At 52.7% G+C, this 121,032-nt stretch overlaps 3 protein-coding genes across 6 annotated transcripts; 2 read left to right on the top strand and 1 right to left on the bottom strand.

Moving 5' to 3' along the window:
- Positions 1-21,001: 21,001 nt before the first annotated feature.
- Positions 21,002-60,666, bottom strand: Pdgfrb (platelet derived growth factor receptor beta). 3 transcript variants are annotated; one of them, XM_006985138.4, is made up of 23 exons: positions 60,259-60,666; positions 44,997-45,042; positions 43,709-44,029; positions 41,291-41,557; positions 40,464-40,591; positions 40,209-40,383; positions 39,504-39,696; positions 38,741-38,856; positions 37,134-37,257; positions 36,383-36,597; positions 33,480-33,574; positions 32,403-32,535; positions 31,864-31,968; positions 31,437-31,547; positions 29,865-30,024; positions 28,505-28,665; positions 27,817-27,935; positions 27,459-27,581; positions 26,685-26,796; positions 26,063-26,162; positions 25,048-25,153; positions 24,087-24,319; positions 21,002-22,899 (listed from the first exon to the last, which is right to left on the bottom strand). In XM_006985138.4, exons 2-23 carry the CDS (start codon positions 45,034-45,036, stop codon positions 22,740-22,742), a joined length of 3,297 nt encoding a protein of 1,098 aa, XP_006985200.2. In that variant the 5' UTR covers positions 45,037-45,042; positions 60,259-60,666; the 3' UTR covers positions 21,002-22,739. The 3 variants fall into 3 exon arrangements, with proteins under 3 accessions (XP_006985200.2, XP_015859167.2, XP_076411441.1); XM_016003681.3 differs by having other exon boundaries at positions 36,383-36,600; positions 60,259-60,656; XM_076555326.1 differs by lacking the exon at positions 60,259-60,666 and adding an exon at positions 51,730-51,802 and having other exon boundaries at positions 36,383-36,600.
- A 10,186-nt stretch (positions 60,667-70,852) lies between these two features.
- Cdx1 (caudal type homeobox 1) lies at positions 70,853-88,271 on the top strand. Its single transcript, XM_006985137.3, has 3 exons — positions 70,853-71,385; positions 86,484-86,629; positions 87,132-88,271. The coding sequence occupies exons 1-3, from the start codon at positions 70,935-70,937 to the stop codon at positions 87,357-87,359; spliced, it is 825 nt and encodes a 274-aa protein (XP_006985199.3). The 5' UTR covers positions 70,853-70,934; the 3' UTR covers positions 87,360-88,271.
- An 11,278-nt stretch (positions 88,272-99,549) lies between these two features.
- Positions 99,550-118,215, top strand: Slc6a7 (solute carrier family 6 member 7). Of its 2 annotated transcripts, none has more exons than XM_006985136.4 (14): positions 99,550-99,769; positions 104,407-104,590; positions 106,134-106,265; positions 106,381-106,615; positions 108,284-108,422; positions 109,604-109,738; positions 111,014-111,117; positions 111,244-111,368; positions 111,909-112,021; positions 112,093-112,224; positions 112,668-112,767; positions 112,937-113,037; positions 113,577-113,744; positions 116,748-118,215. In XM_006985136.4, the coding sequence occupies exons 1-14, from the start codon at positions 99,737-99,739 to the stop codon at positions 116,958-116,960; spliced, it is 1,914 nt and encodes a 637-aa protein (XP_006985198.2). In that variant the 5' UTR covers positions 99,550-99,736; the 3' UTR covers positions 116,961-118,215. The 2 variants fall into 2 exon arrangements, with proteins under 2 accessions (XP_006985198.2, XP_076411440.1); XM_076555325.1 differs by having other exon boundaries at positions 99,621-99,769; positions 113,544-113,744; positions 116,748-117,101.
- Positions 118,216-121,032: the final 2,817 nt, after the last annotated feature.

Below are 121,032 nucleotides of genomic sequence, written 5' to 3'. Positions count from 1 at the left end.
AATGTCTTCTCAAGTCGTCAAAGCCGAGAATGACTCATTGGGGGCCAACTGGTAGGACAAAACCAGAGACGTCACCTACCCGACAGCAGTGCCCCACCAGCAGGAACCCTGCCCCCTGTGCCAGGTCTTCTTGTACTTAAGCCCGGACTCTTCCCCAGATGACAGGCCCACAGATGCTCCGATTCCTTTACCACCTTCAGCCGTCGCTTTTCCTACTTCATTTCTAGGGCCAGTGGTCAGACCCTGATTTGTTGACATTCGTCCTGGTTACCTAGGACTCTGGCAATGATATTACGAACATGCATTTGCTGACACTCAATCCCTACCATCTTTGTGCTCATCAAGGCTGGACCTTTTACAAACCATTGAGTTGACCGGCAGCTCTTAGGTGGCTTCAGGATGGAGTCTTGTTACCTGAAGGACTAGAAGTTTCTGGTTAAAGTAGAGGTTCCAAGAGGAGAACATGGCCCCTTACCTCAAATATTCATCGGGGGGGGGGGTCTCTAGTCCTTTGTCATATCCCGTCTAACAAGTCAGTAAGTAAATGTGTTTCCCAGAGTTCTGTGAGCTGCTCTATCGAATGAAAGACATCCATGGAGGAGGTTGTGGTACCTCTAATCAAAAAGTGGAGACTGAGTCCCTAAGCCTAGAACTGAGCTCTCTCCAAGTAGATGGTGTCGGCACCAAGCAGAAATGAAAAGACAAGCTGGTGTCTGCGCGGAACGGAGAGTTTGTTTGACGTGTGCTTCTGTGCTGCTGGAGAAACCAGGAGAGCCAGGGTCTGTGGGTCTCCAAGTCCTCAGTGATAAGCACTATTACCATTCTTACTCTGCAGACGAAGAGCCTGAGTTCAGAGAGGTCAAATGCCTTCAGGCTTGTTCACGGTCACACAGCAACCAAGGCAGCAAGGGTGTAAGAACGTTCTGTGCTTTTTTTTTTATTTTATTTTTTACAAGAAATCTAACTGGTCTTCTAAACTTCCATTTGAGAAGAGCATCCCTTTGCCCCTTCTTTTTGTCTGTGTGATATATGTGTGTCTGTGGTCGTGTTTGTTTGTTTGTTTGTTTGTTTTCATTTTCAGGTAATAAATTAAATCTTAGCTGAATTTTTGACACCAAAGTACATAAAGTTTCATCAACATTTTTTTTAGTATTGATGGATGTTTTGATTTTGTAATTGTCATTGCTGAGAATACTTCACATAAATACATAATAGTACAAAGTGGCCACTTGAGAAATGGTTGGAACATTCTGTACTAACCCCAAATCAAAATTCATTGAATGTTCACTTCTGAAATGTATATGAACAACTTACATAGAAGATGTTCAAAATTAAACATTATAACAATATAATTCTAGAAGTATGAATTTATACCTACATGGTGAGGAATGATAGGAAGACATTTAAAATTGCTTTTGCATGATTAAAGCATTATCATTCTATAAGAATAGAATGTTTTCTGTGTAAGATAAAAATACTGAATCCCATAATCTACAGTCATCCTGAATCTGAGCCATGTTGCTTCAGGTAGTAGCTGTGGGCTTGCGTGATGTGATGTCACACTGTGCAGAGTGTGCATGCTTCAGAGTCAAGGCTGTGGTGACATCATGAGATACAACATGGGAGAGCCCTGCCAGAAATACCCCAGATTCCTTATCCATTTAGTTTAAATTAATTTTGTTTGTTGCACATTTAGAAAACATGACAAATTCTGTTTTACTTCCAGATTCAGTTACAGGACAAGAATGTGTGCTGTGACCCATGTTTCAAGAAGCTGTAAAATGTGTGTTCATGTGTGTAAGCATGAGTGTACGTATGTGTGCCAGTACATGGGTGTGGGTATGGTGTGAGTGGAGGCCAGAGGTCAATTCTGAGTATCTGCCTCAGTGTCTCTTCTTGTGCCTCAGTGTCTCTTCACGTTATTGGTTGAACTAGCTGACCAGAAAGCCCCGGGATCCTTATACCTTTGCCTCTCCAGTGCTGAGATTACAGATATGCGTCACATGGCCTGGCCTTTACGTGGGTGCGGGGGATCCAAACTCAGATCCTCATGCTTTGTGGCAAGCACTTTCCTGACTGAGCCCCCACCTCAGGACACCCCTTGCCTTTTAAAGGTAGTCAATTTTGTGTGTTTTAGTTTTTTTTTCTTTTAGGATTTTTCTGCCTTATCTCTAAGTAATATGGTTATAAACTTGTATCTTGAAAATGAAAATCATCTCAGTGTAACACTGACCCAAGAAAATGATCATTGTTCCTTGATAATTAAATGTGCATTTATGTACGTATACACGTTTCCCAGGAAAATGTTAGTCAAAAAAAATGCAAGAAAATAAAAACTACGTGTTGAGTGTGGAGGCTCATGCCTGTGATGCCGGAACTCAAGAGAGAGAAGAAGCAGGAGGACTGTCCCAATTGCAAGGCCAGCCTGGGCTACATAATAAGACCCTACTTGAAAAAAAATAGGGAGAGGGGAAATGTGTGTTTGGGTGGGGGCACAAATGTGTATATGCAGAATATAGATGCAAAAATCACCAAGAAAATACTAGCAAATCAAATCCAATAACAAATGCTATGCCAGCCAACACACCACACAAAACATGCCATGGCTAAGTAACATTTGCACCAGAATCCAAAGCTCACTCAGAAAGTGAAAACTCAGTGTAGCCACGCCACATTGACAGATTGAACACACAATCCCACATGAGCATCCGCAGGCGTAGAAAAAGAATCCTTGACAAAATCCAAAGTGAATTCGAGATTTTAAAAATTTCAACAAAGATGGAGCAAAAGGGAACACCCTCAGTGTGACTTGGGGCTTGCATGTAAAGGCACAGCTTGTCCCGTGGCTACACAGATAGCTTTTCCTCCTAGATCATGGCTGACTCCTCCTATTACTTCTATTCAACACTGAGTGGGAAATCTTAGCTAGAGTAACCATGAAGGAAAAGAGACAGAAGAACTCTAAATGAAAAAGGAGAAAGTAAAATCGTCTCTATTTGTAGATAACATGAAACACACACACACACACACACACACACACACACACACACACACACACACACACACACACATTCTAAAGAAGCCATGTAAGGGATGATTTTACCAAAGCACTCAAAACTAAGTTGTATGTCTGTATACTAGCAATGATCAAAAAGGAAAATAAGGCAATTTGAATTTGTAATATTTGTTTTATTTTTAGTTACGTGCATGTGTGTAGACCTGTGTATACACGCGCAGGTGCCCACAGAGGCCAGAGGCATTGGATCCTCCTGGAGCTGGAGTTACAGTTGGTTATGAGCCGCCTGGCATGGGTGCTGGGAACTGAGCTCAGGCCTTGTGCAAAGCTCTCTTAACCATGGAACCACCTGTCTCTCCAGCACACAGTTTTACCTCGTTTATAATAGCATCAAAACGTAACTTCACATGGGTCTGGGAAGATGGCTTGTTGGATAAAGACGCTTGCTGCCACGCCTGCTGACCTGCGTTTGATTCCCAAGTCCTACACAATGGACCAAGAGCACTGACTCTTGCAAGTTGTCCTTTAACTTCCACACATGCATGCACCAACAGACACACACACACACACACACACACACAAATAAATAAGTGTAACTAAATTATTTTCAATTGGGAATAAATGTAGCCGAGGAAGTGCAGGACTTACACACTGAATCATGAAGTGCCCCTGAAGTTCAGAAGACCTCAATGAAAAGATTTCATTGGAGACAATCATACTGCCAAGATGGCAAACTGAGTATCGGTGAAATTCCTACCCAAAGTTCAATAGCCATTTTTCTGCTGAAATAGAAAGGCCGACTGAAATTCACATAGAATTTTAAGGGACATAAAATGATTAAACCATTTTGAAAAGAAGAACTAGGTTGGAGGAGTGAATTTCAAAAACTTATTACAAACCTGTTGGAATCAAAGCAGTATGGCACTGGCCTGAGAGTAGACTCAGATCGATAGAACAAAACCAGGCATTGGGACGTAAACCCTCACAAGAGTGCAAGACCATTCAGTGGGGGGGAAAGAGTGTTTCTTTCAACAAATCTACAGAGCACACTGGGTGTCAGTGTCTCAAAGAACAAATGTGGAGCCTCCTTCACACCATAGGTAAAAATTAACCAAAGATGAAGCAAATCAAAGGCAAAAGATTAAAACTCTTAGAATAAAGTTCAGGGGGGTTGGAGAGATGGCTCAGGAGTTAAGAGGACTGGCCGCTCTTCCAGAGGTCCTGAGTTCAATTCCCCAGCAACCACATGGTGGCTCACAACCATCCGTTAGAGAATCTGATACCCTCTTCTGGCCTGCAGGCACACATGCAGAGCACTCATACATAAAATACAAATAAATAAAATAAATGAATAAAGTTCAGGGGTGACATTCATCACCCAACTAAGAAATGTGGTTTCTTAGCCCTGTCGCTCAAAACACAGGCAATCTAGAAAAAACTGGATAAACTGGGCTTTGTCAAAACTGAACATTTTGGGGCAGCAGAGGACAATGTCAAGAGAATGAAAAGATGACGTGGGGAATGGAAGAAAGCACTTGCCAATCACATGCTGAACAAGGCTGTGCACAGAATGGACACACACAGAGACACACCACACACACACACACACACACACACACACACACACACCACACATACACACCACACACACACACATACACACACATACACACACCACACACACACACACAGACACACCACACACACACCACACACACACACACACACACACACACACACACACACACACGTATATGAATGAAAGCTGTAATCTACAACTCATTAACAAAAGGACAAACAATTCAGATTTAAAATGCACAAAAAAATTAAGTAGACATTTCTCCAGAGAATATATACAAATGGCCAGCACTTCTCATGGAAAGATACTCAGTCACATAAGTCACTAAGGAAGTGTAGGCCAAAACCACAATGAGATGATGTGTCACATTTACTACACTGGTCATCATTATAAAAAAAAAAGTTCAGAAAGCAGCAGTGTACAGTGGCGCACATCTTTAATCCCAGCACTGGGGAGGCAGAGGCAGACAGGTCTTTATGAGATCCAGGCCAGCCAGGGCTCTGTGGTAAGACCTTGTTTCAAAAAACAGTCCCGTTCCCCCCCAGAAATGAACAAGTATTGATGCAGATGCAGACAAACCAGAACTCCCACACACTGCTCGTGGAAACGTAATATGGCGTGGCTTCTATGGAAATTAGTTTGCTAGTTCCTCAAAAAGTTAGCATCAGAAGCTGGGCATGGTGGTGCACGCCTTTAATCCCAGCAGTCGGGAAGCAGGAGCAGGTGGATCTCTGTGAGTTTGAGGCCAGCCTGGTCTACAGAGTGAGTTCCAGGACAGCCAGGACTACACAGAGAAACCCTGTCTCAAGCCCTACCCCCCTCAAAAGGTAACAACAGACTTCTCATATGATGGAGTATTATGGTTGATTTTAATGTCAACTTGCCACAAATAAGAATCACCCAAGTAGAGCTCACTAGAAGAACTGTCCCAACTGCCTTAATTGATGTGCCCTGACTATGGGTGGCACCTCCTGGCAGCAGTTCAGACAAAAGAGTATGACAGAAGGAAGGCCACTCGCCTGTTGCTCCCTCGTCCTTCTCCCTCGCTGCCAAGCTGATTGTTCTGCCGTTGCTGCTGCCGAGTCCCTTGGCGTTGTCTGAACCCGTGTGTCCAGGCTTTCATTATTGACTAGGGGCCAGCAGCTCTCCAGGAACCTTCTAGGCACCAGATTGAGGCTGCTAAGGAACCAGCCTTGCGGACTGAGCGACTACCAGGTTGTCCACCTCCGTAGTGAGAGACAGTTACGGTGGGATCATGTTATTGTTCAGGCTCCCAGCCTCAGGGACTGAGCAACCAGGACTCCCAGCTCTCAGGTGTGAGTCAGTTGTTGTTACTATTTGTGTTGTTTCAGCACAAGCTTATTTAATAGACCATATTAGTAAATCATATATATATATGTATATGAATATATATATATGAATATATATTCATCCTGTTGGTTCTGTTCCTCTAGAGAACGCTGACTAACAAACACACTCAGCAGTTGTACCCTTAGGTGTAATCGACAGAACTGAAAATAGAGACCCAACCCAAACCAATGCTTACATACGGATGTTCAACTCAGCACTATATCCAACAGCCAGAAGATGAAATCAGCTAACAAATAGCATCACCGGATGTGGCACCACCGTGCATGGAATATTACTTAGCTACAAAAGGAATGAAGTACCCATAGTTTAAGATGAACAAATCCCAGGCTGGCAAGACGGCTCACCTGGTAAAGGCCCTTACCACAAAGCTCGACAACATGGGTTGGATCCCCAGGACCCACCTGCTGGAAGGATTGAGAACAGACTTCTGGGTGTAGCATGAATCTTAAAAGTTCTTGTTAATAAAATCAAACCTGAGCCAGGTATTGGGGTGAATGCTGGAAGATCAGAGACCAGAACAGGTCACAGCCACCTCACCTCTCCAGTTCCTCAGCTGGTCCTGTTTCCTCAGACTGGATGTCTCTGAGTCCTCATCCAGAATGAATCTCAGCTGAACTGCTGCTTGAAAACCTGAAAGCTTAACTAGCCAAATGCTTCTAGTTCCTGGTCCTCCACGCCTTATATATCTTTCTGCTTTCTGCCATCACTCCCTGGGATTAAAGGCTCGCTTTCTGGGATTAAAGGCGTGAGTCACCATGCTTGGCTGTATCCTTAAACACATGGATTTCTGCCTCTGGAATGCTAGGATTAAAGGTGTGTGCTACCACTGCCTATCCTCTATGTTTAATATTGTGGCTGTCCTGTTCTCTGACCCCAGATAAGTTTATTAGGGTCCACAATATTTTGGGGAACACAATACCCCGACACCTGGGAGTCATCCTTTGGTCCCTTCCCATTCAAACGTTCTCTCCCTCTCATCCTCTCTCAATAAATAACTTAAAAAGCGATGAGTAAATATTGAGAATACAGAGCTCAGTAAAAGAAGCCAGGTACAAACTTCAGCATACTACATAACCCCATTGGTCTGAAACACTCAGAATAAGTGAGTCCACAGAGACAGTGGACTAGCAGTTGCCAGGGGGCTGGAGGGAGACACGGGATGAAACTGCTTTATGGGTGGTGGACCCTGAGTTGATGTGGGGGGCGAAAAGGCCATGGAACCATATGGAAATGCCAGACCTAAATGAGTGACCCCTCAGAAACAAAGCAAACAAAAGCTGACTATGGTTATTGCCAAGCAAATAAGTACATGGTGGTGGTGGTGATGATATGTGTGTTGGGGGGTGGGGGGTTCCTCTAGAGAAAGAATGGGGTATAAATCAGAAACTTGGTTATCTACCTAAAAAGAAAAAGGAAAAAAAAAAAGATTGCTAAGAATGGAATAAAGGTGGCTAAAACACAACTACCATTTAATTACTGAAAAGACAATTGTCTAAGCGGGCTTTAGAGCATTTTAGGTCTTCGGGTCGTACGAACCTTGTAGCAGCTACTTCGCCATGGTGGTCACTGTGGCCCATGCATGGCGCAGATGATGTGTAAACCATTGAGAGTAACTGCCAACCATTTTCAAAACAAAACAAAACAAAAAAAAAAAAAAAGGGAAGCAGTTTCCATTTGGTCCAAAGGCCACTGTGCGCCGATGTCTGGTTAGAGCAGAAACAGCAGTCATGTCTTGTGCACAGGCTGGAGGAAAACGAGCGACAAGAGTGTCACGAAGCGTGCAAGGGGCACACTGCGGAGTGGTGTCGGTGCGCTGTTTAGTTCAACAGAATGTTCTCGAGGTAGACCCTTCTGAACTAAAGTCCTGTGCTTGTTAAACCTAAGATAACTGCTGGAAACGGCCAATGGTGTAAGCCAATAGCGAGTCTAAACCAAAACACAGTTAATACAAAAGGAGACCGGCACAGGCAGAGAAAGAGGACCGGGAGCCGACAGAAAGGTCGGACTCGGTGGTAGGTTTAAATGCATTGTATTAACTATCACTGCAAATGTGAGTAGTCTAAATATATCCATCGAAAGGCAAAGATGCTCTTCGGGTAAGAAAATTAAAATCAAACTATTTTTTTGTGTACAGGAAATTCGTTTTAGAGATACTTTTTCTTCAGGGGTGTTGCCCATGCTCCTGTAAAAGACCCTAATGACACTCATCAGCTCAAACACAAAAAAGACAGTAGCCAGTGTCCACTCCTCATCTTTAAAAACTCTTGGAAGCTGGACATGACTCACACCTGTAATCTCAGCACTTGAGAGGCTGAGGCAGAAGGATTGTAATGAATGCAAGGCCAGCTACAGACTGCTACACACACACACACACACACACACACACACACACACACACACACACACACACAATCAAAAAAAATCAAACGAATAGTGATGGAATGAATACTTTCCTCCTAAAATAAGAAACAGGCAAGGATGTCTATTCTCCTTTTAAACACTGTACTAGACTGTAGTGAGGTAGGGAAGTAAACAAAGGGCACACACATTTAAAAAGAAGAAATGAAATACCTCTATGAGGAGATAAAATGAGTGTCTTCATAAACTTTTTTTAAAAACCTACCAAAAAAAGCTATCAAAAAAAAAAACTAATAAGAAGGCCAATAAAATTAAGGACACATAAACAAAACCAATGTACGAAAATCAGTTCTATTAAAATACGCTGGTACATCAAGAACTAAGCCAACAGGAGGTGTATAAACAGAAAAAAAAATGAAGAGCCTGATACTTAGTTTTGGAAGAACGCTGTTGTTACTTATATATGAATAAAGTCATTTATTTTTAGAAACCAAACAAGTTCCCTAAGTACACAGCAAGGAACAGAAGGCTGAGCAGGGACAAGATCACCTACCTTCAGCCAAAGCCACCGTTTCTAACCACACTGGAAAAGTGTGACGGATACGCAGTCTTAACTGTGTGTAGAATACAAACACTGACGAAGACATAACTAAATGTTGAGATACATGCCATGTCCATGAACTGGCAAATTTAGTTTAGTTTTTTTTTTTTTCTTTTTCTTTTTTCGAGACAGGGTTTCTCTGTGTAGCTTTGTGCCTTTCCTGGAACTCACTCTGTAGTCCAGGCTGGCCTCGAACTCACAGAGATCCGCCTGCTGCTGCCTCCCGAGTGCTGGGATTAAAGGTGTGCGCCACCACTGCCTGGCCTAATTTTGTTAAGAGTGTCAATTCTATCCCACTTGAAGCTAGAGGTTCAAAAAAGAAAATCCAATAAAAATTGCAGCAGAAAAAAATCCAAATTTTTCTACGGAAACATTTCTAGAAATGGACAAGTTGATCCTAAAATTTATATAGGAAAATGAAGGAGGGCTGGGGAGATGGCTCAGAGGGTAAAGGGCCAGTGGTGTAGGTGTGAGGGTCAGAGTTCAGATGTCTAGCATCCACATAGATGCTGAGTGGGCAGGGTGGCTCATCTGTGAATTCAGTACATACAAGGTGGAGATGAGAGATCTCTGCTAGATTTGCCAAATCAGCAATCTCTGAGGTCATGTGAAGAGAACCTTCCTCAGTATATAAGATACAGAGTGATCTGGAAAAGCCCTGATGTTAATACACACACACACACACACACACACACACACACACATATGCACGTGAACACACAAACATGTACACACTCATACTACACACAGAGACACAAAGATAACCACATGGTGGTGCATGCCTTTAATTCCAACACTCAGAAAGCAGAGGCAGGCGCATCTCTGTGAGTTCGAGGCCAGCCTGGTCTACAGAGCAAGATCCAGGACAGCCAGGGCTACACAAAGAAACTCTGTCTTGGAAAAAAAAACAAAACAAAAACAAAAGGAAGAAAGGGAGGGAGGGAGGGAGGGAGGGAGGGAGGGAGGGAGGGAGGGAGGGAGGGAGAAAAAAGAGAAAGAAAAAAAAATGGGAAAGCCAGGAAGAAACCAACGAAGTTGGAAGGACTCGTCCTGTCGGTAGCAGGGGAAATCAACTTGATGTGCCGTGGTGCAGACTGAGGACCTCCCATCAGCTCCCAGGGGTCGCCACACAGATGCAGACAGGATTCTTGATTTACACTGAAGCAGAAAAGAATTTTGGGACAAGGCAAAATGAAGCAAAACCAGTGGGTGTAATGATTAGGAAAAAAAAGGGCAGAGATGTTTGAAGAGAGTCGCGTGTGACCGTCAGAGCACAGCTAAGTGCTTCAACTGCAGCTGGGTGAGTTAGTTATTCGGGTACCGTGTAACCGAGGTCGAGAGAGAAGAGAAAATGTGTCTGCTGCCTCCACTGGTCACCTTGACAACCTTGTTTGTGGTGGTTTTAGGAAGTGTATGCTTCTGGGTTCTGTCTAGGGCAGTTTGCAGTCAGTCAGTATGTAGAAACTCGTGACTTGGGCAGCCAGGTCTATATGGGCGATAGGAGGGCCTCTCTTTATTCCCCATGCCCTCCTCACCTTTCCTGTCTTTCTATCTCGCCTCCCAGAAAGCTGCCCTGTGGCACTGTTGAAGGAACAGACAGACACATGTGGGGACTCAGAGTGATGAAATCCAGAATCAGACACACACACACACACACACACACACACACACACACACACACACACACACACAAACCAACAATCAACAGCACATCTCAGCAATCTTTCCATGTCATTATGTGGAACGCGTGGAGGAAATGTACTGTCTTTTCTATCAAAGGATGAAACCAAGACAAAGCCTTGTTCAAAAACCATTGTAAAAACAGATGTGAGGCAAAAATTCAAATTCCCCCAAGGTCAGTGTCTTAGGTTTCCATGGCTGTGACAAAACACCATGACCAAAGGCAACTTGAGGAGAAAAGGGTTTTTATTTTGCTTACACTGCCGGTCAGGGAAGGAACTCGAGGCAGGAACCTGGAGATGCAAAGGCCATGGAGGGGTGCTGCTTACTGGCTTGCTCCTCATGACTTGCTCAGCCTACTTTCTTATAGCACCCAAGACCACCACCCCAGGGTGGCACCGCCCACAGTGAGCTGGACCCTCCCACACTGATTATTAATCAAGAAAATGCACCAAAGGCCAATCTGGCAGGGATATTTTCTCCATTGAGAGTCCCTCTTTGAAAATGACTCTAGCTTGGTGTCAAGTCTAGCGAGGGTCAACTAGCCAGCGGTCAGCAGTTCTTGGAACCAAAGTATGTGTTTAAGGTTACACTCAGTGCTCAGAATCGTATTCTGCTCATCAATGGCCACATTTTAAACCAGTGAATCGTGTAATAATTTGAAGCCAAGCTCTGATGGCTCACGGTGCACAGGATGCCTTTGTGTTAGGAACGAAAAGTAAAACTTTTTGCATTGCCAAAATACTCTGGATGTTGTGGTCATTTTCTTGAGACCTCAGGACACATTTCTTAAAAGTACAAAGATTTACCTGGTTGTTCTTACTGCTTTGGTTTGGGTTTTATTCCTTGAGACAGGGTCTTGCTACATAGCTAAGCAGGTTAAACCCATGGTCATCCCGCCTCAGCCTCTGGCATGCTGGAATTATGGGAACACACCACCACACAGCCAGGATACTCTAGTTACTTTACGTTGCTGCATGTGAGGTCTCTCCAGTCTTCTAACCAATGGGCACCTCCATTCCTTCTGGGTTTTTTTTTCTGTTGTAAACAATACCTCAGTGAACACATGAACCTTTGGGCACAAATGCAATCATTTGAGCTGGATCCAATTCTAGAAAAGTGACGTCTGGTCAGTGTAGATACTGGAAATGTGGAAATACTGTCCTCTGAAAGAGGCAGTATGCTTGTACACTTCCACAGCTGTGTGGGAAAACCAGCATCACAATGTTCCTGCTGACACTGAATATTACTGGTCTTTACAGTTTTTTTCCCAGGGCTGGGGGTGCTGATCAGTGTTAGAGAATTTGCCTAGTATGTGTGAGGTCCTAGGTTCCACCCCCAGCACTAACACACACACACACACACACACACACACACACACACACGCACGCACGCACGCACGCACGCACGCACGCACGCACACATGCACAAACACATCTCCTAGAAACAAGCTTTGATTTGCTAGTGTTCTAATATTCTCTTCCAGAATTTTCGATAAAATGAACACTTGTTTTCATGTGTTTATCATTCCTCCTTCTATAGATGTCTTTTGTCCACTTTCCTATTTTTTTCTTTTCTTTCTTTTTTTTTTTTTTTTTGGCTTTTCGAGACAGGGTTTCTCTGTGTAGCTTTGCGCCTTTCCTGGAGCTCACTTGGTAGCCCAGGCTGACCTCGAACTCACAGAGATCCACCTGGCTCTGCCTCCCGAGTGCTGGGATTAAAGGCGTGCGCCACCACCGCCCGGCTCCTATTTTTTTTTTTTTTTTTTTTTTTTTTGTCTTTTATTGACTTGTTGGGACAGTTTGCAAGCTGTACCATTAACCCTACTGCCACAAATGCAGAAAACTGCGTCTTTTTTTTGTGTTCTTTCGATAGTATTACGTGCACAGAACTTTCTAGTTTGTCTGTGGTCTTTTCATCTGTGCTGAGGCTGCATCATTTGCAAGATACTTTCGTTTCCATTTTCTTATTCAGGCTGGGGTCACAGGGAATCGATGTCCTGCTATTATCTCCACTGTATAGATAAGAGAAGGAGAGCCTGGAGGGCAAGTGGCGTATCTGGGGTCCCACAGCTGCTTTGGGAAGACTTGGAGGCAAAATTGAGTCTCAGGCCCAGGTAAGGGGTTGTTGTCCTGGCTACCTAGGTGAGCTAGTTGGTACATCTCTCCTACGTGACTTCTGCTACTGGAAAGCTGTTGGCTTGCACTTCCATACTGAGGACACCCACCTGTCCTGTGGACCCCCAGAAATTCTGTTTCCTGCCCTGAAACAGCCCTGCAGGTTGAAGAGACAGACCCTGTGGTTCTCAGGGCGGTGTCCTCACACCCGTGGGCCATCTTCCTGCAACAGGATCTCCAAACGCATCTGGCCTCCCCACCCCTCATCACATCTCCAGGAACATGCTGGCTCATCGATGCCATGCTCACTTCTTATGGTCTGGCATGTTTGGGGGCTAGCAAAGCGTGACTGTGACAGACAGAGATGGGAGGTTCTGTGAAGGTTTCCACAGCAGCGGTGCCGGAGCTAGCCTTAAGGAAGAATGGAGTCTTCTGTTCCGGAGAGCTATCTCAGAGAAGGGATAATGTTGGGGCAGAGGCTAGTCCAAGTAGGAGGAATGGGAGGAGGTGAGAGGAAGAGGAGGAGGAGGCCCATGTGCAAAGACTTCTGACCCAGCGAGGCTTTCAGACTTGATCACATAGGCAATGATTTCTGGATGGCCCAGAGGTCTCTAGAGGCACGTCCTCCAAGAGCAATGTGGGAACATGAATGCAAAAGCCACAGGCACACACAGCAGATTTTAGGAGCAGCCGGCTCTTCTGTCTTAGACGTGGATGAGGAGCCTGCATGGTAGCATGCACAGCCGAATCTCTAGGGTTTCCCTATTGCCCAGGCCACTGCCCACCAGCATCTATGGGCACTCATCACACTCACTAGTGCCACTGTGCCTTCCTCCTGCCTCTGTCCCGACTGCCGATAACCCCCTCTCTCCCTCTGCTAGCTTTGTGGCCATCGTTGACTTCCCTATGGCCCTTCAGCGTCACAGCACTCTCACCCGGCGTGAGCACAGTTGTGGGGGGGGGGGTTACTGATGCACTGTGAAGGCGACACACACCTGCCTAGCAGGAGCTCGCTGGTCAGACCTGCAACCCTTAACAGCTTTTGCATGTGGCCATGCCCGGCAAAGGAGAACTCAGTCACCACCAGACACATGAGTAAATGCATCAAGGGTGAAGAAGCCAAGTGAAACAAGGCTTCCTCATTTTCAGTAACCAATTCACTTCATGGATACTTCGTATGTTAGATCTTGTTTGGCGCTTGGGGAACCCAGGGCTCGGCATGGTCCATGCATACAGAGCCTTCACCAGCCTGGGAGATGGAAGAGCAAGTGGCTGGGGGTGGGGGTGGGGGGCGCAGTTATGACAATAAGCTGGTACCACTAAGCATTTAGAAATAGACAAGGGAGACTATGAGTCCCTGCCACGGAGTCTGGAAGTTCCAAGAAGCAAATGGGGAGAAGAAGGATGAGCTCTCTGCATGTGTAGACACATGGAGGGACGGAGGCATCTTACCTACATGAAGATCTTGGAGACCAAAAGGGTGGCACCAACACTGCACTGATACAGGGAGAGGGAGAGTTCTGAGACCACACACACACGACAGGCACTCCTGGTACCAGTCTCTAGGCTGAGCTCATTGGGTCTCTCTCTGCCTTCTGGAACTCACAGCCTATTGTGGAGCCGGAATGGAGGCATGGATGTGTTGCTGGAGGTCCCGAGAGCACCAGGAAGTGAGTGGAGGGAGGGTGAATCAAAGCGGAGCAGGAGCTGGGAGTGAGGAGCGGCCCGGATGTTCCAGCGAAGAGAAAAAAAAGTGTGACCTGGGCTTGGCAGTAAGTGTGCAGAGGACATCAGAGGTCAAAGGCCTCTGAAAACAAAACAACAACAAGGACCAAACCAAACCACCACCAACAGTGACAAAAACCAGCCCTCAAGACGTCCACAGGGAGCACAAAAATTTTCCTGTCATGGCCACGAGACGGGAAGGTTTGTGGCAGGGGTGGCTTGTACTGCCTTAGGACTGAAGCAAGATGACGCTTCACCCCAGAGGGCTAGGAATGCCTGGTGGTGGGTGATGTGCGGAGGTCAGCCAGGGTGTGTCTCAGCTAGGGAGGGCAGACTTCGAAGGATGGAGGTGGGAGTCGAAACAGCAGGGGTTGGGTTCGTGGCCAGGGTGGGCCTTGGAATACCACCTGCCAACTGTGTTGGGCGGCGAGGAGCCGCTGAGGGTGTCTGAGGCAGAACAGACAGCAGGTGCTATCACTCTGTCACAGGTAGATAAGGAGGAAGCAGAGGAGCGCAGCCCCGGGAAGGTGCCCCCCCCCCTGCCCCCGGCCTCTGTGGAGGGGACGGGACTCTGACAAGCTGAGGATTTTCCACAAGCTTTGTTAGGCCCCTGTATGTGACTTTTCTCATGTCTGGCAGTGACTGTCCACGAAAACCCAACCCCAGGGTCTGTGGAGCTGCCAGGACAGGGCCAGAGACGCTAACGAGGGCCAGCCAGGGAGATGACAGGCCCTCGAGGGGACTGGGGATGCAGACCTGCATGTCATCAGACACAAGACAGGGAATTGATACGGGAAGATTGGATGGCATCCAACTGCCATGCCACTACGTCCCTGCTCCGATCAGGGACTCCTTACCAGGCTCTGAAGCACCCAGGAAATTATACCCTCAGTTGTTAACACACATCCCTGTAGTCCAGAGTGGGCTGAGAACCTCATCTCATGGAGGAGCCCCACCCCCCAGCTTCCTCCCAGCAGACAGCTAGCACCCTAACGCTGGGCTCCACCCACTGTCTTGAGGAGTCCAGGATCTGGCCCGAGCCAGGAAACCATTGACAAGGACACTGGGCAACCCACGCAGGCTCTAAGGTTCACCTGAACCAGTCTTTCCTTGACTTCCCTCCTCAGCTCGTCGTCATGGTGAGGACTGAGTAGTCCCCAGAACTTGAAAGCGTGACGTAGGGTGCTCCTGGAACCTGGCAGGGAGGCCCAACCCGAAGAGCATCAGATGGAGCGTGGGGCCATCTGCCTGGTCAGGGGCCCTGGGGCTTTGGTCAGTGAGATCTTGATCTCTTTTCCCTGCTTGTTTATGGCGCTTACAGTAAACCTGACGGCTCCCAGGCTTTCCCAGTAAGGCTAGGGAAGCCTGCCAGATCCAGTTGTTTTCTTCTCATTTTCACGCTGGAGTTTTGTTTTTGTTTTTTTTGAGACAGGGTTTCTCTGGGTAACGGTCCTGGCTGTCCTGGAACTCACTCTGTAGACCAGACTGCCTCAAACTCACAGAGATCCGTCTGCCTCTGCCTCCCAAGTGCTGGGAATTAAAGGCGTGTGCTACCACACCCAGTGGCTTTTTTTTCCTCTTAAGCTTCCTAGAGGCATTATAACTTTGTGCATTCTAATTCTTTTTTTTTAAGGTTCATTTATTTTTCATTTTACATGTATGGGTGTTTGCGTGCATGTGTGTCTGTGTGCTGTGGGCATTGCAGGGCTCTGTGGAGGCCGAAAGAGGGTCTTGGATCCTCCGGCCCTGGAGTTGGGCATGGTTGTGAACCACCACATGGGTGCTGGGAACCAAACCTGGGTTCCCTGTAAGAGCGACAAGGACTCTTAACTACAGAGCCCTTCCTTCAGCTCTAACCTTGTGTATTTTAAAGGGAACTTCCAGTGGAGTATGGTGCTTCCTGTGGCAGAAAGATCAGAGGTTCAAGGCCATTCTCAGCTACACTGAAAGTTGTAGGCCAGCCTGGGCTACAGGAGACCCTCTATCAAAAGCCTAGGTGCTGGGAGCTCGGACTTTGGGTTCCAGTAACTTTCGATGTTGTTGTTTACTAGAAGACATGGTCTCTCTAGGAAGCTCAGATTAGTCTAGAATTTGCTGTCTTCCTGCTTCTACTTCCTGGGTGTTGGGATTACAGGTATATGCTACCATACCCAATGCCAGTAACCTGAGAGAGAGAGAGAGAGAGAGAGAGAGAGAGAGAGAGACAGAGAGAGAGACAGAGAGAGAGAAAGAGACAGAGAAAGAGACAGAGAGACAGAGAGAGACAGAGACAGAGAGAGGGAGAGAGATGTGCGTGCGCGTGCGCGCGCACACACACACATGCACACACACGCACAGACAGAGACATGGTCTTGCTATGATGGTCCTCCTGCCTCCACTTCCTGAGTTCTGGGGTTATTGGTGTGTGCCTCCTCTCCCATATTTTTTAAATAGTCATCCTCTTTACTCAATAATTCTTGGCTGGAGATATATCCTACAGAAACAAACACACAAATGTGTGAACACAAGCATGTTTCAAGTCATGGTTGTCGCAGCATAACTTATAACTGGGAAATTGGAAACAACTTTAGTGTTTATTGTAGCTACTTGAGGGCCCAGAGATACTTTAAATCGTGCGCAGCTCTCAGGATGGATGGATTTATGTCTGTATGTTCCCCTGTATTAAAATACTGTAAAGAAAAGCCAAAAAGGTGCAAAATGCTAGTGGCAGCTTTAAACATGCTCATAGCTTAATTATATACAAAGCAAAAATGTTAACGTAAATACAAAGAAGAAAAAATCCCAGATAAAAGTAACTAAACTCTGTAGTGAGAAAAAGAATTTCCATAAGGTAATTTCCTGTCCACTGAGTAGCCAAGCAGAAAGAATGTTTAAAATGTTGGCAGAATTTAAACCATGAAAACACATATGAGGGTTCAAGTGTGGTGGTATAAATTCTATAATAATTATAAACTTAAGATGCTGTCACAAAACGAGTTAATAGATGCAGACCTAAACAATACGCTCAGATAAACAAGGCCTTGTGCAGACAGGGCCCTAATCCAGAGAGGGCTGTTGATAGCGGTTGGGAACACTTCGCGGGGCACTCAGGGCCCCACAGCAACAGCGTTCCTCAGGATTGCCCTCTTTTTCCAGGAAAAGGGACCCCTGGCTGAGAGTGCGGTGGTGGAAGAATTGAATGGTCCAAGTGGCTCATTTGTCTGGGAGGAAAATTCCAGCTCACTTATTTTCCCCATGTGGCGAGGCTGAGAAGCAGGAGCCCAAATAGGCCTTGGAGAGTCAAGCCGGTCTCCAAATATTTTTCATTGTTTTTACCCAGCCCCAGTGAGACTGGATAGAAACGTGGAAAAAGGCGAAGCGTACACAAAGAAGAGTCGCCCCCGCCTCCCCCCCTCCACTTGACCTCTTGTGACCTGAGTCAGGAGTTTCTACACACAGACTAGAAACTTCCCTACACAGAAACCATATGCAGAACTGTACTCCCTTCCGAAGAATACCACAAACAAGGTTATAAACGCAGTTGACAAAACACGCTTGGGATAAAAACACGTCTCCCTCTCTTTGGCGGGAATCTGTGTCAAGCAAAACTACTTTAGTTTTTAAAGTTTGATCTACGAGGAGGCTGGAGCGAGTGGTTAAGAGCACTAGCTGCTCTTGCAGAAGACCTGAGTTCAATTCCCAGCACCCACATGGCAACTCACAACCATGGGACCTAACGCCCTCTTCTGGCCTCTGCAGGTACTGCATGCCCATGCAAGTGAAACACCCAGATACATAACCTGAAAAAGTTGTGGGGAGCAGAGGAAGCCCTGGGTCTATCAGGGCCGGAGTGAACGTGTGTTGCTGACATGGGCATAGCCACAAAGACCCAATCGCTTCAGACCTGGCCAAGCCTTCCTCTAGTTCCTGTGTGGATGTTGACCATGTGTGCAGAAAATGTCCACCATTCTTCCACACAGTTTACCGCCTGAAAACAGTTTCCTACAAAGGCTGCTCCTACCGAAATTAGCGTAGACCACCTGATCCCAGCTCTTTCTGTCTGTCTGTCTGTCTTCACTCCCTTGCAAGGACAGGGCAGTAAACATATCTGAGAGAGAGATGGGGGAGGGGGAGAGAGAGAGAGAGAGAGAGAGAGAGAGAGAGAGAGAGAATGTCTGCTTTTTCCCAGCACCCACAGAAAAAAAGCTCAAGATGGTCCTTTACTCCAGTTATGGGGAGGGGGAAATCTTCTGGCCTCTGTGGGTATTGCATGCAAATGATAGACATACACTGTACACATAAATTTTTTTTTTAAGCCAGGCATTTTGGTGCACGCCTTTCATCCCAGCAGAGGCAGAAGCAGGCGGATCTCTATGAGTTCAAGGTCAGCCTGGTCTACATCACGAGTTCCAGGACAGCCAGGGCTGTTACGCAGAGAAACCCTGTCTGGGAGGGGGATAAATTATCTAAGTTTTTGTCTTAGCTGAAGTTCTTCCTTGAGTGTATGCCCAAGGAAGGAACCTCATGAATCACCCTGTGATTCCATTCATTAATATAAAAACATTTCCAGTAAAAATGTGAAGAGTCCAACACGTTTTTCTTTTCCCTCAGCCTCAGCTGTGGATTACCTACCTTAAACAGCGTAGCTCCAAGAGCCCAGATCGCGTACATATAGCTGCTGCCGAAGCCTTTATGTGTGCTCTTCTGGTGCTCACATGACTCTCTTCAAGTGTGTCTGTCCTTTGGCCTAGTCACTGAACTCTCTGATTTTGTCGCACTTCGACTTGTCCTGAAACTCTGTTGTATGGAAGTCAAGAATCCCTTCTGTGTAGAGGCCCCTGGGACTCTGATGGGCGCTCCTCAGGCTGTGCTCAGCTGTATACCCCCCGGATGCTGGTGACACTGTGGGTTACTTAGCTCCTTCCTTCTACCCAGCACTTTTAACTCACTCTTTTCGGGAGGACCCACAGATCCAGAAAGGCCTGGAATCAGGAGATAAGAATTGGGTCTCCAGCTATCAGGTATCTGTTTCTTCACCACCCCAAGCTGATGTCCCACAGTTCCTTGCCAGTCTGGCACAGTGACCACGCTGGGAAAGTCGCTCGGAATTCTCGTGTCACCTGGACTAAGTCTAGCGTCCACGGGACTGAGATGGGGATGAGAAGATAACGTCAGTCAGCCTTGGCAGACTAACGGTGGGGTAAACGTCAGCCAAGGCTCCAGCATGCTATACTCTCGGTGGCCTTGACAGCTCCATTCACCACGGAGGAACTGAGGTCTGAGGGGTGTCATGCACCCGTAGTCCTTATGAAGCAGGCTGAGATGGGGAGCTGGGACTCCTGACCTCCAAGACCAGGGTAAGGGCAATCTCAGACACGGAATGTGAGCCTTGCTCTTTGCAGGGCAGATTGGGATATCGCCTCCTTCCATGCCTGCCACAGCCAGGAGAGAAGGGTGTCACCGGCTTGGGGTGTCCTCTAAAGTCAGGACTCCAGAGAGGTACAGTGTGTAGCTAGGTTCTCTAGTCAGGTGGTTTTCTCTACTCTGTCTCAGCTGCCTCTGAGTCAGCAGCTCGCCTGTGAGTCAGGGCCATCCCATAACTCCACTCTTGCTCCCACTGGGAGCCACAGCCTGAAGCTCCAAAATGAGATGTCCTTCACACACCTCCGGAGATGTCCTCCCCTCAGCTCACAGAGGGCAAGGGAAGGCCCAAAGACATACAGCAAGGGGTGACAGGCCTCAGGCTGAAACCTGCTTCCACCTCAAGGGACCCTGACAAACAGCTGAGGTGGGCGGTTCTGGGACCCCCCAGCCGGAGTTGGAACCCTTTCCCCATGACCTGCCCCAGAAGCTCTAATGCCCCTAGTTCTGAGCTGTTCTCAGCATCCCACAGGCCAGTGTGCTGTAGGCTGGAACCAGCAAAGGAGCCGACAGCCAGGACCCAGCAGGAACCAGGATGCTTATCTCATGCCGGGCCCCACAGTCTCTGGGATGCTGAAGCTACCTGGGTCTGCACCCCTCTGTCCTCAGCCACAGCATGGTTCCTCCCTCCTGGTTCTCCATCACACTGTCCCCTGTCCCTCCTCTCCCCTCCACCCTTTCTCCTTCCTAAATTTCTCTTGTTCTCTGTTCTTCTTGGGTATTTGGTCGGCCCTGCTCCTACCTGGGTCCCAGTGAGGACTCTCAAGGACCTAGGATTCGGACTCTGGTAGGCACCTCTGCACAAGGCTACCCCAGCACAAGTCTGGTTGTGGGCAAGAAGTGGGTCAGGGAGGGTGACTCGGCTTAGCTGCCAAAGCCCGAGCACATGGTGAGTTTGGGTGGGGGAGGGTGGGGGGAGGCTGGACCATCTCTGTAAGCCCATGCTCTCCTGCCAGATACCATAGCCAGAAAAGCCTCACCTCACATCTGGAAACCCAAGCACAAGGCCTAGGTGGTCACCCAACCACTTCCCAGGATGGGAGGAAATGAAACTCGCTTAAAAAAAAAAAAAAAAAAGGTGAGAGTCGGAGCTGTCTGAGATAAACTGTCTCCCCATTCCTGGACATATAGACCCAAACCTAAGAGATCAGTCCTTCAGTGAGAAGCACCAAGTTTAATGTTACAATTTTCCCTTTTAAAAAAAAAGTACAGATAGGAAAACTTAACAGCATATAAAATAGCACTTCCGGTGTCTAATGCGGGTTATCGTGAGTCCTACAAGTACTTGTAAACCTAGGTGATTACATCTTTGGTACCGTTGTGAGCAGTGCTCCCCAGTTTCCAGCAACCTCTGCTGCTCCAGGCAGGGAGCTGCCAGCCAGCCAGCCGGCAGGGAGGGCCCCCAGAAGGGCCGACTTCTCCTCCCCTGATCCAGCCCACTCCTCACTCCCCGGGCTCCTCCCATGTCCACTGGTTCAGGGTTGGTGAGGAGCCACTGCCGGACTCAGGCAATGACAAAAACACTCCCGTGTGGTACTGCCCGCAGACTGGGACAGCTGCCAGTTAAGACGGCACCCCCCCACACACAGCGTCTACGTCTCATGCCCATCTCAAGCCTCTTGTCCTGCATGGGACACGTCCGTCCTCACTCTCCATCACGTCTGTCCACACTCCTGGCGACAGTGGCCTGAGGTGACCTGGCTTGTCTTCTCTGCCACTCTTGCTGGCTCCAGAGTTTATCGTGGGATGAAAAGGGTCTCGTGGTCCTTCTGCGTCCTCAGGACAGCTGTAGGGGGGTTTCCTAGGACACTGGCTGTTACTCCAAGTCAAGGTCTGGGCAGTTGCACTTGGGGACCTGAAAAAGAGGCTCAGTTCCTGAACCCCCAGATGTGGTGTGTGTCTGGAATCTTCCCGGAGTTCAGCTGATTCCCAGAAAGGTGGCTTAGGGGCTTGACCCCACTTTGCCTGGCTAAGTGCAAACCCCTGGAACATTCTAGAATCGTAGTTTTGACAGGGTACGCAGAGTCGATGAGTCCAACTTGCTCGTTTTTCAAAGGGCAAAGAAAACTGGTACCCAGAGAGGACAAGGGTCTCACAGCAGTCCAGCGCAGTCGGGGCGCGTAGTGGCTCACGCTTCAGGGAGGCGCTTGGCCTATCACAGGCGTGGATTATGAGCCTGCAGACTCTGGTGCGCAGGTCAACTGACAGTGAGGAGGAAAACGCTCTAGGGCCGATGAGGATGAAAGGCATGGGTGCTTCTTGTGGCCAGGCGTGCCCTGAGTGCCCTGGGCAGGGTTGCAGGCCAGAGCATCCAGTACTCAGTCCAGCCTTTACCCCTAACAGTGCTCATTAAGCGTGGCTGGCCCCAGACCAGCTCGGGCCCGGGAAGGCTGAGACTGGCACCAGGGGAGGTGAGTGCCGAACGAAACGACCTTGTCCAAGGCTGGCCTCTGTTTGGCCAGGAGCCAGGCACCAGGTCCTTGCCCAGTTCTTGGGAAGGTCAAAAGTGGAGGGAGCCAGCGGAGGGGCAGCTGGCTACACAGGAGGAGGCGAACACACTACCTTACACCCGAGACTCTCTCCAGGAATCCAGGCTCCCTCCATACCTGTCCGGCAGCCAAGCCCAACTCCTCCTCTCACATCTGGGGAAACCGAGTCCCCTGGAGGAGCCCTGGCTCAGAGTCTCACGGCCTTCCAGAGGCAGAGGCTCCGTCCTCACAGTTCTCTTGCCTCCTAAGCTAAATTGGTCCTTGGGTGCCGCACACCAGGGGCCCTTCTTCAAGGGGTCAGCTGGTGGCGGAGCAACAGTTGGGAGGCCAGGCCAGGCCAGGCCGAGGGTTGGGTGCTGGGAGGCAAATGGGAGTTTTGGGCAGGGTGGGGTGGGGCCCGTCCCTACAGGAAGCTGTCCTCTGCCTCAGCCTGAGGTCCCTGGCAGCTTGAGCCCTGCGGCTGCTCCAACTCCGCCTCAGGCTCTGCCTGTGGCTCTTCTTGGAGATCCAGGGGGCTGTCGCAGGAGATGGTCGAGGAAGTGTTGACTTCGTTCAAGGTGGAGCTGGAGGAAGGAAAACAAGTCAGGGAGGAGCTGGGGAGACCCCAGGAAGATAATGACAGGCCTTGTCTAAGGGCTTTCTGTGTACTGACTTTGCATACTGAGAGGCCTGCACCCCAGAGCAGCTCAGCCTGGGGAGTTCATCTCATTGCGCCACAACACCCAGCAAGTGAATCTGGAAGCTAGAACTCAGAGCAGGATCATCAAGCCCTCTACTTTCTTTCTTTCTTTTTTTTTTTTTTAATAATTTATTTATTTTTACTTTATTTGTATTAGTGCATTACCTGCCTGTATGTCTATGTGAGGGTGTCGGATCTTGGAGTTACAGACAGCTGTGAGCTGCCATGTGGTTGCTGGGAATTGAACCCGGGTCCTCTGGAAAAGCAGTCAGTGCTCTTACCCACTGAGCCATCTCTCCAGACGCCACCCTCCAGTTTCTTTCTCATCCCCACTTGCCTTCAGGACCTGTGAAGGCCTGCATGTACTGCTGGTTCCCATGGAGAAACTGAGGCTCACAGAGGCAGGGCCTGTCCGAGTTTCATAATGACAGGCTAGAAATGGAAACCAGCGTGTCCCCTACCACTCTCCATGGGTTGAATCTTGACTTGGGGAGTCCCCACCCCAGCTTGACATCAGTCTAGGAAGCAATAAGTCTCCCCTAGAGCCCACCCCACAATGGACTCGCCACAACCCAAGGCGACACAACCATGTGTCTCTTCCCCTGGCTGAGTTCTAAACTGAATTTGCAATACCTCCAATCTCCTACAACCAGGTTCCTTGGAGCCCCCTGGGAACGGTGCCAAGGGCAGCCAATGACCCACAGTACCAGCTGGGAAATGTTAAATGTTTCCTCTTTATCCTCGGGATGAACACAATACCAGAAAAAGATCCTGTGGGTACATCCTTAAAAGGAAGAGCTACCTTGCAGATGGGTTTCTGAACATCTGGTTTCATGCCAGTCTGCCCTTCCTGCCGGCAGCTTCAAGGGCTGAATAAGCTTCAGCCTCTGCTGGCCACTGGTAAGAGTTAGTCCTTACTCAAGCTAGCTGTCAGTCCTTCTGTGTCAAGTCTGGTACACACGCGCACACACACACACACACACACACACACACACACACACACACGCACGCACGCACGCACGCACGCACTGTACTCATGAGTGCCTGGGACCAAAAGGTTAGGGTGTCTACCTGGCGAGGCTGGGGGAACCCTCTAGGAGGCCCTCGTCAGCAGCGTCAGGCTTGGGGTCAGGCAAAGGGATGATGTAGTCGTTGTCACCCTCATTGGGCTGCACAGCAGTGTAGAGGACAGAGCTGGTGTCCAGGGGAGATCGGAGGCTGTGGAATCCTGGCAAGCGGGCTTGAGACCTCAGGATGGCTGGGTGGTCACTTCTCAGAAACTCCTCATCTACCTGCTGGTACTTCTGCTCCGTAGGACAGGGAGGGGAGAAAAAAAATGGGTGTGAGATGGACAACGTCTTAGAGACCCTACCCCAGCAAGTACACAGAGGAAGGGGTTCTGTTCAAAGCTGCATCAATGAGATGTCCTTTTATCTGGTATCCCAAGACAAGGCACATGCTCAAAGTCCCCTAGGGAAGGGCAGGTAGCCAGGCAGCACCATTGTCCTCTCCTACCCCATGTCAGAGTAGACAGACAAGGGCTCTTATCCTGTTGTAGTCCCCCACGGCCTCCTGTTGGGGCTGGGGGGGGGATCAGTGTCCCTTACTATGAAACGTTTGTGACTCCATTCTGCCTCGATCTCCCCAGAACCACCCCAGATGGGAAGAAGCAAGAAGCCGAGCTCAGGACAGACTCGCTCCATTGGCCCCGTGTGAATCTGGGACGGGGTTTCCGTAGTTGCTCGGAGGGCTCAGGAGAGCCTGGGGTCGCTCACACTTCTGAAGGAGCCCCAGTGTCGCCGTGGTGCACAGGTTTGACAGACAGGGGTATTGGTTGCACCTCCCTGGGTCAAATTCATCAGCTTCCACCCCTTGGTTTGATCAAAATAAATTCATAGCTCTGGCCCAACTTTCTCTAGTACCATCAAGGAAACTGAGGCCCAGCGTGTGTGAAGAGTATTTCCTCCCGAATACCAGCGCACCATATCAAGCCAATGCACAGGGTTCGGATCAGAACTCTGTCTCCACATACCTTCTTATATCCCTCACCCAGCAGCCTCTCCAGGAGCAGCACCAGCTGGGAAAAGGGGGGTCGAGTCTCAAACTTCTCTTCCCAGCACTTCTGCATGATCTCATAGCTGAGGGAGGCAGAGGGAAGGTCAGAGTCCGCGCCTTAGAGGCAGGGCCGAGCAGTAAGCTTCAGAGCAAGATGAAGGGAAAAGATGCCGGGAAGGAGCAGCCTGGGGCCTTGTTAACACCATCACTGCTTCTCATTGATCCCTTGAGAAGTCTTCACACACACCCCTCCCCAGCTTCCCTCACCCATGTGGTTCTGCGTGGTCCAAGATACCATGGTGAGCTTGTAACCTGAGTTTGGCCAATAGGGGTTTTCAACCTCCCCGCTCAGGCCTGGTTCTGATGGCATGTGACCCAACTGAGCCCTTCAAGTTCAGCTCTGGGTAGGGCTGGAGGGAGAAGGCTCCAAGGTTAAGAGCACTTGTTGCTCTTGCAGAGTAGTCGGGTTTGATTCCTAGCACCCACATGCTGGCTCACAACGGCCTGTCATCCCAGTCCCAGAGGGTCTGACACCCTCTTCTGATCTCTGAGAGCATCGGGCATGGATGCGATGCATATACAGGTATGCAGGCAAAACACTCATACACTTAAATTAAAAAAAAAAAATGGGGCTGGAGAGATGGCTCAGTGGTTAAGAACATGTATTGTTCTTGCAGTGGACCGGAGTTCAATCCCCAGCACCCACATCAGGCAGCTTACAACTGCTTGTAGCTCCAGATTCAGGGGATGGTCCTAATCTTAGATACATGCACATATATGAACAAACACACATGTACACATTAATAATAATAATAATAATAATCAGGGAATTTGAAGCCAGCATTGTGGAGACCGGGGCTGGGACAGAACTTCCTGATGCCACTGTTTCGAACACTTTGGTCTAGTTCTAGCGGGACTTGTCTGGCCTCTGAGCTAGAGTTGCCTACCCTCCAGACCCTCAGATCCCTCCAAGCACACGAGGTTCCACTCACATCTCGTCGGAGGCATGGGGAGGCTGGGCCATGCGGTAGCCCCTCTTGATGGCATTGTAGAACTGGTCGTTCATGGGCAGCTCTGGATAAGGGGTGCCACCTGTCATGGAACAGAGATGGGGACATGATTGCCTCAGGGTGTGGGAAGCGGCAGCGTGTCCTCTCAGGCACACTGTCCTGGCCTATGTGAGAACGCAATGCCCTTGGCATTGGAAATAGAGATGGGAAGAGAGAAGCAATAGATAGATACCCAAGCAGGGTTTGTGTCTGGGTTTGTTTTGCTTGTCAGAGATGGAGTCTCTGTGTAGCCCAGGCTGGCCTCAAATTCTCCATCTTCCTGGCTTCCAAGTACTGGGATTACAGATGTGTACCGTTACAGCTGGCCTCCAGCGTGCTTTTAAATGTATCTAACCCCTTTGACACTTGGATGGGAAGGTAGAGACCCAGAGCTGGTAAAGGGCTTGCCAAAGCCATACAGTGGAAAGAGTGATAGAGCCTGGACTTGCTCCTGAGTCCCTGCTCATGTTCCAGCATCTGTCCCACAGTCCCCTGCTTCCAGCCCAAGGAGCAATCAGGAGGTAGGAGCAGGAGGGTAGATGTTCTGGGGGAAGAGGTGGCTCACCCAGTGTGAAGATCTCCCAGAGGAGGATCCCGAAAGACCACACGTCACTCAAGGTGGTGTAGAGGCTGTTGAAAATGCTCTCTGGGGCCATCCACTTCAGAGGCAGGAAGGTCTGCAGAGGCAAGACAGGTACTGAGTCCCGGGAGGGTCCTAGTGGCCAGCCTCTCAGCCCTACCACACCTGGGAAGGAGGAGGCCCAGCAGCTTCCACACCAATTCCATCTCACTCCACCCCAAGGTTCTGAGCACATTCCTGGCCAGAGCACTGGGAAATCTGTTTCCTAACTCATTAGCTAGAAACATGGCAGCCTGTGTTCCTGGGGGAAGCCCCTAGGGTGTGCTGTGCATAGAAATCAGCAGCCATGGACATGCCTAGGAGCTCTCTTTGGTCTCTGGGGTCTGCAGCCCTTCTATCCCTGGGCTTCAAGACTTAACCTATCTTATAACATCTTCTGGGCTCCTTCCTCTGCCCACCTTAGAGCTCCTAAAACAGGGCTGTCGATACCCCTTTCCATTTACCCCAAACCCACTGAGGCTGGTTCCTCAGCCGCTGCTGTGGCAGTGGTCCTGACCCTCTCCCTGCATCTCACCACTGTGCACAAAGCTTGGCTCCTTGTCCTGTCCCTGCTCACAGCTGGGCAGCATTGACTTCTCTGCCAGAAGGATGAGCCACCAGTGGCCCCCCCTACTGAGCTGTGGCCACACGAATCAGGGGAAACCTGTACCCAGCGTCAGAGGCACCCGAGAGAACCCCATGGATGGTGAAGGCACTCACGCTGCCCTTGGAGATGTAGTTGGAGTCCCGCATGATGTCTCGAGCCAGGCCAAAGTCACAGATCTTGACCAGCTTGCCCTCACAGATGAGCACATTCCTGGCCGCCAGGTCTCGGTGAACACACTGGGTCAGGGAAGGGAGAAGCTGAGGCTAAGAGGCAACTTTGGGAGAAGACCCTCTGGGCCAGGGCTTTAGGAAACATGTGTGCCTGTGCGGGTGGGAGGCTTCTCAATGTCCTGCCCACCAGAGGCTTGGGAGCTGCCTCACAGGGCCATACATGTAATGTGGGAGAGTCTGGATGGCTAAGAAGACCCCTCTCCCCACAATTCTGCCTTTCCCCATCAGGGACCACACTCACGTTCTTAGAGGCCAAGAACTCCATGCCATTGGCCACCTGGTAGCTGAAGCCCACGAGGTCTGTGTAGCTAAGCACCGGCGAATCATTGATCAAGGTAGCCCGATAGGTCCTTTCAGGGGCTGGAGAGCACAGAGGGATCTGATTACTTTGTGTATGCCACAGGCCTAGAAGACCCATCTTTAGGCTTACAGGTGGCTGAATATTCAATACAAGTGGCTGCTGATTTTCTAAGTGTTCCCTTACGAGAATGAGTTCTTAAATGTCTAAGCTAAACCTCTTCTGGCTCCACTGTGCTCACTGGCAAGAAAAGCCTTCGCCCCGAAACCACCATCGAAGGCTTGCCTGCCGGTCTCTCTCTCAGGACATTAGATGACCATGGGGACCACCTCAGAGCACATCTATCTTCCTCCAGGCCTTCGGAGGCCACCTTTGCCCGGCTCTCCCCTCCTTGCTGGCAGTGTGCATCCTTCTGGACCCATCGACAGGATTCGGGTCGGGGCTCCACTGCACAGCAGCATTGGACAGGCAGCTAGCCTCAGCGTCCATGTGGATGAAATGAGCTCTCTCCCCCCCCTCTCCCGGCCCCAGGGCTGGGGCAAGACTGGGTCCATTAAGGACTCTGAAAGGAAGGCGTCACTGTGCATACGGGACGAGCCTGCACACGTGTGACGACACCGTCTCTACGCACCGGATGGGACATAGTTGTCGTAAGGGGCCATGTAGTTGGAGGACTCAATGTCTGCATACTTGATGTCTCCTTTCATGTCCAGCATAGGCACGTAGTCCACAGACTCGTCCTTGCTCATGTCCATGTAGCCGCCGTCGCTCTCCCCAGTCAGGGACAAGGGGCTGTAGGTGAGAGGACAGAGTGAGGGAAAGTCATGGATTGCTCTTCCCCTCTGCTCCTCGGCCTCAGCCCACGGGGCCTTGTCATCTTTGGATTCCCTCAGTCACTGTGCTCACCGTGCTAGGGTCTGCCACAATACAAATGACTGAATCAAACCCTGTCCACTGACCTGTGTGGCCCTGAGCTGGACCCTGGGGCTGCCAGGAGGTTATAAGACCCAGCGTGTGTTCTCAGAGTTCACACCCGGGAGTGATTACAGCAGTCAGGACAAGGGTCATATGTGGGTCTGCAAAGTGGCTCCTTTCTGGGCCTTTCCAGCACCTACCCATGCCTACAGGTCTGGGAGGCGCACAGTCTAGAGTGGCAAGGTCTCACCTGGACCTCTCGGGTACAGCCTCAGCTGCCCAGGGAGTAGTGGAACCAAACACACGTGTGTAAGGAAATGGGGTCACAGTGTTAGAGGGCACAGGGGTGCACTTTCAGATCCTTGTGTATCCTTTTCCCAAAAAAAGTTACTCTTCTCTTTGCTTTTTTAATCAACAAGCAACAACAACAAAACAAAATAAGCCGGGCTGGAGAGATGGCTCAGCGGTTAAGAGCACTGGCTGCTCTTCCAGAGGACCCAGGTTCAATTCCCAGCACCCACATGGCAGCTCACAGCTGTCTGCAACTCCAGAATCCAACACCCTCACACAGACATACATACAGGCCAAACACCAATAAAATAAAAGATAAATGAAAACAAACAGACTAACTAAGAGATGTTCTTTTTGAAATAATCAGAAACAGGAGTTGAGTTGCCTAGAGGGGCCTGGGGAGGCTGGCTTGTGGAGGGGGCGAAGGCCAGGAGCCTAGTCTGAAGCATCTTAGAGCCTGGCTCTCGGCTCATCACTGCCTCTGCCCCTTATGTCCGTGAAGCGAGAGAACAAGGCACTCATGACCCAAGGATGGTATGTGAGGTCAAGGAGTCGCATGGCAGAAGGCTTAGGATGGCGCCTGCCTCGCTGAGATGACGCGGAAGTGACCGCTGACCCTCTCTCTCCCTATCATCGTCATCCTCCTGGTCGTCTGTCTGGTTCCGGCCTTGGCTCCGGGAAGTGACTCTGCCCCAGTGTCCACACCCTCCTCTTAGGGCTTCTGGAAGAGGAGCGCCCATAGGCCTGGCGGGTACTGTACTCACGGGGTGCTGCCTCCCGCATACCTGGGTAGGGGGAGCCCCACGGGCAGGGCGTTGCTGTAGAGCTCAGCACTGGGTGGGCGGGGCTTGTTGGAGTGGCGCTGCAAAAAAGTGTGCTTGTTCCGGTGCAGGTAGTCCACCAGGTCTCCGTAGCGGCAGTATTCGGTGATGAGGTAGATGGGCCCTGTGGAAGGACAGGCTCAGGGACAGACTCTGGGGGAGGCCGCATTCTTCCCAGCGTGGCCCCAAAGCCCATAAAGCGTCTTGGGTGTGGCCACACAGATAGCAAGATGGCCAAGAGAGCCGGCACCTTGCAAACCCGGGTCCTCTCCCTGCCCTCTGTGATCGCAAGCTGTTAGTCTCCCGGGGCCTTCCTCTGCCCATCTAGCCAGGGGCTAGCAACACCCACCCTTGGGGTTGACATGAAGACCCCTGAGGTGATGCCCGTGAGGGCTCAGCACTCGGCAAGCCTGTGACCAGCAGTTTGCGGCTGCTGTTTTCAGACTCCTGGACTCTGGTCCGCGTAAAGCAGGTAAACGTGACTGTCAGCACAATTTACCAGTTACACTTCAGTTCAACGCACTTAAAGCCACCCGACCGACGAAAACAACACTTTTGAAATATGTTCATTGCAGGCACGGGCAGCAGCCTGTGTGCAATGTACTTCTGTATTTAGACTGATTACACAATACCGAGGAAAATCCCAGATCTCACAACGGGCAGCTGCAAATGGCAATAACTTCACTATTATTACTATGTCAGAGGTCCAGTGGGTAACCAAACCCTCCAATAAACACAGTTGGGCAGAGTGACTTTCGACACCGATGTGAACAACAACAACAACAAAAAACCCAGCTCCTGGTTAGCTCACGGATGGGCTCTGCTGTCTCCAAGTTGTAGAAGCTCTTCCTTTCTCACGGTTCTCAAAATGTATTGTGAAAATACAAAAATGGAAGTTGGAGAGACGGTCAGCAGTTAAGAGCACTTGTTGCTCTCCCAGAGGACCCTGGTTCAATACTCAGCACCCACATGATGGCTCACAACCATCTGTAACTCCAGTTCCAGAGATCCAATGCCCTCTTTTGGCTCCTCAGGCACCAGGCACACACACGGTGCACAGACATAAGGCAAATACTCATTGCAAATGTAAGAAACTGAAGAAAATAATGTCTAAAGAGACTTGGGTTTAGAAGTTGCTGGAACTAGTGGCCCAAAGAATCTCTCTGCCATGAAGGTATTGCGAGTCTAAGTTTCTAAAACTGAGCGCAGGGGCTGGAGAGATGGCTCAGCGCTTAAGAGCACTGGCTGCTCTTCCAGAGGTCCTGAGTTCAATTCCCAGCAACCACATGGTGGCTCACAGCCATTTATAATGAGATCTGGTGCCCTCTTCTGGCAAGTAAGCATAAATGCCAGCAGACTACTGTATGCTTGATAAATAAATAAATTAAAAAACACAACAACACTGAGCCCATCTGGGATGGTGAAGATAGAGTGCTGGGCAGCGTGGACACTCTAGCGAGGGTGTCCTGTTGTTGGGACACTGAGCGAGAACAGGGAAGAGGCGCCCCAGAGTCCTCTGGGGCGTGGGTTGAGTACCTCCTTTGGTACAGGCTCCCAGCAGGTTGACCACGTTCAGGTGGGGTCCAAGGTGACTCATGATCTTCAGCTCTGACATGAGGGCTTGTTTCTCGCTGCTTCGGGCTGTAGCTGAGGAGGAAGAGGGGCTCAGCCTGGGTGGGCCACTGAGGCAGTCCGGAGGCCCTACCAGGGCCCACTCCGGCTCCTCTGTCCCACCCTGTTGTAGGACGAGTGTCCTAGGGTGGTGAGGACCTCATTGGAGCGGGAAGAAGGTGGGGGGAGAGGAGAGAAGAAGGAGGAATTCAAAGAGGTCACAGTGAGGAGCTTCTCTGTCCCACCAATTCAGGGCCCTTCAGAAGAAACCAAATGTACAGGGAAGGGTAAGGCAGAGTGAGCCCCCCGGGTGTGAGGAGGGGGGTGGGCTAGCTCACATTTCAAGACTCACATTTCAACATCTTGACTGCCACTTTCATGGTGGCCTGTGAATGGCCCAGACCATGGGCCGTGGCCTCCACCACCTGTCCGAAGGCTCCAGAGCCTAGAGTGCGTCCTAGGATGGAGAGAAACCTTCAGCTCCTGGAAACTAGAACCCTCACCTCATCTTCCCGCTCAGAATGAAGCTCTTGGGTCATCCCTCCCTCCCAACACCTCACTGTGCTCCCGGGACCTCAGGAAGCTTCCCATCCTTTGGACCTGGCTCATCTAGATTCTGCCTGCTGTCTGCCTCCCGTGGAGTCCCTGGAAGACCTCCTGCCTCCTCAGGGAATCACAGCTCCTCTGAACCTGCCTCAGACACCCCAGACTATCTCTAGTACTTCTTCTTTGACCTGGAGGGGTCCCCTATCACTCTTAGGTTCCTAGGGCTTCCGTGTCTGCTCCATATAGAAAGGATACTGAGAGCCAGAGAAGGCCCCAGCTGGTAGCAGCCATGCTGGGAGCAGATGTCAGGGTCCCCATGGCCACCAAAGACCTCTTAGGACTGACCGAGCACAAGCTGGTCCCGAGGCAGCTCCCAGGTGGAGTCATAAGGCAACTGCACAGGGTCCACGTAGATGTACTCATGGCCATCGGAGCTCACCGACTCGATCACCTTCCATCGGATCTCATAGCGTGGCTTCTGCAGGACAAGACCGACAGATGAGCTGGTTGGCCAGAGGGCGTCTTGGCCCTGAGCCTATCAGGCCTAGCCCTTAGATGGCAGATGGGACAGGAGACTCTGAGACCAAGAGAGGGCAGGAAGATATTTAAAGTAATACAACAAGTGACCAGCAAAACCAAGGTCTCCAAGAGCTCAGAGGCAACTGGCACTAAGGGGCCCCAGCAGGTGGAAGGTGTGGGTGAGAAATCCTGAGGATGCAGCCCCTGGAGAGCAGCTGACAGGGTGCTCCTCACTCACGAGAACTGCTTCATCAGCTTCTCTGAGCTCCAGTTACTCCCCAGATGGGAAAGGAAGTGACACAAGGTAGGACAGATGTCAGCTGTGGGTGGCCCCTTCCCCAAGTCACGTCTGTCTCCCTAGGATCTCAAAAGGACACAACCTTTGGATGTGGAAATCTTAGGATGCCGGAGTCACAGGATCGGAATCTTATAATGACAGGATGAAGGGGTACTAAGGTCAGGATGAAGGGGTCCTAAGGTCCCAGTTCAGGAATCTTAAGCGTTTGGAGCTACAGAATAGGGAAAATGTCAGAATAAGGCATTGAAACTTCAGATTTGTGGGGTCAGATTGCAGTCTAGTGACTCATGGCAGGCTCTGTGGGTAAGAGCTGGAAGAATCATGGGGCCGGGAAAATCCACCCACAAAGTGCCATTTGTCCCAGAACTGGGTTGAACAGGAAGGACCGAGGCAGAGGAAAGAGCAGGGGCCAGCAGTCCTGGTCCACTTGCACCAGGCCCAGGTCAGGCCAGCCTGCTGGGGACGGAGGGAGATGGAGACCCTGCGTTGTTCTGAGACAGCTCCTAGCTGTTGGGCCCTTCATATGTGCCAGACAGTGTGACAGTCGGTGGAGACCATGAGGAAATATGGGTGCTACTTTGCACTGACAGGCTAGAGGGTCTTACCTTCTGCCACAGCATGATGAGGATGATGAGAGAGATGACGGTAAGAACCACCAAGGCCAGGATGGCTGAGATCACCACCACTTTGAAGGGCAGGGCTGAAGACAGAGACCAGAGCAGCCCTAAGCAAACAGTGGCTGGCAGCTGCCCCCCCCCCCCGCCATCTTGCTGTGGGCATCACAGATCCATTGGACCTGCTCTGCCTAGTACGTGAGCCCTGACTGCCTAGATAGCCGGCCTCAGGGCCCACCCTCCAGCCTCACCTGCAAACTCCAGTGCCCCTCAATGATTCCCTGCTCGGATCACAGCCAGGCTCAGGCTGGCCTTCAGCACTTGCCAGGCTCAGGCTGGCCTCTGCTAGGCTGTGGAAACCCTCTTCTGGTTACTGAGCATTACCTGCTGAGCATTAGGCACCCTGAGGACCAGGCCATGCCCTCCTCCCTTCTGAGCCCATGTCCTGTTAGGCTGCCATGCCTGGGTCATAGATTTCCAGGCGCCATTTCTAGCCAAATGGCCGAAGCACTCACAGACTGCCCTGATGGAGCTGACTCTGAACTTCAGCACCCTCGTGAATCCACACCCAGAGAGGCGTCTATTCCTCCCAGACCTACCCTGGGAACCAGCTGGTGTGTGTGGTGGGGCAGTCATAGAGAGCACTGCCCAGGGCACTAAGGTAAATGTGCAGGTCTACCTGGGTCCCCTGATTCCTGGGTCTTCTCTAGCCCAAGGCTTCCGCCTCGCTGCTACCCAGTCAGCCTGGCTGAACCGCCAGCCCCTGTCCTTCCCCGATTAGCAATATCTGTTGTCTTCTGGGAACTCATTTCTTCCTCCTATGTCCCCTTCCTGCCCCCCTCCGTTCCCCAGGGAGCCTTCCTCCGTCTTGCTCCACATCCTTTCCTTCTTAGGGTCACTGACGGACATCTTTGTTCTCTCTTCCCAACAGCCCCACATCCTGGTCTCGCAAAGGGAGTCTGAACCCTCCAGGGATTCCTTAGGGTCATCGCAGGTCTCTGTGTAATAGTACGTGGCGTCCTGTCCAGGCGTCACACAATGGCTTTCCTTCTGCCTTTACTCAGGCCCAGAGTGGGTCTCTATGGCAGGCTGTGCACTCTGCTGTGCCCACTTGCTCAGGGATATATGTGTTGTGTTTTGTGTGTGTGTGTGTGTGTGTGTGTGTGTGTGTGTGTGTGTGTGTGTGTGTGAAATAAGGGCATTTCATTTTTTACGTCTGTGCATATGTGTGCATTTGTATGACTGAATGCCATGTGTGTGGATACTGATGGAAGCCAGAAGAAAGCATTAAACCCAGGGACGCTGGAGCTACACGTGGTCATGAACACCCTGACCTGGGTGCTGGGACTGGAACTCAGCTCCTGTGGAAGAGCAGCAAGTGCACTTAAGTGTACTCTGAGGCATCTCTCCAGCCCCGATAAAGATATTTAAAAAGCTCACTGGTAGTCTAAGGGCAGGCGGCAGGTATGTATATAGACAAACATGTATAAGCCTGTGGACCAGCCTGTGTGTGTGTGTGTATGTGTGTGTGTGTGTGTGTGTGTGTGTGTGTGTGTACAAAATGCCTTTTGAAGCCCTGATTTCTCTGACTTCTGTGTCCTGTCACGCCACTCCTTTTCACTTCCTTTCCCATTTCCTCCCCTGCCCCAAATCCACATACAGTTTGCCTTCCAGACAGTCTGGTTTCCTTGGACTTCTCAGAATCAACTCTACCTCTCGGCTTTTCCACGGGCCTCCTTGGCTGCCACACCACCCTTCCCAGGCCTCCATGGCTGCACCACCACCCTCCCAGGCCTCCATGGCTGCACCACCACCCTCCCAGGCCTCCATGGCTGCACCACCACCCTCCCAGGCTAACACCTACTCATCTTTCAGCATTTGATGTTAAGCTTTTTTTTTTTCCCTGGGATACTTCCTCAACCCCACGGTTGCCACAGGGCTTCTTCCTTCTCAGGGCTGCTCCTTGGAAGTAGTGATCCAGCGTGGGCTGGTTTACTCCCTCGTCTGCCTCCTCCCTCAGGACTGGCCCATTGGCCTTTGTACCCCAGTGAATTTGGGTCCCCATAACTTACTGAATAGGAAAATAGGCGAATGACGAATCATGCACACACAGGCACAGACAGGGATGAGTGGGAGACATGTGCACACATCTGGACTCTGGCAAGCACGGTTCACACGTGCAACAATCGTACATACATGTGTACCTGCTAAGGTCCACACATTGTCTGGAGGTGTATATGTACAGAGTAGTGCTCAGTGCTTTTTGGTGTTTTATATGTTGCAATTATGTAAATACAGATACCTGTGCCAATTTTCACACATGCACAGGAAATGTACATGCATGGTTTATACACATGTATGGGGATTGTGATCCCACGTGTATATGCATATAGACATTCATTTTGTGGATTTACATACAAGTCTTGGATTCGGGCAGGCTTATACACACAACTTACACAAATATATTCTGCAGTTTTATATTCATGGACAGCATGGTGCATGCTTGAGTACATGCTAACACACACATACTCTGGGGATTAGGCATCCTCAGCACAGATTGCACATGTGCACGTGAAGAGTGTACACTGGAACCCGAATCCCAAGGTCAGCCTACTCGTGTTCAGAGTTTACTGCATGCATCATACATATCAGTTCATTTTCTACACATCAATCAATGCTTTTCATGTTTGTGCTGTATTGACTTGTGTTTATGCACCTGTGTCCAACGTCATACATTGTGTATACGCATAGGAACACACTCTGGTGGGTTTTGCAATGTTCCTATGGGCCTGTGAGCATGCTGACTTGATCCACTCTGGGCATGCAGGCTCAGCACAACTGGATCAGGGAAGGGGTGAGAGGTCATCAGAACCACCCAAGGCTGGGGCACTCACCGTGTGGTACCACGGTGACCTCCTGCGCGTCTCTGCCCATCGAGTTCTGCAGCATACAGCGTACTGACAGCGGCTGATCCACATGACGCAGGCGCAATGTGCTCACCACCTCATATTCCTGTTCTTCCTCCCAGAAAGTCACATTAGTCTCTAGCTGGTTCTCCTCCTTGGAACTGTTGTTTCCCAAGGGTATGGGTGACAGCTTTCGTGGACACCTACTAGGAGACACAAGGGGATTGGCTTGCAGCCTCTCTTAGTTCCCCCTCTGCAGATGGGAAACTGAGGCTCAAAGCAGGCTGTATCATTGAGTAATGGTATAAAGAAGTGAAGTGTGCTTCATTTCTATGACTGCTTGGTCCTTAAGCAGGTTCCTACTGTACTGTCAAGATGGACCAGCAGGGAGCGCTCTTACTCCAGAAACGGCGGAATTCACGCAAATGACCCTCAAGGTTATCCAGTGTGTCAGGGATAGAGGCAAACCCTGAGCTCCACCTGTCTCTGTCTACTAGACTCAGCTCTGGTCAGGGGGTTAGAACATCTTCTGGATGAATTAAACACCTCCGGGGGCCAGACCCTGCACCCTCCTGGGTTGAGCACGGCTCAGGGTCAGGGTAAGAAAAGAGGCAATTTAGGTTATGCACGGTATCACCAGGAAGACCGAGGACGCATCTAAGACGTGGCCTGGACCTCTCAGGGGAAGAGGCTGGTCTAGGTTACCCTCCACTGGGTCACTCTAGGCAGCTGTGCTCACCTTTTGAGGTCTCTGCAGGTAGACCAGGTGACGTTCGGCTGAGGCATGCCCCGGCCACGACAGCGGATGGTCTGCTCCCCATTGGCAGGGTGGCTCTCACTCAGCTCCAGGACACGGACAGGGACTGAATGGTCAGAGTAACAGGGTCAGGAAGTGGGGTGATCAGAACAGACCTCAGGGGGACATGCTCCAGAGCTTCCCCTGGACTGCAGGGGAGCATTAGACCAGGAGTCACAGTGTGAAAAGTGACAGGTTCCTCTCCCTACTTCAAAGGACTTTCAAGGGTCAGAGTCTGTCTTTAACATCCCTCTGAGACTTGCTGCTCCCTAAAGAGAGAGAGAACAGGCCCAGGGCCCTGGGCAGCCAGGCTCGCGAAAGCTAGACTTGGACAGCGCTGTTCTGTTTCCCCCGGATTTATTTTAGTGGTTGTTTTCTATTTATGGCATATGACACTGAGTTTCCATCACAACTAAAATGCTAAATTCTGTCTCTCAAAATAGATTTATTTTTAGAAAGCTAATTGATAAAACATTAAGTTCTTATCGTGTCGTTCCTATGCTCAAGTCCCTGTCACCTGGCTCTTCATTCCAGTCACAGTAGAAGCCAAAGCTGTACCAAGCCCACAAGCACTAATCCCAACTCCCCCTCCATCTCCCCTCCATTTCCGCCCTGACCTCAGGCTTCTCCAAAGACGCCAGCCCAGCGCTCCGGTTCTGGCCACACCCACCTTCCCGCTATTTCTCTGGCCATGTGACAAGGGGTGACGCGTGATCTGGAGTGCCCTTCTCCAAATATCCACTTGTCTAATGCCCTCCCCTTCTTCAAATCTTCACACATGTCACCTCCAGAACGAGGCCAGCCCTGATCACCGTGCTGAAGACTACACCCCTCACCACCTGCTCTGCCAGGGCCTCTCCTCTGTGTGTGTGTGTGTGTGTGTGTGTGTGTGTGTGTGTATGCATGTGTGTGTGCATGCATGCGTGTGTGCGCGCGCTTGTGCGTGTGTGTGTACGAGTATGCATGTGTGTGCGTGTGTGTTGCGTGTGCATGTGTGTGGGCATGCATGCGTGTGTGTGTGTGTGTGTGTGTGTGTGTGTGTGTGTGTGTGTGTGTGTGGTGTGTACAGGTACGCGCATGCCTATGTCTGCGTCTGTGTCTGTGTGTGTTCTGTCTCTCTCCCTCCTTCCCCGTCCCTACAGTTACTTGTTCTCATCTAACCTTTTTTTGTTTTTGCAGGGAATCCTCCTCTACCATTTGTCTTCCCCCACTAGGATGCAAGTTATAAAAGGTAGAACTCTGAACAGACCGTCATATTGAAAAACCTCAGGGAAGTAGGAATTGTATAAGAGAGACCAAATTGTGGTGCTAGTACATAATTGGCTCAGATTTTGGGGGACACCAATATAATCTGATGGTCATCTTTTGCAGCTGGGGAAACTGAGGCCCAGAGAACGGACACAGCAGATCAGCTGTCTAGAACGTAGCCTCCTGGGTTCCAGGCCCTTTCTCCAGCCTCTCCCACGGGCAAAGAAGGAAGGGAGAGGGATTGGATGGGGAGGGAGGGGAAGAGGGAGGAGGGGAGAGGGGGAGAGGGAGGTAATGCTCACCGTTGACCTGCAGCTTGAAGGAGAGCTGGGCCTCTGCGTCCTCGTGGAAGGCCCGCATGGTGTAGCTGCCAGCCTCTGCCACTTTCACGCGTACCAGGGTCAGTTCTGACACGTACCTGGGGGGCAGGTCAGGCCAGGGGGCTTCGATCAGAACTACAGGAACCCCTAAAGCATCTTCACCTTCCTACAGTACGCAAAGGGAGGCGATAGGCTTGCCAAGGTCATGGAGGAGACGGCAGCCGAGTCAGGATTCCCACCCAGTCCTGAATCATCACCCACAGGCAGCACCACTGAGCTACGAGAAAGGCTTGGGAAGGACCCGTGTATCCCTCTCTCCACAGCTCATCCCCTTCAGAGCGGCAAAGCCTTGTCAGTCTGCTGATCTCTAGCCTCGGGGACATCCGTTTCCATCCAATTGTTGTTGTTATTGTTGTTGTTGTTTTCTTTTCTTTCTTTTTTTATTTTTTTATTTTATTTTTTAATTTTTTATTATTATTTTATTTTTGCTTTTGCTGTTACCTGCTGGCTCTACTCCCCACAAAGGCAACTAAACCTCAAAGTGGCCAACCCACCAGTGTCTGGTTCCCCCCTCAGGAGGCGCAGAGTGGCTTGCCCTGGTCCTGCAGCATCCCTGGCAGCTGGCTGTGCCTCACGTACAGCAGACTCTTGGACAAAAGGGACCTGGGTTTGTTGTTTTCTGAAGGCCCCGAGCTGCCCGGCAGCTTTAACGCTTCCAAAACAAGTGGACCGGCCCGGTGCTCACCGGGTCTCCGATATGTTGCGGGTGGACAGAACCATCTCGCCGGCGCTGGAGTCACCCAAGGTACGGTTGTCCTTGAGCCACAGGACAGTGGGTGGCGGATAAGCCTCGAACACCACCTGCAATGTCCGGCTCCGGTGCAGCTCAGCGATTTGTACGTCACCCAGTGTTCCCAGCAGCCTCACGTAGCCACTCTCTGTGAAGGAACACAAGAGTCAAGGGTGGGCCCTGTGGGCGGGGCCATACCAAGACACGAATGAGGGTGTATATCCTGCGAGGGGAGCGTTCCTGGAGGCCCGTACCAACTAAATGCCAGAGAAGCACCTTCTAGGGATAGCGCTTCGTCGGGCAGCAGACCAGGAGTTCAAGCTTGGGCTGGAATTGGAGCAGGGATGGAATTTGGTGCTGATGATATTGGGGTCAATGTTGTGGTGGGGCCTGGAGTTGAAGTTTTCTGTTCTGGTTCTGTATTATATACAGGCCACACCGGAACTTCAAACTGGTACAGCGGTTGGCTTTGGCAATGGGGCTGCCAAGGCCTGCCCTGAGGGGTTGAGAATGAACTAGGAGTCTGGCTAGGTGGGTAGTCTAGGTTGAGCTTAGAATTAAATCTGGGGCCGATGCTACACTTTGAGCCTAATACTGAAACCGGCCCCAGAGTCTGGTCCAGCTCAGGGTCGGGTCGAGGGCTGAGTCCAAGGCACCCACCGATCACAGTGATGTTGATGGCCTTTTCGTCTCCATGGTCATTCACACTCACTGACACATTGCAAGTGTAGGTCCCCGAGTCACTCAGCTCAGCAGCGGGGATGTGCAGGATGGAGCCAATGCGGGAGGGCACCCCAAAGAGGTAGTCTGTCACCGGCTCCACCAGCCGCCCACTCTGCAAGGGCAAGTCCCCAAATCAGAAGCCAGTGGGAGCCGAGATGTCTGACCTGCCTTTCAAGCCTCGCCCAGCATTACCTTCATGCGGGGGTATGTCCACTGGAAGTTGACCACATCGTTTCCCATCACAATACACTTGATGGTAATGCTCTCACCCTGGCGGACCACGGTCTGTACTGCGTTCACAGAGACATTGATGGATGACACTGGAGTCGGGGGAGGAGACTGAGTTAGGGCCAAGGAGGTCATCACCAGCCACCAGCACTAGGCTTGGGGAATGGGAGGGGTTGGCTGTGGTGACAGATTCATTCATTGGTTCTATCAATAATAATTAAACACTACCATATACAAGCGCTATTCTACACACTGGGGCTAGAGGACTGAACACCACAGACAGAACCTCTTTCTTCATGACATTGGGAGAGCCACCCAGAAGCCACAGTCCTCTGGGAATCTAAGTGCAGAGACATTTACCAAGCATTTATTACATGCTAGGCACCTTAACCTCTTTTATTATACCTTCCCCATCATCTGTGAGGAAGGCGGTCATCGCCACCCTCGTCTTATGAGAGGAGAGGGAATCAGGCTCACGGGGGACCATGTGTCTTGCGCAAAGTGGTCCAAATGGGAAGTGGCCAAGCTGGGATCCAAACCCAGCTGGCTCCAAGCCTGTGCCTGTGACCCCACCGCATGAAGCCCCGACCGACCAAGCGACCCTTCGTGAACTATGACCGTGGACCAACTCCCTCCCTTCTCTGAGCCTCAGTTCCCTTAAGTATAATAATAATAATAATAAGTATAGCTCCCTCCCCAAACTACAGGAGAATCCAAAGAGCTACCGGAGCTGTGCACTTAGTAAACGGAGAGGCCGGCTCTTCCAGAAGGGGCCGGAAAGGGGAGCTCACCCTGGAGGCTGTAGACATAGAAGGTATCCGAGTCCATTTCCCTGTCCCCAATGGTGGTCTTGCAGATGTAAGTCTTGTCCTCGAAAGTGCCGATGAAACCACGCTGGTGGTCATAGGGTATGTGTAGGGGGATATCCACTTTCTTCTCATGCAATGTCACCTCCAGTTGGGGGTCTGTCACTCGGCATGGAATTGTCGTCTCTGTTACGTCCGTAACGAAAATGAATAGGTCCTCAGAGTCCATCGGGAGGAAGCCCATGGTGGGATCTGTCAGGAGGAGAGCCAAGGAATCAATGTCCTGGTTAGTTGTTTGTTTTGTTTGTTTTTGTTTTTGTTTTTGCTTGTTTGTTTTTTTGCTTTTGCTAACTTGACATAAGCTAGAGTCATCTGGGAAGAAGGAACCTCAACTGAGAGAATTCCTCCATCCGATTGTCTGCGGGGCATTTTCTTGATTAATGACTGATGTGGGAAGGCCCAGCCCACTGGGGGTGGTGCCCCTCCTGGGCAGGAGGTGTCTTTGTGTAGTATAAGAAAGTGGGCTGAGCAAGCCATGAGGAGCAAGCCAGTAAGCAGCGTTCCTCCGTGGGCTCTGCTTCAGTCCCTGCCTCCAGGTTCCTGGCTTGACTTCTCTTCCTGATGGACTACGTGCTCTATCTAAGTTGAAACAAACCTTTCCCTTTCCGAATTGCTTTTGATCATGGTGTTTAATCGCAGCCAGGACCGTGAGTTTCTAGCTGTCTGGAGAATTGCTGTCTGGTGTTGAGCAATCTCTTTCCCTCTCTGGCCCTCCGTCCTCTCAATACAGAATAAGGATGCTGCTATAGTTCTGGTGTTCCCTCCAAACTGCATTGAGATAGTTAAATGATAATTGTCAGCCGGGCTGGGTGGTGAAGGCCTGTAATCTCTGCCTCTTGTGATGCAAGATGTTAGAGAACTAAGATTTGAGACCTGCTGAAGCTACAGAGTGAGACTCTGTCTCAAAACAAATAAGTTAAAAAAATAATAATAGTAGGAACCGGAGAAATGGCTCAGGGGTTAAGATCACCTGCTGCTCCTCCGGAGAATTCGATCTTATTTCCTAGTACCTACATCAGGTAGTTCACAACTGCCTGTAACTCCAGCTCCAGGGGATCCAAAACCCTCTTCTGGCCTTCGTGTGGCTGGCACACACACACACACACACACACACACACACACACACACACACACAAACACACACACACACACACACAGAGCATTCACATACACATAAATAAAAAATAAGTAATTAATTAAAAAACAATCATGATAGAGAGGTCTGGGGATGTAGTTCAGTGGTAAAGTCCTTGCCTAGTATGCACAAGACCCTGGGTTCAATCCCCAGGGCCAAAAATAAAAGGGGGGTAATGGATGGATGCCACTACAAAAGCGTCAGTTCAGCCCCCTCTGGCTTTCCTGTGCTCTCTTGCCCATCGTCTGCCTTTTCCATGGTATAAAGTTGCAAGAAGGGCTTTTGCTGGGGCCAGAGATGTAGCTCAGCTGGCAGATTGCTCGCCTAGCGTGCATGAAGGGGGTGTGACGGTGCACGCCTGTAACTCCAGCACTCAGGTGGTGGAGGAAGGAGAATCAGAGGTTCAAGGTCACCGTTGACCATACAACAAGTAGACGTTGCCTCAAAAGTAAAGGAGAAGATGCCGGGTGTGGTGGTGCACACCTTCAATCCCAGCACTCAGGAGGCAGAGGCAGGTGGATTTCTGTGAGTTTGAGGCCAGCCTGGATTACACAGGGAGTTCCATGTCAGCCGGGGCGACATGGGAGACCCTCCCCCAGGGTGGGGGGTGGGGCGGGGGAGGAAGAGAGAAGAGGGGGTAAAAAAGTTCTTGCCAGATGCTGGCCCTAGAGCCTGAGGGGCCCATGCTAGATGCCGACCCCTGCCTCCAGAACTGAGTACTGATCAATTCTGTTCATTATCAATAGTCTCGGGTCTTCTGTTATGGAAGCAGAGCAGGACTATGGAAGACGCTCGCAGAGGCCATTTCCGGCTCTTCGTTTGATATTGACAGTACTGGATTGGGAGTCGGGGTGTGTGTGTGTGTGTGTGTGTGTGTGTGTGTGTGTGTGTGTGTGTGTGTAAAGTCTTAAACTAAACAGTAGCTGCCCCTGGAGCTCAGAGAACAGGGCAATGGGATATGGGGGCTGAAAGGAACAGGTTAGGACCAGCTGAGAATGCAGAGTTCTGAGGAGGCAAGAGCCAGGAAAGAACAGACAATGGGTGGAACGATCGTGCTCCTGGACTGAGCCAGGCTGGATGCTGCTCTTTGCCTGTGTCACATGGCTGCATCTCTGCGTGTCCACGAGGCACCCTTCAGGCTTCTTTTTGTACCACATGCTGTGGAGATGAGGGTGAGGGAGTGGGGTACCACAGGCTAGTGCCCTTACCTGGCACAAAGATGTAGACGCGCTTCCGCTCACCGAGCTCTGGCCCTAGGGAGTTGTTGTAGGCACAGAAGTATTCTCCAGTATCTCCCCCAGTGACATTGGTCAATGTCAGCACACTGGAGAAGGTGCCGTCCTGATTCATGGCCGTTTCTTGCCAGGACGCCTGGGACATCTGCTCCCATACCACTGGAGCTGAACCCGAGCAGGTCAGAACAAAGGTGCTGGACATGTTGAGGACGAACTCTGGCCCAGGGGGCGTGATGACCAGACCTTGGCAGATCTGTGGTCCCAGCAGCAACAGCAGGGACAGCAACAACTGGCCTTTGGGGCAGGAAGGGTCACATGTCAGGGCTAAGAGAAAGGAGCCCTTCCCCAGAGCTGTCCTGGAGGCCTGTCTGCTCCCAAGTCCTTAAAGAGCGCATCTCCCTGTTCAACACAGGCTAATTGACCACCGCCAGGCCCTCAAGGGCTCCTGTCCTCACTCTCTGCCTCTTTTGACTCTGGCATCTAAGCCCTTGAGCTATGCTATGTGTAGGCAGCAAGCAGGAGAAGGGGCAGGAAATCCTGTGGAAGCAATCCCTGGGCCTCTAGTTCCTGCATTGCCGTCCAGGTCACTCCCTAGGCCTCTTCTCTGTAGCTGCTCAGTGAGATGCTGAGGCCCCTGGGGCTTGAAGGACTAAAGGATGGAGTGTGGGGGGGGTGGGGAGGTGAGGGGTTAAGATATGCATGTCGGATGATTGGTGCCCTCCCCCATGACATCCCCTGGGGGAGGCTGGGAGAAACAGCTATGGTCACTGCTACATATCAGTGTTTACAGAGAGGGTTTTAAAGGCCACATCCTTGTGTTCCCGGGTGATGAAAATCAGGACAGGTGCAGCCAGTCAGCAGGGTCATCAAACCACAGTCAGTAGGGCAGGCCACTGGCTCCTCACCGGTTGCCTGGGCTTTGCCCAGACCTTGGAGAGCTTAGAGGCAGGTATCCAATTGGACTGAAGAGGGATGGGAGACTGGGGTGTCTCGGGGGGTGCTGTGGGTGCAGGGGGATAAGTAAGGAACTCGAGCTGGTGGTTCTGGACAAGGAGGGATCTGCTGAGTGGATCTAAAACCAAAGCTAATAACTGGGCAGTTGAAGGAGTCCTCCACAGACCACCTTCAAATACAGGGAAACTGAGGCTCAAGCGTGCTATGGAGCTTCTGGATTCTCAGGCCTTAGTTCTTACCAAGCATCACTACCGCCAGCTCCCTAGGGCATCGCTAGGACGCTCATCTTTGCCCCCGGCCTACTTACCTTTGAGGACTGGAGCTGGCATCACACCTGGGAGCCCCATGGTGACCTGCAAAACCAAACAGAGATCAGGGCCCAGTGTGGGCAAAGGCAGCGCCAGGCCCACCCCAGACCTGGTTCCCGCAGAGTCAGCTCTGCTCGGGTATCCGACATCACGTCTCAAGGCTGGGAAGACATCCGGGTCCCCGAGCCCTCTCCCTTCCGTTTCCAACTCTCACGTGGCTGAGCCCTTTGACTAGGGGCCTCAGTTTCCCTCTGTGTCAACCCAACCCTGGAGGTGGGGAAATTGGGCTGGATAGGGGACTGCCAGCTCTGACAGCCTGTCCTCTGGGTGACAGTTCCAATGCCAGGCACTTATCTGCCAGGACAAACATTTGGGAGAGTGTGATGAAAGGCCGGGGAGGGGGGAGGAGAAGGAGGGGGTGAGCCAGAGCCCGGAGAGCTCCCACAAGTCCCTCCACAAGCACAACAGGAAATGGGACGTCTGTGGGAAGGGAAGTGGGGAGGGGGAGGGGGGCCAGGACGAAGGAATGTGGGAGTGGGCTGGCCCCCCTACTCAGCCCAGAGCCGCCCAGGGGGGCCCAGGAGAGAGGAACCAGGTTCTCAGCCCCACCTAATTAATCAGGCTTTGAAGGTCCTTGGAGACCACGGAAGCCAAACTTTCAACATCGTCTGTATGGGGAAACTGAGGCCCTGAGGAGCAAAGACATTTACCCAAGGTTCCTAACGGAGCCTGTTTGAGTGGGAAACGGAGAGCTCAAAGGTGGGAGCAGAGGAAGGCAGAGAGGGGATTTGAGAAACAGGCTCCTGGGACAGGGACACAGACAGACACGATGTAAGGGTGAATCTTTGGTTTGCCCTTCCCTTCCCCAGCCATTCCTCGGGTTCCAAACAGTCACCAGTTAGCCAGGTATGGTCAGGGTCACAGACGGAGAAACCTAGGAGGCTATCATGGGACAGGCTGCCAAGGCGCATCCTGAGATTGTGGGGGCTGCCCATCCTGGTCCAGTTTGCCTCCACTCCGCCATGTTGACCTCTGTAGTTTCTACCCAGGCCTGAGGAGTCAGGTCTCATGAACTCCATTGCCATCTCTTGTGCCGGGGCCACGTCTGTGAACAGAACCCTTAGCCAGCAAGCAGCTGATGAATGTACCACCAGTGAGGGCTATCCTCACACATGAGACACAGGCAAGGCCCACCCCAGCTCTGTTCAATGCTTTAAGACTCAATCTATACAAAGTCACTCTGCAGACCGCTTTTCTTCCTTTACCCTGTCTTCAGACAGCCTGCCTGCCTGAGGGCCCCCTGGCCCCGAGTCTCCCCTCTCAGAATTACTACTGGTCAAAACCTTCCTGATGCCCCTTTCTCAGCCCTTCCCTTCACAGCCCTCCAGTGCCGGCCCCTCCAGCTGGACACCAGGCCTCCTTGGGCAGCACAGACAGCATTGGGTACCCAGGCGGAGCCAACGGGCCCTACAGAAACCCATCTGCCCCTTGGTGGGTGCCCCTCTGGCTCCCCACTTCCTGCCAGAGATGTGGGCCAAAGAAAATCATTAGCAGCCCGGGCTGGGGGAGGGTTCATCCTAGCCCTCCCCTCCTCTCCCAGCCTCCCTGGCTGGCCACACTGTTTATTATTCTAAAGGAGGAATTTGGCCTGCTGGCCAGGAGATGGGAGGTCACTGCAAGGAGGCTGGCCTGGCTCTGGTAGGCTGTGCTGACCATGTGGGCTGGAAACTCATGGCATGCAGTCCCCGACCCTGAGACTTTCTATCTCTCCATCTTCTCTTCTCCGGCCCCCTCCTGCAGGAAATAAGGCTGGGGGAGCTAAAAGGAAGACTCTAAGCTGGGCAGGAGCCTCCTCAAATGGGAAGGAGAGACCCAGAGAAGTCCAGAATCAGGACCAGGTCACATAGACACAAAGTGTGTTCCAGCTGTGGGGAGGACAGATGAGGTGAATGAGCTTCCAGGGGGAGAATGTAAGTCAATGCCAGCTTGGGTCTTGAAAAAAGTACCCCTCACCAGATCCTCAAACCCACTGTGACAATGACTGGATCTCCTGCCTGCTCTGGGACTCATTTGCATATGCATTCACAGAGAGGTTATGATGGTCATCTTTTTTTTTTTTTGTTTTTTTGTTTTTTTGTTTTTTTGAGGTTTCACTGTGTAGCCCTGGTTGACCTGGAACTCACTCTGTAGCCCAGGCTGGCCTTGAACTCAGAGATCCACCTGCCTCTGCTCCTCAAGTGCTGGGATTAAAGGTGTGTACCACCACTGCCTGGCTCTATGATGGTCATCTTAAAGATCGGTCACTGTTCAAAAGTTCTACCTTTCTGACTACTCAAAGAGAAGGTTCTGGCCACCATTACCCTCCATGGAGTGGCCTGAGGGGGTAATGGTTGGTCAGGAATGCAGATGACCTGCTTGAGGCCATAGTACCTGGGAATCCATGACCCGTCTCATCCCACTGACCTAGCGTGTACTTCCAGACACGTTGTCTAAATGGCCTCAGCTTCCGCCTCTACACAGCTAGGAGTTAGATGGTTTTTCAGGTGACTTCCAGCCAAATGAAATGCCCCGGGGTATTTCTGGGGTGACATAGACAGCAAGCTGCAGGTCGAGGACTCATCGGATTGGGGCTCAGGCACCCAGCATTAGCACCTGGCCACCAGCATGACGTCCAACGACTCCGGACAATCCCAGTTTCCCATTCAGTGCCTTTACGGAACATCCCGTGCTTCTGGAAGCTGCTGTGTTCCGAGCAACCTCAGGCTAACTGACTTGCCCTGATGGCATGCCTCTGACAACTTCCTTTCTTTGAGAGAGGGAGCTGTGATCCAGAAAAGAGTCCCCTAGGTCACCCTGGGCACCACATCAAGAGGCAGGCACCCCCTACTGCCATGCCCAGTGAGTCCCCTCCAGTGGAGAAAATTCCCAAATCCCACTCCTTGCCCTCAGCACTGCTCCTGTTCAGGCTAGGTCCGGGCGGCGGGGGGGTGAGGGGGGGGTGGCTCAGCTTCTCACAGCAGATCTGAGGCACCCCTTAGGGAATCAGAGTGAGGCCCCAAGCCCAAGGGAGCAGGCATGCTTGGGAGTCATCCTCAGAACCCCAGCCTTCCCGCTCACAAGCACATACAATCCCCCACTCCTTTCCCACCAACTTAATCTAAATAAATCCAGCCCATCTTGGCCACATCCGCCAGCATCAGCTTTCCTCCCTCGGGGTCCTGAGGCTCCCACGACACAAGCAGTCTGGGGGGGGGGGGGCGGGGGTTGCTGCATGGCTGCCAGAGGGAGGCCTGCCACGCGGTGAACACATGCACACAGTCCAGATGCTGCCTACGCGCTCTCTCACACGCTCTTCTGCAGCACACACATGTGTAGCTCTTCGGGTGTGTGCCCAGCCCTCAGGCAGGCACGAACCATGTGCATGCCCACACAAGACATGTGCACACAGCTCCCTCGGTGCCCAGTACACGTGCACACAGGACAGGCCGATGCCTGGGGGCTTTACCACGTGTCCATCAGAGATGCACTCATGTATAACAGTACTCATGTGCCCCCCCCCCCACATACACGGAACATGTATACACAGGACTACAGTCATCCCTCTACACATGTATCTCTGCACAAGCATAACACAAGGAGCTAAAAGTCTCATCTGTGGGGCCGTGCTTGGCATGCATGGTCTCATTTCATCCTCTCCCAGCTCTGGGGCCGAGAATGATTATCCCCATTTTACAGCTAAGAAAACTGAGGTGGAGAGACTGCTTTGGTAAATCGCCAAGACGTGCAGATCAGACAAGAGGAAAGTAGAGACCCAAAGGAGGCGGCATGCCTCTCCACGGCCTGCCACCCCCGGCAGGCTGGGCAGAGGGCAGTGGGTGGGGACTGAGGAAACAGATGGCTTTGAGATTAATGTAGCTGGACGTCAAGGGGACCTGGTGACTGTGTGCTGGAGGGATCCAAGGGGCAAGTTTCGGAGATGAACTATGGAGGGCAGGAGGGCAGACGGCGGGAAGATAGAGCCGCGTCCTAAGAATGAGACCACGCACAGGCTGAAGGGCCTGCCACTGAGCTGCTTTCAAATGTGGGAGGTTTGGTGGGCGCGGCGTGGAAATGGGACGGTACCAGAGGCTTGAGAAAGCCAGCTGCGGTTCAAAGGGGGCACTTGGTGTCCTCACCGGCTTCAGTGCCACCAAGTTCTGAATAAACAAGATACCCAAGCAGGAGGCCCAGGCCTGGGGCCACAGGGTCGGCATCTGGGAATGTAAATGCCCTGCAGCCAGGAAGCATCCATCTGATTCCTTTCCTGAGTCTCACTGTACAGGTGGCCAAACTCAGGCGTGGGCCAGGGAACTGAGAAGTCCCACTGGGTCTTTCGGCAGGATGGACTCTAGTGGGTTATGAGCTCACCTGCCTGGGGTACCACGCCCAGCACCTGCTCACCGTCTGGAGCCTCGCTATGCATAGCTCTGCCTCGCCACACATCAGTCGCTTTCCTGAACCTGTCCCAGACACGAGGAGACCTGTGACAGAGCCACAGGTGTGTGACCCGCTCAGTTGCCGGCGAAAGTGAGACATAGGCTTGTTTCCTGGCCTTGTCCTGTCTTACAAATCAGGGGCCCTTCACGCCCCCCCCCCGCCCCGGATAAACAGCAGGATGGGAGGAAACGAACTAGTTATTATTTTCTCTCCGAGCCTCAGTACAAGAGAGTGGAAGAACTTTCCAGGCTGGAGCTGTGGCTCACAGGACCCCTTGCCCTGTGGACTTGGAATGCTGGGTTCAGGGTGGGGGTGGAGGGAACCTCCCCAACCCGACTGGGATGCCAGTGACTCAGCTCAGCAGAAGAGGCAGCCAGCTCGAGGCTGGGAGTGTGCGGGGGCAAGAGGAATCCGCAGCCAGGGACAGAATCCTCGGCCAGCAGCTGGACAGTGAGCAAGTGACAACAGCCTGGTCTGGACCGAGTTTGGCACTTCTGGCCTTCCTAGAGCCAGCTGATGTGGGTGTGGTCTTATCGTACCGGTCAGGAAGCCCCAACCCGGGAGCTAGAGAACAGTCTGGAGGGTGAGGATACCATGACAAGTGGGAAGAGAAACCTGGGAAGGGATAGAGCCCATCGCCTCCATCCTATGGCTCGTTTTATTGGAGAAGTCTTAGCAGGCTGTCACTACAGTGACTCTCCCCAGGGGCCTCAGAGGACCAACCACTAAGGATGGCGAGCGAGCCATTGGGACAGTCTGTGGCTGTCTCTGTGTCCTCGTCCCCTCGTGACTCCCCGGGTTCCTTTTCTCTCTCACCTGTTCTCTCTCTCTCTGCAGTACCCATCATCCCCCTGACCTGCCTAAGGCTCTCCGTAAGCCTCAGGTAAAGGCGGCCTCTGAGCCATGACTGTAGGGAACCATCCCCACCAAATTGCTCCTCATGGCTGAGGGAGGAAGGTCACTGTCCACTCAGCTCCCCGGGGTCCCACACTCACTCTGTGTTCCTCTCCCCAGGAGGCCTCCCCGGGACAGAAATGGGAAAGAAATGGCCTATTTTCTGGAAGTCCAAAATAAAACGAAACATCTGTCTGGAAGGGAGCCAGGCAGATAAAGAACGCACTGGTCCCCCCACCCACCCACCCCCGCAACAGCACCCCCCCCACCTCCAGAGTGTGTGTGTGCTGGGGGTTGGGGGGGTGGAACAGGCTGTGGGAAAGTGCTCAGCATGTGCCTGACGGCTCTTGGGCCCCCCCCCCCCCCCCCGGGAGGGAACCAGCCTGGGAAGGAGGTCAGAGAGGAGGATGGGAGGCCCAATCAGTGCCTCTGCCCACAGCCCAGCCGCCTGCAGAGCAAGCACTTCCTGCCCCCTGCCTCAGGCGCCTTGCTGGCCTCAGGCTCGGCCCCCACGGCTTCATTCCGGGCCATGTAGCCTGGCTCTGCTGATGCTCTGGGACCCCCCTGGCTCCCAGTCTCCACGGTCTCACTCCAGCCCTCCCTTATCAATTCTTCCAGAAGAAATGGGACTTAGATGGCCTTGGAGAGTTCCATTTCAGCAGCAGCTCTACCTTAGGCCATCCCCTCTGCCCCCCCCCCCCCCGCCCTGTCCCCTGCCCCCTGCCCACAGTCACAAGGGACCTGTTTAAGGCCTCAGCAGCCACCAGGGCCAGGCTGCTCCTGAGAACGATCTTGCCAGGTTCTCAGCCCGGACCAACACGCCCTACTGCGTTCCTGTGTCACAGATGAGCAAACTGAGGTAGAGAAAGGACACACATTGTTTGCCCAGCTGTGGCTACAGTGCAAAATCCTTCGCAGACTGTCCCTGCCCCTACCAGCACATAGGCCCAACTCCTACCCACTCGCTCACTCACTCACTCACTCACTCACTCACTCACTCACTCACTCACCCGCTCTGCTTTCCTGCAGGACTAACAGCTAGAGGCCTACAGAAAGGACAGTGGGAGCCTGGGCAGTCCCAGCCACACACGCGTCTGCTGCCGCCTGCTCATTCCTATTTCCGGACCTCTCCACACGGTCTTTTGAGCTAGGCCAAAGCGAAGTTGACAGTCCTAGGTGCGACATTCACGGGGCCAGCCGGAACCACACACGCCCCACTCCTCACCTTCTAGCACACAGCCGGTGATAGGAATCTCACTTCCTCTGGGGCCCTTGATACCGAGAAGCTCAGGATCCCCAGAGGCCAGACTACCACAGCGGTCTTGTTACGCTGAGCACAGCCTGTCTCCCTGTGTCCCCTACCTCTTGGTTGGTCCTGCTTCTGTCCACCAGCTTTCTCACACCCGCTGGACGACACCTTTCTTCTCACTCACTGTTCCGATCCAAAAACAAATAAAAACCCCCGACTCATTTGGAACCAGGCCTCCTGCTCAATGAAGTGATCCAGGAATTTTGTTTCATCCCACACAACAGTTGTGGGAGGGGAGGAATGTGCTCATTATACCCATTTCACAGAAGAGAACCCCGAGTCTCATGGAGGTTTGGTGACTTGTCCCCAAGGTCGCATGGCCAATAATCAGAGGAGCTAGGACAGTATTAACCACTGAGCAAGACAGCTGATCTCCCAACTAAGGGCAACTCTGTCCACAGGAAACTGGTCCTGCCTGAAGTTCTCAGCGACAGGAGGATCCTCCAAGGTCAGGGCCCTGCCCCGTCCTCACTGAGGGCAACGGGCAGGAAAGCTCCACCCTCAAGTTCACCCAGCAATTTGAAAGACCAAGTGGAGACAGAAGTCAGAGCCCTTTTGAGACCTCACAGCAGAATCCAGGAGAAGGGATCCCTAGCCCCCAGCATGGTGGCTGGCACACGCCTTTAGTCCCAGCACTCGGGAGGCAAAGGCGGGAGCATCTCCTTGACGTTGCAAGTTCTAGGCTGGCCAAGACTATATAGCAAGACTCCATCAAAAAAAATCAGGGAGAGAGATTCTTGCAGAGAAAAAAAACCCACTTTTGGTCTTGCCTCGGAGACAGAACATCTAGGTAGTCGGGCTCAGTGTGTTGCCAGCTCTGCCTAGGGCCTGCGGGCCTGCCTCTCCGGGCCCAGCACCCCCAGCATGGTCCCAGAGCACCAACCAGAGCCTGGGAAGCTGCGGAGTTCCAGCCTTCACCTCCCCAGGCTGCCCACCCTGCCCCCCACTCTCTAGAGCCTCATCTCGGGCTGGTGCCATGACAACCGAGAGCACCAGGCCCTGGCAGCTAAAGGAGCCCCTGAGAGGGGTCCCCGGCCGGGGTTGGGAGGGGTGCGGCAGGCGCAAACAAGCAAACCTTCTGTTTCCCTGGCCGCGACCATCGGGGACCAGCCGTGGGCTGGGGGGCCTCGGGGAGAAAGTGTTCTCAGAGCCAAGCGGGCAGGGGGCAGGCTGGCCTCGAATCCCGTTCCTACTGACTCACCCACACGAGGCCTTCCCCCACCAGCCCGGAGTCCACGGACCAGGCAAGAGCCGCTGGTTAGGGAGAAACCCCCGCCACTGATCCGTGCCAATTACAGAACATTGAGATTCCCCTCAGAGCCCTCCTGGGCCGTGAATTGAGAGGAGAAGTGTCCACGTTTTCTACACACACACACACACACACACACACACACACCGTACTTTCTCAGCATCTCTTCCCTATCCCTTCCTGCAGGCTTCACCCTCCGGCTCTCCCTCTGTGACTGTCTCGTGTCTCGTTCTCCAGGGTATAAATCGGGCCTGTGCGCTGAGTCACTGGGGCTGTGGATGAAGTTCACACGAGGAGATGCTTGGAGGAGGGCCCGGTACCCCCATAGGAAGTCAGAGACTACCTTCCTCATGCCTCTCCACCCACAGGAGAAGGCACTCACTCAACCAGCCTAGAGTGTGGTAGCTGACACCTGGTACCCTGGCTTGGTGAGGGAGAGGATGCGATGATACGGAAGATGGCACAGGATAGGGCTACCTGGGAAGTAAGTGGGAGCTCACAATGGTATGAAATTGGCAGCAGCTCCTCTCCCCTGGGCTACACGGAGGCCCAGTGAGGCATTCCTTCATCTACCGAGCGGCCAGCCTAGGAATGAGCTAAACTCGATGGATGTCTCCCAGTCCACGGCTATCAGCTAAGTCTTCTCTGTCCCTCAAATTTGACTTCCTACAATTCAGGGAACATGCCTCACGACTATGTGGTATCTCTCCAAATTCCCGACCACAGATCTGAGTCTTCAGTAGGTGCCCCACTGACGGATAAAACGGCTATGTGGAGTGAGTTCTTCCACCTCTCAGGCCTCATCCTCAGCTGTCCCCTAGTGACAGTGCTCTCTAGGCTGAGGACTGGGTGGGGCAGACAAGGGTGACTCTTCCCCTCTTGGCGGAGGCGACAGGACAGGTGGCCGCGGGAGCAGCACAGACAGACTTACGGTGTCCTAAAGCCAGGGAGCCATCCCTGATGCCACCCAGGACAGGGCAAGGGCCTGGGAGCTCAGGCAGGCTGGGGGAGAGCTTTGCCATCTCCGAGCCATTTAATCCACACCCAGATCCCAGTCCTCCCATCCGGCAGCTGTGTGGCCACTTGGGGTTGAGCTTGTCTGAGTGTGTTTCCTGAAGAGAGGCGCGAGCTTCTGCTGCTGCTACGATAGTTCAAGATGACGACGACAAAGAGCCTGTGGCATCATCCCCTGGTCAGTAAACGGTAGCTGCTAAGATTCTGTGAGGCTCTCTGGAGATGCAGTCCGGGCAGGGCAGGCTACTCCGCAGCGCTCTGGTATTAGCTACATTTGGGACATGGAAAGGCCCGGGGAGGGGGGGGGTGCGGGAGGGGGGAGGGCCTCCATGGCTCTGTTAGACTACAGCTACCACTCCAGACTTTTTTTTGTCAGCAAAGTGATAGGTGACAAGCAGGGAAAGAGAGCAAGCCTTTGGGAAAGGTTGGGGGCACTGGGTGAGGGTTTAGGCTTTGCCCTGGGCACACCAATGCATCGACTTCCAGGGGTTTAACCGTGATGGTGAATGGTGAGCTACTGAGAATGGTAAGCACGGGGGGGCGGGGGGGAGGCATGTAGGAAAGTGAGGTGAGCAGGTATTTCGTGGGAGATTGTCAGTTGTCCTAAGGACAGCGGAGTCAGAGATTCCAGTTTCCAGACTGAGGCCATGCCAAACCCAGCCAGAAGTCTCCAGCAGGAGCAGGTATATAATTTGTGGGCCAGGTGTAAAGTGAGAAGGAGGGGTAATTTAAAAAAATTATTTAGAGTTTCAAAATGCTGCTTTGAGGGGGCCTCACACTAAGTGTGGGCCCTTCTCAGCACAGGGGTCCTCATGAGGGCGAGTGCTCATGAAGTCACCTCTATGTCCTAGAATAAAGGGGAGGCCATCTGTCCATCATCCATCATCCATCCATCCATCCGTCCATCCATCATCTTGACATTCATTAATTTACCTATTCACCACAGCACTAATAATTCAGTAGACAGACCCAGACTCGGTATTGACAAAGGCACAAATACAGGTAAGATTAGAATAGCCGATACAGGTCGCTGGGTCAAGCCCGGATGTTTACCTTCACGCCCAATGTTATGGGCTGAGAGGAGTCAGGGTGTCTGTGACAAGTTTATAAGGCCGGTTCTTGTCCCTCTGGAGTGGTCTGGACTGCCCTGCTGTCTCTGTGACATTTATGTGCAGGAGAAGAAGAGCCCGGTGGTACTACAGCTCTTGGGGACCCACTTTGCAGGAAAGGAAAGTAACTAAGTCACCAACAAAATGTGACCCACAGCTGTAATAAGCCTGGCTCCTAGGAAGGCCGGGGATGTAGGTCAGTTGGCCGAGTGCCTGCCTAGCATGTAAGAAACTCTGGGTTCGATGCCCAGCACCACACAAACTGGGCATGGTGGCACACGTCTGAACTCCGCCATCCCGGAGGTGGAGGCAGGAAGGTCAGACGTCCACCGTTAACTTCAGCTACATATCAAGCTCAAGGCAAGCCTGGGCTACATAAGACATGGTCTAGAAGAGGAGGAGGAGATTGCAGCCATGCTACATGGAAGGGGCGTGCAGTGCTAAAAGCAGGGCTGGGGTGGGCCTCTGGAGCCACTGACCTTGCCCTTCCTCTTCCCCTCTTCATAGAAGAGAAAACTACAGTCAGAATGGAGAAGTGATAGGACTGGAAGCTTTATGACCCAGAAAACCAGGGGGTTCCCGTCCTCCGTCAAGCAGGCTCTGTGGGCTGTGTCTGAGTTAGCAGAGGACTTGCTCTGCAAGAAATCTTGGTCCCCAGCACTGCATACAACTAGGCATGGTGGGACATGTTTAAAATCCCAGCACTCAGAGTGCGGAGGCAGGAGGATCAGAAGTTCAAGGTCACCCTTGGCTACAAAGCCAGTTCAAGGCCAACCTGGGATAGTTGAGACCCTGGAGAGAAGGGAGGTTTGGGGTTGGGGTGGGTTTTGTTCCTCTTTTGCAAAGATCTGCCTTACCCCCGAGAGACAAGGAGGCTGGTCCATAGACAGCAGGTGGAGCTGGGACCCCTCTGTCTTTTGGATGGTGATATGGATACGTGCATGCCCCATCACCTGTGATCTGCATAGCCTGAGATACATCCTTTCCTTTTTTTTTTTCTTTCTGACCTTGGGTCCACCCCCACACCATAAGGAAATCAAACCAAATGAGCCCCGAAATCCTTTTCATCTCTGACATTCAGGCAATGCTCGAGCCGCTGACCCTCTCCGGGGACAGTGCTGTCCATCACAGGATGGAGAAGCTGGAACCTCCCGCAGATGAAAGCATCAAGCATGGAGACATCAAACGGGCGTACTCTGAGGCGGGTGGGAGGGTATTAATGTGATTAAAGCTGTACACAGACGTACTTTGATTTTCGCCCACCTGCATCAGGCTGAGCATTATCTGAGCCCCCAAGAAAGTACTTACAAGTAGAGGAGCTTGGGGGCCAGGTCTGGGGGTCCAGGAAGCTATTTTCTGAGTCTCTGGACCCTAAGACTTGGTGTAGGGGAGGGTACCAGGTGTGCTGTGCATAGGGTAGCAAGAGCGTGAATTCTACCTCTGCTCCCATGGAGGTGGGTCCATTCCCTCCACTTCCGCTAACGTCCCTCTGTGTTTGGGGTCCAAGCCTACTTTCTCTACAAACCAAAGCTCAGCCCCAGAAAGGACATACAGGGTCTCTCTTGTACAACTCTCACACCCGACTTTCCTGGCTCTCAGGAAAACAGGCCTGTAGACTCTGCAGGAACACGCCCTGGGACGGGAAACTGAGCACATTAAAGGGCCCTCTCCTGGCTAGAAAGTTCTCCTCCTTATTACAGGTTGAGGCTTTCCATTAGCAGCCATTGATCCAGACCTCTTTCTGCAATGTGGAGAGAAAGGGTAAGAAAAAACCCTTTCATTGTAAAGTTAAATATGCATGATCCCTGAGCACACAGCAGGGCCTGTGTGCCTGCCAATCTGCTCTGGCAGGGCTTGGAATCCTGGGATTGTTCTGTGGTGGCCGGGAGCTTAGTGATCGTCGGGGTCAACCTCTTTGTTCAGCTGAGGGAGGACTGAGGCCCGTAGTCACATGGCGTTCTGGGACTTGAGGCCCCCCTCTGGAATGTTGAGGACAGATGAGGCAAGTCCCTGGCATTTATACTGGATCCCAGGCCCCACCCAGCCTCACCTCACAAGGTTCAGAAAGCAGAAAAACCCAAATGCCAATCCCAGATCCTCCACTTCCTCTCTGTGGGACTCTGGGCCCCTGATTTAGCCTCTTCCGGCACTTCCCCATCTGTAAAATGGGAAGAAGTTGCATCTACTCCTCAGGACTGCAGGATTTAGTTAACCTAGCGAATATGTACGAGTTTTCTGAATGCCAAGCACTGAGGACCAAAGAGAGAACTTCGGGGTTCCTCCAAGGCAGAAATGTAGTTAAAACACATACACAACTGTTCAGGAGTTGCTTCCGCCCACACTAGCTCAGGTGCCACGGAGGGACCACTCCATTCTCCTATCTCCTTGCTTCCAGAGTGAGACGACTATGGAAAAAGTCTCATTCCAAGGATCTACTGCTCAGGATCTAGAACCATCTGGAAGAAATAGAAGGGCCTTTCTGGAGTGTTTGGTCTCCCCTCTCCTCCCCTCCCCTCCTCTCCTCCACACCTTGAAGCCTGTCCAGAACAAAAGCCAGACTCTCTCTTAGACCCTGAGGGGATCTAGTCCCCGAGCCAGCCTCTGTACTGGGCCTGGAAAAAGAGGTACAAAATGTCTAGGTTCCTTCCATGGCCAAAGGTCTTTAGGGCTGCAGATCATTTTCCTATCCGGATGCTCATGCCCCGGAAGTGGAGGGAGCATGGGCTGCTTGTTCTCAGCCATGCTCACACAGGTCCACCCCACAGGTTATAGTAACCAGGCTCACACCTTGTGTCTTGGTAAGCACACAAAGTACTGTCACACTGTTCACAGAGAAGACTAGGCCCGGAGAGATGAAGTGCTCGCTGGGGCCACACATTCAGCCAATAGCAGAATCAAAAGTCAACACCTGACTGGGCATGGTAACACACACCTTTGATCCCAGCGCTTGGGGAGGCAGAGGCTCTCTGAGTTCAAGGCCAGCCTGGTCTACAGAGTGAGTTCCAGGACAGTCAGGGTCAGGACTACACAGAGAGAGACCCTGCCTCAAAACAAAGTTAATATGGCCGGGCAGTGGTGGCGCACGCCTTTAATCCCAGCACTCGGGAGGCAGAGGCAGGTGGATCTCTGTGAGTTCGAGGCCAGCCTGGTCTACAGAGCGAGATCTAGGACAGGCACCAAAGCTCCACAGAGAAACCCTGTCTCAAAAAACCATAAAACCAAAAACAACAGCAACAACAAAGTTAACACCCGGTGTTGATCTGAGGGCTCACAACCTCTAGGTACGGAGCAGCCCAGGGATGCCAGGCTAACCACAGGGTGCTTATGCAAGAATAGGCTTCTGACTTTGGATCCCCTGGGCTTTTCACTGCCTCCCTCCATCTGCTAGCAATTACAAGTCCAGCTCCCCCCGCACACACACACACACAGAGGAAAGAGGACGGCTGATAACATTGCCCTGCCATGCAGTTATCTGAAGTGTTTGCCCCACAGCCTCCCTCCTCACGCAGGACCAGAGATGGGGGATCTTGAAGCATCGAGGCCTGAGGCTACACGTTCTGCTGGGGAATGATGGAAGCCGGGAGGAAGCGCTGTGCGAGGAGTGGGTGAGGAGACCCTGACGATGCACGGCCAGGACGTATGGGGTGCAGCCTCTGGGTTTGCTTCCGTTTCAGCCTAAACGCTAGCTCTGGTGGGTGAGCCTGGAGTCGCTTAGCCTTGCTCTGCAAGCAGGGATCACAAAACTGACTCTGAGGCCTTGCTGTAAGGAACACAAAGTGGGCATGTACCAGGCTCACGTGTGACAGTGCCACTTTGACTCTGTGCCCCCTGTGCTGGGGCTCCGGGGCCTCCTACCTGGAGACAGGGGAGGACCGATCACTTCAGAAATACCCGTTGGTGAATCCGAGCCACCACATTCTCACTGCCAAACCCAGGGCCCGGCACTGAGGCCACAGGACCACAGGCTGTGGTGTGCAAATGATAGCAGCGGAGAGCCCGTGTGTCAGGGTGTTAGTAGAAAAGGCATGGCAAGCACCCGAAGACTGGAGGAACCCGGAGGGCTGCCTGGAAGAGGTGTGGTTGGAGGGACCAGGAGAGAGAAATGATGAGGAAGAGCATTCCAAGCAAGCGGGATGGGGGGGGGCCAAATGCCCACAGGCAGGGTGGTGCGAATTCCTCACAAATCCTGGAATCTAACCATCTGGAATCAAGAAACCAGGCTGGAACCAAGGGCCCAAGTCTGTCTGGGACAGTGGGGTGGAGGGGGTTTGGAGTCTCGCTTCAGCCTTGCTGCTGGGCTGTGGCTACAGATAGGTGGCCGGCCCATCAAGGTAGAGGAGGAAACCATTCCTGCATCCCAGGGGTCATTCAGAGTGCAGGGACATTCCTTCTGCTGTGAGGAGGCTGGGGCTTGCTACAGAGACTAGGAAGCTACCGAGAGATCTGGGCAGGAGGGAAGTGTGATGAACATCAGTTCAGATTTTAGGCTAGAGGGGAGCAGAGTCCTGAGGGCGAGAACAAACAGGAAAACAGGCTGTGGCAGAAGGGAACGGCCCAGCCACGACCGCCCTTCACAGAGGGGCCCCCCAACCTGAGAGCCCGGAACTAGACCCCAGCCCAGCCACAGGACCACTGGTCCGGTTTATAAACTTGCCTCCATCCGAAACTTTGAGACCCAGAATTTCCCCAGTGGCTAGGGGTTTGGAAGGACATCTTAGGAATCTGGAAAATTTGCAAATCTATTTAAAATCTCCGAAGTCTGCCTGGCAGTTGGCTGGCCTGGAGCCAGACTTAGTCTTAGGCACAAGACTTGGTCCAAGGGACAGGGGCTAGGATCCCCGAGGTCCCCACTTCTGCGAAAGCTATTAGCCACCTCTGGATTCCCCTCCCCTGACCCTGCTACCTCTCCCCATCCCCCACAGTCTCTTGCTGTGCCTTGGAGGTCCTGCTCCATTGGCATCCAGAAAGCTCTGGGGGTGTCTGAAGAGGTCAGGTAGGCAGCAGGATTGGGGGGGGGCAGCAGCTCACCATGCGGGGGGGTGGGGGTGGAGGGACAGCCCTGATATCAAGGGGAGTCCTTGCCCTCCTCCTAGCTGATTTTGTTACAATTTTTTCTTCTATTTTTTTTTCTGCACAAAGAAGCACAGGCTGGCGGGGTGGAAGGGGGCAACGACAAGACATGGGATGGGTTTCCTCCTCCCTGAACTTACCAGGCTACAGATGGCTTCTGGTGTGGGCTATCACCCCCTCCAGGAAGTCCTCCTCACTGTCCTCTGTTACTGTGCTGGACCCCAAATGGACAGCAGTAGAAGGGCTAGCCTGATTGCGGCAAGCCTTGGGAGAGACAGGGGAATGGAGAGAGTGCTCAGGGGCGAGGAGCAGGCCAGCCCCTCCTCACTCCCAAAGCATCCTTTGGGAGGAGCGGAGCAGCCTGGAGGGGCCGCCCTGGGTCTCGCTGGCAGGCAGGACGCTGACGACTGGTCTGGGCCGCTCTGGCTCTGGCCTCCTCTCTGTTCTCCTCTCCCTCAAAGTTACTCCCAGAGCAAGCCTAAGTCCCAGATAGGGCGCAGCGGGGACTGTGACCACAGTCAGCCCCAGCGCTCACACCACTGTGGGCTTTCCGTGCCCCCACTACCACCGCCACACACTTTGGGGGAAAGGCTGCAGGGCCGATTCTGATTGGCCAAGCTAGGGGAAGGAGGTGGGGGGAGAGGTGGAGCAGGGAGGGTGGACGCGTGTGTCTGTTTTCAATTTCAGGGTTTTTTTTTTTTTCCCTCTCTCTTTCTTTTCCCCCAAGTTTCTTGTTTTTCTTCCTCCTTTCCCTCTGCACCCTCCCTTCACCGGCTCGCTCAGGATGTGAGGGGATGTTTAGAAATTCCGCTGCCCACGCCAGCCACTGAGTCACTTTATTAGAGTGGCCTGCTCCGCTTGCTGATGCCTGTCAAATGGAGCCTCCCTTCACCATGGCACCTGGAGTGTGTGTGTGTGTGTGTGTGTGTGTGGTTTCTCTGTGCCTCAGTTTCCCCATCTGTAAAGGATCTGTGTGGTGAACTCAGCGTTCACTCAGTTAACAAGCCCACTGAACCTCTGCCCCATGTGAGGAACCATACTGGGTGCCGGGACTCTGTAGCAAGAGACCATCTGAGTTGGAGAAACATTCCCAGACAAGCGGGTACCCACTGGCGGAGTGGCTGGCAACACACTAGAGGAAGAAGACCCAACGGGGAGGCTCGGGGAGATCAGGGTCTTAAAGACTGCCACGGCTGAGTCCTGACTCTTCACCTGGGCCTGGAGCTGCGTCCTTTGCTACCTTAAACTTCGGGTCTGATTCCCGTTCATCTCTGCATACAGATGAGTCCGTCATCAAAGGCATGTCTGACTCAACGCAAGATAAGAGCCTCTAGGCAGTTGAGAGTGGTGGAGCAAGCCTGTGATCCCAGACAGGCACACCAGAGGACCGGTCTTAGCCACATGGGGAGACGCTGTTTAAAAAAAAAAAAAAAAAAAGTATATTCTTAGATTCCAGAAGCAGAAACTCTTATAGGCAGACCACCCCAGGAATCCAAGCACGACGGGAGCTGAGTTCCCCTCTCAAGCTGCAGCAACAGCAACTTCCTAGGAGCCCCGGGGACCTCACCGGACCAACCCCGCGACATGATGAGCCAGACCACAGGATGGTGGGAGACAGCCTGGCTTAGGCACCCCCTCCCCTTGGTCCCTGTCCTAGACTATTCCCCTCTAGCTCTTGTTAGGACCACAGACAGGGCTTAGGAGGACAGTGGCCATCTCTTCCCAGTCTGACCACCCTGGAGATATAAACACGTCTCTTGCTTCACCGTCACATTGCTGACTGGAGTCCCCAGGCAGCAGCAGCGGCAGAGCCGGGTGGGTTAGGCTCTGGTGTCAGGTCTCAGGGCCTGAGGCTCCTGAAACTCTCCCAAGAAGGATAGCATCAGTCTTGTTTTCTCCAGAAGGAACAAAGGCCCAGAGGTAAACTGGCACCCAGAGAGGGAACAGGACTTGTCCAAGGTCACCCAGCACATTGCCTCACATGTTCATGCCTACCCCCTCTTTAGCATCTTAAAGCCCCTGGGGAAACAGGAAAGGGATTTGCCCTGTTTTATAACAGGGAAACTGAGGTACAAGTTTAATGAGCTGCTTGAGCTCATCTGGCAACAGCTAGGATGGATGTGGGTGGTCTGGAACCACACTCAGAGCCAGGTACCCTGCCCCGCCTGCCTCCCAGCTTAGCTGCTGAGCAAGGTACCACCTGTGGTGTTCCGGGCCATCTCCCTGCTCCTCTTCCCCAGACCCCCTGGTGGCTGGCTTCTCTTCCACATTCCCGCGTCTCTAAATCCCTGGCCTCAGACTCCTAGCCCTCCAAGATCCACTGGGTATTGTTTCAAAAGGACTTGGGGACTTGAGTGGAGCGACCTGCCCCCCACTCCTGGGGATGCTGGTCTCCAGGGTTTGCAGAGGGGGTGTCTGAGATCATGCACCTCTTTTGACCTCATCTTCTGTGTCTCTGTACCCCACCTCCCCGCCCTCTCCTCCAGTCCTACCAAGGTCTCAGATCAGGGAAATTCCATTATTTATCTTGCTATCACTTCTTGGTCTCGTCTCAATAGCAATTGCTCGGCCGAGTGCTGGGCGGGACTGTGTGGAAGAGGGCACTCTGACTGGCCCAGACCATGTAGGGTAATGAGTCTCCAGGAGGAGTGCCTGACCCAGGGCTCGGTGTCTACGCAGGGTCATGGGGGAGCACAGATGATGCCAAAGGTCACAGGGTCAAGCCTACACAGGATTTCCTGTGCCAAAGACTCCATCAGAAACTGTCAGCTCCCTGGGTTTGAGCCCCAAATCACAAAACAGAGGGAAAGAGAGAGATGAGGGGAAGAGGGGGGACTCTACCCCCAGAATTTCTCTTGGTTGTGGTCCTCTGGACCCTCAGAACAATTGCAGTGCTCAGAATAGCTTCAAGGAAGCAAGGAGGAGCGTCCACACCAGAGTCCCAAAGGAAGTCGGGACACCTGGCCCTGGACTTTCACAGTCAGTGGAGGGGCCCCTCTCCTATCCGAGCCTCAGTTTCTCAGCTGGGGTCACTGTTGCACACGGACTTTGGGATGGTCAGCTGCAGGGCTCCCTCATGGCTGGACACTGACTAGGGAAAGGAGGCTGGCAGGCCCTGGGGCAGGGGACAGTTGGGGGCCAAAGCCGCGGCACAGAGGGGAGGGGTGTTGGTGGCGGCTCCCCAGGGGAAGCTGGGGGCTGTCGTTTCCGGCCAGCCCCGCTGTCCGCTGGCCCATCTGGAATCATTTAGCTCTACCACCATTAACCCTTGGTGGGCACAGGAGCTGTTTCTCTTCCCGCTGATGGTGGCGGGGGGTGGGATGGGGGGGGGGCGGCGGCGGCGGCGTGCAGGGGGTGGGGTGGGGGGAGTGGGAGGCCGTGCACAGGAGATACGGAACTACACAGAGTGCCACAGGGCCCTTACGAAGGCCTCGATCATGAGGCTAAACTGTCACAACCAAAGGTAGATTTGGCACCCAGAGACTAAAGTCGGGTTCAGATTCCGGCCTCTCTGTTCCAGGCTGGAGAACGCTGACTGAGTCCCTGAGTTGCCCAAGCCTCAGTTTCCAGCTCTAGAACACAGGTTAGGCCAGGGCGGACACCTTGGACTGTTGAGATTGTCGCTGTCCTCCAGGGCGCAGCACGGTGCCTGTGGGAGCCACCGAGGGAAGGGTGGCTTCTCCCTCTGAGAGCACCCCATCACTGTGTGCCTCTGCACTCGCTGCTGCTTGGGCATCCTGCAGGGATCAGGTAGCACCGTCATGCTGGGGTGGCGAAGCGAGGCCCTAGCCCCACTGTGGACAGAACAAAACATGTACCTTCACTCCCCGCCCGTATCCTAGGAGCTCCTTTGGCTATGGTCAAATTGTGAGGGGAAAGCTGTTAACAGTGGGTGACGCACAGAGCTCAGAGGGGGCTGGAGGCCTTGAGGCACCTCGCTTCTCACTCCTACAGTCCGGAGGTAAACTAAGGGGTGAGGGCCTGAGCTCTACGCCCGAAGTTCCAAACCAACCCAGGGGCTTCTTAGCTGTAGGACTCGAAGAACGCCCCAGTCTTGGAACTTTAAAATAGAGATACAAGTGTCTGCCTCACATGCTGTGAGAGGCCCGAGTACAAGTCCCCACACAGGTTTGGTGTGAGCTGTAGTGGGTAGTCATTCCAGCTTGGATCTGGAAGTTCCAACCCCCAACAGTTAGAGTGCTACAAAGGATAATGGACCCTCAGGTATTCCTAGGGACTGCTGTCACCGAGGGGTCCATGATCAGAGCTGGAGGGAGGCCTCTCCGCCCACTCATTTATAGTCAAGGTAGAGGGTCATGACTGAAGCGTCTCATGGCAGGCCATATGATCCTGGAGTGTGGGCAGAGATGCAACAGCAACAAAGGCCTGATCTCAACTTCTACACTCACGTTCTGCCTTGGAGAGAGGGTCCGGACTCTGTGTAACCCCCAACATCTCCCTCACCATCAGAGCAGGAAGCAGCGCTCTGTGGTGTGAGCTGAGGGCCCGGAAGGGGAGCCCCCATGGGAGAAGTCCCCGTGGACCAGCTCAGCCCTCCCAAGGCAGGGCCAGCAGCCACCACAGCTGGCTCTCCCACGCTCCTGGAGCTGCCCTGAAGGCTCCCGGGGCAGGCCTCGGGTGTGAGGAAGCAGCACACGTCCCAGACCTTAGCGCGGTCATCTCCAGTGTCAGAAGGGCATCCTCAGTACAAGGCCAGGCCCAGAGGATGGAGGGCTCCCTGGGGGAGGTGCCCGAGCGGCAGGACCCTCGGCTTCACCCTAGCATCTTTCCCGGCTACACACCGTGAGCAGATAGGTAGATCCTCTACCTGCAGCTGGAAAGCCAGAGGCTTAGAGTCGAGCTCACAGCATGGCGACACTTGGAGCAGGCGAGGGGAGCAGGGGGCCATGAGTCACCTTCCAGAGATTCTTGGGACTTCTCTCCATGGGCCAGGCTGTAGCTAGGGAAGCAGGCCAGGATGGCAGGAGATTTGGAGTTCAAGACATGTCCATTCACACTTACCCCAGCACTCCACCCCCCCCCTCCCAACCCCACCCTGGCCATCGCAATGCCCCAGGACCACAGCGCACTGTGGCGCATCCTCCTACCACACACAGAACAGCAGCAGGACAGGACCCCTGAGGACCCTATTGTTTCTCCCTCATGGGAGCACTGGCTCTTAAGGTCCAGAAAGGGGGGGGGGGGCAGCACCTGCTTGAAGGCACGCAACAGGTCTTCCAGGGGTGGCGGGGGGTGGGGCTCTCACTCTTCTTCTCAGGCTGCCCTGTTTCTCCCATCATGCATCTACGTGAAGGAAGTTCACTGAGCACCTACTATGTGACCTGCAGGCACGCGCCCCTCCCCCCATCCCTCAGCACTCACTGGCAAACATCAAAGGAACAACGTTAATACTACTCATTTGTGGTTGGTACAATAAAAGCGATACAGAGCATCCTGGGTTGGGCAGATGGGCGTTCTTGTTCGGGGCTCAGAAGCTTCCTTCGGGAAGACGTATTTCAATTCTGACCTGAGGTTGAAAGGCCACACAGGAAGCAAAAAAAATGGGAACCACAGGAAGCAAAGGGAACAGCCTTTGCAGGATCTCTGAGGCCAGAAAGATGTTGAAGTGGTCGACCAGAGGAGAGAAATGGTAATGTTGCGATATGTAAGGATGGGGAGGAGATATATAAAGGATGGGGAGGATGAAGGACTTGAAGGCTTCCGGGAGCCTGGCTTTTATCCTGAGGCCAGAAAGCCACCGCAGCTGAAGCAAGGACGAGACCAGGTAGCTGAGGTACAGAGTGGAGTTTGAGGCTAGGCTGGGCTGCCGGGGAGCTTTTCGGGCAACTGTGAATCAGAGTTGAAACCTCTGGGTTCTGTCTGAGCTCTGACCACTGAGCCTCCTTGCCTCCTTTCATTCCTGGCACATTGCTGGACACAGGACTCCTTCTGATGAGGACATTCTGTGCTTGCCCTGGGCCCTGGTTCTGGTGTCTCCTTTGGTCCCTGGTGTCTGGGGAAGGAGGCTGGCTGCCTCTGTTTCCCAGAAGAATAGTGGTGGCCTCTGTCGCCAGAGCCTAGGCAGTAAGGGATAATTCCTCTTGCAATGCTCCAGAGTGACAGCAGGTGGCGACCTCACCTCTAGAGGGGCAGAAGGAGCGGTGGCAGACAGGGCCCTCTGAAAGGCAAAAAAATGATCCAGGGAACCCTAACAGCCCACGTCAAGGTCCACCTCTGCCCCCGAGACGTGGACAGCCACCCCTACTCCTGAGGTGAAGGAGGGATCACTGACCTGCCCAATGACGCAGAGCAAGCCTGAAGCCTGGCTGGCCTTCGGTCTGCTGTCTAGAGAAGGGTTCAAGGGGCTGGGGCTGGGAACATGGCGGGTCTGACGCTGGCCCTGGTGCCCACCGGTTTCTCTTACGCAAACCATTTCCAGGAGAAACTGAGCCCCAAACCTTTCTGTTCCAGGGCCATAAACCAAGTTATCAGTGAGATTTTTATGAGGCTTTCCTCCTGGGCACCCCACCCCATGAGGCCCTGGTGTGAGAGCAGCCTGGAGTGAGAGCTTCCACGGGGAAGAGGGAGGAAGGAGGGGATCAATAAACAGCCACACCCAGAGAGAGGGGGGGGGCTGTCCAAAGGAAGAGGCTGGTTTAGGATAGGCAGGGGCCACGCACAGTGGTGTTGCCATCTGCTGCTACCAGTCCTGGTGGGCACATGGGAGACTGGGTCCCAGGGGCGCAAGGTCAGATGGCAGGTCAGCTGGGGGTACGGGGGCTACCGTCTCAGATTGGAGCTCCTAAGTAGGGTTACAATAGCTTTAGTTATGGAACTGAGGGAGTCACATCCATGATGTGACGAAGGGGTCCACCTAGGGGTGAGGGTGAGGGGCGCCTAGAGCCTCTTTTGCATGAAGAAGCCTGAGGAGGAAGAGGAAGCAGCAATTTGTTTAAGCAAAATCCAGTGTCAGGGCCCAGTGTTGGGGTTCAGCCCCGGCCTATAGAGGGGTCCCTTGAAGGAGGGAGTGAGGAGTTGAGAAATGCTAGATAGGAAATATAGACGGAGACGGAGAGAGAAGAGACACATGATAACTTCAGGAGGGCCCTGGGTCAATACCCAGCAGCTTCGAATTTATTTCTAATGGGCTTTTTTAATACACTAGCAAAGGGAGAGGCGAAAGACCTACCCTTTTCAAGATCAAAGGACACCACACCATACAACCAAGTGTAGAACCTTCAAAACACCTGGTAGGGGCTGGAGAGGTGGCTCAGCAGTTAAGAGCACTCACTGCTCTTCCAGAAGGACCTGGGTTCAATTCCCAGCACCCCACATAGCAGCTCACAACTCTCTGTAACTCCAGTTCCAGGAGACCTGACACCCTCACACATACATACATGCAGGGAAAGCACCAATGTACATAAAATAAAAATAAATAAATTATTTTAAAAAAAACACCTGGGAACCATGCCCCATGGCAAAGCATCTTGTGATGAGGGCCTTGACATATAAGACACCTGGTAATCATGCCTTTGCGCCCTATTATGCAGCCTTGGAGAGCAACGTAAACTCTGACCTTTCTGACCTTGAGTCAAAGCACAAGTTGGGATCTTTGTGGGCTCCCACAACCCAGCTAACAAGCTTTGGGGTGGGGAGGCAGACACTCATCCGGGGTCACTCTCTGTGCTTACCAGTCAACCATCTCTAGAGGGAAGAAAAAAAACTGCCAGATAGGTCATTGACATTCTGTGTGACCCCAGGAAGGTGACTTTACCTCTCTGAATCCGTATGTTAATCTGAAAAAGAAAGCGGGGGTAACTATGGCCGCTCTTTCTCTGGGCTGTGGTGAGGATGGGGGGAAGTGATGTATGCTTGGCGTAAGGCCTCCCCCTGAGCACCTGCTCCGTGAGTGGAGTAGGAGGGCCACTGTCGCAAACCAGGCTGCCATCTCAGGGAGAGACAGCGAGAACTCAGGAAGGGCGGTGCATCTCGGGAATGCCCGAGGGAGGGATGTCCACCTGGGGTCCCCTGACTCTTCTCTTCCCTGCTCCAGTCCCCTGCTGCTCTGGCCTCCCTCAAAGCTTCTACCAAACGCTGGCTATGCCTCAGCCACTCAGGACCGCTGTCCAGCTTCTCTCTCCAGGTGTGAGGGCTAGGGGGAGCCTCTCAAATGCCTCCTGCTCCTCACTCAAGACCGGGTTATCAGTTCTAGGGGATATATGCTTTCCCTGAGTCCACGGGGCCTCTCTTCATACTGACGCTTGGGACTACAGTACCCCACTCACCAGGACCCCCGACCGACCCTGTGCTACCCCCCTTCTGCAGGGATCCTCTAGCCTCCTGTTCCTGACCAGAACCAAGACGTAACATCCGCTTCATTGCGAACATGACTTCACTTCCGGCCCCCAGCCCTGGAAGGCACCCTCAGGCAGGGGGGGCCTCGTTCCATGCTGAGCATAGTGCCAGCACAGGTGTGTAGGTCCGTCTGTACCTGGCAAATGGGTGAACGCAGGAACAAATGAATCTCTAATCTCAAATGAAAAGCCTCTTGACTGGGTGTGAACTAGAATGCTCTTGGTTAGAGGCCACCAATCCTCGGCCCTCCCCGGAATGAGATCCCTCGCTGGAGATGTCCAGCGATCCCTCGCACACCTCCCTTGGCGGGACACTCACTCCCTGTAACCCCTCCTTCATGCTCACCTACAATGAGCCAGGTTGCTCTTTCTGGCCAGGTGGGTCAGACTCCATACCTGCAGCTTCCCCACCCCCAGGTCCCCACCCTCCCTCCCGGGCCTTCCTTCACTTCCCACAGTAGGAGCAGCCCTAGTCAGCCCAGCTGAGAGAAAAAATTCCACCCTCCTGGGCTTCATCTTTTGCCCCTGTGTCTCTCTATCTCCTGGTTGGGCTCTCAGTGGAGCCCAGACTTGGGTTCTCAGTGGAGCCCAGACGCCAGGTGTCTTCTAACCTGGGGCTACGGTGGCCTCCCCTGCGGAGACAGCTGTGTGTGCCACTGTGTCTACACTCAGGCTCGTTATGGAGCATGAACTGGAGTTTTGCCCATTTCCCCTCTGGGCCTCCCTGCTTCCATCCATTCAATGGGCAGGTTCCCTTGAGCAGGAAGGGGACCACCGTTTAGGCGTACTGCTGTGTGTAAGTGTGATTCTGATCAGGGACACCTTCTCGGGCAGGTCATCTGTGCAGTCACCCAGGGTTCAGCTTCCAAGGACCCTCGTGCCTGGATGAATCCCGCCACCATGAAATTCCAGGTCGTTTCTGAACAACAGACCCAGTATTTTCATTTTGCACTGTGTCCCCCAGCAAGTTACAGTGTGACCGCGGCTCACCTGCCGGCCTGGAGGTGATGCTGACTGGCCCTGTAAAGAGAAAGAAAGCTGAACAGTTATGACGTGGTTCTGCCTTGCTTTGAGGGTCCACACACATCCTGTACCATCTCCTGGTGCTGGGACGGGAGAGAAGGTCAAACCTCAGAGGATTCTTCTGCACCGTTCCCTCCCTGGCCCTGAGCGCCATGTGGAGGGGTCCTCATCTACTGACCCAGAGACATCTCCTTCCCCAATTCCTCAGCCATGACCCCCCACCCCCACCCCCATAGTCTCAACTATCCCCTCTCCTGTTCCAGCAGCTGCGGAGTGTCTGCCTGTCTTCGACGGAGTAGGAAAGAACACACAGACATTTAAAATGCCAGCGTCCGTTAACCAATGAGGATTCATCGAGCCAACTGCAAAGACACATTCCGCCCCCAATCAGTTGGAGTACGCTGAATGTAAACTGCATTAGATAATAAATACTCAGGAATTTGTCCATGTATTTTAGAAATGCCGTCTGACATGTGTAGGGGTAAAAATGACATGAAGCCGGAAATTTGTTTTAAAATGCTTTAGAAAAAGGCAGTAGGTGGGGGAGGGGGGGAAGGTGATAGAAACCTGATAATTACAGAGGCTGCATGGTGGTGGGTTCGTGATGCGCCTCTGTTTTTGTGTTTATTTGAAGCATCTCGGCAACAAGAACAATAAGGGAAGGGAAGGAGAGTTTGTGAAGTTTCCCAAGGTGTCCTCAGAAGACCCCCACCCCCACCCCGCGCGCCCACACCTTTGAGAAATTTCTCCGTGGTGGAGCCAACAAGGGGAAACACTCAGGAGCATGCAGACTGGCTATCTGCATATGCACATTTCCCACAGCTTTCATCTGGGACCCGAGGGGTCGTGACCCTTGCCCCCCCCCTCCCCAGAAGACGCCCTCTACCTTACAGACGGAACCCCCGTTTGAAGTCAGCCTTGCTCTCACCCTCACCTCAAGCTGGTGGTCGCCGCTGACAGCCCCACAGGCTCACACGGCACCACCGTGCGCTCTGTGAGGCTGGCCTAGGGTCCCCCCTACCCCTCCAAGCCAGTTTCTCCACCTGTAACCCCGGGGGCCGGTGGTGGGGCGGTCCCCGCGACCACCGAAGGAGGAGTCGGAACATGAAGCCGTGCCTGGACCCTCAACCCAGGCCGCGCCCTCTGGGTCCCCAGCCCCCCAGGCCCATCCACCTCCTGCTTAGGGCGGCAATTTGTCTCCTTTTGAACCCCCTCGCCCGACGGGCTTCCCCCTTTGATTCGCGGCCCCGAGGCTTCCCCCCGCTTTGAAATGCAAAGCCGCCCGGCTGGGGCCGCGGACGGCCCGCGGCTATAAAAGGCCGGGGTGGGGCGGGCGCGGCGGCGGCCGCGGGTCCAGGTGAGCAGTCGCCGGTCGTCGGGGCGGCCGGCCGGCGCGGCGGCTCCAGGGCCCAGCATGCGCGGGGGACCCCGCGGTCACCATGTACGTGGGCTATGTGCTGGACAAGGACTCCCCCGTGTACCCAGGCCCCGCCAGACCCTCCAGCCTGGGCCTGGGCCCTCCGACCTACGCGGCCCCCGGCCCGGCGCCCGCACCCCCGCAGTACCCCGACTTCGCGGGTTACACGCACGTGGAGCCCGCCCCGGCGCCCGCGCCCCCTCCGACCTGGCCCGCGCCCTTCCCTGCGCCCAAGGACGACTGGGCAGCCGCCTATGGCCCGGGTCCCGCGGCTCCCGCCGCCAGCCCGGCCCCGCTGGCCTTCGGGCCCCCTCCGGACTTTAGCCCGGTGCCCGCGCCTCCCGGGCCGGGGCCCGGCCTCCTGGCGCAGTCCCTCGGCCCGCCGGGCGCACCGTCCTCGCCAGGAGCGCAGAGGCGGACACCCTACGAATGGATGCGGCGCAGCGTGGCGACCGCAGGCGGCGGTGGCAGCGGTAAGGACCCTTCTCCCGCCTGGGCCTCCAGACGGGTTCCTGGCCCTGGCAGGTGCCCGGCGAGCGAGGCCCGGGCCGCCCTCTCTTTGACCTCTTGCCCTGGCCTTGACTGACTGACTTCCCAAGAGTGTGGCCCACTGCCACTCCTGCCCTGGGGAGTCAGTTGTGTCGCCCTTCTTTAATCTGGGGGGCTTGGAGAGCTTTGAGTCGCCCAACTGAATCCTTCCGTACAGCTGGGGAAAACTGCAGGTCACTTCCTCTCCAGGACCAACTGGCTCCCTCTCCCACAGGGAAGAGACGGGATCCTGTCCTTTGGTGGACCAAGCTCTCTTTGGTTGCCTGGGTCCAGGGGTCTCTACCTAGCCTCCCCAGGACTCTCCCTGAACTCTTGACCCCGGGGGAGGGGCAGCAGGAGCATTTGGGAAGGTGGCTGCTCTTTGGCTCCTTAGCCTGTGAAGCTCCTGCCCCTGGGCAGGCCTCTCTGATCCACCCCTCTTCAAAGGCAGGGGAGGGGGCTGGACAAAGGCTCGGCTTAATGAGGGACAGCCTGACCTTTATGGGTCCCCCCCACCCCAGCCCACCCCGCTTTGTCATGTCACCGGCTTTGCGTTAGCTCAGTAGTGACTCCTGTTGGCGGGGAAGTGAGCAGGATCCCTCATTGTCCAGATTGTGTTTGGCCTGTCCTGACAAAGGCCACCTGGCCTTGAGGGCGGGAAGCTGGCCTGCCTCCTCTTTGATGTGCGGCCTCTCCTTCCCTTCCCCCAGCTGGGAGCAGGCCTGGAACTTCCTCTACCAGCTCTTCCTTCCCTCCGCTTATCCCACACACCCATCTCTGCCCCTGGGCAGCTGCTGGGAGGGTCTGATCGGTAGCTGCAGGCCGGGGTTGTATGTAGCCACACTCCTTAGAAGTCCCAGGGAACACAGACCCGCCGGGTCTGACTCCAGGGATGTTTGGAGGGCAAAGCGGGGCCCCTTACTTCTGTGCCTTGAGTAATAGCAGCTAATACTGGGGGACTCTCATAAGACGTTGCTGTGGGTGCCGTCTTCCACGTGTTTGGAGGAGGAAGAAACTGTGGTACAAAGATGGTCAATACCCGCCCAAGGCCACAGCCAGGAACTGGTGGGCATGCTGAACACCATACCTGTCTCCTAATCCTCTGTACAACCGATTCCCTGGATGAGTCACCTTTTCTGGGTCTCATTTTATGGTCAATGAAACAAGGAACCAGGGAAGGTAACGTGGTGAGATATATGTGTGTGTGTATCCTGCTTCAGGCTACAAAAAAAAAAAAAGTTGAAAAAGCTGATGGGGAAGAACACGTTCCATCCTTTGGTAGACGGATGTGGGTGTGTTTGTGTGTGGAGGCCCTCTGAAGCCTTCCTTGGTCATGAGTGTAGGGAAGAGCTTCACACTGAGTGATAGGAGAGTGCCCTCTCAGCATCCTGGGGTCTGCTATGGATGTCTAAGAAGGAAGGCGCATTTCTAATCTTCCACTAGCCGCTTCTTGTTGGTCAGGTGGCTCTGGAGAGGGATGAGGAGGTTCCCCTCAGGTAGGAGCCTTGGAGCAAGGCCATCCATTGTGAAGCAGTGTGAGCAGGAAAGAGCGGGCAGAATGAGGTAGTGAATGAATGGAGTCTACTATTGAGGTCACACAAGCCTCGTGTCTCTACTCTCCGACAGCTGTCACTCATGGATCATTTCCTGCATGCAGATAGAGCCATGGATATCCAAAGGCAGCAGGGTTTTTCCTCTTAGCTCTAAGAGTAGAGGGCAGGACTTCAGGCTTGGGTTCTGGGGTCTCCAGGAAGGGACTTCTCAGGACCTCAGCAACTCAGGATGCTGGAGTCTGGGTCTTCCAGTCTGCTCAAAGCCACAGGACTCTCACTAATGCTCCAGAAACAGGGCCCAGTCGGAGCTGGGGGAGGAGTCTAGACTCTCCTCGTGGGAAGAGTCCTTCCCCTCCCGCTCTGTGGCTCAGTTTCTCCCTCTGGGCACACTGAAGGCACGGGTTTCCCGAGGGGGCTCTTGTGCGGTGATGAGGTTGTTGTCTGGGACAGCTGAGGGACGTTCACTGTGTGCCCCACCCTCCAGAGCCCAGCGACACTGGCCACAGGGTCTTCTGCCTGCCACCTTTCTTCCTTCTTTCTGAGCTGCTGACATTCTAGAATGTCTGCATTGGGCAGTTAAAGAGCAGATATACTGAAGAGGAAAGTGAGGTCCAGAGGCTCTAAGGGATGTTCCAGATACAGATGAGTCCGTTTAAATTTTTTTTATGTGGATTCCCATCCTCTTTAGGATGAACAGCACACTCCTTCCTCGGGTCTGTGAGACTCTTATAGCACCCATGCTTGCCCCCCTCCCCCCCCTCTGGACCTCACCCCAGGCCACTCCCCTTGGCCACTGGACTCCAGCACCCAGCCCTCTTTCAATCCTCAGGCCCGCCAAGTCTTGCTTCAGGTCTTGTGTACAGACCTTCTTTTCCCTTCCTTCCGACTCTTTGCATGCCTGGCTCCTGCTCACCTTCAGTCCATAGCTGAATGAGAGGTCCTTTGTGATTCCCAAATTAGACTTCCCACCTCAGCTCCTTTTGATGACTTCAGTGGGTGTCCTTTAAAACCGTGACAAATTCCATTGTTCTCCTACTTCCATGTATGTTTGCATGTTCTGTCCCCAAAAGGTCTGGAGCCATGGCTGTCTGACCCAAAATTGTTGGGGGGGGGCACCAGCTCCATGCCTGCCACCAATATGTGCTCAATGCATCCAGCTGGACGGATGAACCGGGAAGATGAAGGGGCAGGAGGCGTATCAGGAGGCCAGGGGAGGGGAAAGAGTCAGCTTCCACAGGTTCCTAGGGTCCCTCCCTGCGGGTTGGACCCGTGGCTGTCCAGGCAGCATTTCAGGCTAGTGGTTGAAAGTTGGCTGCCCTCCCCACACTTGGTCCAGTGCTCCTGACTACGCAGCGGGAGTGGCCGAGGCCAGACTGTGATTTGATTTGGTTTGATTCGAAGAAAGGGTGCTGGACATGGGAGTGGGGGCGGGGCGGGCTTCAGTTAGGCTGTGATACCTAGAGTGTTAGCTGGTTCTGAGGGAGCCGTGCCCCTCCTGAAGCCGGGGTGCAAATGATTGCAAGGGCCTCCGTTGTCTGCCTTGACATTTGTTTAAATATGAGTCTTTCTGTCAGGAGGTCATGATTGCCCTTCACCAGAGGCCCAGTCTGGCTGCTGTGACTGAACACTGATTTACAGGGCTGGAATATGTCTGCCCGATGATGGGGTTGTTGGGATGGGCTTTAGATCCTGTCTAACTCCCTCAGCTTCAGACGGGGGGAAAATGAGACACACAAAAGGATGAACACTCCCCATGCTGTCCCTTACTCCATAGCCACGGCCACCAACCTGGCCTCTCACCTCTGACCTTTCTTTCATGCATGCTCCACCCACCTGCCAGACCTCCCTTATTAGGGCCCATCGCTGCTCAAGAGCAACCCCATTTCTGGATGCCCCGACTCTGAGGCATCTAGAGTCCTGTTGAGAACGGATCCTAACTCACTGTTGAAGACACTCTCCTGGTGGTTTGCTTAGAAACCCAGGAACCTTTTGGAGACTGTTAGAAGTCGAAGCTTGGGAGACTTACCTCTGGGATTGCATTTCTCTTCGATGCCACCTAGCCAGAGGCACAAACTTGGATCATTTCTTTTCTCTCTCTCTTTCTTTCTCTCAAGAATTTCATTTATTAGCATGGGGAGGCGGTGTATGCCACAACACATGCGGAGTCCAGAGGACAACCGTGTACAGTCGGTTCTCTTCCACCTTTACGTAGGCTCTAGGAATCCAACTCGGGTTGTCAGGCTTGAGTAGCACGTGCTTTTTTACCCTCTGAGCCTTTTCACCAGCCCCTAACTTGGAGAATTTCCTGAACCCACGGTGTTTGTAAAGGACAGCCCAGCATTGGGAGGATGGCTGATGCTCAGTGCCACTTCTTGGCAGATGCAAGCAGGCCTAAGCTTCACACTTTCTGCATCTCCATCCTGGGCCCTTTATCTGCCCTGCCCTCTCGTGCCTCTCCTGCATCCTTACCAGTTCAAATGCTGTGCCTTCTCCAAGGCCACCTCCTCCAGGAAACCCTTCTTGATTCTCCCCACTCCAAGTGCAGCACTCGGAGTGAAGGGCAGTGATAAGCCTACTGACAGCCTCCTGTTTTAGCGATCTCTATCATGTCTACTTCTGTCAAATTGCTTGTTTCTGCCATTTCCTATCTGTAATCCCATCAAGGACCAATCCTAATCAACCCCCTCGTGCCCTGGCTTGCACGTAGTAGGGGTTCATCATGAAGTCGCTATGCAAAGGGTCTATTATTGGACACATTTTACAGATCACATTGAAGAGGCTTAGAGAGGACCTGTGGCCTGGCCAAACTCACACAACTAGGGTATGACAGCATACGGTACTAGCCAGGATGCACAGCCTGCCAAGGGCCGTCAAACAAAGCAACATTCTCTGGCCCACGATCTCTCCTCTGCTGCATGCCTTCCAGCCAGTGCCCATCCAGGTGAGGAGAAAGAGGCCAGCAGGCAGGAGCTGGGTGAGGTGGGAGGGAAGGAGAGGGGGAGAGGAAGAGGGAGCAAGAAGACTGTGTCTTTAAAGCTGGCTTTCCCTGCAGCAGAAACCACACCTGACACCTCAGCTCTCAGATGTAGCTGGGAATGACCTAGTTAGAAAGTGGCTGGAGATTTTTTGTGTTGTGGAACGTGTCCCCTTCCCCCAGCAGATCTGGTGCTTAGAGCATCCAGACAGCTTTGGTAGCATCAGGGACCAGCTTTTGTGAAGGACATCCTCTCCCTGGACAGGCCTCTCAGGACAAGCTACCATCACATCTGGAGTCAGGGTCATCGCCATGTTTTGCTACCCTTCCTCTGCATCTCCCTCACCGTTCATCTTTGAGTGGAGAGGAGAAGCAGTGCTTGCCACTTGGTGCTTGACATCCTCAGACCTGCCTGGGCTCTGAAAATCAAACCCAGACCCCTCGGCCAGAGGTTCTGTTAGTCCTCCAGTCACAGCTAATGCCTTCCCTCCCTTCATCCATCCTGCCCCTTCACCCATCCTTCCAGGAAGGCAGGCAACAGCATTCTCTTCTGTGCTGAAGACTCTGTTGGCTGATGGGGGGCTATGGCGGAACAAAGGTGGGATCATCTGGTATTCAGCTTCCCACTCTGATCTTCGTCTGAGGTCTTTGCATAGGCGGTTTTCTCTCTGCGTCATACTGTTCCCCATTTGTGGCATGGAAGCTTCTTTCCCAGCCTTCAGGTCTTGGCCTATGTGCCATCCCTCTAAGAGATCTCCCCAAGGCTAAGTAAAGAAGGTCCACCTGCCAACCAACTTAGCTCAGCCCTGAGTTCCTTATTCATGGCCCTCTGCATTCCTGTTTGTGGTTGGTCATCACTTAATTGACACGCTTGCTTTTTACATGCCTGCCATGAGAACTGGGACCAGAATAGTGCTAAGCACCTAGCACAGTCAGAACGAAATGAGCTGGTGTCTCCCAGGCACTCGGCGCGTGTGCTCAATCAACCCTCTTCAAATGCAGTATTACTGACCCTAGAGTGGTAGACTTCTTGATTGGCCTTGAGGCTGAGCAAAGAGAAGGACACAGTAGCCACAGGCAGGAAGGGCTGCTGTGGAGGCTGAGCCATCAGCTGAAGGGATGGAGTGACGCTCTGGACTGAGGGTCCTTGTAGAATAACTTTGGGAGGATGAGAATGGGTGCAGCTAGTGTAAACAGTGTAGTTAGTGAGCTAGGCAGCTTGGCTCCTGGTCCCTGGTGGGCAGAGAACTATAGAATTTCCTGTCTCTGTGGAAATGCACCAGGTCTGGACTCCCCAGCGGCCAGCCAACAGTACATACAGCAGTTGAGCACTTGAACTCTGGTTAATGTGACAAAGAAAACTAAAAACAAAAGGGCTCCAGTGGATTACCTGGGGACATATCACTAGCCCATGGCCAACAGGTGAAGACTTTCAGGGCCACCTTACTCTAAACGTTTTACAAATTATTCTCGTATTTTATGTGTATGAATGTTTTGCCTGTGTTTATGTCTATACCCACGTGCGTGGAGACCAGAAGAGGGAACCAGATTCCCTGGCACTAGAATTACACATGGTTGTGAGCCACCATGTGGGTGGGTGCTGGGAATCGAACCCAGCCCTGGAGAGGAGTAGTCAATGCTCTCAACTTCTGAGCCATCTCTTGAGCCCAAGACTCCACAGTTCCTTTTTGCCGCCTCACAAAACCCAGGGCTGGCTGTGGGCCTTGAGGAAGATATGGTAGTCAACGATGCACAGGTGCCTTCAGAGCCGCAGGGCGTAGCTGTGATAGACGACTCTGACTAGGAAGAAGGGCTGGTTCAGGAGAACCTTCCCCTAGGCTACTGATTTCCTCATGAAGCTTCCTCAGAGTTGGCTTTGCTTAACCCAACCTCATCCTCCCTCCAGGGCCTGAGTGAGGAGCCATAACGTAATAGTCTGTAGTTACCCCTCAGCCTCAAGGGTGAATTGTGGGCTCAGCAGGAAGCCCCATGACTCCAGAATGGCCTCCATTATCCTGAGGATGGCCAAGGTTTCTGCTCCTGCAGCAGAGACCCTGCTGCGGGTGAGACAGTTAGGGAAACAGGCCAAATTGAGACTTCATGGCAGCTGATGGCCTAATCCGATCTCCGCACTCCAGGGTGTTCTTTGACATGTGACTTCCCATCAGGCAGCATTCCTCCCGTCCCCAAGGGAGCCCGCCAGCATCCGCTTCTGCAAATAGTTCAGTTCTGCTTTTTTGGATCCATAGCCCTTTGACCTTTACAAACAGCTTTCACGTTTATTCTGTGTGCTGGGCAGGGAGGGGACCCAGGAAATCCGTGGTCCTTCCAACTAAGGATGTAGACCGAGCCACCTCCCAGCTCTCTGCCCTGGTGCTAGGTTTAGGTCCTTAGAGTGCCTCCACCACAGGGATGCTCATACCTGTCACTTTCCCCCAATCCTCTTATGTTAATCTTGTCTTAGAGTTATGTGTATGCTCAGCGTACTTGGAATTCTTTCTCCTCACACATCTTTTCTATACAAAAGATGCTCATCCTGGTCTTGTCTCTTTTTAAAGGACGCAACACTGCCCAGCTCTTCCTTAGTAGATGGGGATGTGGAGGCACACAATGGAGAAGGGGATCCTTCCAAGCAAGAGTCAGGGGCATAGTTAGCACAAGTCACCCCAGCCGAAACCTGTTCTTCGGTGTTCCACGGGGCCTGGGAAAAGCCTTGGCTGATGGTGCCCAGGTGCCTGGGCTGCCAGGGAAGCTGCTCCTCCCAATACCTTTGAACCCCCTCTGTCTTTCTTTCCTTCTTTTCCGTTCCTTGGCTCTGCGGCTGTCCTCGTCACATGACCCAGTGACCTTTCTGGGCTTGTTCTCTCATCTCCATCTTGAAGAGGGAACCAATGTCTTCCTTTCCCTAAGCATCCTCCAGCAGGCGCCACAGACTTAGGCAGGCAGGCGATTGCCCCCTGCTCTACCGGGCTGGAGGGTGTGTGGGTGTGCCCTCTCTGTACATGTAATGGGTGGTGGGTGAGTACTACCCCCTCACTGCTCACCCACTACCCGGTGAATTGTCCAGAACTTGAGAACCTGTAGTCTGGGAGTCATAGTTCAGTGGAAAAGCACATCCCTAGCGTACATGAAGTTCTGGGTTCCATACCTTGGTGCTGATACCCACCCCTCATTAGGAGAGACTGAAACCCACAGATGAGGGACTTGTTTAAAAACACTCCAGCCAGAGCTTGTTAAAGGTGAGAGGGCTGAGGTGTAGCTGAGAGGCAGAGCTGGCTTGGTCCTCAGTACCACACTCTCCCCCACCCCCAGCAAAATGATAGAGAAGTGGAGACCCAGACCTGAGTAGAACCTAACAATAGGTATTTTTAACAAAATCCCATACACACATGTGTTTGCCTGTGTGTGTGTGTGTGTGTGTGTGTGTGTGTGTGTGTGTGTGTGTGTACATGCTGGGTGCAGATGGCATCTTAATGTATAGCCATTTGAGGTACCCCACACAGTGAGAGATCAGAGAGGTCTGGGGCTGGACTTGAGGCTTGATAGTCATTTAGTCATCCCTAGGAGCCACAAACCTAGAAGCAAGTCTGACCCAGAGATCACTTGACTTTCTGGGAGTCACTCTGTCTTGGAGCAGAAGCCAAGTCCTCCTTGTCTGTCCTGGGCTGGATGAGGGCCCCAATACAGGCCACCACAACTCTGTCCTTGTCTTCCAGCTGGCCAGGCCTGGTGTCTAGACTCCGAAACTGGGAAATCAGCCTTAGAGTTCTTTCAGCAATAATAACAAACACAGTCTAAGAATCAACAAACATTGGGAGCCTCCTGCTTTCAAGTTGGAAGGGACCTTACAAACGCAGGACACAGCCCCATTTCCTGGCATCCCTACAGGGGGTACCCCAACACTACTGGCAAAGAGTGGACTCTATCCCTCTCTGTGTGTACCTGCTATATCCCAGGTATTGCACAAGGAGCCCTCCTCATCCCACGTGAAACCCCGTGCGTCTCAAACCTAGAGAGGACTGTGAAAAACCATCCACTGTGTGATAGGTTCTAGAGTGTTTCTCTCTCTCTCTCTCTCTCTCTCTCTCTCTCTCTCTCTCTCTCTCTCTCTCTCTCTCTCTCTCTCTCTCTCTTTCTCTCCCTTTCTCCCCTTCCTTCCTTCCTTCCTTCCTTCCTTCCTTCCTTCCTTCCTTCCTTCCTTCCTTCCTTCCTTCCTTCCTTCCTTCCTTTCCTTTTCTGTTTTGTTTTTGTTTGTTTGTTTTGAGACAGGATTTCTCTGTGGAGCCCTGGCTGGCCTGGAACTCACTCTGTAGAACAGGCTGGCCTTGAACCCAGAGATTCGCCTGCCCCTGCCTCCCAGTTCAAGGGAAAAAAGGTTTGTGCCTCCAAGCCCGGCTCTAGTATGTTTCTGAGGACAAATAGACCTGGCTTTTTAAACGTGTTTAATTACATTTGTTTATCTGGGCCTTGTGGGCTCTAGGTATGGAATTCAGGCCATCAGTAAGCACCTTCCCTGAACCATCCATCTCCCCAGTCCTGGACTGTCTCAAATCCCACCATTTGGTATATAAGCCTCACTGAGCCTGTTTCTTGAATGTAAAAATGGGATACATAGCCAGGTGTGGAGGCACACGCCTTTAATCCCAGCACTCCGGAAGCACAGGCAGGCAGATCTCCTGAGAGTTCAAGGCCAGCCTGGTCTACAAATCGAGTTCCAGGACAGGCAGGCCTGTTACACAGAGAAACCCTGTCTGGGGCAGAGGACAACAAAAGGAGAGACGTTACACTGTCCCACAGGCTGTTCAGACACATACATATACAAACTGCTTGGCCCATGGCAATGGTGGCTGTCCTTAATGGTTATCTCCATATTACAAATACGGGACCCAGAGAGGTAGGGAGATGATCCCTAGTCACCCTGGCATGTAGGCGGCCTGCACATCCCTACAGGTCTGCTTGTTCAAACAACCACATACCAGGAACACCTGGAGAGCTAGCCAAGCACCAAACCCCAGGAGCCCGTGTCAGCCCCACCCACTCCAAATTTGGGGACCAGGATTTTCTGGTCAGCTCACTGGGAGTACTGAAGTTAAGGGCCAGGCACTGGGAGCCATCTGCCTGTGGCTTCCCTGGACCTTAAACTGCTCATGCTTCGGAGATGTGGCGTCCCATTCATGCCTCCCGAGGCAGCCTGTGCTACAGGAATGAGACATTCTGCATAGGACAGAACCAGAGCAGAGGGCGAGCCTGGCATGTAGGTGAGTGAGCCGAGGCTCTTCCCACCATGCTGGGCCCTGAAAATCCTCTCCCCTTCCCCATTCTCACTGGCATCTTGCCCAGAAATTACTCATTCTGTGTCTGGGAGTGGCCGGCCCCTCATCAGACACCTGTTCCCGGAGGCTGGACTTCCCCCTTAACCCCGTGTCCCAGAGATCTGTAAATCATTCACCTTGGCCTCCTCCCTGCCCTGTTCCTCTTATGCACCACGTTGCCCTTCCTCTCGGGGTTCCGGGGGTGGGGTGGGGGGGTCACAGGTGCGCACAAAAGGTTAACAGGGAGGATACAGGCTTGAGTTCTGTCCAGACCTGCCACTGGAACCCAGGGCTCCTGGCTGTCACTGAAAATACAGTTGCCAAGGATGGGGAGGGGCTCACCAGGCCCCACCCCTGGCCGAGGAGCCATTCATTGGCACTTGATGCCTGCTGGGGAAAGGAGGGTCATTTTTCTTCGGTGTGGCCTCTGGTAGGTTGCCCGTGCTCCGGCAGATGACCCCCCCCCCATGCACATGCAAACAGCACCAAGTGGATTCTGGGTTAGAGGGGAAGGAAGATGAAGAGCAGGGAGGGGGGCAGATGAAGTTGGGAAGAAGAGAGCCCCCAAGGGAGCTGGAGGAGGGCAATAGGGGTGGATACGGTCAAAATCCATTATTTGTGTATGAAATTCTCACAGAATAAATAAAGCTGCCGGCGGTGGTGGCGCACGCCTTTAATCCCAGCACTCGGGAGGCAGAGGCAGGCGGATCTCTGTGAGTTCGAGGCCAGCCTGGGCTACCAAGTGAGTCCCAGGAAAGGCGCAAAGCTACATAGAGAAACCCTGTCTTGAAAAACCAAAAAAAAAAAAAAAAAAAAAGAATAAATAAAGCTAATTTTTAAAAAAAAATAGAGTCCAGGGGCTGGGCTGGCGCGTAGCTCAATAGAGTGCTGTTTTAGCATGCACAAAACCCTGGGTTCAGTTCTCAGCGCTGCATAATCCAGATGTTGTGGTGCACCTGTAATCCCAGTACTTGGAGGTGGAGACGGGAGGATAAGGAGTTGAAAGTCATCCTCAGCTGCATCATGGGTTCAAGGCTAGCTTGGGCCAGAGACCCTATCTTTAAAATAAATAAACAGCCAGGCGGTGGTGGCACACGCCTTTAATCCCAGCACTCGGGAGGCAGAGGCAGGTGGATCTTTGTGAGTTCAAGGCCAGCCTGTTCTACAGAGCGAGATCCAGGAAAGGAGCAAAGCTACACAGAGAAATCCTGTCTCGAAAAAAAAAAAACAAAATAAATAAATAAATAAATAGATTAATTAATTAATTAAAATAAAATATAAATTAAAAACCCAGGCGTAGTGAGGCAGGCCTATAACCCTACCTACAAGGGGCTGAGGCAGGAATTTACAACTTCAAAAATTGCCTGGGCTACAAAGTGAATCCAGGGTTCACCTAAGAAACTCTATCTCAAAGTTTAAAAAGTACAAAAAGGGCTGAGGGAACATGTCCTCAGGGTCGAATGCTTGTCTATGATGGCTGAAGCCCTGGAGTCAACCTCCACACACACACACACACACACACACACACACACACACACGGATAATGCAATGGCCATCCGGACACGGTAAGACTTGAAGCCCTCTAAAATCACTCTCCTTTCTACGGCTTCTCACCTCCAGCTGCCTTCCTGGAGGAGGGAGCTTCTGTGGTTGGGCTCCATCTTATTTTTTGAAGCAGGGTTTCTCACTGAATCCGGAGCTCACCATTTCAGCTAGACTGACTGGCCAGTGAGCCCCCCTGCCCGGGGATTCTCTAGTCTCCACCCTCCACCCCTAAAAGTGGGATTACAGGGGAGGGAGCCGCCATAACTGGCTTTTACGTGGGTTCTGGGGATCTGAACTCAGGTCCTCATCACCAGCCATCTCCCCAGCCTGGTAGCAGGCTTTTCCTATAGCATCCCATGTCTTGCTCTCTTACACATGTCTTAACAGTTGCTGAGTGCTCCTCTCCATGGCATCCCGTATCTTAGTTCACCAGATCCCTGCTCACAGACATGGACATCGTTTTAGTCTTGTGCTATTAGTGACACTCACTGCTGTGGGCAGTTCTCTGTGAGGTTATTTCCTAGGAGTGGAACTTATGACCCAAAGCTCTGTAAAACCAGGCTACGTGATGCTTAGTTGGTGCCTAGGAGTGCTCACTCTGGACAATGTGTAGGAGTCCCGAGTTTCTGGGCTATACAGGGCCTCGAACATGTTGTTTCATCATGGTTGGATGTTTTCTTAGCAATCAATCTGTACTCTTTAAGCAGCTGGGCTAGATAGAAGCTGGCTGGTATGTTCCTAATCCTATCAACCCCTCTCCAGGGCTATGGACTAGGGTTCCACTGACCCTGGCAGGGACAGGGGTGCTGTGGTGCACCCAACACCCTGTCCCTGTCTGGTCCCCAATCTGGAGATGGTGGTTCACATCATCACCAGGGGGATGGCCTCGGTGAGAGCAGCTATCTGTGCTCCGGCTCCCAGCTGTAAATGACTGCTGTGGGTCCCTACTGCTCACCACAAGGGGACAGGGGCAGGGAGTGGGGAGAGACAGAGAAGGGTGAGCGAGCGAGGTACTTAGAGAACAGCTGCCTTCATGACTGGGCCTGGGCTCCTGCAAGCAGAGTCCCATCTGCTGCTCAGCCTCGCCTCTTGGAGATCGCTAGGAGTAGTCTTAGCATCTAAAAGTCCCAGTCCGAGGCTTTCCCGTCTGCCCGTGCCGTGGTCCGACCCTCCTCCATTCCAGGGAATGGACACAGAGGCGTGGTCTGCTCTGTGAGTTTCTGTTGCCAACACTTAGGATATTGGGCAGCTCAGTGGTACCTAGAGATGGTGAGAGGGGGAGTTGTGAGTTGGAGGCAGCAGAGAAGACTCTAGACTAGAGGACATGGCATTAGCACATGTGTACCCACTTGTCTCTTGTGACCCTGGCTCTGCAGGGAGATTGGACTAGATCTAGCAGGAGTACCCAGCCTTTGACATTATTTCATTAAGTGGTGATCCAAGTGGTCATGTGTAGGCCTGCGTTCATAGCTATGGTGGGACACCTGTGACCCACAGCTGCAATCGGGCATGCCTGGAAGAACTCACGGGCCTCTTCTTTAGACCTCCAGCTGCCACATGACTACCTCAAACCATGGTCTCTTCACCTGAAGCTGGCAGGGGACGGGCATCCCCAGGACTCCTTCTGGCTCCAGCTAGTGATCCCAGTGGGCTATGGGTTCAGAGCCCAGCTAGGCCGTGGGGGTGATAGCCTCAGGCAGAGCTGTTTCTGAGCCAAGATTGACTTTTCTAGGTCAAGGAGGGAGCCCCATCCAGAGCCAAAGCCTCAGCAGCCTCTCCCTTGGCCCCTCTTCTAACCATGCCTGGCACAGGACTACAGGCCGTCCTGTGCTGTGTCTCGGCTGTCAGGCGTTACTGTGAGTTTAGCGCATACGGAAGTGGCCAGTGTGGTTCCGCTGCTCCGGCAGAAAAGCCAGGGAGAAGCCGCCTAGGAACAGCTGTTGTCTCCCATTCCCCCACAGAACCACTTGGCTGGAGAAGAGCCCAGGGCTGTCCTGCCAAGTCGTGTGGGATGGATGGGCGGAGGCGGGCCAGATGCAGGTCTTTAGTGCAAGGGCATGGGGGGACAGGCTGAGCCAAGGCCCAGAGCAGGGTGGCAAAGGCCAGGCTGTTTGTGGGCACGTGGGCGGCAGGGGAGATCCAGGGTTATCCTAGGATTGGTCATGCCCTGGTGTGTGCATGCCTGCCGTCAGCATGCACCTTCTAGTTTACCCATGTGTTCAGCTTCTTACAGAGAAAGCTGGTGCTCATCCAGGCCCCACAGAGTAACCTTCTCCCCAGACAGCCCTGATGTTAATAACCTCAGACGGTCTTTCAGCCCAGTTCCTGGCCCAGGCGTCACCACGTAGAAGCCAAGTCACCGCCCTCTTGTCCTGGGACATGGCAGTCCCTTCCTGCCCCCTCTTATTCCTGCCCTTAGTCTGCTCTCCACACCGCCGTCAGAAAAACATGGAAGCCTGCAACAGACCACATGTCCCCTCCGCTTAGAGCCTTGCTGTGGCTCCCATTCCAGACAGTGAAACCTCAGCCCTTTCCCTGACATCTGCCCGGTCCCCTCTCTGTTCCTTGTCCCATCAGCTCCCTCACTCAGCCTCAGACATGTCTCCACCTCGAGGCCTTTGCACTCCGTGTTCACTCCGTGTTCACTCCGCCAGATTCTGTTTCTCTAGAAAGCTCTTTCTCTCTCAGTTAAGGTTCCAGAGCCATTGTGTTGAATGTTTGACTTTTTCTCTTCTTTTCTTTTTTTTTAACAGGGTCCCACTATGTCACGCAGGCTGGTCTAGAATTGCTAGATTCAAGTGACCCAACCCGTGGACTGTCAATACCATGGCCCCCTTACTCAGCCAGCACCACTCTGTTTGAAATTCCCACGCCTTCCTGCCACTGCCGCCACATTCATTCTTAGGCTCCCTGTCTTCTTTCTTTTCCTCGAAATAATTGCCAGTGAACAAAGCCAGTGCTTTCCATTTTTATTTTCTTTTTGTCTGCCTCCTTCCCTGAGCATCCAAGCACGGACTTCTCATTTTTTTTCTCTCTGCCCACCCCAGTGTGTAGCTTGAGGCAGGGACTTGGTTTGTTTAGTGGAATGAGCTGAGTCACTGCATCTCTGGGCCTGCACATAGGAAGGACTGTGGACAGCTCAGGTAGATCAGCCCCTGGCTCCTGGTGCAACCCTAGAGCAGAGCCTGGTGTCCTGAATGTCCTTCTGGGTACCCAGCAGACCCTAGGGTCCACCAGCAGCCCTGGGCCTTTCAGTCTTTGGGCTAACAGTCGGTAGAACTGGGGAGCCCCCCAAGCTCAGGGTACTTCCAAATCCTGTTTTTCTTCCACTATTGTCTTCCCTGTGCATCAGGAAGGAGTGTCTGGCAACCCCTTTAGCCCCAGGCCACCCTCACCAGCCAGGGGTCCCCTTCATAACAGCGATGTTCAGACTCACGCTCTGGGGACCCTTGAGTCAAAACCACCTGGGGAGTTTGTTACCACACAGCACTGAGGCCTTCTGAGGGAACGGCTGGGGATCTCCAGAAGCCTCACTTTTCACAGCTGATGTAGCTAGCCTCGAGTCGCATCCCAGCGATCAGCTCCCTGCCAGGGGACTCCTGGGCCTCTCTGGGCATTCCGGGCCACTCACCACCCCTCTTGCCCCTCCTGCTCCTCAGGTAAGACTCGGACCAAGGACAAGTACCGTGTGGTCTACACAGACCACCAGCGCCTGGAGCTGGAAAAGGAGTTTCACTACAGCCGCTACATCACCATCCGGCGCAAGTCAGAGTTGGCTGTTAACCTGGGGCTCACAGAGCGGCAGGTACGTGGGTCCTCCGCCTTGGCCCAAGTAGCAGGGCTCAGAGTTGGGCTTTCAGGATGCCATGCAAAGACAGGGCCCACTAAAAGTGGACAGAGAGGCTGTGTCCTGAAGACTGGCACAGCACCACACACTGGACCACTGCCATTCTGGCAACCAAGCCCAACATGGCTACATGCGTGCGCGCATGCGCGTGTGTGTACACATACACACACACACACACACACACACACACACACACACACACACACACACACACACAGGCTACAGGGGGCAGGAGGTGCTATTCAGACCCAAGTGCTAAGGGGTAGTCACGGGCCACAGGGGCTCTGGAGTAATGGCGCCTCGGAAAGGGGAAGAAGGAGGTTACAGAGGAAGGTGTCTAGGGCACCGGGAGAACGTGTTTTAGTCCCTGAGGTCTGGAGGCTGGAGCAGGAAGTGGACCGTGAAGACCACCTCCCCGGACCCAGCTTGCTGCATAAAGTCTGTGCAATCAATCCCACAGGTAAAAATCTGGTTCCAGAACCGTCGAGCCAAGGAGCGCAAAGTCAACAAGAAGAAGCAGCAGCAGCAGCAGCAGCCGCCGCCGCCGATGCCCCCCTCACAGCTGCCCCTGCCCTTGGATGACAACCCCACACCATCAGGGCCACCCCTGGGTAGTCTATGCTCCACCAGTGCAGGCCTTCTGGGTACCCCCTCCCCAGTGCCTGTCAAAGAGGAGTTTCTGCCCTAGACCCTTCCAGCCTGGGGCCCAGGGATCTAGGGACTGGAAGGCTGGGCACCTGGCTTTGCGGGAGCCCAAGAAGCCGGTTCTGAGTTCCAGCCCTGCTGCTGACCTTTGGGGTCACTGTGGACAAATTGCCTACCTAGGACAAGTCGCTTGCCAACTCCCTGCCTCCCTTGGCTGGGTCATGTGATGAGCCTGCTGGACAAAGACTTCTTCCAGCTCCTGTGTCCTAGGCCATGGGGTGATGGGGAGCCACAGCGAAGAGGTCTCAGTTACTTGAAGAGATCTCAGGATCCAGAGGGCTCGCTCCACAAGCCGTCAAGACAAGGCTGAGGCTCCACCTCCTCCTCCAGGGGCTCCAGAGTGAGGTGGGAGGCTGCTGCATGGACCAGACTGGCCCTGGAGAGGAGTCAGTGTTGAGAGACGACGGTACCCATGGGTCTAGACTCAGATGTGAAGCGTCAGGATGATGTCAGTCCCACTTGTCTCCTCCTGCGGTCTCATCTCCACCTGCCCTAGCACCCCATGCTCCCAAGCTCTGTCCCCATCCCCCCAAGCCGGGAGGTGGTCACAAAGCCATCAGGACCAGGCCTGAGGTAAAGGTTGGGCAGTTGGTCACTGCTCTTGAGATAGAACTTGTCCCCTCCCTAGTACTACAGGAAGGCCTGTGGGTGGAAGAGAAGCTTCTCAGGATAGACTCCGAGTCCACTACCTACCTGCCCATGCCCACCTCCCCAAGGCAGTCCATCACACCTAGGGAGCCCCCAGGCCCTGGGGAACTCACAGCTGGACAGGGGTTAAGTAGAGTGGAATCTCTTGGATGCAGGTTCAGAAATAAGTTTTTTTTCCTTTTTAAACAGTTTATAAAAAAAAATCCTACATAGCATTAAAGGAATTTTTTAAAAAGTTTAATCACCATCATCCTTTCCTCATGATTGTATGTCTCCCTTCCATTCTGTAATTCCTCCAACAAAGTCACCTTTCAAACATGGCCGATCAAACAGGACCCTGCCAAGGCAGGCCTGAGGCTGAAGGAATGCCAGTCTGTGTGAGCAGTGGCTCCAGACTCTACCCATCAGTCTTCCTGTCCTCCTGGCGCTTTCAGTTCGGCCTTCTCTTTCAGCATTATCATTCAGATTGCACTCTATGTACCAAGCATGGGAAGCATGCAGCCTCCCCCACCCCGCCCCCAGAAGTGCCTGGCCCAGGGGGAAGAGTCCCACACGCATAGTACGGTTAACATAAGAAGGTAAGGGCCAGTCAGAACTTCCGCTCTGGACATGGCAGGCACCAGTGTGTGTGGAGATGGAATGCAGAGCCGGCTCCGGGCTCATCAGGAGGCCTAGAAGGCTTCCTGGAGAAGGCGATGCTTGAACTAAGAATTATATGGGATGGTCAGGTCCAGAAGGGAAGGAACAGGAACAGTGGGAACTTAGAGTGCGTTTCAAGCTTCTGGGAGGAAAGGCTGTTCTCACCTTCTTCCCAGAGGTGGGCAGAAGTCAGCTACCCAGGACCTTGTCTGCCCAGAGGGCTCTGGTGCCAGCTGCTTGCCCCTCTGTTTACTGTTCTGGGAGGTGGCTAGGTCATTGTGGGGCGTTTACCCACCACCCCCACAGCTTCCCAGAGTTTTCTTGAGTGCGAGCAGCAGGAAATATTAGATAGAAGTATTTATAGCGGAGAATCTTGCGGAGATAAACAGATAGAAAATAAAGGATAGCCTCGAGAGGGCCTGGAACCTATTCCAACGGGCCCGGACTGTCTCTGGTCCAGGGTTTTTATAGAGACGCCAAGGGGTGGAGCAAAAGACCTCCTCCCCCAGCACAGCCAAGTGCAGACCATCTCAGACACCTGCACTCAGGCCTGTGGTCCTGATCATCCTCTATTTGGACCTGCTGGGTAAAGCCACGAGGAACCCCAGAACGGGCTCCCACAGGTCCCCCCTTCTTAATATATAAAAAAATAACTATTAATGGCTTACAGCAATCTCCATAGCTGTTACACCTCCCAGTATGGGAGGAGAGGATGATATAGATGGCATTTCTCTTTTGAATTACGTCCAAGGTGACTACAGCAGTCTTAGCTGCCTCAAGCCCTTTCTAAACCAAAACTCGGTGACTACAAACTTAAAGAATCCCTTAGCTTCATCATTACCATTAACAGGTTAACATAAATATTGCTATACGTAGTCACAATTCTCTCAATCTTACAACTCAAAGCAAACTCTTAACAGAACCATTTGAATTAGCATATATGGTGCTATATATAGTTAACAATTTTCTCCGTCTTACAACTTTAACTCAACCATTTGAATTTTCTTGTTAACAGAACATAGGAAAAACTTCGATGTATTCACATCAAACTTAAACATTTCCTCAACTCCACAAAACCAGGGTGCATTAATATCAATAGGTTTCTGCGAACATAATTCAATCTCATTGCTCCTCCTTTTCTTTATAATTTTTAAGCAAAATCTCAAGCCTAGTTAGAAAACCCAAACTTTTCTGTTTAAACAGTTCCATTTGTAACACAAAACCTGTTCAATAAGTAATTTCATTTTTACATAAACAGTTCCACAAAACAATTCATAAATCTCCAGTTAATAAAGCATATATGCATACACAAAATTGCATCTTGATTCTAAGTAGAAATACATTTCTTCATTTAAACAGTTCCATTTTTAACCCAATTCCAGAAAACTCTTCCTAGGTCATTACTATAAGTAAGCTCAAAATTGTCCCATTGCAATGAAATCGCTATTGTTCATTCCATTTAAGTACCAAAATTCAAATTATAAATATTGGTACTAGCCTTCCAAATTTGAAGAAATCCATAACCAAAATCTTTGTAATTTTAACTCATTTTTAAGTTCAAAAAGTTCAAACAAGAAATAAATTCTGGTATCAGGCTTTCACTTCCAAATATGAAGAGACGTTTCTCAACCAAAACTTTTTGCAGTTAATTTTTGTTCAAACAAGCGTCTCTGCAACTTTTGTTCTCACAGACAGACCTTTTTAGTTATAGTAATATTTTAAACCGCACCGTTTTTGCTGTTAGCTCAAGTTTTTCTGTGCTGCGTTGATATTCCACGGATCTCAGCTGCGGATGCCTTGTGCTGGTTCTGGCGTCCGCCATTCTTAGCGGCTTCTGGAGTTTTTGAAACCATTCAGACTGCCTACTTTGCAGTCTACTAGGACACTAACCTTCTGTGTCTCGGGGTTCTTTCACCATATACATTAAGAATAAATTCACACTTAACATTTACATACACTTTTTCACAAACTCACATATACCATTTTTTTTTGCCTTGCAAAGCATTTAGACTCATATTCAACATTTACACGTTTTTACAAACTCACATACAACATATGAACATCTGCTTATTTATACTTTAAGGAAACTATAGAACTACTTTAGCAAATATATTTTTTAATTCTTATATACTTAAATTCATTCCATCTTATTTCTTATTTAAACTTACATTTACAACTAGCATCTTACAAGCTTATTACTACATGTCTTAAGACTACCTTAGATACTTCTTGCAAGCTTATATTCTTAAAGGAACTCTATAGATCTATTTTACAAACTTATATAGGCTACCATTAGCATATATCTAACTTAGCAAACACCTAAAGATTTCTTAACACAGATCTAACAAGACAGAATTTCTACAAACTCACATATCTTATTTTCATTTTTCTACTTCTTACTCTTAATTATTATCACTATCTCTATTATAAAGATTCTCTTAACTAGACAGGAAGTACGTACATCATTTCTAAAGTTTACAGTTTATAGTTAGCTTTGTTATAAAGCACTGGGATTTAGTGAGTGTTGTCATTATAGAGTTGTGATACTTGTTGCTAGGGGATTGTAACATTCTCCGGACGACGCCACACTCCAAAGTTGCCATTTCTGTCAGCCGTTTGAACCGGCAGAGATGCACTGTCAGCGGTAAACGGTTTTTAACTAGAGGCTGTCCCTTCACCCAAATTCATAATAGCTCCCCTAAGAACTTTAATTCAAACAAACGTTTCTATCACAGCAGTACTTTTGGTTTGCTCTACTGAAAAACTTCACACTGAGGGTGAAATTATCTTATTTAGCTGCTGTAAAGCTCTTCGCCAATACTGCACAGCTATTAGGTGATATAAGGTATTTTTCTAAAGGCTCTAGTAAAGCCAAAAGCGGCACAGCTCCGAACTCTGTTTCCTCACTGTTTGCATTAACCAGTGACAAAACCTCAGAAATACTAATTGAGCCACTTTCATTTTGGTTCCTTTATAGGAACGTCATTGGATCTGACCTTTCTTAGTTCCATGCTCCTTTCCAGATGCTCCGGTAACCACTGAGCTTCATTCTCCTCTTGTGAAAAAACACAGACATGTCCTCAACCCCCTATTAAAACAGGATCCGGACCCTTCCAAATCCCAAGCAGGGATCTTTCCATTTCACTTGAGTTTCAGGATTTAGTCTTTTCACTTCGTTAGCTTTAACTCCTGATGTTATTAGCAGCGGTGATATTTAGCATTGATTTCTTATAAGGAACTTTCAGGTAAAACAACTCTTTTGTAAGACAGCTAGATTTTCTGAAGTTTGTTTCCCATCTATAAAGCAGGCATTTCTTTTTTGAATGCCTGTTTCCTTGTCTCCTTATTAGATTTGCAAAGGAATTACTCATTGCAGGCAGTTTGTTCAAAAGGCAAAGAACTTTAATTTCAACATAAGTTTCTTCATATCTAAGACAACGTTCAGTGTATAAACTGCTTTCCCTTGTTAAGGATTTTAAAGTGGCTTGTTTGCTCTTATAGGTAGCTTTTTGTCATCCAACTACCATAAAAACTTTGCACAGCTATTAGGGTAAATAAGGCATTTTACCAACGGAGCCCCAAACCGCGAAGCACCTAGTTCCATATCTTTTCAATTTGTTATTGGAACTGACACTTAAACCCTTAGATGGTTTTCCTCATTCTTTGAAAGGCTGTATTTTAATTTTAGAGCTGACAAAAGTGTTTCAGGGCAATGTCACCATCTTTAGCGGAAAAACTACCTTTCCCAGAATGCATTTCCCTTATATCAGTCCATAATAATATCAGTCCCTTATATCAGTCCCTTATATCATTTCCCATATTTCTTATCGGGTTTGAGAGTCAACTGGTTCTCTTTTACCAGACTTGTTTACAAATTCTTGCCCGGGAGGTTTGAACAAAGTTTTTTGGCTTTTGCAACGGGAGATTTGAACAAGCATTTTACATTTTCAGCTATGGGACATTGGGAGGTTTCTGGTCTCTCAGCTGGCTTCAACAGGTGTCTCTCCTTCATCAGACACTGGCCCCCGAATCAGAACCACACCTGCCTCGTTAGCGCGCATTGAGGCTGGCATTTCTGATAGCAGCTTTCCTCGGGGCTTGTGTTTGTTTTAGCCAGTCAGTGAAAAACAAGATCATTTGCAACAGAGCTTTTCCATAGCTCCTTCAGAGATTTTTTCTCCCACTGATCTTATTCTCCTTTTGCTTGTTCCTTCCTTCCCCAGATGCAGAGCTTCAGCTATCTGTCTGCGGCTCTGTACCTCTGCTAGCTGCCTTTGGAGGTAGGGGCTTCTTTTTCTCCCCCCGAAACTGCCTCAAACTCTAGCAGCTTTGTCAGGTCATGCATTTTCTGGGGAGGAATCTGTTCCCTCTGTTTCTTCAGAGTATTTCTCCCTGACAGTATCCAGTTTGGTCTCAGTTTATCCCCTCTACCCCAGAAACAGTTTCCGACACTAGAGCGGCGGCTTTCCCTGCTACTGAAGGTAGGGGCTTTTTGTCCGTTTGTTTTCAGGGTCTGTGTGGTTTGCGTACAGACTGAAAATCTAACAAGGGAGGTTTTAGCCATTTCTAAACTCCCATTAGGACAGGTGTTTTGCCTCATCAGGCCTTCACCTGGCCCAGTCCCCCAGTGGGTTGCATTTGCTTGTCTGGGTGCTCAAGGACAGAGCTTATGGCAGAGGCAATCACCCCTCAGGGCTACACTACCTCATTTCATCGGGAGTCAGTTGAAACAAAGCTTTTCTCAAAGAGATGCTTTCTCTGACAGAAAAGAAAGCTTTACTCCTGGATAGTCCGGTCTTGCCCTGGCTGGGCTCTTTCCCCAGACAACATTCTGACTCAGCAGCACGACTGCTTCAGACACAGTTCAGATTTACTGTTTTCCCAGAAAGGTCCTTTCTCTGATAGGAAAGCTTTTTCTCAGATTTCTTTTTGCAGCTGTGGACCTATCAACCCGGGACTTGTAGGAAAGTGGACAACTGTGCCGTTACACCGGCTTTAGCTTTGTTTGTTCATTAGCAATCTTCCCCTGGGTCCTGCACCTTCCTGCCTCAGCTCTGTGCTCCAGGAAGTTTACAACTGCAGGAACCCTAGTATCCCCGAAATGCACTCCAACTCAGAGACGCTGGCCAGTCGCCTCTGGGTTTTTGCTCAGAAGCGAGGATACAATGCTAACAGTTTCAGGGAATCTTTGCATAAGACGATGAGGAGCACCTTTTCATTCTGAAACGCTCACTCAGAACCTTTGCTGCCTCAGCTCGGCTGTAACTGAAAAGCTTGGCTTTTTTGCTTTTCTCTGGTAAAGTTTCCAGCCCTTTTGGGCTCTCTGTAGCTCTTCACCCACACTCTCCCCAAGCGTTTCCCTTAGGGTACTCTGACCCACTGTCTTTTACTAGCTTGAAGAGACAGAGCTTAGAAGAGGTTTTTAGAAACTTGTCCCTGCCTCCTGCATTGCAGGGAGGATTGTTAAAGCTTGAAAGAGCTTAGAGGTTTTGCTGTCTTAAGTTTGTTGTTTTCCCTTAGAGCTAATCACAGGTGGTCCCCATACTAATATCTTCAGGTGATTCTAATTTTTGTCCTTTCTCAGAAGGACAAATTTAGTTTAAGTTTAAGAGAGCTTTTGAGAAAGATTAAGGCTTTTTAGAGAGTTTTTTTTCCTCCCAAATTTTCCAAGAAAAGCTTTATAGTTTAAGAGAAAGATTTTTTCCCCCCAGGAGAAAGACCAACTTTTCCCAAAACTTCCCAACTTTAAACTTTGACTTCTTACACCCCCATTTTTGCCTCAGGGAGAAATTACTTTCTCCTGCCGCTTGGATTTGGCATTTCAGCTGTCCCCAGGTCAAAAGCTTCCATAGGAAACTTTTTCTTCCCCATAAGCTCAAAGAAGAGCTTTTTTACTACCCGTAAAGCCCAAATAAAGATTTTTTTCCCCAGTTTGCTTTCAAAGCCCCCAAAGTTAGAAAATTGAGTTTTTCTGTCTAGTTGCCTTACTTATTTTTTCCTACACAATCTTATACTTCTAAGTTTTTCCTAAACTATATTACTACCCTATATCTTATACTTATCACAGATAGAAATTGAGAAAGGGATAGAAGATAGAAAATTTTGACAGAAGAGAATTTCGCTGCAGCATCGGACATCCTTCCAGTCCGCTTTCCTTTTCTCTCGAGGATAAAACGCCTGCCTTCCCAAAAAATATATATATAAAAATATATATATATATTCCATAACACCGGCATGCCTTTCCACTGGCAGGGCTGACTCAGCACTTTCACCAAAAACTCTGTAATAAAACTATTATTTTCCTTTATCTTTAGTCCCTATTACTTTGTCTTTAGTCCCTGTTCATTTGTCTTTAGTCCCCCCTTTTTTTGTCCCTTTTTTTCTTTAGTCCCTGTTCGGGCGCCATTCTGTGGGGCGTTTACCCACCACCCCCACAGCTTCCCAGAGTTTTCTTGAGTGCGAGCAGCAGGAAATATTAGATAGAAGTATTTATAGCGGAGAATCTTGCGGAGATAAACAGATAGAAAATAAAGGATAGCCTCGAGAGGGCCTGGAACCTATTCCAACGGGCCCGGACTGTCTCTGGTCCAGGGTTTTTATAGAGACGCCAAGGGGTGGAGCAAAAGACCTCCTCCCCCAGCACAGCCAAGTGCAGACCATCTCAGACACCTGCACTCAGGCCTGTGGTCCTGATCATCCTCTATTTGGACCTGCTGGGTAAAGCCACGAGGAACCCCAGAACGGGCTCCCACAGGTCATAAAAGGGTGTTCAGCCTGCCGCCCTTTGCTCCTGGGCCTGGGATAAGAGTGCACAGGTGTTCCCAGCCCAGCACACCAGCCTCTTCTTGCCTGCTAGCCACTGGGCAGATAGATCGCAGGGCCTCTCTGTAGCAGTTGACATCTGAGCCACAGGAACCAGGTGGCACCAGAAGAACGGAGTAGGGAGAGGCTTCTGATGCGCATGACCCTAGGGTAACTACTTCCCCTCTCTGGGCCTCCATTTCCTGCTCCGGTCCAATTGTTTTGGGTGTAAATGGAATTTATGCAGCAAATGCTTTTACCTGCTGAGCCCTTCCACTGGCCAGGCTGGCCTGAAACTCACCATATAATCTAGCCTGGCCTTTGAAAGCATGGTGATCTTAACCTCAGCCTCCGGAATGCTGGGATTACAGGCACCAGCTAATGCTCTGCCGGTGTTCCTCAGGCTTCAAACCCAGGACAATGACACCAGCACTTGTGACCATCACACACACACACACACACACACTGGAAACTTGGCTTTTCCTGACTGAGGGGAGCATCAGGTTTTGAAGTTAAGTGTGACAGTCAGGTGTAATACACTGAGCTCCAATGTGACCGCCTCCAGGTTATGAGAGTTGGGAGCTGAGGTGTTTAGCCTCTCTGGGTCCCCTGGTCTGTCAAAAGGAGCTAGAGTAGCTATTCTTGGGACCGAGGAGGATAGGTCCAGCCCATGCTTTGCACCCCACTTGAGATACTTGCATGCCTGGCTGCAGTCCCAATTACCGTAGCCCTGAGGTCAGTTGGCATGAAGAGATGAGGTCCTACTCTAGAAGACCTCTACCCAGCAGGCAGTGGGGCTGCAAGTAATCACTCACATGGGAGCCCAAGAGGTTGGGCACTGAGCACCTGTCCATGGGCATTTGAACTCCATGAGGAAGAGGCGCCTGTATATGTTTACAAGCATCTTCCTGTCATCTAAAAGCATCCCATTGGAGGGCTGGGAATATGGCTTTGATGGTAGACATGTTCAAAGCCCTGGGTTCAGCCTCCAGGACTGTGAAAAACTGGGTCTGGTGGCACATGCCTGTAATCCCAGCACTTGAATGGTGGAGGCAGGAAGATCAAAAATTCAAGGTCATACTTGGCTACCTGACACCCTATTCAGGAAAAAAAAAAAAAAGAGTTCCGGGCGAGGTTGAGGCATGTAGCAGTGACTGAGGAAAGAGACCCTGCAACCATGCCAGAGACGGAGGTGTCCCAGCTATCCTCTAGGGACAGCAGGTGCTGTTTTGTAGAGGGGAGCTGTACATACATGTCCTTCTGCTGGGTGACAGGTCCGAGCTGCTGCTGGGGATCTAGGGTCCAATCGTAGGCCTGGCTTGGGCTGGCCCCCTAAGGCACAAAACTTGGTCAGGAGCACTAGCAAATGAGAACAGAACACAGCAGCACTGCTTTGTATATGGTTTCCTTGGGTCCACAGGACCCTAGCTCCTCGCTGAGAACCCTCGTCCTGTGGAAGAACTAAGCCACTATCAATTGCCAAAAGTGTGGTGTGAGCTATCAGGCCCCCCCACCAGAACATTCTAGAGAGAGACTCCAGGTTGGAAGCTCAGTGCCTCGGGAGAGGTGGGCTCCAGCAGAAACTCGGAGGAGGTCTGGCTCCGGGATGGGGAGACACATAGACTGGCAGCCCACCAGAGTGGCCCTGGAGGGCAGTCCCGGCCTGCTGGGCTGTTCTAGAAGGGCATCCTCCTCACTGAACCAGATGGACTGGCCGTCTGGAGCCTCACTTTTCACAGACACCACACTCCTCCTGTAACAAAACACATGCTCGACGGTGACAGAATCCGAACGATGAAGCAAATTAAAAATGTTTATTTATATGCATTTAAAAATACCTCCCTATATCATAAAGGAAGTACATTTCCATCTAACGCTCTCCTTAAATCAGCACACATCTCCATTACACTTCTGGCTTGTGGTGAGACCTGGAGACACGGAAAGGGGCGGGGAAGGAAAGGGGAGAGGGAGGGGATTTAAGGAGTGCCAGCATCCAACAGGGAATAGTCATGCATATCTGGTCACCGAACCCTCGGATCTTGTGCGATTGTAAAGTTGGGCCTTCAGAGCTTAGAATGACTTAGAATGGCAACATTTGCCAGGAATCTTAGTGTTTTGCTTTTTCCCCCACCCAAGGCTGGCAACAGGGAGTTGGTGGCCGAGAGAGAGGTGATCAGGATAGTGTAGCCTGGGTGGGCTCACATCCGATATTCCAGGTGTAGCTCTGCCCTACTCTGACTGAGCAGTTTTTGCAAGTCCTTCCCTCCCTGGGCCTCAGTTTCCCCATCTGGAAAGTATGGACTCAGCCCACCTGCAGACCATACCCTCAGTGACTGTCACCAAAGCTCAGTGGTCATCGTGCTTGCTTAAGGACGGCTAAGTTTCAGTCTTGCCCCCAACCCTCAACCAGGTGCTGCTCTGCAGGGGCCAATCTGGGGTCCAGAGTCAGCTGCCTCACCCTAGGCCCTGTTCCCGAGGTCCTCTGGACCTTCCAAAGGCCTGACAGTTTCCAGTGTCAAAGGCAGAGTAGGAGGAGGGAGGGGGACCTGCATGAGCCTCCTTCCTGAGACCCAGGCCTCTGCTCCTCCCCAGGCAGGGCCATGGGCCCTCCAGGCTTATTCCCAAAGCCAGGAGAGTCTCTGAGCTCTTGGGCAAATGGCATCCTTCTTCTGAGAAGGTTTCCTTGTGCATAAAATTTGATCTACACTTACTTGCCTTCTGGGACTGTTGGGAAGAATTAATAGTCGAATGCTGGACCACGAGCATCCATCATAATACATCAGGGCTCAGGAAATGCCCTTTGCCCATCTTGGCCTCCTGGGGCTCCTAGGGGCAGAAGCAGCTGGGGGAAGATCCTTCCTCCTAAGTCAGGGAAGCCTTGACTGGCTAGACTCCCGGTAGGAGTAGCTGAGAGGATGGGGAGGACCTCCACCCAGCTCAGGAACTCTGGAGCTCTCCCCTGCTCAAACCCCAGAGGTCAGAGCAGACCTTACCCTGCCATCTCCTGAAGACAGCAAGCATGTGGATGGTGAGTGTCTGAAGCGGGCACCTTTAGAGGGCACGGATTTGCCCTGTCTGGTTTCCACAGTGGCTCATCCCAGCAAACCAGTGCACTGATTGCTCAGCTACTCCAGCTGCCGATTTCCCATCCTAGTAGAAAGCTCACAAGATGCCCAGGTACCCGGAGAGCTCAGCCAGATACCTGCTGGTTGGTGGCCCTTGTCACAGATAAAATGTGTGGCCCTGAAACCTCGGTGCTGGTAGACAGGAACTTGGTTTATCATTCCATCACAAGCCACCACAACAGGGTGACACTTGCCTGTCCCTTCTCCTCCCCCAAGACCTCCCCATTGCACTTTCATCCCAAGAAAAGGAGTCGTGCTGAGGGCCACTCTGTCTATGAGACGTCTGTGAAGCCCGACTCTGTTGTTGATGTCATACATTGTATGGCCTTGAGTGTGTAACTAACTTCCCTGTCCTTTAGTTTCCTCATCTGTGAAATGGGAAGACCAACACCGGCCTCTCTAGGCTGAGAAAAGGAGATGTGGCCCAGGATCATTTTAAGGTACTGGAGAAGTACTGATAGACTAGTGGACGATTGGCTGATGGCTGAGTGAGCAAGCAACAGTCAGTAGTAACACGCGTTATGAGTTCCTACTGTGTGGCAGCTCCATGCTGGCTGTTTTCTGTTTGGCCTCCGTGAATTCCTTACACCCCAGTAAAGTAACGTAAGGTAAAGAGGTTACCCAGGGAAAAACCAAAAAACCAAACTTAAGGTCATCAGCAAAGAAGATGTAGTCGGGTGCTGGAGCCCCATACATGAAAATTAGTCTTCAGGAGCATTCTGCCTGCGTCTGTCCTCACCCAACTAATGAAAGGGAGGCCCAGAGAAGGCAGTCACTTGCCCAAGGTCACGCAGGAGACCGTAGCTGCGGCCGATGGTTTCTGTCACGTACCCCCCTCCCCACCCGCTCGGGCCGCTCCAATCCGCATCTCTGCGTGCGGGGGCGCGCGCATCCCCCCGCCGCCGTCTGTCCGTCATCCGATGTGTCTGGGTGTCTCCCCCGGCGTAGGGCGCTGAGCAGGGAGAGGCAGGGCGTTCGCAGCGCCCCACGCCCGCCCGCAGCGGCCTCACCGCAGCGCCTGCGCCCTCCCTAGCCGGTGCGCGGGAGCCGCGGGGGCAAAGGCGCCGCGGTAGGACCAGCGCTCGGCGCCCGCCTCGCCGGCTCTCCTCCAACGCGCTCCGGCCAGCGCCAGCGCCAGCTCGCCAAGATGAAGAAGCTCCAGGGAGCTCACCTCCGCAAGGTAGGGCACGGGGGCGGAGCGCACCTGAGCGAGGCTGGGAGGATCGAGGGGGCCCAAGGGATGCCCTCCCTGCTCAGGGCTAGAGAACCTCCTCCCCAACTGGATTACGGGGAGGGGCGGGGTCACGATCTCCCCTAGTGGGTCGGAGTGTAGTGCTAGGGTCCAGATTGCCGGTGCCCCGACCTGCAAACAGGTGTCTGCAGCCCCAGGAGGGCGCGGATGGGTAGTTGGGGGTCACATACCGCCCCCACCCCTTTCCGGTACTCCATCTGTTCTCTCAGGGCCTGACAAGGTGGGGGTGTTAGAAGCTACATGTCAATATTGAGCTGGACTCTGCTGGGGCTGGGATCTCGCCCTGGCCTCTCCTGGGCACTCTATACCCAAGGGCCTCTGTCAGCCTCCAGCGGACCCACTTCAGTCCTAAGGACTTGGACCCTGGGGGCCGGGCCCCTCTGTTGCCTCCCTTGTCCCTTTTCACTCTAGCCTTCCCTTTCCTGCTGAGACACCCTTTCTCCCCCCCCCCCCGTCCCCCTCCCCGGCCCCCCGCGGAGACCCCAGGCTGCGCCTGGTTAGGGTTGAATCCCTTCCCCTGCAAGGGTGGGGTCTGGGAACCTAAGAATGGGAGGTGGGGTAGCAGTAGAGATGTCAGGGAGACCTCGATCTCCCTACCTTGCCATGCTGGACCCTCCTAGTTGTTTGTGGGGGAGGGGGGGACACACTGAGGTAAGTTTTCTGGTGGCAAGCTCTGAAGTGTCAGCCCCACTAGTCAGAGAACTCCTGAGGATTGTTTCTGAAGCTGCCACTCGGTGGGGACTGGTCAAGTCCAATTTCTCCAGCCGGCCATCTCCGGTGTGGAGAAAACAACCAACCCCTCACCCACTGGGCTGTGTGAGGTGTGGAGATGCTGGGAACTGAAAGGGAGACAGCTACACCGGCGGAGACTTCACAGGGGCTGGCTGCTGTTATCACAACACACACACACACACACACACACACACACACACACACACACACACACACACACACACACACACACCTTCTTCATTCAAGCTTTCTGTCCTTATGCTCCCAGACCTGGAAGCACTGGGGTAGCTGGGTCTTTTCTATTGGCTGACGGGAGTCACTTCTTGAAGCCATCCGTGGACTCTTGGATCCTATTGGGTCTTGTCCCCATTCCCCACAGGGTTCTCCCTCTCTCTTTCCTTTGCTCTCTCCTTCCCACAAGAGCCCCTGCCCCTCTCTGTCACAGCCACACATGACAGAAACAGCCACGTGGTAGGAAGCTCTTGCCCAGTGCCCCCACTGGAACTTCTTCTCCCGTCTCTTCTCCCTGAGCCATCCACTAGACCCCACTAGCCCATTTTAGAGACAGGGCGACTGAGGCATAGAGGGAAGTGCTTCGTGACTTACCTGGAGGGAGAAGCTACCTAGAACACCCTCCCCGCCCCATGTCTCAGGGAGAAGAGGGCATCTTCTTCTGAGCAAAGCCAAGGGTGGGCAGAGCCAAGTCTGACCGGGCTGGGGTGGGTATCTGGTCTTAGGAGTGCTCTGCCCTTGACTTGCCATTTAACCTTGGGCCCCTCCCTTTCCCCTTGGGGAGCTCAGCTTCCAGCCGTGAAGTGGGATTAGCGATGCCTTTGTCTTTCCAAGAAGGTAAAAGATCCCCCTAGGCTTGGCAGTAAGGCCTCTCCTAGTGCTTTCTCCTGATGCCTGGGGGTGGGGACCCATGTCTCTGGGTCCCTAAAAGAGAGGGTGCAGGTGCATGCTCCCAAGTGTGTTCCCGCGTGATCCAGAGTGGGGCGTGGGAGCTCCCAACCAGGTGGGGATGGAAAGCCAGCCAGGTAGGTTCTGGCCCTGCCCCATTTACTTGTCTGCTGCGATCTGCTGCTTCTGGACCAGCCCCAAAGCCTCCTGGGATTCACCTGATGGCGAGGCTAGGGCTCCATGTAGGTTCCTGATTGGCTCAGCTTTGGGGGACCCCCCATCTCCTGGCCCTGGAACAGGAGCAAGCTTCCTTCTGATTGGGGGAGGTGGGGGACCAGTTGGCAGCCTCCTGCTCTTAGAACTCTTGTCGCCATGGAAACAGATCGGACTGCTCTGTGAGTGTAGAAAGGGCAGCGTCTCTGAGGGGATCAGAGGAGCCTCATTATTGGGACCTCCTGTCAGCTGGACTGAAAGGGGCAGTGTGTCTCTGGGTGACAGGCCTACCTTGCAGCCTGGTGTCAGGTGGCTGCCACCAACTCCCTCTTAGAGTTCCTGCAAAAGCCGGAGGGTCCCCAAAGGCTGGTTCTCACAACTAGAGAGGCCCACAAGAGGCCAGGGGAGGGAGGAGCTCCGATAAGCCTGGAAGTTGCTGCCACACTCACCACAGAGCATGCCCTAGGCCACAGCAAACAAACAAACAAACAAACAAACAAAAAAACAAAAAAACCTGCCACTCGAGTGTTTATTTATTTCAGTCTTAAAACACCTTTTCTCATTTTTGTCTGTCACCATCACCCACAGTCATGCCAGGCTGTCCCCGACACCATTGCTTAACCACAGACAGGATTGCTGTCATGGTCACACTGCTGTCACGGAGTCAAGCCAGCACTGTCATTTCAGGGCGGCCCCAGGATCCACTGCCCGGCCTGACACTCCAGCAGACATCTCCAGCTGGGTGATTCTTCGCTCATCTCTGTTCTGCCAGGGATGAAAGCCAGGGCTGGTGTATGAGAACAGATGCTCCGCCACTGAGCCACACCCCAGCCTCCCTTTCATCATCTTGATCCTAATGATGCTCCTATGGCCAGTGCCCAATGAAGCCTCCTCTGTTCCTACCTATTTTGGGTGGAAAGTCTTTTTTTTTTTTTTTAAAGATTTATTTATTACAATGTTCTGCCAGATCTCACTACAGATGGTTGTGAGCCACCATGTCGTTGCTGGGAATTGAACTCAGGACCTCTGAAAGAACAGCCAGTGCTCCTAACCCCTGAGCCATCTCTCCAGCCTGGGATGAAAAGTCTTTAGGGTGGAAACTCAGCTGGTTAGTGGCTTGGTTCTGAGTCCCTGGGGAGGCTCTTACCTGGCCGTCAGTCTAGGCCCTCAGGCTCCCTGACCCTGTCTAGACTCACACCTCTGAAGGTACCCCGAACTTGAGACTCTTAGGAACATTGCACTCTAGTCCCTATTTGGAATGGCCTGACCCGTTAAATGAGCTGACTGGCCCTGCAAGCAAAGGCGTACATTTTAGATGGTGTGAACCCAGCTTTTGAGTGGAGAATTCTTCCACGGAATGCCTATGAGCATCGCAAAGGGTATGTTTCTGGAAACAATGATCTCCCTACTCCCCACACTGTCTAGATGGGGAAACTGAGGCTCAGAAGACTATGGTCACACAGTGTAATAGCATAGGCCATGGGCCAGAATCATGCCCTGGTTCCCAGGATTTCTCAGGATAGAAAGCTGAGGGAAAGAGCTTTTCTCCTGTGGCGCACACCATGGCTGGGTATTTACTGACAGGCCTACTGTGTTTTTCCATTCTCCTGGGCACTAGGGGATTTCAGAAGCAAACAGGCAAGGTGGGCTGCCATCTTCTGACCCATTCCCACGTTCCTTCTTAGGAATTGCTCTCTGGATTTTAGGTGGTTCTCCCGATACCTCCGAGCTTCCTTCAGGTACTAACAAACAGAGTAACCCACAAACAGGCCACCTTGCATTCTTTAGGGACAAGATCCCAAGTGTCTGGAGCTGACCTCCTCCTCCTAGCCCCAGCCACAGGGAGAGTGCCCAGTGGGGACCTCTCCAACCACAGTGAATCATGGAAGGAGACAGTCAAGACAGCTGGCCTCATTCTCTCCTGCACTTTCCTCTCCATTAATGATATTTGGACTCTGACTTTCTGAGACAGAGCATAAAAAGGTTTCTTTCTGAGTGCCGGGCAAAACCCACAGTCCCCGCTAGGCTTTCTAGGCCACAAGACAGTATTCAGATCCCTTCCTTCCACTTTCTGTCAAAGTCCTCAGCTTCCTGTATCAAGGGTACCCTGGTTTCTTCCTTCTGTCCCCCTGGAGCCTCTTTTCCTGAGCATCTTCCAGTGTGCCCACCTGCCCTTGGGTGTGCTCCACACTGGTCCAGTACCCAGGTGGAGATAACCTCCAAGTGGGTGGAGACGGGGCCGTTAGCATCACGTGTGCCGGGTGCCAGACATGGTTCTCCTACCAGCCAAGTAGGCTAAAGCCTCAGGTAGGTCATGACCCCTCCTGGAGCCTCGGCTTTCCTCCTCCTTGTGCTTGGAATGGTGTGTGGATGAGTAGCTGGCTCAGGTGATGTGAATAGAACATTTACCGCTGTGATCACCAACACACAGTGACCGTCACAATGATCATCGCTGGCAATGACGTTAAAATGGTATCATCCTTGGCCTGTTTCTGCCAGCCAGGATGAGGCCGGGCAGCTTCCGAAGGCCTGAGCCACCCTGCTGTTCCCCGAAGCCCTGCAAGCTAGAGCCTCTCGAGTCCAGGTGAAACCGCTTGACTATCTGAACTGACCGATCGTTTCCCACTCAGCCTCGTCCAATCCACGGTCTTGGCTTGGGTTCCCGGTTCCACTCTGGCAGCGCCCTCCTCCATCTCTGCTTTGTTCTCTCTTCCTGGCAGCCCGTCACCCCAGACCTGCTGATGACTCCCAGTGACCAGGGCGATGTGGACTTGGATGTGGATTTTGCAGCAGATAGAGGCAACTGGACGGGCAAACTGGACTTCTTGCTGTCCTGTATCGGCTACTGTGTGGGCTTGGGAAATGTCTGGCGGTTTCCCTACCGAGCCTACACCAATGGAGGCGGTATGGGCCTGGGGACCTCTTGGGAGTAGCTGGGATGACAGGCCAAGGCTTGGAGGGCTATAGGGTGACCTTTGAAGTGAACTTAGGTTAGAAGGGTGTTTCTTCCTTCATCACCAAGCCCCTCCTCCGGCCTTGCCATGCCCAGGATGATACCCAGGTTTCCTCCCTGAGGCCTTATGCTTCCCAGGTCCTTTGGTGGGCAGAAGGAATTACCCACTTGCCCATGGTGGGTGTGAAGTGTGGTACCCACTCATACCCATAGGCTTTGCATTGTCTCCTGCCCCCTCCCGCACCCCCTCCAAGGCCCCGCCCCATCCACCATTCCCTCTCTGCAGTATTCAGTGTTCCATCCTCTCCTGGTTCTTTCCACTCAGATTTGCAAACACGTGATCTATGTTGTTTTACAAGTCATTCTCTTTGTCCTTGATTCTCCGAGTTAACATTCTAAGCCTCATCAGCAATGACTAGGGTTAAGTACACCACTCACTAGGTCCTGGGCTTGGTGCTTGCCTCATGCCCTGATAACAACCCTCCTAGGTAGGCACCTTGGAAATGCTGAGGTAGCTAGCTAGGGTCTGGAGAGGCCAAGTTCTCTGTCCAAGGTCACATGGTGCAGACCCAACCTTCCAACTGCCTTCTCCAGGGCTACATGCTCTTGCAGTATCTCCAACTCCCTCTCCCAAACTTGTTAAGATGTCAGTGTTAGCAAAGAGAAATCCAGGTAAGACTAGACCAAGCAAAATTGTGAGCCCACTGCTAGGCTCCGGGACCCCGGGATTCTCCCCGCTTCCACTCCCTCTCTGTGTACTGACCTCACGTTTTCCTCAGACACCCAGCCCTCGTCCATGAAGCTGGGGTGGGGAGCCCAGACATAGACACTTCTGGAATACAGACTCTGTTCTGTAGGGCTTAGCCATCTAGAGCCTCTCAGAAGATCACCCTAGAATGAGTCCATATAGAATGGCAAGGAAAGCGATCAGTGTGACTTGGGGTGTTTGCCCACATAGCTTCAGGAGGGAGGGCAGAGGGCTGCTAGCTGTGCGACGGCAGCCCCGCCACAGCCAGCTGGTGGCAGGCAGCTGTCTGAAGGAGGTGGCTGTCTATGTGTGAAGAGAAGGGGAGGGATGGCAGGCCCAGGAAACCGCAGGGCCCATGAAATTGCAGGTGTCAGCCAGAGCATCTGAGGCAGCATTCATGAGGAAGGGACCACTGGAGCCAGATTCTGGAGGTGTAGAGCTGGGGCTCCTTGGAGGAGAACTCATTCATCCACTCTTCGTTTATTCACTCACTGGGCAGGTGTTTCTGGAGCGTCTGCTGCTCTGTGCCCAGCCATGTTTCTGGGCTCTCTAGCGACAGAAGTGTGTGAATACCCACTAGCTCCCCCAGCCTCAGTGACCCTTGGGAGAAGTGCTCCATCCACCCAAGGTGGATGGTAGGTGGCTGACGTCACAGGAGAGTAGTGTGGGTGGGTCAGCCAGTATGGAGCCTTGGGGGGGGGGCTGGTCCACCTGAATCCCACCCCCATCTGCTACCTTCTCCGCAGGAGCCTTCCTTGTCCCCTACTTCCTCATGCTGGCCATCTGCGGCATCCCCCTCTTCTTTCTCGAGCTCTCCCTGGGCCAGTTCTCCAGCCTGGGACCCCTGGCTGTCTGGAAAATCAGCCCCCTCTTCAAAGGTAAGGCCTCAGCGATTCCTGGCTGTGTGTTGAGCCACCAGGAACCCTGGGGAGTCGCTGCCCTGCTCCCAGGCTCCGGCAGGGAGGTGACGCTGCCCCCTGCCCTGCTCTCCAGGTGCGGGTGCTGCCATGCTGCTCATCGTGGGCCTGGTGGCCATCTACTACAACATGATCATCGCCTATGTCCTCTTCTACCTCTTCGCGTCCCTCACCAGCGACCTGCCCTGGGAGCACTGTGGCAACTGGTGGAACACGGAGCGCTGCCTGGAGCACAGGGGCCCCAGGGATGGCAATGGGGTGCTGCCCCTTAACCTCAGCAGTACCGTCAGCCCCAGTGAGGAGTACTGGAGGTCCGTCTGACTGGGGCAGCCACTGGGGGTGGGCAGGAGGTGGGGGTGCTGTGCTGGCCTGTGGGGGATGAAAGATTCGGATCCTGGCTCCTTACCTGGCCAGCTCCTTTTAGAACAGGACACCTGTAGTAACAAAGTCAGAAGGCGGCCGTGCCGATCAGAGGAAAGAGTGGTGTGGAAACTCTGGTCTAGCTCCGGGGTGAGAGGGTTGGTGAGTGTCCACTTATTGACAAGAGTGACAGCTCTTATCCAAGGTGACATTTCAGAGTTTCAGTTTCTTCCACTGCCACAGTGAGGGTGATAGCCGTACCTGTTTCATAGGACATTATCCGTTGAGTCCTTCACTCACAGAGTCAGTCTTTGAATAAGCATTTACTGAGGTTCTGTGTCAGTTGCTGAAGCGCTTTGGAGAGCCGGGGCCTTGCAAAGTTATAACCATCTCTGATGAGCGTAAGAACAGGGGTGAGATGAGGGTTACCTGGGAGATTTGAACGAGGCAACATGGATAACACCGTCAGTGCAGTGCCAGCCACCCACGAGCCCCAGAATGGTGGCTCCAGGAAGACATCGTGGCTCACTGGCCTATCCCAGCTGAGAAACAAGGGCCAGAAGCTTGCTCAGGAGCATCAACGGTGACACTAAGGATTCCTGACTCTCAGTCTTGTGCTAGAATATTCTAGAGTAGCCCAGACCCTGGATGAATAGTCCCTTCCTTCCCCTGCAAAGGATTGCTCGCAAGGGTTCCCCCAATAGGTTCATGTTTGTTTGTTTGGGTTTTTGTTTTTGTTTGTTTGTTTGTTTGTTTTGAGACAGGGTTTCTCTGTGTAGCTTGGCGCCTGTCCTGGAACTCACTCTGTAGACCAGGCTGGCCTCGAACTCACAGGGATCCTCCTGGCTCTGCCTCCCGAGTGCTGGGATTAAAGGCGTGCGCCACCCCCGCCCGGCAGGTTCACGTTTAGAAAGGATCCCTCTCCCAGCTTTACCTGTACAGTCCACTCATTTCTTCAATTCCAGGCCAGCCCGAGGGCCTGTATCTGCTAAGGTGCAACCTATGAGTTTCCGTATGCCATACAGAACTTAAGAACTTGACGCGGTCGCTGTGGCTGCCGAGGGTCTCTGTGGCAATACCGAGGCTGATCGCATTGGTGAGGTATAGGCAGGGGGCAGACGGCATTGCCAAAGGGGTTAATTGAAGGGAGTTTGATGAAAAGGCTTTGTAGAGGGTCAAGGAATCCACATGGAGAGAGAGAACACCAGAACTATCCCTAGAGAGAGCTGCTTCCATGGAGCTCCAAGAGGCAAAGAGAGGGACTGTGGGCCTTGGAGCATAGAGAGTGGGACTACCCAGTGTGAACCACGGCTCAGAGGAGCACAGCCATGGCCAGACTCTTGAACGGAGTGCAGGTGTGTATGTAAATGTATACACATGTATGAGTTTAGATACCAGATCCATCAAGCCTACGCCTGCTATCTGCTCCCCAAAGGAGGTGGGGAGAGGTAGAGACAAGCTGGACTCAGCCAGCCCAAGAAGAATGGGAGGGATGTGGAAAGCATCACGTGGGGAAAAAGCTCTTGGGCCCAGAAGACATGGCTCCCCGCGCCTCCCCCCCCATACCTATGGAGTGTATCAGGGTGACCAGAGGATTCTCGGATTGTTGTCTCCCACAGCCGCTACGTCCTGCACATTCAGGGCAGCCAGGGCATCGGCCAGCCTGGGGAGATTCGCTGGAACCTTTGCCTCTGCCTGCTGCTGGCTTGGGTCATCGTGTTCCTCTGTATCCTCAAGGGGGTGAAGTCCTCGGGCAAGGTGAGGCTTGGGAGGCTGGGTGCCGAAATTCAGGGGGGGGGTGCTGGAGAAGAAGGAGGGTGCTGGCCAAGGCTGGGAAGATGATAGGGTTCACCCCGGGGAGGGGAAGAGAGGACCTGGGGGGTGGAGGGAGCAGGGCTCTGCTTGAAGGAGGGCATGGAGGTTAATAGGGGCACTGGGCTTCCCCGCTTTCCTAGGCTAAGTGCCTGCTTCGGGCAATACCCATGGGTTATTCAAGTTGGCATCCTTGCCCAGAGCTTGGCACTCTGCAGAGAGACAGAGAGATTCAGTGAGGGTTTGTGGAACGCTTACGGAATGGATGTATAAATCAGACATCTTGGAGTTTCGGGGGCTCTGTACCCAGGTGTTACGCTAACTGAAAAGCTGCCCCTCACCCCCGGGTAGAGGACAACTTTGGCATAGGTGGGTCTGGAGTTCCATGGCTGTTACCACAGTCTGCTCCTGGGACCTCTCTCTCATTGAAGCCTTCCTCCACACGGGCTTCCTCCCCTTGCGTCCCCAGTCTGTAGATCTCATAGAACTTACCTTCTTGGGTCAGGCAAGCTGTGTACCCACCCCGTACCCAGTCTCTGTGGCAGGAAAGGGGTTATCTGCTTGGCTTGAGCTATCTGCTGTTCATGAGCCCATCACTGCCGTTGGGCGTGAAGTGAATCCCAGATAGGGAAAATTGGACTGCTGTTAGCAGGTGAAGACCAACTAGATATAAGGAGGCCAGTGTGTGCCACAGGTGATGACCTTTGCTAAGCAAGAGGACATCACTATGCCATATAGGGTGGAAAGCGTTAGAGGGGAGGGACCACCATGGCCGCCATCAGGGCAGAAGATGAGATGGAGAGAGAGGTGGCTGACTGGATGTTCAGGAAGTTGGGGGGTGTCAGGTGGTTTACAGGGGCACAGGCTAGGCACAGGACGGGGAGACTCGCCACCAGTGGTGCTAGCCTGTGCCAGGGGAAGTAGTAGAAATGAGACTGGGGTGGCCTTGGAAGCGGGGGTACGAACACTGGGCCGGTGATGGAGAGAGCAGGAGACATATCGAGAATGGTGGCTGGTCCTGACTCAGGACCCCTGGCAGTCGAGAAGGCGGGTGTCTGGGATGAAGGTTTGGGCAGGCAGAGCTGTGTGGAGGGTCCTCTGCCATCCCAACGTGCCCTCTTCTCCAGGTGGTGTATTTCACAGCCACCTTCCCCTACCTCATCCTGCTCATGCTGTTGGTTCGAGGGGTGACCCTTCCCGGGGCCTGGAAGGGCATCCAGTTCTATCTCACACCCCAGTTCCACCACCTGTTGTCTTCCAAGGTGAGCAGGGAGCATGAAAGGAGAGGGTGCAGGGCGGGGACCCTCAAGGGGGGAGCCTCCAGCAGCAGCATGTGCCAGCCCTTCCTGGGTATCCTCACTTAATCTTTAAAATCCCATGAAGCGGGGACTGGAGATATGGCTCAGTGGTTAAGAGCACCTGCTGTCCTTCCAGAGGACCTGGGTTCGAGTCCCAGCACTCATGTCAGGCATCTCACTTCCATCTATAAAGGGTGGGGATCCCACTCCCTCTTCTGGTATCCACATACACATTGCAAACACTCATAAGACGCATGTACAGATGTCTGGATAAATAATGAAAGCTAAAAATTATTTTTGGCCAGGCGGTGGTGGCACACGCCTTTAATCGCAGCACTCGGGAGGCAGAGGCAGGTGGATCTCTGTGAGTTCCAGGCCAGCCTGGTCTACAGAGTGAGATCCAAGACAGGCTCCAAAGCTAAACAGAGAAACCCTTGTCTTGCGAAGACAAAAAAAAAAAAAAAAAAAAAAAAAAATCCCATGAAGCAGTTATTATTTTCTCCATTTGACAAAACATAGACATACACGTGCACACATACACGCACACACATACACGCGTGTGCGCACGCACACACACACTCCTAGAAGCTTACAACAGTTAGTGATAAGCATAAAGTGTCATGGCTGGGGTTCCATTCAGATCTGTCTGGCTCCAAAGCCCAGGGACGACTTTGTACCAGTGATGATCACAACGCGGTCCTGACAGCTGACACTATTGACCGTTGACACCATGGACACTGACACTTCTCTACTTTCATAGTGACTTAACCCTCACTGTGCCTCCCCATGAGGCAGGCACTGTTCTCGGTCCTTCGCCACAGACGAGGGACCCAGAGCGCGGAGAGGGGACGGGGCTTGTCCAGGATGTACGGTTAGAAACTGGTAAAGATGGGTCCCGGTTCAGACCCCTCTGGCTCCAGGCAGGGAGCAAAGTGCTTACATAGGCCTGAGCTCAACTCCAATCTGCCTTCGCCTCGGCATTAGTCACACCTTCCTTCAGGACTGGACCAGGCTTACAGACCATCTACTAGACCCTGGGTGGGTAAACTGAGTCCCAGAAAGGGGAAGGACTTGCCCACATCCTGCATTGGAAGTGCCGGGGCTGGGGCTGCTCCTGGCCCTCATTTGTGACCCTCCCTGCCTGTTTCTCCTTCCTTGCTGAACCTGTTTCTCACCCTCACCCCTCCTTCTCCTCTCCTGGGCCCTCCCTGCCTTCTCTGTCTCTCTTTCCTGACACAGGTGTGGATTGAAGCTGCTCTTCAGATCTTTTATTCGCTGGGAGTGGGTTTTGGGGGTCTCCTCACCTTCGCCTCCTACAACACATTCCACCAGAACATCTACAGGTCAGTGCCTGCCGCTCCCCAGTGCCAGGGGCCAAACTCAGATGGACGGTTACCCGGGAGGCTCTCTTGGGTTGAGGTTGCGGCCGGCCAGCTCACCATGGCTTGGGTTGGGATTCTCCCCTGCAGAGACACCTTCATTGTCACTCTGGGCAACGCCATCACCAGTATCCTGGCTGGCTTCGCTATCTTCTCAGTGCTGGGCTACATGTCTCAGGAGCTGGGTGTGCCTGTGGACCAGGTGGCCAAAGCGGGTAGGTGGGAGCAGCATTTGGGGGTTTGGCTGGGTGAGAGGTAGCTGGGCCACAGGGCATGCTATCAACACAGACTGGCAAGATAGGGGGTAGCTGTGTGTGTGTGTGTGTGTGTGTGTGTGTGTGTGTGTGTGTGTGTGTGTGTGTGAAAGTGAATCTAAGGTGCCAGTGAGCTGTGAATCCGCGTGTCTTGTGTCAGCGGATGGGTGGGAGTATGTGTATGGGTGGGATTCTCGTTACGAATGAGTGTGTGCAAGACCTGTGTTCTGATTAGGAGCCACTGTTGGTCCCTGTGTGCATTTGGGCGTGGTTGCTAATTCATATTCAGGAGCCTCATGCCTGAGCACTTGCGGGGCGCCAGCCTGAGCCCTGGAAGCTAAGAAAGTGATGAGTGTTAGTATTCAGTTGGTGTTTGTCTCTGGACTTGGGTATGGTGAGTGAGAGAGCTCCCACATGGATGCCAGGCACCCTATGCATTTGAATGCATACCGGAGCATACGGTGTCCTCCAGGCTGCTAACCCCGCATGCCCCCGGCCCAGGCCCTGGCCTGGCCTTTGTTGTCTACCCACAGGCTATGACAATGCTGCCCCTGTCACCCTTCTGGTCCTTCCTCTTCTTCTTCATGCTTCTGACTCTTGGCTTGGATAGCCAGGTGAGCCTTGCCCATGGGCGTGGGCACTGGTTTGTGCGTGGGCAGAACTCTGATCCCAATACCCCTTGCAGTTTGCCTTTCTAGAGACCATCGTGACTGCAGTGACAGACGAATTCCCCTACTACCTGCGGCCCAAGAAGGCGGTGTTCTCAGGTCTCATCTGTGTAGCCATGTACCTCATGGGGCTGATCCTCACCACCGATGTGAGTGACTTGCAGGGGGCGCACAAGCTCAGGGGACTGGGTGGGGCAGTGCTTGCCGAGGTAGTTTTGGCCAGGTGAGCAGCCGCTGAACTGCTTCCGGTCCTACCAGGTCCTGTTTCCTGTGGCAGGCACCTTGGTCTGTGGTTGAGTTCTGGCTCTGGAGTAAATGTGAAAGACCTGTTTTAAACCTCACCTCTCCACTTGCTGAGTGACTCCAGACAAGTGAATTTCCCTCTCTGAACCCAGTTTTCCCTCATCCATAAAAGGGTTCTGTTAGGAGATCTGGCTGTTGGGAGGCAGGAAGAGACAATGTCTCTACAGGGCTGAGGGGGTGGATCATTTCCTGGTTAGTTTTGCCCTGGAGGCACCCTGGCTGCTTCCCACTCACCTCCTGCGGGAGGAGAGTGAGGCTGGAGGCCCCAGTGCCATGCTTTGTGTTCTAGGGCGGTATGTACTGGCTGGTCCTTCTGGATGACTACAGCGCCAGCTTCGGACTCATGGTGGTGGTGATCACCACGTGCCTCGCGGTCACCCGGGTATATGGTGAGAAGAGCTGGGGGAGGCAGGCTGACACTCCTCAGAGTGAGAGAACACTCGGGGTGTGGGCCCTGTGGCGGATGGAGGTCAGGCAGGGAAACAGGCGTGGAGGAGGGGGTCATAGGCACCGGTGGGACCCATCACGGGGGCACACCCCTTCTCCTCCCCTGTGCAGGCATCCAGAGGTTCTGCCGAGACATCCACATGATGCTGGGCTTCAAACCAGGCCTCTACTTCAGGACCTGCTGGCTGTTTCTGTCCCCAGCCACACTGCTGGTAACCAGGGGTGGGAGGGAAGGTGGTTGGCTGGGGCCCCAAGGCCAAATGCAGGTCCCTCTGTGCATTTAGTCCAGCTGGGCCCCCCCCCCCCCCCCTCTGAGTGAGCCTCTGCCGGGCCTGGGGAGTAGGCATGAGGACCTGGCCTACACATCCTCCTCCACGCCCCAGTTTTCTGAGCTGTGCTATTCTGGCAAGTGGATGGGGTTTTCCTAATCCTTAGGGCCTTGGGAGGGGGGCCTCAGTACTGTTTTGCTGGTCATAAGGCGGGAGCAACTGGGAGAGAGGCTGTCCCAGGATTTAGGATATGTCAGACCCAGGCTGTCACAAACCCCTATAACAAGTCAGCTTGGAGCTGCCCAAAGGGCCAGGTCTGGCAAAGGCCCCAGAAATGGACCATCTTCAGTTCTGGTACAGCTCAGGACCATGGGTAGGTCCCAGCTAGGCTTTCTTAAGGCCTTGAGGTGGTCCAGACCCAGGCCATGCCATACTCTGTGTCCCTCAAGAGGACCAGTGATGCTGCAGTCTCCGCTCTGCAGGCCCTGCTGGTGTACAGCATCGTCAAGTACCAGCCCTCGGAGTACGGCAGCTATCGCTTCCCTGCCTGGGCTGAGCTGCTGGGCATCCTGATGGGCCTGCTCTCCTGCCTCATGATCCCCGCTGGCATGCTGGTGGCTGTGCTTCGGGAGGAAGGCTCCCTCTGGGAGGTGAGTCTGTTTTTCCTGCCTGCCTACAGTCTTCCAGCCCTGTGGCTAAGCCCTTTAAAAAAAAAAAAATATCTTATCCAGAGCCTGGCAGGATTCTTGAAGTCTGCAGAGGCCCATGTGGTCTATATGCACTTAGGGCTGAGATCACGATCTGAACCTCATATTCGCATGGGGCCTTGGTATTGGGATTGGAGAGAAGAATGAATCCAAAGACCGCCCCGGTAAACCACATTGAGAGAACCCCCCCCCCCAAAAGGTAGGCTGTCCCCTCGGTCCTGTGTTAAGGGTCCCTGCTGGATCTAGAGGTCCCAGTTTAGAATGACTATGTTAAAGAGAGCCATTGGCAGAGGAGCCAACAGACCTTGAAAGAGACAGATAGCAACCCACCGTGGGCCAGCAGATGTGCTGTGTGACCACAAGGAGATCCTGCCCCTCTCTGAGCCTGGGGCACCCTGGCCATTACGAGTCTGGAGTTCTCCAATGGTCAGAGGCCATCGTGGTGAGTGAATGGAGTTCCGGTGAGTCTGGTAGGGGGTGTAGATAGAGCCCGGGGACCCTCCCTACAACACGCACCTCTCAGAAGGTGCTGGAGCCAGCCAGCCTTGGCTCCTGAGAGCTGGCTGTTGAGACTTTAGGGACGGTGTGTCCCCGTTGTTAAGCTAGCCCTCACCGGAATTCGGCAGTGGCAGGAAGTGAGCTACGGAGCAGTGCCCCGAGCCTTCTGCAGGCCTGTACCCTAGCACACTGCTGCGGCATGCCTGCTCCACACTGCCACGCGCACGTGCACGCTCTCGGGAAAGCCCACCTGGTGCTCTCTGAAGTCCAGCCGATGCTATGCTTCCAATCACTGTACGGTTTAGGGCTAAGGCTCTTCCCTGAACCTCAGAACCATCCTGTGCCTCCCAGAGAATTGCCAGCCTCCCCTTGCTGGAGCGCCCGATGTATGCAGAGAACAGCAGAATGGGGCAGCTTGGAGTCAAGGATGTCGGGGCTTGAATTTATGGTATCTGTGGCTAGGCGCAGGAGGAACCTCGCGAGATCAGGGCTTCCTTCCATCCACCGGGTCAGAGTCCCAGCAGCGCTAATGGCCCTACTCCCCAGTTATCCTTCTAGCCTTGGTTTCTCCATGAGGACAGCAATACCTTCCTATGAGGTTGCTGTGAGGAGAAAAGGAGCCAGTCAGACTTAGGGACAGAAAAGCAGAGCATTAGAAAAGTTCGAGATGGAGCCTCTCCAGGTTCAAACCCCAGTGCCACCACTTCCCATCTGTGTGACTTTGGCCAACTTAAGTGACCTCTCCGAGCTTTAACTTTCAGATGATATCTGTGGGAGTAAAGAGGGTGGAGTATAAATAACTCTTTTATTGGGTACCACAAAGATTAAGAAGGCCAACACCGAGCACAGAGCTTGGGTATGCTATGTGCTCAATTCCAGACCAGGAGTTCCCGTAGAGGGTGGTTCCTCCCTGAGCAGTGGTATTATTGATTGTTGTGGAGGGTAACTGAAAGGACTGTAGGCTGGGATCGTGGTTAGCACCCTCCCATGTACAGGACAGCCCCACAGCTTGTCCCTGACAGATGGCCAGTAGCACTGAAGCTACGGAACCATAGTCTGGACTCCTTTTTTGTGTGTTTGCAGACACATCTAAATCCTTGTTCTCGGGGACCTTGTATTTTAGTGTAGGAGATTTGCAATAAGGTCTCAATAGCGCTGGGTAAGTGCTACACCTCACAATAACAAACAACCTGAAAAGCAGAATACAGAAATGGAGTGGTAGAAAATGCTTTTTTAGCCAGTGCAGTCAGAGTCAGGGAGAGATGTCAAGGTGATAGATAAGAGAGCATCCCCAGCAGCTAACAGGGATAAAAGCCATGATGGAAGACCAGCTGGCGTGTTTGAGGACAGCAAAGAGACTCGTGTGACCGGGGCAGAGATAATGGAAGGAAAGCGGCAGGTCCAAGGTTGTGCAATGTCTTACTTTGCTTTCTATTGCTGTGTTTAAAACATGACTCACTGCTGGAGAGATGGCTCAGCGGTTAAGAGCCCTCACTTGCTCTTGCAGAGGACCCTAGTTCGATTCCCACATCAGGTAACTCACAACTGTCTGTAGCTCCAGCTCCAAGAGCTCTGACACTTTCTTCTGGTCTCCACAGACACCTGCACTGATGTGTACATACCTATACACAGACACACGCACAGACATGCATTTAAAATTAAAAATAAACTAAAAACAAAAAAAAACCCCTCACACACTATGACCAAAAGCAAGTTGGAAAGGGTTTTTATTTGGTTTGTGCCAAGTTGACAAAAACCAATCAGCCCAGGAAGGTGGGCAGGGCAGGTCACAGAGAGCATGGCAAACATTCAGATTGCATTCCAAGAAAGAGAAGAAACCATTGGCAAGTTTGTGAGGAGCCGGCTCTAACAGTTCAATAAACTGCCACCACACTCGGAGTGCCAATGACTTTGGCCCTAGACCAAGAGCCTTTCACACTCCGTGCCCTTGGAACCTGTACCCAATGGGCTTCATCAGTTGCTGGTGGCCTCCTTTTTCTCAGGGTACAGGGCTCTTCCTCCGGCAGGATGGGCAGAGAGCCCTGGGAATGTGGCTAAGGATGAAGGGTCTCTGGAATCGTAGGCTTAGTCAACTCCCTCCTTCCTGGACACAGGACTCTGTTCTGGCTGCCAGTTCTTTCATAAAATCCCCCCAGCAAGTCTGAATTTGGCTTTCAGCACTAGGGAGCTGGAGTGGGCTCCTGAATCTACCTTTGGATGCTTGTCAGGGTGTGTAAGTATCTTGTCTCATAGCCTTGGAAGCCATGTTATTCCCAGCACCAACTAGTTATATCCTCTTTACAATGCCCCAGTGTGGAGTTCACAGATGATATCTGAGGCCACCAGTCCAGATGTGGCAGAACAGATTCCCACTGGGCACAGGCAGGCCTTTGTTGGGTGCCTGGCCGTGGAAAACACTCAACGTCCATTATCATTGCTCTGCCACAGCGGCTTCAGCAGGCCAGCAGACCCGCTATAGACTGGGGCCCATCACTGGAAGAGAACCGGACGGGCATGTATGTGGCCACACTGGCCGGGAGCCAGTCACCAAAGCCGCTGATGGTACACATGCGCAAATACGGAGGCATCACCAGCTTCGAGAATACGGCCATTGAGGTGGACCGCGAGATCGCCGAGGAGGAGGAAGAGTCCATGATGTGAGATTGGAAACTACCAGACTGGAGGGCTGGCCAGGGCCTCACAGTCTCTTCCTTGGGGGCTGCAGGGGACAGCGATGTCTGCTGGGATCCTGAAAGGCAGTTGGAGGTTGCCACAGCAATGCCAGTCCCCAGTGTAAGTCCCTCTCGGTGGCCTCCGCCTCTCCTGGGACCTCCATCTAGAGGGACATACACACATACTACGTAGTCCATTCAAAGCTGAAACGATCCAGCTCAGCCCTCACTTTGCAGAGGGACGTGTTGAAGCCGGAGAGGGACGAGCTGGTCCAAGGTCACATGGCCAAGAGGACTTGTTCCCAAGCCTCCAGCCAGCCACCCCCCTTTCTCTTGGGGCAGCGGGCTCCGTATTTGACATCTTTGTTCAGACATTCTGACAAGACACATTTCCATACAAGCCCACTTTCAACCTGGGGTTCCAGGGAGTGAGAAACCTGGAGGGTTTTCCTGGATCTGGAGAATTAGTAAAATGAACTGGGCAGAAAAAAAAAAAAATCTCTGTGGGTTCCTGTGTTAAGGCCACGTTTTCCCAAGAGATGGGAACTCGGGGGCTGGGGGATGTGGAGGATCACAGATCAGGAGGGGGGAGGGTGTATGGGCCAGAGCTGTCCCTGAGCCAGGAGGCGGCCAACCTGCCAGAGCAGAGACCGAGAATGTCTGGAGAGGGTGGTGCTCACCGTTATGAGAGGGAGCCAGAGAGGTGGGGCGGGGAGGGGACTTGCATGGTACTGCATATTGCTCTAGGTCTGTCTAGGGGCAGGTATAGAGATGGGAGGCTTCTGAAGGACAGGTGAGAGACAGGTCCTAGTGGCTGGAGTCAGGCGCTAGGGTGGGAGTAGATAGAGTTCACCCTTCACCACATGGACGTTGTGCCTTGGGCTGGCAGAAGGCCTGAGGAGCACCCACCATGGAGGTCGGGATGGTGGCTGCAGTCAGGACCCTTCTCCCCTGTCCCCGTGGCTTCCCGTGACAGAGACGACCAAGACTCAGAGATGGTCCACGAAGGACATGTGTCCTGATGCTGCAGGGCACCTGCCATGAAGGCAGCCTCCATCCTGGGTCCCTGGGAGATGGCGTTCAGGTGTGGCCACCAGGTGTCCTGACATTGCATTTCCCAGCGGAGCAGGGTCCTTTCACGCAGCATAGCGAGTGGCCTCTGTGCCCACCTCTCTCCTGGCATCTCCCCAGCCCATTTGTCTTCTGCTGGCTGATTGTCAATAAAGACCAAATGGGTCACCCTCCTTACCTGACTCCTCGCTACTGAGGGCACAGTGGGCATCACAGGGTACGTGCCAGCTCCCACCGGACGGAGGAGGGGCCCAAGGCTGGCCACCTGCTTGTCGCAACCTTGACTTCCAGCGTTTGCTGTGGATAAATGCTGGACCCCCTAGAAGTTGCTCAGTCTCCCATTGTACATAAAGACAAATGGAGCCCCAGAGGGGAGAGACTTGCCCAAAGTGGGGAGGATAGCAGGTCATGGCAGCATCCTCCAGCATCCCAAAGTATCTCTTCAAGTGAGGCTGGAGCTGATGGACTGGTCTTGGGTTTTCGTTTTTTTTTGGTTTTTCGAGACAGGGTTTCTCTGTGTAGCTTTGCGCCTTTCCTGGAACTCACTTGGTAGCCCAGGCTGGCCTCGAACTCACAGAGATCCACCTGCCTCTGCCTCCTGAGTGCTGGGATTAAAGGCGTGCGCCGCCGCCACCGCCGCCGCCGCCGCCGCCGCCGCCGCCACCACCACCCGGCTATGGGTTTTCTAAGCAGAAGAATCGCCTGGTGCTCTCAGCCCTTGCTGGCGGGGCCTCAACACCTGAAAGAGCCTCACGCCTTTCTAATGCAGATCCAGGTGTCTGCAAGGCTTTGATGGAGAGGAAAGGAAGATGGCTGCTGTTGAGTATTAATACATTCCCCCTCACAAAGGGCCAGGCCCGCCCATCCCTTTGTTGGTACTCCAAGTGGGAAAAGGATGATGCAGTGCCCTTTCCCCAAGGCAGGCTCCTCTTGCCACCCCAGGCACAGCCTCTATTTTCTGGCAGGGGCCCTGGCCTGTGGCCTTCTTGCCACACCCATGTGGGGGGTTGACTCTGTTCACTTGGAGCCATGGTTTTGAGGGCCTTGTCTTGGGCACCTAGTCATGGCTGCCGCTGGTGACCAAGGCATAAGACTGGAGGATCTTGGAGCTGGGACCTCACTTCTCTCAAATTACAGTGTGAGCTGGAAGGTTATGGGGCACCCCGTTTTTTTGGCTGCTACCTCAGCTCTTAGGCTTTCCCTTGCTTGCACCTCCGACTCCTCCACCATCCCAGCCCTGCTCTCCAGCCCAGGCCCTGGACTTGCAACTTCTTGTGTTACCTCAGTTCAGTCTCTGGCCTGGAATGCCTACTCCATTTCCAGGCTCTTCAACTGCCCTTCCTGTTGGGCTACAGTCTCCCAACTGTCCCACCCCCCACCCCGTCCCACCCCCCACCCCGTCCCAGCCCTTTACTGATTTCAGATCTCTGAGTCACAACAGACTTGGATAGACACCAGCCAGGTTGGGGAGCTAACTGGGAACCAGAGATCCCATCTGGAGGGCTCCATGACAGCATAGGATGTAAACCAGAGGGCACACTAGCTCTATCCACAATAGGAAGGACCTCAGCCTGGGGACTAGGAGGTATTGGTGGGGTGACACCCCAAGGGTCCATAGAACCAGTTAGGGAGGCAAGGTGAGCGATAATGTTGGTATCAGTGGGAGAATGACGGGCAAGCGATCCTTAGTGGGTGTTGACAGACAAGAGGGAATATGGGGTTCCGGGAGTGGAAAAGGAACCATGCGTATCGTGTTCTTGAGACTTACGCTACGTCTCAGAAGGTAGTCTGGTTGCAGCGTGCCCTAGCTCCTCTCAGAAGGCAGCCCAGTTGTGTGTCCTAGCTTCCAAAGAGTAGCTGGTAGTATGGGTTTGGGGTGTGGGTTCTCAGCTCTGCAGACTCAGTGCTGAGCAACTCAGAGGACAGCACTTGCTGAAGTCCCTTGGGACCATTCTGGAGCGAGGCCAGGCCTAGACTCCATCCCCCGCCCCCCCCCCCCCCCCAGTCATCTGCTTCTAGCCTCAGCTGATCTCTGCACCCACGCACCTCTGAACTTGGAAAGTTAATGGGGAACGCAAAGAGGCAGCGTGTGGGGCTGGTGGAGATGTGGTAGAGGATGCCCTGGGGCCTGCACTTCCCTAGAATTTGTTAGAGTGAGTGCCCTGCTGGGTACCAGGAAAGACGGACCAAGCTCCTGACTCTTTGCAGTCACTTCTAGTTTATGCTCTCTGGATAGCAACCTAGATGGGGAGGGGCAAAGATCTCTTCCTCAGTCCGGTTAAAGATAGCCATATCCCCAAAACCAGCAGAGAAGAGGGGGAGCTGGTCCTCAATAGGCCCCGCCCACTCCCGCTGCCTTCTACCAGGCCAGCAAACTCATCTCTGCCTGTGCCCACACAGACCCAGGCTATCCTCTGCTCAGACTGTCTGTCCTTCCACCCTGATCCTGTGTCATCCGAATCCTAGCCAACCCCCTGCATGAGCTTTTCCTCCACTCCCAGCCACATGTGACTCCTGAGTCTGACTCAGCCCCACATCTGGTGAGTCTGGACGGCCAAGCCTTTCTGTCCGTGGCTCTCATGTTCTTCAGGGACAACGGATTCTATTTCTATGCCATCGAGATTCTTGTCTCATACTCCTTGGACCTCAGAGCACTTTAGGATGTGGCAGGGTCCTTTGCAGGGAGAGGGCTCCGGTTGCTCAGCCAGCCACAGGCTTTGGCCTCTTCTCAGCTCTGTCTGCCTGAGCCATGTGATCAAAGGAAGTCACCGTGCCTCTCCAAGCTTCAGGCTCTTTCCCTGTGATGGGGTAGCCACAATTCTCCAGCAGGAACCTCGGTGGGGCTGAGAGGCATGGGGGAGGATGCGGCGAGGCTCCAGCACCAGCTGAGGCATACCTCTGTTGATTGAAGGCCACGCCCCAGTCCTCCAGGACCAACCTTGGCCATCCCTGGTCTTTCACAGTGATGCACAGTAGAGTGGCAAAGTGAA

This window comes from Peromyscus maniculatus, chromosome 19 (genome assembly GCF_049852395.1).
Source record: "Peromyscus maniculatus bairdii isolate BWxNUB_F1_BW_parent chromosome 19, HU_Pman_BW_mat_3.1, whole genome shotgun sequence".
Taxonomy (NCBI): domain Eukaryota; kingdom Metazoa; phylum Chordata; class Mammalia; order Rodentia; family Cricetidae; genus Peromyscus; species Peromyscus maniculatus.
The sequence above is the reverse complement of the archived record's forward strand: the minus strand, read 5'-3'. Positions and strand labels throughout refer to the sequence as shown.

Excerpts from the sequence above, each read along its gene's own strand:
- Pdgfrb (XM_016003681.3), bottom strand. The coding sequence starts at position 45,036 with ATGGGGCTCCCAGGTGTGATGCCAGCTCCAGTCCTCAAAG. Across the intron at positions 40,384-40,463 it reads GGACATACCCCCGCATGAAG|AGTGGGCGGCTGGTGGAGCC; the intron begins GTAATGCTGGGC and ends TTGCCCTTGCAG. Across the intron at positions 26,163-26,684 it reads CTGGGAGATCTTCACACTGG|GTGGCACCCCTTATCCAGAG; the intron begins GTGAGCCACCTC and ends GTTCCATGACAG.
- Cdx1 (XM_006985137.3), top strand. The coding sequence starts at position 70,935 with ATGTACGTGGGCTATGTGCTGGACAAGGACTCCCCCGTGTACCCAGGC. Across the intron at positions 71,386-86,483 it reads CGCAGGCGGCGGTGGCAGCG|GTAAGACTCGGACCAAGGAC; the intron begins GTAAGGACCCTT and ends CCTGCTCCTCAG. Across the intron at positions 86,630-87,131 it reads TGGGGCTCACAGAGCGGCAG|GTAAAAATCTGGTTCCAGAA; the intron begins GTACGTGGGTCC and ends TCAATCCCACAG.
- Slc6a7 (XM_076555325.1), top strand. The coding sequence starts at position 99,737 with ATGAAGAAGCTCCAGGGAGCTCACCTCCGCAAG. Across the intron at positions 108,423-109,603 it reads GGGTGAAGTCCTCGGGCAAG|GTGGTGTATTTCACAGCCAC; the intron begins GTGAGGCTTGGG and ends CCTCTTCTCCAG. Across the intron at positions 112,022-112,092 it reads CTCTTGGCTTGGATAGCCAG|TTTGCCTTTCTAGAGACCAT; the intron begins GTGAGCCTTGCC and ends TACCCCTTGCAG.